At 54.2% G+C, this 138,128-nt stretch overlaps 4 protein-coding genes and 3 non-coding genes across 9 annotated transcripts; 3 read left to right on the plus strand and 4 right to left on the minus strand.

Annotated features, from left to right (window-relative positions):
• Window positions 1-3,467: 3,467 nt before the first annotated feature.
• Window positions 3,468-3,556, minus strand: LOC122752408. The gene has a single exon (XR_006356153.1). It is a non-coding gene; the product is annotated as a small nucleolar RNA SNORD88 (small nucleolar RNA).
• Window positions 3,557-4,471: 915 nt separating this feature from the next.
• LOC122752406 lies at window positions 4,472-4,562 on the minus strand. The gene has a single exon (XR_006356151.1). It is a non-coding gene; the product is annotated as a small nucleolar RNA SNORD88 (small nucleolar RNA).
• A 1,255-nt stretch (window positions 4,563-5,817) lies between these two features.
• Window positions 5,818-5,908, minus strand: LOC122752407. The gene has a single exon (XR_006356152.1). It is a non-coding gene; the product is annotated as a small nucleolar RNA SNORD88 (small nucleolar RNA).
• A 17,005-nt stretch (window positions 5,909-22,913) lies between these two features.
• Window positions 22,914-28,552, plus strand: NAPSA (napsin A aspartic peptidase). The gene is made up of 9 exons (XM_043994082.1): window positions 22,914-22,964; window positions 23,098-23,232; window positions 23,382-23,505; window positions 24,276-24,394; window positions 24,714-24,913; window positions 25,256-25,378; window positions 26,189-26,333; window positions 27,144-27,242; window positions 28,055-28,552. The coding sequence occupies exons 1-9, from the start codon at window positions 22,914-22,916 to the stop codon at window positions 28,232-28,234; spliced, it is 1,176 nt and encodes a 391-aa protein (XP_043850017.1). The 3' UTR covers window positions 28,235-28,552.
• A 3,732-nt stretch (window positions 28,553-32,284) lies between these two features.
• On the plus strand, window positions 32,285-48,288 carry KCNC3 (potassium voltage-gated channel subfamily C member 3). Of its 3 annotated transcripts, none has more exons than XM_043994469.1 (5): window positions 32,285-33,214; window positions 35,251-36,346; window positions 42,043-42,234; window positions 42,571-42,698; window positions 45,006-45,130. In XM_043994469.1, the coding sequence occupies exons 1-4, from the start codon at window positions 32,297-32,299 to the stop codon at window positions 42,672-42,674; spliced, it is 2,310 nt and encodes a 769-aa protein (XP_043850404.1). In that variant the 5' UTR covers window positions 32,285-32,296; the 3' UTR covers window positions 42,675-42,698; window positions 45,006-45,130. The 3 variants fall into 3 exon arrangements, with proteins under 3 accessions (XP_043850404.1, XP_043850405.1, XP_043850403.1); XM_043994470.1 differs by lacking the exon at window positions 42,571-42,698 and adding an exon at window positions 43,642-43,702; XM_043994468.1 differs by lacking the exon at window positions 42,571-42,698 and having other exon boundaries at window positions 45,006-48,288.
• A 1,110-nt stretch (window positions 48,289-49,398) lies between these two features.
• On the minus strand, window positions 49,399-86,294 carry MYH14 (myosin heavy chain 14). Its single transcript, XM_043992323.1, is given in 43 exon segments — window positions 49,399-50,610; window positions 50,748-50,920; window positions 51,362-51,470; window positions 51,736-51,944; window positions 53,131-53,254; window positions 53,346-53,434; window positions 54,202-54,330; window positions 56,653-56,814; window positions 57,000-57,212; window positions 57,393-57,605; window positions 58,251-58,499; window positions 59,269-59,421; window positions 59,773-59,877; window positions 60,369-60,575; window positions 62,650-62,794; window positions 63,566-63,778; window positions 64,214-64,385; window positions 64,832-64,955; window positions 65,226-65,363; window positions 65,679-65,885; window positions 66,407-66,538; window positions 67,128-67,236; window positions 67,576-67,736; window positions 67,890-67,959; window positions 68,570-68,691; window positions 69,817-70,007; window positions 70,864-70,978; window positions 71,292-71,465; window positions 71,568-71,741; window positions 72,537-72,689; window positions 73,311-73,429; window positions 75,750-75,845; window positions 78,082-78,222; window positions 78,543-78,570; window positions 78,572-78,642; window positions 78,989-79,052; window positions 79,279-79,371; window positions 79,491-79,514; window positions 80,828-80,930; window positions 81,025-81,052; window positions 82,520-82,676; window positions 84,917-85,300; window positions 86,184-86,294. Coding segments are annotated over 43 exon segments (6,048 nt in total). The 5' UTR covers window positions 86,232-86,294; the 3' UTR covers window positions 49,399-50,453.
• Window positions 86,295-95,152: 8,858 nt separating this feature from the next.
• Window positions 95,153-97,965, plus strand: IZUMO2 (IZUMO family member 2). Its single transcript, XM_043994083.1, has 4 exons — window positions 95,153-95,396; window positions 95,526-95,600; window positions 95,941-96,027; window positions 97,820-97,965. The coding sequence occupies exons 1-4, from the start codon at window positions 95,153-95,155 to the stop codon at window positions 97,963-97,965; spliced, it is 552 nt and encodes a 183-aa protein (XP_043850018.1).
• The last annotated feature ends 40,163 nt before the right edge of the window (window positions 97,966-138,128 follow it).

A 138,128-nucleotide genomic window follows, 5' to 3' on the forward strand; every position in this document is an offset into this window, starting at 1 on the left:
CCCCCTTTCTCCCCACCAATAGAGAAGGCCAATGTTTGGCACAGAGACATAGGTGGAGGGAGCCTTGCAATGCAAACTCCCCTAGATCAGTTCTTTCTCTGGAGGTGGAGAGCTTCCTTGTTAAGTCATTCTTGGTTGATTTGCATGTTCATGACTCAGAACAGCTCAGTTATTCACAGTTACTCTTTGAACAATGTTGCTGGGTTCTGCTCCTTTCACTCTGCATTATTTCATGAGTCTTTCCATGTTTTTCTAAAAAACAACCTACCCCCCTTTTTTTTTTAATGAGGCAATTGGGGTTAAGTGACTTGCCCAGGGTCACACAGCTAGTGTTAAGTGTCTGAAGCCGGATTTGAACTCAGGTCCTCCTGACTCCAGGGCTGGCGCTCTATCCACTGTGCCATCTAGCTGCCCCTACCCCTCCTTTCTTGCAGCACAGTGGTATTCCATCAAGGTATTGTTTCAGTGCATTCTAAATTTGCATCCTCTACTTCTGGGCATCTAGGCAGGGGACAGAGCACTGTGTCTGGATCAGGGAGACCCATCTCCCTGAGTTCAAATCCAGCCTCAGACACTTAGCTGTGTAACCCTAGGAAAGTCACTTCACCCTGTTGCCTCAGTTTGCTCATCTGTGAATGGCTTTGCTCTGAAAGCCCCAAACTGACTAACCACCATCTCCTCAAGTGGCCACAGAAACCTCACTTCATGTTTAGGCATCCCAGGGATGGAGCGGATCATACTTTTAGGACTTGGGTTTTGCATCAACAAGCACCACATTAAGCACCCACTGAATGCGGCACACTGCACAAAGGCTAGGCCGAGCAATGGGGCGTGGTCCTGTGGTTTCCCTGGCATACAAGCTGGCAGCCCCTCTCCAAGCACCGAGGGTCACCCAGCCACTTTTAATGCAGGCCTTCCTGCCTGGGAGGCCAGCTCTTCCACTCCAAGATATGCCCCCCCCATAGGATTCAGAGGAGGCAGCTCGGGGGAAGGGAGCTGTGTTCCAGGTACTGGGTTGAGCGCTTTGCAGTGATCTCCTTCGACCTTCACAACCACCCTCGGAGGTAGGCACTATCGATAACCCCCATCTTACAGATGAGGAAATGGAGGCAAAGGTTCAGCGATTTGCCCGGGATGCTAGGGAGCATCTATTGGAAGCTAGATTTGAACTCGGGGCTTGCTGAGTGTGGGCCCAGCATTGTGTCCCCTGCACCAACCTGCCTGCCAAGCAGAAAGTCAGGCCTGTGTTTCAGAAGCATCACTTTGGCATCTGTGTGGAGGGTGATTGAGAAGGGAAAGCAAGGGGAGGTTATGGCCGGGGTCCAGTGCCCAGGACCCAAGCCAGCAAGCCAGGGTGGGGGCTGAGTGGAGAGGGGGCATTGAGAAACCCTAGCGATTGACTGGATACAGGGAGGGATTGCAGATGACGGCAGGGCTTGGAGCCTGTGACTGCAAGGACAGCAGTGCCCAGGACAGAGATGAGGAAGCTGGTCTGAGGGGGCAGCTTAGGGGGAGAGAGAATAACTGATTATTTCTGCTTCTTCAGGTCTCTTGACTGTCTTGGCTTGTATTGGTTTCAGCTTCTCTGGAAGATTTTCTCTTCAGAGCAGCCATGTGTTAAACCATCACAAAAGACTATTTCATTTTATGAAAGTTAGACAATAACATATTTAAGACAATTAAGCCTAAATTTAATTGTTGAACATTTCAACTGATTCACAGTTGAAATATTAACCAACAATCATTACAATTATAAAAGGGTTTTTTTTGAAACTGGATTGTTCTATTGCACTCAGTAAAATGTATGACTAAGAAACAACAGGTCCTACGGACTTTGCTCTCTCCCACCAACACTATTTAGCTTCAAGCTTACACACTCCACACTGCAATGCGGCGAGCAGCCTGACAACCCAACCCATGGGGTCTGGAGCCTGTGCCCGCTGATGACTGTCATGTGGTAGCCCATTCTGACCCTATTTACACACGTCCCAGTAAGTAATCACCGTGTTTTGTTCACTGAGTCAGACAACGAAGGTCATCTTGTACTTGGAGTCTCTTTTTTCCTTCATCGAACAGAGAGGGCATCACAGTCACGCCTGACTCTTGGTGACCCCATTTGGGGTTTCCTTGGCAAGGACACTGAAACGTTGGCCATTTCCTTCTTCAGCTCAGTTTACAGATGAGGCCAACAGGGTGGAGCGACTTGCCCAGGGCCACACAACTAGTGTCTGAGGCCATATTTGAACTCGGGACGATGAGTCCTGACTCCAGGACCTGCACTCCAAGCACTGTGCCATCTACCCCTCTATGTGCCCCCCCCCTTCCAAAACCTGACTTAAGGGACTCTCTTCTTGCTCTGGTCTGGCCCCCTTAGCGATAGCATCACACTGCCCTCTGCTGGCAAGGCATGGGCAAACCTGGCCCTCAAGGTCCCTTCTTTCTCCCAGGCTCTGGACTTGCCAGGGTGGGAAGTCCCTCCAGCATTACCGTCCATTTCCCAACATCCCCTCTGATCTGCAGAGGGTCTCCCCCTCACAACACACCCCCCACCAGCACGTCCACTCCTGACCCCTAGGGATTGGACATCCATAGAAGAGGAGGGCCTCGTCCTTCATCAGGAGACAGAAGGCGCCTAAGGCCGGGCCTGGGTCTTTTTGTCCCTCGCCCAGGCGGCTCTGGGCCCTTCCACTTCGGCCAGCATCCCCTGGACGGCCCATGTCCTACGTGCCCTGCCAGACTCCCCTCTGACAAAAGCCGCTCTCGAGCTCATCCCAGCCAAGAGCCTCCTCCTAGGGCCAGTTTCCAAATATTGTGGATCACACGCCTCCCTCCCTAACTCGCTTGCATTTTATCGGTGCAGTCCGTCTGTGGTACAAAGCACATGGAAGTGACAAAGCATAACGAGGCTTGTAAAAACCATTTATTTTCTTAACTGCAACAGCACCGACTCCCAGCACTGGCCGCACTGTATCATCAAGGACCGCATGCGTTCTCTCCCGGAGGTCAGAGGTCCTCCTTCAGTCATTTGGACCTTGGCTTTACCTAGAGTCAGATTGAACGTCCAGTTCAACTTATCTGCTAAGTCACCTCATCTCAAGAGAAAACATCCCCCTCCCCACTGGGATCCTCAGACTTTGCAAACCTGCTCCCTAGATGGTGCGGTCAAGCAGTGTGGCAGGAAACACCTGACTGGTGCGCCTACTTTATATGCCCAGGGTTGTGCAAAGGGCTGGTGAGCCAGCCCAAGTTTAAGAAGCCCTTGGTATACGACACCAGCCCTAAAGAGCTCCGGTGCCACAGGCCACAGGAGGTGGCAGCAGACCAGCCTCTGGAAACCCCCCAAGGGGCATCAGGTGCCCCATCCCAGCCTGGTCCCAAGGGTGTGTGGGCCAGGCTGCCCCATCCTGGGGGACAGCAGGCCACCTCTGTGGTGGGATGGGAGGATGGCCATCCACGGCCCAGAGCCTGGGTCCCTCAGACCCCCGGGAATCAAAGCCTGGGGGGCACCAAGTGTCTCCATAGGAATCAGAGCCCAGTGCTGACATCATCGGGGTACCAGTGCTCTCGCCACCCCCGACTCCTCAGTCTACTCAACCCCATCCCAGGGAGAACCGCCCGGGGTTAGGCCTTTGCCAAGAGGCTCCAGGGATAAAGAATGAACCCCCAGCTGGCTGACCCTCTCCCAGCCTCGGGTCTTCTCCCAACTGAGGCATGGGGGGGGGGGGTTTCCACTGCCCTAGGAGGCCCCCCCTCCTCCTTCAAGTCTCCTGGGCAGAGGGTGAAGGGGCAGCATGAGGACCTTTCTGTTGATCAGCTGAGAGCAGGCCCCCATCCTGGCTGAAGTCCCCAGTGAACCCCAGGGCCGCACAGGGGCCCCCCCTAATTGTGGGGTGAGAGGCAGCAAGCCCCGGCAGAACCTGGGCCTGCTGGATACGGCCCGAAGCACAGACCCCAAAGATAAGGACCAAAGCCCGGAAACGAGGGGACCCCCATCCCAGTGACATCAGACAGAGGTCCCGGGGAAGCTGGGGGACCGCCCAGGCAGGAGAGCGCAGTGACCGGCGGGGCCTCCCAAGGCCTGACCACCGGTGGGGTCAGAGGCAAGAGGGAATGGGCTGGAGTCTGATTTGACTGACTTTGCACTGCAGGGGTGTGTGTGTGTGTGTGGGGGGGGGTCATCTTCTTCAGTGAGGTGGGAGAGAAGAGATGAAAAAAGAGGAGAGTGCAGACAGTCAGAGACAGACCCGCAGAGGGACCCCAAGAGGGGAGCACACCCACCTCCTAGAGACACGCTGGGACAGCCTAGAGGGGGCTGGGGTGGGGAAGACCCCCTCAGGGGGCATGAGAGCAGCTCTGGGGGGGCTCGCTGGAACCCTGTAAGACAGAAATGGGGGGTGGAGGGTGAGAGGCAGAGCCAGGGCTGAGAGGGGCAGCCAGGAGAGGGAGGTGGGGCAGCCCCTCCCCAGAGCCAGGGCCCCTCAGACCCCCAGGAGTCAAAGCCTGGGGGGCACTGTGGTTGTCATCAGGGGGCTCAGCGCCCAGTGCTGGCATCATGGGAGCCCTGGCTCTCTGGTCTGCACCTCCCTCAGATCCCGGGAGCTGTGCCCAGGTACCCCCAGCCTTCCCCTCAGAGAGATCTGGGCTAAAGTGCTTGGGCAGGACCATCCATCCCTGGGGCCAGAAGGCGGGCACGGGGCCCTCAGGGCCCCAGTTTCTTCATCTGCAAATGAGGGAGGGAGGCGTGGCTGAGATGGTCTCTACCAGGGAAGACTTCTGGCATGGAAGGGTCTCTTCACCATCCTGGGGGGCAGGGGGCAGTGCCTCCTGTCCCCTCGGCCCCCCAGACTCATGGTCAGAGATCTCGGCCACAGGATGGGTCACTCGAGGTCCTCGTGCCCCTGAACACAACCAGACCCCTCACGCTCCCTCTCCTGGACTCACCTGTGGCAAGTGGTGAGGAGTAGCACCCCCACCCGCTGTCATGGGAGGGCAGCCATGGGCGCAGAGTCAGGAAGACCCGAGCTCTAATCCAGCCTTAGGCGCTCCCTGGCCTGGTGACTCCAAACGGTGGCGGCACCTCTGCCCTGCCTCAGTTTTCTCATCTGTAAAATAGAGTTAACAGTAGCACCTGACTCCCAGTGCTGGGCGTGGTGCCTGGCAAACAGCAGGCCCTCTATAAATGCTAAGTGACTCTACAGCCTCCCACCCACAATGCAAAGGACCAACCCCGTGTGAGGTAATGGAGGCGATTCCCATGTGGCAGGGAGGGGGGTCGTCAGAGACACAGACCCCCCCCCATGTCACACACACGTACACATGTACACACACACACAAAGGCAGGGGAGGGGGTGCTGGGGCAGGCCAGGCCTCTGGGGAGGGGGAGATGGGGGGAAGCGAGGCCCAGGCCTCTCAGTCCCTGTTTCCTGCTGAGATCTCAGGTCCCCCAAACCCCAGGGAGGTTGAGGGCAGAGGCATCTCTCAAGGAAGGTGTGATGGGGGGCTGCCTCTCCCTGCCCCAGGAAGCCCAGCTCATGCTCATTCACAGGCCCCTGGAATCCGGGGGCACCAGCCTTGTCCTTCCCAGGGAGTCAGTGCCCAGTGCTGGCATCCTCGGGTGCCCTCCACCACCCGCCCCAGCGGGGCTGCAACCTCAGGCCATGAGCGCCAGGCATCTGGACTCGCCTCTGCCCCTTATCGGCCGCATCCTCTCCGGACGGTCACCTCACCCCTCATACCCCAGGACAACTGCAAGGAAGAAAGGAGAGGACAAGAAGGTGGAGCCGGGCACAAAGACAAGGGGGGCTGGGGGCAGAGCCGGGGCCCCTCAGACCCCTGGGAGTCAAGGCCCAGGGGGCACCACATCTGTCTTCATCAGAGTCAGAGCCCAGTGCTGGCATCATTGGGGTCCCAGGCCTGGGAAGGGTGGGGGCAGACCCCCCCCAGCTAGAGCAGGAAGGGGGGGTCCTCACCGGAACCCTTCAAGACAGAAATGGGGGGGGTGAGAGGCAGAGGGGGGGGGCACTGTGGTTGTCGTCAGGGGGCTCAGCGCCCAGTGCTGGCATCACGGGAGGCCCGGCTCTGGTCCCCCGCCCCCCATCCCAGCCACGTGGGGGGAGCCCCCTGAAGGCAGGGGCTAGGCCCGGCCCCCTCCCCCTTAAGGGCCTCAGCGGGGGGGGGGGTGTTAGGGAGTCCGGCCGGACTTCAGGGGGGGGGGGAGGCCGCCCCCCCCCATCCCGGAAATGGCTTCTGGGCCGCGCCGGGTACACAGCAGGCGCCTACTAAACCCCTGGGGGGGTCCAAGGAAAGGTCTTTGGCCCTGAGGGGGCGCCGTTGGGGGGCCCCCGGGGCTTCCGCCCCAAAGCCCCCTGACCCACGGCCCGGACTCGGGGGTTCCGGCTCTCTCCGACCCCCCAGGCCACGTGCTCACCCCTCCCCCCCGCCACGTGCTTCCCCCCACTCACGTGCTGCCTCCGAGGGGGGGGTCCAACAGCCCGGTCACGTGTCCTTGCCCCCCCATTGCGGTGCAGATCTCCCCCTCCCCTGCGCGGGACGCGCGTGGAGTCGCGAGCCGAACACGAGCCCGCGTGAGAGTGAGCAGCCCGCGCGGCTCCCAGCGGCCCCCAAGCCCGCGCGCCACCGCGCCTGCGCACACCGACTTCGGTAGAACTTCCGGGTATGCGCAGGAGGCGGAGGAGGCGGGCCCGGATTGGGGGCGGGAACAAGAGGGGGAATTGACGTGAGAGGGCGGGACCTTGTTGTAGACGGCCCCGAGACCCTGCAGAGACCGCGCCCAGAGACACCCAGAGGCCCTAGACAGAGATACCTACTTGCCTTATAGAGACACTCAGAGACCTGTCCATGGAGCCCCCTCTCCAGGGCTACTTCCCCAACTCCCAGCTGAATAGGCTTACCCCGGGAGGGCTGACTCTTCCCTTCCTGGAGGTTCTCAGGGTGACCCTCAGGGGCCCTCACCAGCCTTGCTCCCCTATCCTCGCCTGTCTCCTGGCTCTCCTCCTCCCTCTCTGACTGCTCCTCCTCTGTCTCCTTCGCTGGATCCTCTTCCAGATCACGCTCTCCCACCGTGGGTGTTCCCCGGCTCTGTCCCAGGCCCCCTACTCTTCTCCCTCCATACTGCCTCACTGGGTGACCCTCATCAGCTCTCATCCTCTCTGCTGCTGATTCTCAAATCGACCTCTCCTGACCTCTGATGTCTAGTTGTCGTTGAGGCGTGCCTGGCTCTTCATGACCCCATCTGGGGTTTGCTTGGCAGAGATGCTGGCAGGGTTTGCATTTTACAGATGAGAAAACTGAGGCAAGCAGGGTAAAGTGACTTGCTCAGGGTCACACAGCCAGTAAGTGTCTGAGGCTGGATCTGAACTTGAAGAGATGAGTCTTCCTGAGTCCAGGCCCCAGGCTCTATCCATTGCCCCATCTGGCTGCAGATGTCCAATAGACCTTAAATTAAATCTGTAAAAGACAATTCATTGCCCCCCCCCCCCCCCGGCCTTGCTCCCTCTTGCCTTCCCCTCTCTGCAAAAGAGAGCAACTGCTTTCTCACAGGCCCGCAGGCTCCCAACCTAGGAGTCATCCTGGACTCCTCGCTCCCTTTTACCCCACCCCCCACCCAATATGGTGCCAAGGCCTGTGGATTTCACCTCTATAACATCTCTCTAATATGACTCCTAAGGCAGGCCCTCATCCCTTCCCTCCTGGATTATCACAATCCCCACCTAGATGGGTGGGGGTCTGTCTGCCCCAACTCTCTCCCCACTCCAGAGCATCCTCTATTCAGCCCCCAAAGCCCTTTTCCTAAAGCCCAGGTCCAGCCCTGTCTGTGTGTGCGCGTGGGTGCATGCATGGGCGCGTGTGAGCTCGCCTCTCTCACACTCACACACGCACACTTAATAACCTCCCATGGCTTGAGGTGTCTTCAGGATCAAATACAAACAACTGAATTTGGCATTCAAAGCCCTTCATAGCTGGCCACTCCTCCCTTCCCAGGCCCTACCTCTTCCAGCCCGGGGCTCGTGGCTGTTCCACAAGCCAGACACTCTGTGTCCAGGCTCCCTGTCTGGACTCCTCACCTCCACCTCCTGGCCCCGGCTTCCTTCGAGACCCTGCTAAAATCCTGCCTTCTCCAGATTCCCCTTTGTCGCTACTGCTGTGCCTTTCTCCATTCTCTCATTCATCCTGTATGAAGTTGTGTGCACGTTGTCTCCCCATTTGATTGTGAACTCCTTGCAAGCAGGAATTGTGTTTTGCTTTTCTTGTATCCCCAGTGCTTAGCACAGGGCCTAGCACATAGTAGGTGCTTAATAAATGTTCATGGGGGGAGGCAGCCAGGGAGCACAGTAGATAGAGCACCAGCCCTGGATTCAGGAGGGCCTGAGTTCAAATCCAGCCTCAGACACTTGACACTAGCTGTGTGACCCTGAGCAAGTCACTTAACCCTCATTGCCCCGAAAAAAAGAAATAAATTAAAATACATGCTCATTGCCTGACCCACTGGAGCTGACCCACTGCCTGGGCGCCTGCAGAGGAGTCACAGCGATACCCAGTGATTATCCAGAAACATGTGTATGTGCTGTCCTGCCACTGAGGCAGGCACGCTGAGGGGGTCTGCTGTATCCTCTGCGTGTGGAGGTCACTCTCAAGAAGAACCTTGGAACCGGCCGTGGGACACGGGAGCCACTGGCGCCGGACCGCCCAGCGAGGAACCCGCTTCAAAGAAGGCGCTGTGGTCTGTGAGTGAAGCAGGGGCTGCAGCAGCTCCAAAGAGACACGGGGTGCCCCAAGGTAGAGACTCCACCCCAGACGCTCACGTGATCTATTTGTGCCCAACCCATGGCAGAGCCTTCTGAGCTTCTATTGGTCTGATGAGCCACCGGACCACTGTCCCTTGACTCAAACAGAAGAATGTCCTTTTGGTCCAAGCATCAATCAGCCAGTCCAGGGCCGGGCACCCGCGCATAACCAATTGACATGTATATAGAGCTTCCTATAGAGCGGGGGCCCTGGACCAGGCACCTGACTAATGATTATCTCATTGGGTCCTCACAACAGTCCTGGGAGGTGGGTACTATTGTGGATATTCCCATTTTACTGATGAGGATGTTGAGGTAGAGGGTAAGTGACTCACCCAGGGTCACACAGGGCATGTTGGAGGTTGAATTTGAATTCAGGTCTTCCTGACTCCAGGCCCAGGTCCTTCCCTACTGTAACAGTTGGTAAACATTTATTACGGGCCCACAGTGTGGCAAGCATTGTGCCAAGGGTTACACACTTGTAGTCTTGGAAACCTAGTCAAGACTGGGTGACTTCAGTTTGCCACGTGCGAATGGCCGTTTGTTTATTGTCACTGAGAAGTGTGACAGTCCAGAGAAGTCTTTCACGTCATGGATGCACACTCCCATGTGCACAGGTAGGTCATGCCTCTCTCGTGGGAAGGGCTGTGGGGTTGTCTGGAATGGAAAAGTGTGAGGCCCCACTCCACGAGAGCGGCAGCTCCAGCAGGGAAAGGACCACACCGGGGATGCTCAGGGGGACAAAAGCCAGGGAGGCGAGCCGCCCGGAAACGCCCCGGGCTCGGCACAGACGCCCCAAGTGCAGCCGACCTTTCTACAGACTGAAGGCTGGTGACAAGTCTACCGGTGCCTTTTTTCCAATGGCACATGCTCACGTTGTGTGTCCATGCCACGTTTTGGTGAGCTTTCTCAATATGATTACATCTGTCCTGGCGATTTGTGATCCCTAACCTGATGTTACTACTGTCTTTGCTCTGGGGCTCCCAAGCCACAGCCACATAAGTCGGTGAACTTAATTGATAAACGCTGTGTGTGTTCTGGTGGCCCTTCCCGTCTCTCCTCCTCTCCTCTGGCCTCCCCATTACCTGAGGTACAACAATATTGACATTAGGCCAATCGATGACCTCTAAGCCTTCGAGTGAAAGTGGCAAATTTCCTCGTGGTCCTACTTTAAGAAGTTGCCCCAGCCGTCCCAGCCACCCCAACCTTGGGCAGCCACCACCCTGATCAGTAACAACCTTATCATCAGGCAAGAGCCTACAGCAGCGAGATGATGGCTCAGGTGATGGCTCAGGTGATGGCTCAGGTGATGGCTAGCATTTTTTTAAAAGCAATAATGTGTTTTAATTAAGTGTATGTTGGTTTTTAGACATGATGCAATTGCACACTTGATAGACCACAGAACAGGGTAAATATAACTGTTATTTGCACTGGGAAGCCAAACAATTCGAGGGACTGGCTTTAGGAGATATTTGCTTTATTGCAGTGGTCTGTAACCAAACCTGAGATATCTCTGAGGTGGACAAAGGGAGCTCGAGACTCTGCCCCACTTTGGTGAGTGGTGCTGATGAGGGTGGACAGAAGGGGGTGAGCCAAAGGGGCTCCCCTAGAGCCAAGGCCAAAGGCCTCCTGGGTAATCCAATATGAGGAGGCTGATGGAAGGCTGAGCTATGGGACCAGGGCCTAAACAGTAAAAGGTTCTGCCTGGCTCTAGAGACATGGAAGAGGACCAGCATCCTCAGCAGTCCTAGGATACTTAGGAGAGCAGTGACAGCTGTGCAGGGTAGCAATGAGGGGGACCCCTCACAAGGCTCATCCAGGGCAGTGCTGTGAGTCACTGGTGTTGTACAGACCCTCCAAGGAAGGAGGGAAGGGAGGAAAGAGGGAAGCAAGGAGGGAGGGAAGGAGGGAGGGAAGGAAGGAGGGGAGGAAGGAGGGAATGAAAGAGGAAAGGAAAAGGAGTGATGGATGAAGGGAAGGAATGAGGGAAGAAGATAGGATGGAGGGAAAGAGGAAAGGAAAGAATGAAAGAGGAAAGGAAAAGGAGCGATGGATGAAGGGAAGGAAGGAGGGAAAGAAGGAGGGGAGGAAAGAGGGGAGGAAGGAGGGAAGGGAAGAGGGAAGGGAGGAGGGAAGGAAGGAGGGAAGGGAGGAGGGAAGGGAAGAGGGGAGGAAGGAGGGAAGGAAGGAAGGAGGGAAGAGGGGAGGAAGGAGGGAAGGAAGGAGGGGAGGAGGGAAGGAAGGAGGGGAGGAAGGAGGGAGGGGAGGAAGGAGGGGAGGAAGGAAGGAGGGAAGGGTCTTTGGGAGTACGTTCTTCCTCACCTCTTCCTCTTAGAAACCCTCGTTTTCCTCCACACTCAGGTCAGACTCACCCTTCTTCATGACACCCCTCCCGTCGTCCCCACAAATTACATTGCATTTATATTGTATGCAGTTATGTGACGAGACCTTTTTTGGGGGGGAGGGGAGGGCAATGAGGGTTAAGTGACTTGCCCAGGGTCACACAGCTAGTAAGTGTCAAGTGTCTGAGGCTGGATTTGAACTCAGGTCCTCCTGAATGCAAGGCTGGTGCTTTATCCACTGCACCATCTAGCTGCCCGTATGTGACAAGACTTGGAGCTTGGTCTCCCAACCCATGCACGCACTAGTAGGCATGCCCTGAGCACTGGCCGTATCTCCCCCTCAGTGTGCCAGGGGTTCCCCCTGAAGGGCACTAGGGCTCTTCTAAGGCTATTCAGCTGGAGACCCAGTCAGGCCCATATCAGCTTGACCATTGCTCTCCCCTCAGGATCAATGATTGTCTGTAACGAAGGCTGTGGGCCGAGTAGCACGGTTCCCTGGAGCAGGGCACGCCCTTCCCTATGGGTTCTTCCCTCCCCCTGTTCACTTTGGCCTGTGGCCCGGGCAATGGACAAGCCCCTCTCCGGCTGCAGGCAGAGTGTCTCTGCTCCTGAGCTCCTGTTGCTCCTGTTGCTCCTGTTGCTCCTGTTGCTCCCGATCTCCCGGGTCTCGCCGCCCTCCAAGGACTTCGAGTCTTACCAGACTCTGTTGCCAACAAACTCCGATTGGGGACTTCTGAATGCCCGCTGACCCCCGAAGTGCCCAAGGTCAGTCCGGTCTGTTCTGGTGTCAACACTTGTTCTCCTAAGTGTGGAAAGAACAAACCAAGAGGCAAAGAAAGGGCCGAACCTCGAGTTAGCCCAAGATCAGAAGAGACTCAAGGCCCTTCTTCCGGGAATATTTCTTGTGAAACAGCTTCCCTGGATTGCCGCCAGGAAGGCGAGGGCTCTCTTTGGGCCTGGAACACACTGTTCCAGGTTGGTAGTGAATGAAACATCTTTTTTTTCACCAGAAAGTAAAAGGACAGGGAAAGTCAAAGCGAACTGCGTGAGTGCAGAGCCCTCCGCCAAGCAGGCCAGAACTCAGGCTCCCCACATATCTGAGAGGCTTGGCACCAGGCACCTTGAAGGAATAGGCCTCTCTCCTCACTCCCTACTGTGTGCCGGTGCCGGCTTCTCCAGAAGAAAAGGGGCTTCCTGAGAGCAGGAGTTTACATGTCTTTGGCACCTGACACCTAGTAGGAGCTCAATAAATATGGGCTGACCTGTGGGCTGACTGTTTGCAGGTTCTTTTGCCTCTTTCATCCTGTGAATGTAGATTTTGAAGCTTTGGGCCAAAGTAGGGCACGGGGAAAGTTAATAGATATGTTTCAAGTTTTCTCCCCAGCACCCAAAAGGTCGACTTCCTGTATCCAACACGGGAAGGGCTGGTTATAACGAGACTCCCCCAGGGAGGTGAGGAAACCACAAGTTTACCATGTCAACAGTGGGTGAAGTAGGGGCCCAAATCTCCTCCAGTGGAATTAAGAGAGGGTGGGGTCTAGAAGGGAAGAGCTGGACCCAAGGCCCAGTATTCACATTTATGCAAGGGGGAGTTAAAATCAGCTCCTGCCGTCTTAAGAAAGCCAAGTGTTAAATTTTCAGCTTCAGCTATGACACCTCGGAAATTTACAAATCAGGGCTTAATTCTTTGTTTTGTTGATTGTCGAGACTTCAGAAAGTGTTAATAATGGGAATTAAACTTTAAAGTGTTTCCTGCACCAAACTAGGCAGTCAATAATGGATGTTTAACATTCAAACAAACAACAAACAAATAAATAGCTGTTATTTAATCGTTACTAGCAGTTACCTCAGAGGCAATAGACAAACATAAAGTGGGCGACCATTTGTAGTGCTAGAGTGTCAGGAAGAGAGTGGCCAGAGACCTCCAGAGACACGAGTCACGGGTGGCTTAGGGGCATCAGATGGTTGGAGCCAAGGAAGGAGAAGAAAAAAGAGAAAGGGACAGAGAAGAGAGAAGGAGGAGGAAAAAACCATGTTTGCATCTTTCCCTGTGCATCTCATCCCTCCTGGGGCTAGGGAATGGCTTCTCCTCAGCCCTGCGGGTACTAACAGTTTCAGATATTTGAGGGAGCAGTGACTTGGTATTTTAAGATTTCACTTTGGCCTTGATGAGAGATGCCACCATTCCAGCTATCAGAGATGCTCCAGCAGGGATGCTGGACAAGTCATCAGCACAAATTCTCTGCCCCAACACGGATGCTGGACTGATGTCAACAAGTGGAATTAGACCTCCCAGGACTAGGCATATGGGAAAAGGTAGTTTGGGCATGAAGGAGGACCAACTGCTTAATTTAATGCCTTTTTTTTTTAAGTGAGGCAATTGGGGTTAAGTGACTTGCCCAGGGTCACACAGCTAGTAAGTGTTAAGTGTCTGAGGCTGAATTTAAACTCAGGTACTCCTGACTCCAGGGCTGGTGCTCTATCCACTGCACCACCTAGCTGCCCCAATTTAATGCTTTTTAACTTATCTTGCATTTTATGTTAAGTAAATATCCTTTTCCTCTCTATGGTAACGTCTTGAATTTTGGTTTTCATTAGGGGAGCAGTTCGGAGGAATGGGGACTTAGAGCTACGAAAATAAGTAGGTAATGGGCCCAAACCAGTTCTAACAACCTGAATGTAGCTATATCAGCATTTATTAAGCACCAGTTACATTCCGGGCCATGTGCTAGGTGCTAGGGATACCAAAATGAAACAGGTCCTGCTCGCAAATAGCCTTCATTCTACTGGGGAGACAGAAAAAACCCAACAAATAAATAATTATAAGGTGATTTCAAGAGGTGTCAAATTCCACTGCAAAATTCTGGAGTTTGGCAGAACCAGATTAAAGATGTGATTGGGTAGGGGGCAGCTAAGTGGTGCAGTGGATAAAGCACTGGCCCTGGATTCAGGAGGACCTCAGTTCAAATCTGGCCTCAGACACTTAATACTTACTAGCTGTGTGATCCTGGGCAAGTCACTTAATCCTTATTGCCCCACCCCAAAAAAATTATTGGGAAAACTTTTGGCAATATGGCAGAAACTGGACATAGATCAAGATCTTATACCTCCAAACACTTTTCTGGCCATGTCCCCATCAGTTAAAAAGCATTTGAGGGGCAGCTAGATGGTACAGTGGATAAAGCACCAGCCCTGGATTCAGGAGGACCTGAGTCCAAAACCAGCCTCAGACACTTGACACTTACTAGCTGTGTGACCCTGGGCAAGTCACTTAACCCTCATTGCCCCACAAAAAAGAAAGAAAGAAACAATAAGATGAGAAAGAAATTAAAGGCATAAAGGTAGGTAAAGAGAAGATAAAATTCTCTCCATTTGCTGATGATATGATGGTTTACTTGAGAAATCCTAAGGAATTAAAAAAAACAATTAAGAATTACTAGCTTCAACAGAGTTGCATGCTTCAAAATAAACTCTCAAAAATCAACTCTTTCTATATAATAATAAAATATAAGCGCTAATAATAGAAAAGAAAGTTCTATTCTAAATAACTATGAAAACATAAAGTCTCTGGAGAACAATCTACCAAATCACACAAAAGACTTGCATAGACTCAATTATAAAGTGCTGCTTAAAGAAATTAATTACAATTTAAATAGCAGGAGAAATGTTCAGTGTCCGTGGCTAGGTCATGCCAATAAAATAAAAATGACAATACTACCAAAGTTAATTTACACTTTTAATGCTACACCAATGAAATCACCAAGGGGATACTTTCTAGAACTTAATAAAATAATAACAAAATTTGCTTGGAAAAACAAAACATCTAGAATATCAAGGGAAATTATGAAAAGGATTAGGGATGAAGGGGGAATGGCATTTCCAGACTCAAATTATGTGTCGAAGCAGGAATCATTAAAGCCATCTGGTATTGGTTAAAAAAATAGAAGAGTAAATTCACAGAACAGACTAGATGAGGGAAAATTAGAAACAATGGAACTTAGTAAGCCAGCACACTATAAGGCAGAAAACATAAAGAAAACACTCCCTATTTGGTATGTGTATTTTTAAAAACTGCTGGGAAAACTGGAAAGCTTTCTGTCGGAAATTAGGCTTACCTTACACCACATTCTATAATATATTTTAGTTTTTACAATATATTTTAAATGAATACATTGCCTTAATATTAAATACTCTGAAGAAATTAGAAAAGAAAGAGATGACATACCTCTCATAGCTATGGGTAAGAGATGTCTTCTTAGCCAAACAAGAGAAAGAGGAAATTAGACAAGATAAAATAGTCAATTTTGATTATTTGAAACTGAAAAACTTCTGTATAGACAACATTAATGCACTGAGGATAAGAAGGGATATGGTTGAATGGAAAAAACATTGTTATCAAATTGCTCTGATAAGGATTTAGTACCCAAGATATATGAACAATCAATGCACACACATATGACAGAGTCATTCCCCAATAAGTAAATGGTCAAAGGATATGAGCAAATAATTCTCAAAAGAATTTCAAAGTATGAACAGCCACATGAAAAGAAATGCCCTAAATCACTAATAATAACAAAAATGTAAATCATAATAGTCCTGAGGCTTTATTTCACACCCTGAAAATTGGCCCAAATGGCAATAATCAATGCTGAAAGGGTTGTGGGAAGTTAAGCACACTAGTACATTTTGGGTGGAGCTGTGGCTCACTACATCCATTTTGCAAAACAAGTTGAAATTATCCAAATAAAATGACCATGCCCTTTGACCCAGAGATTACATTACTGAGCTTTTGTCCCAAGAACACCATAAAAATAAAGTCCTCACATATGCCAAGATATTTATAGCAGTAGTTTTTGTGATAACAAAGAATTGGAAACAAAGTAGATGACCATAGATTGGGGGATGGCTAAGCAAATTGTGATACATAAATGTATCACTGGGCTGTAAGAAATAATGAATAAATACAGAGAAGAGTGGAAAGATCTGTATGAACTGATGCAGCCTGAAGTAAGCAGAACAAACAATAGACAACAACAATGATAACAGCAATGTAAATAGAGAGAACAATGACACACCAAAACATCAAAAGTAAATGTAACAAGGGGCAGCTAGATGGCACAGTGGTTAAAGCACCGGCCCTGGATTCAGGAGTACCTGGGTTCAAATCTGGCCTCAGACATTTGACACTTACTAGCTGTGTGACCCTGGGCAAGTCACTTAACCTCCATTGCCTGCAAAAAACAAAACAAAACAAAACAAAACAAAAAGTAAATGTAACAGGGACAGCTAGGTGGCGCAGTGGATAGAGCACTGGCCCTGGAGTCAGGAGGACCTGAGTTCAAATCCAGCATCAGACACTTGACACTAGCTGTGTGACTCTGGGCAAGTCACTTAACCCTCATTGCCCTGCTTTAAAAAAAATTTTTTTAAAGTAAATGTAGGGGCAGCTAGGTGGCACAGTGGATAGAGCACTGACCCTGGATTCAGGAAGATCTGAATTCAAATCCGACCTCAGACACTTAACACTTACTAGCTGTGTCACCCTGGGCCGCAAAAAAAAAAAAAAAGAAAAAAAAAGTAAAAGCAACAAAGTTACAAAGAGAGGAATATGGGATATGAGAGGACACTGCCGATCCACCCTTTCATGGAATTGGGAGGTCTACAGGGCTTATACCTGAGAATGTGTTCACACTTCTTCAATGTATTAATGAGTTATGCTGATCTGTACCTCTTCCTTTTTATTGTCTTTTTAAAAAGACTATTTATTATATGAGATGGCTCCCTGGGAGGAGTGTGGAAGGAATACCGAGAAAAACTATGATGATATGAAATAGGAAAAACATCAATTTTAAAAAGAAAGAAAGAAACAACATCTGTGGTAAGACCTTGGTGTCTCCCCTCTGGATTTTTGGGCACCAAAAATTGATGGTAATGCAGAGATAAAATATCAGGGGGAGGAAGGGGGCTAGAGCAAAGGGGACAGTGGTCTGAGGTCATGCTCTGGTCATGCTTGACGGACTTTGCACCTTGTGTTATGTTTTCGGTTTCCAGGGACATGAAGGAGCATGCTGAGTCTTTGGGCAGCATCTTGTGGCTCACCACTCCAGGGTCCCTTTCCTAGACACTGGGCTACTAGTGATTGGAAGCCCAGAGTTTGGGTTGTAGGCTCTGAGGGAAAGACAAAATGAAGTAAGCATGCTGTGATCATTTGCCACTGGCATCTGCCCCCCTTGAGAGAAAGGAACAGAATAAAGGGTAGAGGATTCTTCCAGAGCTGATCATGATAATTGTAATAACAACACAGGACGATTGTGTAGCCCTCGAAGGTTTGCAAGGCACATCTCATTTGATCCTCACAACAATCTTGGGATCTACTTGATATTATTTTATTCCATTAGGGAGGCAGAGCCAAGATGTCAGAGTGAAACTAGGAAGCTGCCTGAGCTCTCCTAAATTTCCCTCAGAAACAACTTAAAGTCAACCCTCTGAAAAGATTCTGGGACTGAAAAACCTGCAAAAACCCCGACTTGACTTGAATTGAAACTTATTTAACAGCCCCTTTCTTGATATTTAAGTTTCCATTAGTTAAAGGAAGAGAAAGTAAACTTTATTTTGCACACTATTAGAGTCAAAATAATGGGGAAAAGGATATAAAAAAGGAAATATTGTACCACTGGAGATGAAATTAGTAACTTCTTTAATCATGGCATGAGTGGAGATAGATCAGGATGAGAACATCATGACATTTTTTTGCCTCCATAAAAATGATACCTTTTAAATATCTATATTATCTACTATGTCTATATCTATATCTGTCTTCTCTATTTCTCTTATTTTCCAAAGTGAACCACCCTCGAGCACATTTATATAATAACCGCTAACCAAGCAATCAAATCTGACAATATGTACAAAAGCATACACCTTTACTACTATAATTATCTCCTGGGAAGAAGAGAAGTTTTTTAATCCCTCTTTGACCAAACTTAGATTTTTGGTAAAATTGATCTGAGTTAAGCTGTTTTTCCATGTCTTTTTTTATCCACATTATGTATATGTATATCATTATTATGGTGGTTCTGCTTTTTTTTTATTCTGCATTGCTTCATGCAAGTCTCCCCATGATTCTCTGACTTCCTCAAAATTGTAATTTCTTCCAGCACAATAATATTTCATTACATCCATATATCATAATTTGTCAGACCTCTAATCAATTAATAAATCGTTTAAAAAAACAGAGTAAAACAATCATCTAATTTAAGATAACCTAAAAGATCTTCAGGAAAGGTCTGCTTCATCTTGGTAAAAGGGGAGGACAGCTCAGCTCAGAGGGTGTTTGGGCAAGCCAGCAAAAGGCTCTTTCTTAGTCACAGCACAAATCAGTAGTTGAGGTCATAGCTCAGCAACCTAGTGCCACAGCAGGCCAGTTGTGAGGCCTCCAGTCCCCAAATGCAGAAGGCAATCTGACAGCTGGGGTATCTATCTGCTACCCAACAGGAATAACTAGGCTGGGCCACTCAAGTGCAGTGAGCAAGCTCCAAGCACTGAGTCCTCAGAACAGAAAGCCAGTGACTGCGCCCCTGACCCCCAGCAAAAGAAGCTTGGGACGAAGCAAGTTGTACCCCAGGAGCAGAGCTCAACCTTGAAAGACACAAAAGAGGCTAAAATATGAATAAGAAACAAAAAAGAACCCTCACCATTGACAATTACTATGGTGACAGAGAGGATCAAAACATAAACTCGAATGGATGAAAACAGTTATAAAATGCCTACATGTGAAGCCGTGTGAAGGGGAAGAAACATTGGTCTCAAGACCAAAAAACCCTTTCAGAAAAGCTCAAAAAGGAGTTTATACATCAAATAAGAGAAATTGAAGAAAAATTGGGAAAAGAAATGAGAGTTATGCAAGAGGGAGTCAATAACTTGGAAAAAGAAGGACAAAAATTGACTGAGGAAAACAACTCATTAAAAAATGCAGTTGGCCAAACGGAAAAGGAGTACAAAAGCTGACTGGGGAAAATAATTCCTTAAGAATCAGAATTGGGAGGCAGCTAGGGGGTGCAGTAGATAAAGCACTGGCCCTGGATTCAGGAGGACCTGAGTTCAAATCCAGCCTCAGACACTTGACCCTTACTAGCTGTGTGACCCTGGGCAAGTCACTTAACCCCAGTTGCCTCACAAAAAACCCCAAACAAACCCAGGGTTTCCATTATGAAGGTCATTTTGGAAGCCATGTAGAAGACAGAATGGAGAGGGGGAGATGTTGGAAGCCAGGAGTCTAATTAGAAGGTTATCACGGATAGTCCAGATAGGAGGAGATGGGGACCTAAACTAGGTCATGTGAGGAAGGAGAGGGGGGCAGAAGCAAGAGATCTTGTAAAGGCAGATTCAATGAGGCTTAGCACCTGATAGGAATGAGGGAGAGGGAAGAGTCAGAGATCGCTCTGAGACTGAGATCCTGGATAATTGGAAGGATTGCTTGTGCCTTCAACAGAAACAGGAAAGTATGGAGAGGAATGTTTTTAAAGGCAAAGACACCGAATCCTATTTTGGACGTGTTGACTTGGAAATGCCCAGGGGAAGATGTCTAGCAGCAGCTGAATTCAGGAGAGAGGTTAAAGCTCTATGTCTAGTCATCTGAATAAAGATGAGCATTGAACCCACGGGAGCTGAGGAAGTCTAGTGAGAGTAGAGACAGAGTCACATGGGAGACATCCTTGCTCAATGGCTTATAGGATCATAAACCTGGAAAGAACCTCAAAACACGTGTGTTCCGGGCCCTTCATTTATCTTATCTTTTCCAATGAACAAACATTCGTTTTCTCCTCCTCCCCCTTCCTCACCAATTGAACAAGAGAAAGAAACCACATATACATTCGTAGTCAAGTTAAGGAAATTCGCTCTTTGGTCATGTCCAAGAATATCTATCCAATTCTGCATGTGGGTCCATCACCTCTCTGGCTTCATCTTGGGTCCATCCTGATTTTATTGGGGTTTTTTGTTGGTTTTTTTGCAGGGCAATGGGGGTTAAGTGACTTGCCCAGGGTCACACAGCTAGTAAGTGTCAAGTGTCTGAGGCCAGATTTGAACTCAGGTACTCCTGACTCCAGGGCCAGTGCTCTATCCACTGCACCACCTAGCTGCCCCCCATCCTGATTTTCTAGATGAGAATTGAGGGTGGGGGGCTCAGTGCTTTGCCCAAGGTTGTGAGAGAATGATCCAGGGAAGGCAGCTGAGAGGGAGCAGTCTGCCTGGTAGGAAAAGAGTTGGGATAAGAGCCACTGTCTAGCGGCATCATTGAAGATAAGGAAGGGGGTGGGTGGAAGTCTTGAATGCCAATGAGAGGTCGATGAGCAGTGATGGTTTCATGTTGTTTCTATTCCCAGCATTTAGCATAAAGCCTGGCACATAGTTGGCCCTTGATAAATGGTTGCTGACTGACCAAATGAATGGCAAGGCATCTTTGGGGCACCTGCTGTGTGCGAAGCACTGTGCTGATAAACCCCAAAGTGGGGTGCTTCTCTCAGAGTCAGATGCAAAGGGCTTTAGGGAGATCACAGGTGGCGAAGCATCTCCTTCAGGGCTGTCTTCTTAGCCCCAATTCCACCCATTTCCAAGGCTGAGCCATTCAACAACCACAGGCACCGCAGAGAGAGACTTTTCAGGCCTTCCGTAGCCATGACCTTTGGGGGAGGACAGAGGAATTTGTTTTGCTCAACTTTCGGGTTTGTTCCAAGGGTTTCTCTCTTTTTTCTTTCCTTAATGGAAACTGGGTGAAAGGGAGAGAAAACAAATAAATAAAAACCCAGACAGAGTGTGGTTGGGTCATTGCTTTCAGCAGGGAGGAGGCCGCTGGTACGTGTAGAGGGAGCAGCTTTCCTGACGAAGAGTCACAAGTTAGCTACTGAGGGGCTGAGTAAGGAGGAGGTCAGGGTGTAGGTGGTCCAGGAATTTGGCTTCAAAGGGGAGGAGAATGTTGAGTTGAAAGCCTAAAGGGATCACAGAATGGGGCCAACCTAGGCCTGTTTGTAGACGATCAGCAAGGCTCTTGGAGCCGAGGAGGGAGAAGGGACAGACAGTGGCCCCAAAGTGGGTGGGGGGTAGGAATGGAGGGAGGAAGGGAAGTTGGAAACACAGAGTTTTAAAAAATTGATGTTAAAATTTGTTTTTACATATATTTTGGAAAATAAAGTTCTATTTTTTAAAAAAATCACAAAATGAGAGTAGATGGATCCTGGAGCCTAGGAGGAGGGAATGGGGAGCGCCTGCAGCGGCTCAGTGGGGTCTGTGAGGTATGGGGGGCTGGAGACCAGAGTCGGGTTCAGGTGCAGCCTGGGCTAGCTGACGCTGTTTCTTCCACTTCCGAGATGGATTCCCGGAGACCCTGGGATTGCACTGGGGCCCCTTCCAGGGTGCTTCTCCTCCCCGACAAGGGACACTTGAGGTTAATTATTCATAGGGTCTGGGGTAGGGCGGAGGGAAAGAACAGAGGGCTGAGGGTCTGGAAATCCCCCGGAGGTGTAGGCTCTGGGGTGAGGCTCTGGGGTGAGCCTGGCCTATCCAGAGGGGCTTAGAAGCCCTTGAGGTCAAGCCTTGTTTTACATTTGAAAAAACGGGGGCCCAGACAGGGAAAGAGCCTTGTTCGACGTCCTCTGGGGTGTCCTGGAATCAAAGAATTTCAGAGGTAGATGGGGGTTTAAGAGCTCAGCCCAGGTCGGTGCAGATAAATAACAGGAGGCAGGGCCGGACGACAGTGCGTTCGACTTGCTCCAACGCCATCCCTTTCCGGCAGACTTCTGAGCAGAAGTGTGAGCACCAGGGCTTTGGGGGAGGGGGAGAGTCATCCTGGGCTCTGCGGCTGCCCAGCTGTTCTCCCAACAAAGAGGACTCTGAAGGGCCCTTCCAGCTCTAAGGCCGACCACTCGGCCCTTCCTGTCTCTCTGAAGGGTGTGGTGGGGTGGGGTGGAGTGGGGTGGAGTGGAGTGGAGATGCCCAGGAAAGAGCCCCACAATCCCCAGGGGCCCTCACTCCTGCCCCAAGATGTCCCTGCATCAGGACCTGGTTTTGCTGCTGCTTCTGAGCTCAGGGGTGGCCTCCCTCATCAGGTAGTGGGGGACCCCCTCTCCCCTAGAATCCCCCTTCTCTCCTCCCCCACCCCTAGCACCTTCCTCCCAGACTCGGGCACCTTCAAATTCTCTTCCAAGCTTTTCCTCGGGTTTTCCCAACCTGTCTTCCTCCCACCCCTCAATGGGAAGGCTCCCCTTCTCCCCAATATGCTCTCCAGGGAGGGGGGAAGCACTCCCTACACTGCCCCCTCCCTTAGCCCACGGAGGGGGGATGGAAGAGGATGGTGTTTGAGAGGAAAAGGAATAAGGTTGTCTCTAGTGTCTACTATGAGCTGGGCGTCGTGTTAAATGTTTGACAGCGTTAGCTCTCTCAACCCTCTCAACAGTCCTGCCATCTAGCAGGGGCTCGGATTTCTCCGTTTCACAGGGGAGGAAATTGAGGCAGACAGAGGTTAAGTGGCTTGCCCAGGGTCATACTGCTAGTGAAGTGTCTGAGGATGGATTTGAACTCAGGGCTTCCTGACTCCAGGTCCAGGGCTCTGCCTACTTCACCATCTCTGTCACTTACGAGTCTTGCATGTTTCAATTGGATATAATAAGCATTTATTAGCCACCTACTGAGTGCAAGGGACATAAATCAATCGATCAGTCAGTCAGCAACCATTTATTAAGCACCTACAGTCCAAATGCCCCAAGGGCCTCCCATGGGGCCTGCCCTCAAGGGAGTGACGGTCCAACTGGTGGATGTCATGCATGTACAGAGAAGGAGCTACAGGAAGGCTTTTCTCTTCAAGGGCAAGGAAGCCCCATTCTCCGGGTGTCTCTGGGTTTGCTAGGGCAGGGCCTGGGGGGGCAGGGCCCCCCAAGTTCCCTCAGAAGTGACTTCCCCTTCTCTGCAGGATCCCCCTGCGCAGGGTTCCAGTCTTGCCTGGCACCCTCCACCTGTTGAGGGGCTGGAGGACCCTCAGGGCCCCTCTGCCCAAGCATGGACCTATTCTGGTGCCACTTTCTAACTACTTGGATGTGAGTGAGTTTTACGTTGTCTGCCCCTTCCTGCCAGCCCCAAGACCCGATGCTCAGACCCCCCCCCCCCGCCCCATTACCCCTCCCCCTCAGGTCCAGCCCCAAATAAGCTTCTTCTCAGCCTCTTCTTTCTCTCCCTCTCCAACCAGGCTCAGTATTACGGGGAGATAGGGCTGGGGACGCCCCCCCAGAACTTCTCTGTCATCTTTGACACCGGCTCCTCCAACCTGTGGGTCCCATCTCGCCGATGTAACTTCTTCAGCCTGGGCTGCTGTGAGAAGGCGGGAAGTGGGAGGGTGGGGGGGGGTAGCCAGGAGGCCTCCCCAGGAGACAAAAGGAAAGCCTCCTCCTTCCCTTTTCTAGTCATGTTTCCTTCTCTACCAAGTAAGGACCAGACACTAGAGGATGTCTTTGCTTGTTGTATAACCTTGGAAAAGTCCCCTGCCTGGGCATCAGTTTCCTTCCTTATCAGATCAGGGAGGCTGTGGCTCCCAAGGTGGCTGGGTGACCGGCTTCTCCAGACAGGAAAAGAGGACAGAGGTCATTGATTCCAACCTGAGCCCAGATGGGAGAGCCTTGCCTCCGGCTGAGGGAGATAGTCTACACTCAGTCCACGCTAGGCCATGTCATGAGGGGGAGCCCTGACTGCTGGGTCATCCTTCCCAGTGTCTGTGTTCTCAGCTCTGCCCCCTGAGGCCTGGCAGAACAGGCCTCTTCCTGAGGAGGGTGGGTCCTTCAGGAATGCAATTGTCTTCTGCCACCTTCTTTTTTTTTTTCCTTGTGGGGCAATGAGGGTTCAGTGACTTGCCCAGGGTCACACAGCTCGCAAATGTCAAGTGTCTGAGGTCAGATTGGAACTCAGGTCCTCCTCCTGAATCCAGGCCCCCCTCTGCCACCTTCTTAACCACTGACAAATGTGCCTGGTCAAGCCTCAGTCTTTCCTCTGAGGGTTGGGCTGGCTGGGCCCTTCTGGCTCCAGTGACTTAATGCCAGGGCCAAGTCCATTAACACTCCTTCCTATTGCTTCACGGCCTCTGCCCCAGGGTTCCATCGAAAATATGACCCCAAAGCTTCCAGCTCCTTCCACCCCAATGGTACGCAGTTCTCCATCCACTACGGGACAGGGCATCTGGACGGCATTTTGAGTGAGGACGTGCTGACTGTGAGTCGACCCCGTCATCCCTTGTTGGCTTTGAGGCTGGGTCCTCCGCTAGCTCCAAAGCCTTGGACCAGTCATTGAAGACCTCAGTCCAAGAGCTATTGTTTCTATTATAAAGGCTCCTTCTTAGGGGCGAGGTGAGGCTTCAGTAAGGGTAGACACAAGTCCCCTGGAAAGCCCGTTGTGCAATGGATTAGGAAGGGAGGTGCCCTGCTTGTAGGAGGAGGGGAAAGGGGAGGGGCTTCTTACTTCGGGGTTCCTATGTGAGCCTTGGTGTTTGTGTTCTCCCTCCGCATACATCTGAGCCCCCTTGTTCCCCCAGATTGGAGGCGTTGGCGGGGTCCGCCTGGTTTTTGGGGAGGCCTTATGGGAGCCGAGCCTGGCCTTTGCGTTGGCCCACTTCGATGGGATCCTTGGCTTGGGCTTCCCGGCCCTGGCTGTGGCTGGGGTGCCACCTCTGCTGGACGTGCTGCTGGAGCAGGGGCTCCTGGACAAGCCCATCTTCTCCTTCTACCTCAACAGGTGCTGGCCGTGGGTAGGAAGCCCCGCCCCTGGGCAAATGAATCCCTCCCCCTTTCCGAGTCCCGTTTGCTCTTCAGTACAGAGGGGCTGGATGAGGCGCTCCCAAGGTCCTTCCTGGTTCTTCACCCCACGTTATCATGTGGAACCCTGGAAGTCCTGCCTGTCCCTCCAGCCCAGCCCCACTCCCTGGGGACTTGCAGAGCCCTGCTGAGAGGCAGGAGATGCCCAGATGTATTAGCTGGGCCACCAAAGGCAGCTGCTGTCCCCATATGTAAATGTGTGTGTGGGGTTAATGATCGCTCAGGCGCCTCTGGTTCTAGAAGCTCCATATTTGCCTCGCAGAGACCCTGAAGCAGTCCCGGGTGGAGAAGTGATTCTAGGAGGCTCAGATCCGGGTCGTTACATCCCTCCCCTTACCTTCCTGCCAGTCACCAGGCCAGCCTACTGGCAAATCCATATGGACCGGTACGGGGCTTAAATGCCTGCTTCCCTAAGGGGGACGAGGCCTGAACAGGGCCTAACTGACTTCCCAGAGTCTCTAAGGAAGTATTCCAGGATGGGGGGGGGGGGCTGGAGGGGCAGGTACCTAGGTCAGTGGGGGGTGGGTGGTAGAAGGGCAGGTGTCTAGGTCGGTGGGGGGGGTAGGTGCCTGGCTCAATGAGGGGGAGGGTCTGGAGGGACAGATGCCTGGCTCAGTGGGGGGGGGGGCGGGGCTGGAGGGGCAGGTACCTCGCTCAGTAAAGGGGGGGGTCTGGAAGGGCAGATGCCTGGCTCAATGAGGGGGAGGGTCTGGAGGGGCAGGCGCCTGGGTCAGTGGGGGGGCTGGAGGGGCAGGTGCCTGGGTCAGTGGGGGTGGTGGTGGAGGGGTAGGTGCCTGTGTCAGTGGGGGGGGACTGGAGGGGCAGGTGCCTGTGTCAGTGGGGGGGTGGTGGAGGGGCAGGTGCCTGGGTCAGTGGGGGGGGCCTGGAGGGACAGGAGCCTGGGTCAGTGGGGGGGGGGACGATGGAGGGGCAGGTGCCTGGGTGGGGGGGGGCTGGAGGGGCAGGTGCCTGGGTGGGGGGGGGGCTGGAGGGGCAGGTGCCTGGGTCAGTGGGGGGGGGGGTGGAGGGGCAGGTGCCTGGGTGGGGGGGGGCTGGAGGGGCAGGTGCCTGGGTCAGTGGGGGGGGGCTGGAGGGGCAGGTGCCTGGCTCAGTGGGGGGGGGGACGCTGGAGGGGCAGGAGACTGGGTCAGGAGCTCACGCCCTGTCTTCCTCGAAATCCCCCACCCCCCTCCAGTGTGATTGTGGGCCACTCCCTGACTCTGTGTCCCAACGGCTGTGCCGCTATTCTGGACACGGGCACTTCACTGATCACCGGGCCCTCCAAGGAGATCCAGGCGCTGCACAAACTCATTGGCGGCTTCCCGTTGCTGGCTGGGGAGGTGAGGGGAGAAGGTGGGGGAGGGGAGAAAGTTAGCGCTACAGATCTCTGGGGCTCGGGGTGAAGGACGAGGGAATAGGGCTGGGATCTTTTGTGTAGCTGACATTTGCTTCTCCTGATCTAAGAAGGGGGATAAGGCACATTCGGACCTTTGGGTCAGGGATGCTCGTCAGCATCCCCTCCAGGGGCTGGAGCGCAGTACTGCACCCTCAGACGTCAAAGAGAGGAAAGATGCAGGCTGCTGGGAGCTGAGATGGGGGTGGGAGGAAGGAGAGCCGCACTATGCTGGGCATTGAGCAGGGAGACGGACAGAAGCTCTGGGTGCTGTGCTGCCTGAGCGGAGACAGAAGGCAGGCGGGAGGGGTGCCGAGCCCAGGGCCGTCAGAAGCGGTGACGGAGTCCTGGAGAGCGGGCCAAACAGGTGAACTGGGTGGGAGGAGGGGCAATGCCCTCAGGTAACGGCCGTGAGCTCCCAAGGAAGCTTGGACTTAAGGGACTTGCCCAAGAATGGGGGAGCAGTGGCTGGATGTCCGCTTTAAGCTGCGGAGCCCCGGGCTGGGGAATAGGGAGCCCTGGCATGTCAGGAACCTGAGGCTCGGAGGGGATGGGAGAGAGGCCTTTCCTGCAAAGGCCTCGCAGAGCCTGCTGTAAACCGATCGTTGTGTGGAGCCCAGGACGGACTCCGACACCGGTGGGCGAGACGAGGCTGGAGAGGGGAAAGAGCCGAGGATTCTGGGGGGACAATGGCGGAGAGGATGGGGAAGGAAGAGATGTGACACAGCAGAACGGACTCTGGCCCTCCCCCCTGCAGTATCTGATTCCCTGTGACCGACTCGATACCCTCCCGCCCGTCTCCTTCCTGCTCGGCGGTGTCTGGTTCAACCTGACCGCCCAAGATTATGTCCTTCAGGTAGGGTGCTCACTTGAGACTACCTACTCAAGTCACGGAGAATAGGGGGAATGTGCGGGCCGGCCATATAGGCTCACTGCCCTAGAGGGAAGGATGTTGGACGGCTGCAGGAGGTGGGGTTGGGTTCTCATCACCCTCCCTCCCCTACTGACCAAAACCGAGAAATACTCCTTCTCCCCTGGCATTGTGACGTCAAAGAAAAGTCAAAGAATAGAACTTGCATTCCCTGGAGAAAGAAAGGAATTTGGAATTGGGTGGGGGGATTTTTTGGGGGGGAAGTAGACACATAGACCTGGGAAGTGGGCTCTATCCCAAGGATGGGGCAGGGGGCCCCTGGGTGAAGAATAGGGCAGTACTCCTTGGGGAAAGGGGAAGGGGGGGAAGGCAATGAGCTAGAAGGAGGGGGCTGGGAGCTTCTGCTGACGTCACAGACCTTTGAACAAGGTCCGCCACCCCCCTCCCCGCAGTGACATCACCAATCCACTGGGTACAGGGAGCAGGCCAGTTATGGGGGGGAGCGGGGGAGAAGGCTAGCTACGCCACTCCAGAGGCCCCAGGGCACAGGGACGGGGGCCCCAGGAGTCACTTCCCCTCAGGCAGCCCCGGGATGAGACTGGGGCCCCATTTCAGGCCCAGAGGGAGCCCGGAACAGAGACAGCGCTTTGGGAGGGTGACCCTCGGGGGGCGGGGCGCGATGACCTGCTGGCGTCCCACGGGCTCCGCCGCCGCCGCCTGGGATGCTCTTGGGCTGCGGCCGGGGTGACCGCTGGGGGGGGCGGGCCTGCCCAGACGCTCCTGCCCTCGCCCCGCAGCTGGCCAGCGGCCGCACCCACTTCTGTCTGTCCGGCTTTTTGGCGCTGGACGTGCCGCCGCCTGTGGGCCCGTTCTGGATCCTCGGCGACATCTTCCTAGGGCCCCACGTGGCTGTGTTCGACCGGGGAGCAGCCCGCGTGGGGCTGGCACGGGCGCGCGGGGCCCGCCGGGGCCCCTGAGCTGGAAGCTCCCCGCACCCCCCTCCGCAATCCCTCGAGGAGGGGCCCCCCGAATCTCCCCGCCCCCGCCGGGACCCTCGAGCTGAGCATCGCGTTCCCTGAGCAGGGCTCAGCCCGCTCCCCTCCGCCAGGAGATCCCACGGGAGCAGCCTAAGGACTCCTCTTCGGCTCTGCGCTTGGAGATCTCGCAGGAGGGGTGGGGGGAGGGCGTGCAGGCTGAGGCCAGATTGCGCCTCGCTTCGGGAACATCTTGCCCCCTCTTCTGCCTCCCCTCAACTGCCGAATAAAAAGCTGCGATGTGTCTTTTCCTCTGCGTCCTTCCCTTGGTCCCTCGCGCGCGCCCGCCCCGCGTGGGCGCCTGGCGCCTGCCCGAAGCCGGGTGGGGATGGGGAAAGGGAGCGGCGTCTGAAAGTCAGAGAACTACCTTTCCCGGTATGCCGCGCGGCTAAGACGCGGGCCAAGCACAGGCCGGTTCCGCCCGGAGCATGCCGGGAGATGTAGTCCGGCGGCCGGGGCTCCTGAGCCTGCCTCTCTCCCTCCTGACAGGTGGCTGCGCCCGCTCGCCCCTCCCCTGCTCTCCCAGCCAGGGATGCCAGGGTCCGCCGCAGGGGTGGGGCCAGCAGCCCTTGGAGGCCCACGGGTGGGATGGGGGTGGGTGGGTTAGGGTGGACCCTCCCCCCCCACGAGTAGTGATGTCAGACCCTCCCCCCAACTCCGGCCCCCTCCCCCTTCCCCCTCCGAGCTGCAGCCACCGCCCGGATCCCGGAGCCGCCGGCCCGGGTCCGAACCCCGCAGTCTGAGCCCCCACCCCTCTCCTTGCTCTCTTCTCCTGTCCCGGGGCCAAGGCCTGGAGCCACCTCCCCACCCCCCCACCCCTGGAAACCACAACCCCGCCCCCACCGTGAGTATGGGAGGAGGTTGGTGCGGGAGAGGGGGGGGGGAAATTGAGGGTAGAATCTGGCTGGGTTGTGGTGGAGAGAAAAAACCACTCCAGACGCAGGAAGGGGGCATGGAGGTGGGGGAGGGGGACCATGGGGGTGAGGGATGGAGGCCCAGGGAGCCTGGGCAGGAAATTGGAGTCAGCCCGCACTAAGGGGCTAGCAGGTATGGAGTGATCGGGGTATAGGAAGAGCAGAATGGGGCGGGGGGTGGGTGGGAGAGGGGACGGGGACTGAGGAAAGGGCTGGAGACGAGGCAGAGACCGCGTGGGCTAGGCAGGGAGAGCGGCTTGGGGGGATGGGGACAGAAGGGAGGGAAGTCAGTGGTCGGGGGGGGGGCGGATGGATGCGGACGAGGAAGGGGGGAAGGTCTGATAGGGATGAGGAGAGAGGGAGCTAGGGAAGGGGATTCTGAAGGCAGGAGACCCCCAGGGAGGGGCCAGGGGAGAGGCACGACTGATGATCGGGGAGAGGACTGAGGTCACTGAATAAAAAGGGAGACAGGCGGTCGGAGAGGAAGCGGAGAGAGAGCTCTGGTTTCGCTGTCAGAGGACCTGGGTTCCAATTCATTGCCTGGCTACCCCAGGGCGAGTTACTTGTCGGGTTTCGGACTCCCCGCTTGGCATCACGAGATGGTCCCTTCTGCGTCCACAATTTGGCGAAGCTGGGAAGGCGGGGTGGGGAAGAAATGGATGGAGCAGTGGCCGGTTGATGTCCGAAGGGAGAGATGGGGCTACGGTGGCAAGAGAAAAACAGGATGAGGGATGGGGGGAAGGGGAGAGCTAGATGGAGCTGGGGGTGGGGTGAGAAGGAAGGACAAAGGAAGATAGGGAGGAACCACACGGAGAGGGAGAGAGAAGAGGAAGACCGAGTAGAATGAATTGGGAAACAGGGAGTGAGGGGCGAAGAGGTAGTGCCAAGATTGGGGGAGAATGAAGGAGCCAGCCCAGGCCTAAGAAGGAGAGCAGCCCGAGGGTTCTGGATCCACAGGTGGGGTGAAGACAGCAGGAAAGGAGTAATGGGGGAGGGGGAAGAAGAGGAGAGACACCATCAGATTGATGTTGGGGAGAGAGGGAGCTGGTTGAGGGAAGGACCCGGTAGGAGAGGGGGGACTAGAGCAGTGGGAAGAGGGGAAACAAGAGAAGTGGATTAAAGGACCTTGGCATCTGAGGGTGGGGGAAGAAGGCCAGGAATAAAGGAGTGGCAGTGTGGGCAACTCAAGGGAAGAGAGGGAGGGAGTGCAGATGGTGGAGGGTGACGATGGGGAGGCCAAGAATGGGGGGGCAGAGATGGGGGGAGTGAGGAGAAGGGCTTAGAATGGAAGAGGGGATGGAACGAAAGAAGGGCAGGGCAAAAGAGAAAGGCGAGAAGAGACTTTTGGGGGCCGGACCCTTGGGGGAGGGGTACATCTGAGGAGAGCTCGAAAGAGGAAGAACTTGAGATATTTTGGGGGGGGCGGGATTGTGGAAATCCTTCCACCATCTGGATCCCAAACAGCTCAAGACTCTGGTGATCTCTGGGATTTTATCTTTGCCTCCCCCATGCAGGGCAGAGGAAGGGGACCCCAGAGTCAAGACTCAATTTGAATTTCACCAGAGCCAATATCCCATGGCTATCCCAGGAGCCCCTGGCCCGAGTCACCCCTTTGATTTCCTCCCTTCTGTCTCTTTCCAGCTCAGTCATGTGCCCCTTCAGACCCTCTTCCTTTTCTCTCAACTCGGTACCCTCCCCCTACTCCACAGTCGCCTCTGCAGCCATTTCAGCAGCACGTCGGGCCATTCACTTCTCCATCCCAGGCGCCAGATTTTTACCTCACACTCTCCCTATTCTCATCCCTTTCGCCAATACCTTCTCCCTCTTCCATTGCCTTTCTCCATTCCTCACCTTCCATTCCCCATCCTCTTCCTCTCCTCGCCCTTCCCCAGTCCCCCTCTCCTCTCCTTCCTTCTCCCTATTTGCCCCCTTTCCTCCCCAGCCCCCTCCCCATCTCACCGGAGGCAGTGACTTTGCTCAGTCCTGTGGTGTTGGGTGATTGTGTTCCTTCGTTCTGGGGCGAAGGGAGCCAAGGACGCCTGGGTCCTGGTAGTGGTGGTGTCAGCTCCTTCCAGTCCCCCAAGCAGACGGTGGGGAGGCATCCTGTTGGAGAATGAGAGTCAGACCCCATCGGGGCCAGGGGCCAGTGGAGGTGGTGAGGGGAATTAATGCCTGGCACGGAGGGACAGGGTCCAGGGAGAAGGGGGGAATTCTCGGTGCACGAGAAGAGGATGGGGTCCGGGAGTCCGGCAGAGCAGGGTTAGCTGGGGCCCTGCAGAGAGGCCACCCCCCCCCCAACTCTGCGGTCTGGTAGTGAGCCAGAGTCCTCAGTGCGGACGAGGGGGGGAGGGGGGAAAGAGAAGAGAAGTCAAAGACGCAGAGACACACACAGAGCGAGCCGCAGGGGGAGATATAGGGAGACTCAGAGATGGAGATGGGGGGAAGACGGGTAGAAACAGACAGAAAGGAAACATACACAAGAGGAGAGAGGAGAGAGGGAGAAAGGGAGAGAGGAAGAGAGAGGGAGAGGGAGAGAGAGAGAGAGAGAGAGATTCTGAAGGAGGGACTCGGGGAGAGAGAAATACAGAGGAGATAGAGACAGACTACTGAAAATATATAGGGAAATAGAAATAAGGATAAAGGTTCTCAGAAATGGACACCTAGAAAGAGACAGAGACGTGAGGATGCGGTCGGAAAATGAGGCCGGCCGAAAGGGATTGGGGGGGACGGTTCTGACCCCCTGCTCTCTCTTTCTGTTTCTCCCCTACCCCCCAGGTCCGCCTCCCACGGGCGCCTCCGCCCCCTTTCCCTCCTCCCACCCTCACAGCTCCGCCTTCTGGGCTGCGCAGCCTGCGGACCGGTCCAACAACCCCTAGAGCGCCCCCCAACCCCCGCCCTCCAGCCGAAAAGGGCGGGGCTAACAGTCTGAGCCCCGCCCTCCCCTAGTGGAAATCCCCGCCCCCTAACCGCTCCAGGCTCTACCCCCTTCTTCCCTCCCTTCTCCTCTAAGATCCACCCCGCCCCTGGGGGGCCCTGGCCCCGCCCCCTGTTGGGCCCCGCCCCCCGGCCCTGGGCGCCCCCGCCCCCTCCAATGCTGAGCTCAGTCTGTGTCTCCTCCTTCCGCGGGCGCACGGCGGCCAAACAGCCGCAGCAGCCGCCGGCGCAGCCTCCTCCCGCTCCTCCTCCTCCTCCGCCTCCGCCTCCCGGCCCCTGTCCCTGTCCCGGTCCCGGCCCCTGTTCCTGTCCCTGTCCGGGTCCCTGCCCCGGGCCCGTTCCCTCTTCCCCCGACGCCAGCCCCGGGCCCGGGTCCGCCTCGGCCCCGGGCCCCGGCCCGGCTCCTCCTGGGTCGCCCGCGGGGGGCGCGCCATGCCCCGGGGGCCCGGCCATGGGGCGACACGGCGGCGGCGACAGCGACAAGATCGTGATCAACGTGGGCGGCGTGCGCCATGAGACGTACCGCTCGACGCTGCGCACCCTGCCCGGGACGCGGCTGGCCGGCCTCACAGAGCCGGGGGCGGCAGCCAACTTCGACTACGACCCGCGCAGTGACGAGTTCTTCTTCGACCGGCACCCGGGCGTCTTCGCCTACGTGCTCAACTACTACCGGACCGGCAAGCTGCACTGCCCGGCCGACGTGTGCGGACCCCTGTTCGAGGAGGAGTTGGCCTTCTGGGGCATCGACGAGACCGACGTGGAGGCTTGCTGCTGGATGACATATCGGCAGCATCGCGACGCGGAGGAGGCGCTCGATTCCTTCGAGACCCCCGAGCCGGCCGCCGCCGCTGGAGGACCAGGGGGCCCTGGGGCCGGACCGGGAGGGCTGGATGATGAGGCGGGCGGCCTCGACGCTGCCGGGGCCGGAGGAGAGCTCAAGAGACTCTGCTTCCAGGATGCAGCCGGCGGGGCTGCCGCCGGGCCCGGAGGGGCCGCAGGGGCGACGTGGTGGCGCCGCTGGCAGCCCAAGGTTTGGGCACTCTTCGAAGACCCCTACTCGTCCCGGGCGGCCAGGGTAAGGAGGCCCCCAGCTCCCTCCGGGAGCCTGCCACCCCCTTTCCCCTAACTCTGGGAGATTCCGCAGGGGCTGCTCCTCACCCCAGCGCCCGGAGCTGAGCTTTCCTGGTCCTCGGGATGCACCCCCGCCAAAGTCTGCAGACCCGACCTAGCAAGGGATCCCCAAACAGAGCGTTCTTCCCTCTCCCTCAGCCCTAGCCATCCCTCCCTGCCCTAAAGCCCCCCGGACGGATACAACTCCTAGCCTTAGGAATGTGCAGCTGAAGTCCGCGGCCCAAATCGACGGCCACACAGCCTAGCCCCAGCCTCTGGAAGCGTCTCTCGGCTCCCAAGCCCCAGGGACGTCAGCTGCGGGATCCCCTTTCCCCACAAAGACCCGCCCCCTCCTGCGTCCCGTATCCCTTGCCCCCTTGAAAACTTTAGATGACTTTTCGCCCCCTCCCCCTTTCTGGAGTGCTCCCTCTCCGTAGTCCGGAGAGCCCTGGACTCTTCCCTCCCCCCTCCCCCGACTAGTGAATTCTCATGCCAAGTCGTATTAGAGGGAGGGAAGAATCGGCTCATCTCTTTGTGTCCGAGAAGGGGGTGAGAAAAGGGGAAGGGGGAGGATAGTCGAGTTTCCTTTAGGGGAGATGCTATCCGCTCCAGGGCCAGGAGGTTCGGGAGGGTCAGGAGCCCGGTATCTGCTGTCCGTTCCCCTCCCCCCAAGGGCTGGCTGCGTCCCGGGCCAGGAAAGGACAGGGAGCCGCCGCAATGCCGCATCCCCCTTCCCCCTCCCTCTTTCTCCTTCTCCTCCCCCCTGGGGGGCTGCGTGGAGGAGGCGGCTTGTATTCCCGAGGAAGTTAGGTCCCTGAGAAACGCTGAGTGTGCAGGATTGAGGGAGGGGGGGAGGAGGCTGGGGGGCACGTGGCTCTTAGATTACGCCCCCCCCCTCCCCGTGACCTCTTTTCGGGAGAACTGTTGGGGGCGGGGCCTCCCCTTCCCCCTCCCCCTCGACCCTCCCCCCTTTCCTCCACTTGGCTATCCGGGAGAGAAGGAGTTAAGTTTCTGCTATTGCGTACTGCGGCTGGCGCCCCTTCCTCTCCTTCTCCCCTTCCTCCTCTTCTATCTCGAGGCCGGGTTGGGAAGGAGTTAAAGGGGGAGAGAGGAGTGGAGGGGCGGGGAGGGCGTTGGGAGACTCCGCAGCTGCGCAGTGCGACGCCGGTGGGGATGGGGTTAAGGCCAAGCTAATGTTGCGGCTGCGCAGTGCGGCGGGAGCTGTCCGCGGTGCTGGCCCTTCCCCACCCCCACTGCAGTGCCGCAGCCTCCACCGCGGGGGGGCGGGGGGGGAGGAGAGTACTGAGCATGCGCACTGCGGAGCCCCGTCACCCAGCTCGCTGCGGAGAAGTCTGGGGGGGAGGGCAAGGGGGGGGCGGGGCGGGAAAGGAAGCACACCGAGATAGCGGAGATGTGCCCTAGCCCCTTGCCGGGATGGGGGAAGGGACTGGCCCAAGGTCACACAGCAAGTCACAGAGCCTGGGCTCAGACCCAGATGTCCCACACTGCCTACAGAGAGATAGGCAGCCCAAAGAGCTGAACGCCCAGCACCCCTAGACAACTTCTGGCTTAGATCCCAGGATTCCATCCCACCAATTTCATGAGCAAGGGGTGTGAGTGAGAACGGGGGTGAGGAGTGGGGCGGGGAGATGGCAGGGCCACTCAAGTGTCCCATGTCCCTCTCCTTTCCCTAAAGCAAACTCTGGGATCTCACAGCAGCTGGAGGGAACCCGAAGGGTGAATTTTGGAAGGGAATCTATGGGGCCTGGACCCTTAGGTCTCTCGTCGGGCAGGAGGGGGTAGGGTTCTGGATACTAAGGTGCATGAGAAGAGGGGCCGCAGGCTGAACATTCGGGTCTGAGGGGAAAGTTGATGTCTAGAGAGCTAGGGCTGAGGTAGCTCTGGGCGTTTGACTCCCTACATGGCAGTCGGCATGAGTATGGGTGGAGGGGCCAGTTCAGGCTCCGGGGTCACCCTCTTCTTTTCCCTTCCCCCTCATAGTATGTGGCCTTTGCCTCGCTCTTCTTCATTCTCATCTCCATCACTACCTTCTGCTTGGAGACCCACGAGGGCTTCATTCACATCCACAACAAGACGGTGACCCAGGCGTCCTCGGTGCCGGGGGAGCCACCAGAGAACGTGACCAACGTGGAAGTGGAGACGGAGCCCTTCCTGACCTACGTGGAGGGCGTCTGCGTGGTGTGGTTCACCTTTGAGTTCCTTATGCGAGTCACCTTCTGCCCAGACAAGGTGGAGTTTCTTAAGAGTAGCCTGAACATCATCGACTGTGTGGCCATCCTGCCCTTCTACCTGGAGGTGGGCCTGTCGGGGCTGAGCTCCAAGGCAGCCAAGGACGTGCTGGGCTTCCTGCGGGTGGTCCGCTTCGTGAGGATCCTCCGAATTTTCAAGCTGACGCGCCACTTTGTGGGGCTGCGGGTGTTGGGACACACGCTTCGGGCCAGCACCAATGAGTTCCTCCTGCTCATCATCTTCCTGGCTCTGGGCGTACTCATCTTTGCCACCATGATCTACTACGCGGAGCGAATCGGGGCTGACCCCGACGACATCCTGGGCTCCAACCACACCTACTTCAAGAACATCCCCATCGGCTTCTGGTGGGCCGTAGTTACCATGACAACCCTGGGTTACGGAGACATGTACCCCAAGACTTGGTCAGGGATGCTGGTGGGGGCGCTGTGCGCCCTAGCGGGTGTCCTTACCATTGCCATGCCTGTCCCCGTCATTGTCAACAACTTCGGCATGTACTACTCCCTGGCTATGGCCAAACAGAAGCTGCCTAAGAAAAAAAATAAGCATATTCCCCGCCCACCCCAGCCGGGCTCACCCAATTACTGCAAGCCTGAGCCACCTCCCCCTCCGCCCCCAGCACCTGGGCTTCCCCACCATCACAGTGGCCTCAGCCCTCCCCCACCTGGGTCCTATCCAACGGGGCTGCCTGGGCCCCATGGCCACGTGCACCCAGGGCTCTTGAGGGGCGGGGCGGGGGGGCTCGCGGGAATGGGCCTGCCCCCTCTGCCTGCCCCTGGAGAGCCTTGTCCACTGGCTCAGGAGGAGGTGATCGACATCAACCGGGCAGGTGAGAAAGGGGGTGACAAGGGGCTGAGGGGAGGAGGGAAGGGAAGGGGAGGAGAGGAAGTAGACAGAAAAGGCCCAGAGTTGGATAGAGGAGCACTGCAAGAAGGAAAAAAAGTATATGCGGAAAGGTGGTCACTGGGATCAAGAGGGGGTGATGAGAGATGGAATAGCAGAGGGAAGTCACAGCCAATCAGAGGCACAAAGAGATCATTCCAGAGACAGAGACTGTGGTAGAGACAGATGCAGAGATGGGCACAGAGACAGACTCGCAGAGATGGAGGGAGATACAGAGATGGTCGAAGAGAGACAGACTCAGAGACAGGAAAGTTTATTCAATAAGAGACAGAAGCTGTCGCGAGATAGAAAGATGCAGAGGGATAGTCGGAGACAAGGACTGTCCCAGAGGAGAGAGGCACAGAGGACAAATCAGAGACAAATTACTGTCACAGAGATGAAGAGAGATATGGAGGGATGGTCACTGAGAGACAGAATATCAAAGAGATGGAGAAACAGAACTGCAACAGGTTTTATCCAACCCAACAAGCACTTTTTAAGCACCTCTTGTTTCAAAGTGTCCTGCTAGTTGCTGGGGATACGTGGACAAAAGTGAAACAATGCCTGCCCTCAAAGACTTGACATTTGAGGAGGAAGTGGTGGTGGTGGGATACAACTCACACCCAGCTAGAGGATACTTTGAGGAGGAAAGAAAGATAGCAGGTTGAGGAGGTTTGATTTCCCAGTCAGTAAACTGAGTCTTGAAGGAATCAAGGGATTCTGAGAGGTGGGAGGGAAGTGGGTGTGCACAGAAACTGAGAGCCACTCTTGGCAATGGCTGTGGAGACTGTCGGAGAAAGGGTCATAGAGATGTAGGCAAAGCTACTGAGACACACATGGATGGTCAGAGGAGAGAGACACAGAGATGCCCACCCACCTTCTGAGTAAGGGGCAGAAAAAAAGGTATATGGATTGTCATTGAGCCCGGAGACTGACATTGAAAGGTGGTCATGGAGATGGAAAAAGAAATGGAGACAGAGACCTAGTGATGGCTATTGGGGCAAACACCAAGCAAGAGAGGCACAAGAGGTGGCAGCGGGCACCGAGATGTAGGCACAGATTCTGGAAAAGGTGGCAAGGAGACAGGGATGGTACCTGACAAAAGATCTAGGCATTGTCAAATACAGTACAAGAGACGGGCAGTCAGAGAGAAGAAGAGGGACAGACACTTTTGAAGGGGTCTCTGTGGAGGCTAGGCGGGAGAGGGGAAGAGGCTGGCTGGGCAGCTAACCTAAATGATGAAAATGAGGGAGCCTTGATCTCTTCCCCTCCTTTGCTTAAAGTAGGCCAGTCGTGGTGGCTGGGGGTGGGGGGAGAGAAAAGACTGAGCAGCCCAGTCCCTGCTCCCTTAGCAGCTGACCCACATTCACACCAATTAAAAATAACTCTGGAGTCCCCCTTCCTGTTCCCCTCCCCCTCCTCCCACTCTTGGATCCCATAGCCTCCCCACTAACCCTTACCTCTTTCTTCTGGTCTGTATACCCCCACTGCCCTTCTTGTCTTTTTGATCCCTCCTCCCATCCCTGAACACCTTATTAGCTTTGCCCTCTCCTCATCACCTCCCCGGCCCCATCTACATTCCCCCATCACCCTCCCTGCCACATCTGCCCTCCCTCCCCCAGCACCTCCCCTGCCCCATCTGCCCTCCCTCTCCTAGCACCTCCCCTGCCCCATCTGCCCTCCCTCCCCCAGCACCTCCCCTGCCCCATCTGCACTCCCCCATCACTCTCCCTGCCCCATCTGCACTCCCCCATCACCCTCCCTGCCCCATCTGCACTCCCCCATCACCCTCCCTGCCCCATCTACACTCCCTCCCCCAGCACCTCCCCTGCCCCATCTGCACTCCCTCCCCCATCACCCTCCCTGCCCTATCTACACTCCCTCTCTCATCACCTCCCCTGCCCCATCTGCCCTCCCTCCCCCATCACCCTCCCTGCCCCATCTACACTCCCCCATCACCCTTCCTGCCCCATCTGCCCTCCCTCCCCCAGCACCTCCCCTGTCCCATCTGCACTCCCTTATACCTCAAGAACTGCCAAATGCTCCCGTTGGAAGGGACATGCAGGGCCATCTGGCCCAGTGTGCACCGGGACCTAAATCCCCACAATAACAAGGCCAGTAGGAGCTCACCTGCAGTGAGGAGAGAGCCAGTGTTCTTCTCCACCCAGTCCACTTTGTGGCAGGTCCAAGGGCTGCCCAAGACACTTTCTGTCCATCAAGATTCAGTGGGCTTTTTTTTGCAGTTGGCCCCACGTACTCCTGTTTATCCTTTGAGGCCAAACAGCCCAAGTGAAATCTGTCTTTCCCAAGAGAGCCCTGCAAATACGTGCAGGCAGCCAGCATGTATGTCTCCCCTCTCCACTGCCCCACCCCCCAGCCTTCTCTGTTCTAAGCTAAACAGCCCCCCAATTCCTTCCTTTGATTCTCCTAGGAACGGCATAGACTACAGACCTCCTTTAGCATCCCTGGGGCTCTCTGCAAACTCTCCGGTTTCTCCAAATCCTTCTTCAAAGGGGCAACCCAAGCTGATCATAAAGGCAGAGAATAGCCAAGCTGGGGGCAGCTAGGTGGTCCAGTGGATAGAGCACTGGCCCTGGAGTCAGGAGGACCTGAGTTCAAATCCAGCCTCAGACACTTGACACTTACTAACTGTGTGACCCTGGGAAAGTCACTTAATCCCCATTGTCCTGCCAAAAAACAAAAAGAAAAAGAAAGAAAGAGAATAGCCAGGCTGGCTTCTGGTGCCCAGCTCAGATGCCCAAGAACCATTCACACTTTTGACGGTCAAACCACCTCATCGACTTATGCTGCCTTTTCGGTCCACCAGAAGCCAACTTACCCTTCATTCTGGGAGGTAAATGCTATCATTCTCATTTTAGAGGTGATGAAACTGAGTCAGAGGCGAAGTGACTTGCCTAGGGTCACCCAGCTAGGAAGTGTCTAGGAAGCTCAGCACTCTGCACTCTGGAGCCCTCTAGCCGAACTAGAACTCCCCCGTTTTGTTGTTGTTTGTTTTGCTTGTTTTGTTTGTGTGTGTGTGTGTGTGTGTGTGTGTGTGTGTGTGTGTTTTGTGGGGCAATGAGGGTTAAGTGACTTGCCTAGGGTCACACAACTAGTGTCAAGTGTCTGAGGCGGAATTTGAACTTAGGTCCTCCTGAATCCAGGGCCGATTCTTTATCCACTGCTCCACCTAGCTGCCCCCAGGGCTCCTTTACACTCCTAAAAATTACTGCCCCCCCTTTTTGTTTATGTGGGTTATCTCTAATGATATCAGACCCCTTGGAGGCATCTTGGGGGCCGCAGTGGGTGCTGCCCCACACTCTTGAGAACCACTGCATTAGCCTCTTCTAGAGTTTGGATCCCACCTCTCTCCACTGCAGATGTGCTGAGTTTGCCATCGGCCCCTTTGTCCCAAAGCCGCAGATCCTTGGGACACCCCATGGGAGACTGCCTGCTCCTCAGGGCTGGCCAACGAACAGCTCTGCATCTATGTTTAGCTCACGATTCTCTCTTTTCCACAATAGCGTCGAGTGTTTGGCTCAAATCTCGGTAAACGCCACCTCCCGCGTTCACCTGATCCGCCAGTCTGGTAACTTGTCAAAGCAGGAAATAAGGTTCATCTAGCCTGACCCTTGATGCCGCCGGCAGCCAGGCTTGCTCCTCCTTTACTCCATCATCCCCCTCTTAGCGCCCTCGCACCCTAGGCCCAGTCACACACTCACAAAATCCCCACACCTCTTAAAGTAGCCCTTCTACTGTGGGACAGCGCCGGGTTCGCAAGTTCCGACCTCCAGCCTCAGTGGGCCTCTGCAGCTGCCTCCCCTGGTCCTGGCCCTGCCCTCTGAGGCCAAATAGAACACCCCGCCCCTCCATCCACAGGACAGCCCTTCGAGGCTGAGAGAAAAGCTCTCTTGTCGCCCAGTCACAGAATTGGCGAGTGAGAAGGCACCTCCTGGTGAGGAAACAGTCCCAGAGGCACACAGGGAGTAAGTATGTCGGCTCTGCTGTGAAATTAGAAATGGGGCCTTCAGCTCCAGAGCTGGGGCTCTTCCCCCTTCTGATCTGCTGCTCCTGCCATCGCAGGTCAAAGGAGGAGTCGGCACCTGTGTTGCTGACTCGTAGGACGGTCTTGGACAAAGCCCCTCACTACGGGCCTCAGTTTCCTCAGCTGGAAAACGAGGTCCCTGCCACTTCCAGATCTAGGGTCCTGTGACCCTAAGCCCTCTTCCACATGAAAATCTCTTTGAGTCTTGAAGATGAGAATCTAAGCTCCCTCAGCCCCCTCTTCTCCAGGCTGAGACTTCCCCAGTTCTTTCAACAGGATCCCTTTCTGTTGTCCACTTGAGGCTCTTCACCGTGTTGGGGGGAGACTGGGGGGGGACCTTCACTGCCTGGCCATGCCTTATGCATATCCCGCTCTGCCACCCCCCCACTCCCCATCCCATGTGCTCCTTCGTGCCTCATTCCCCTCCCCAGGACTTTCTCCCACACTATTGTCTCACACCCTGTTCCCCATCTTAATACTCAGGCCCGAACCACTTCAGACCCTCTTCCTTTTCCCAGTCCTGCCTTCTTCCCCTCCCTGTCTCCTTTCTTCCAGAACCATCTCTTTCCTCCAAGTCCTAGTGTTTGGTCTCTGCCTGTCTCCTGCCCTCCCTCCCTCTCCCTCCTCCTCTCTCACTCTCCCTTGCAACCCTCCTTCCTCTGTCTCTTTCCCTCTTCCTTCCCTTTTCCCTCTCTCTCTCCTCCTTCCTCTTTCCTCATTCGCCACCTTTTCTGCTTTCTTTCCTCTGTCCCTCCCTTCTTCTACCTCTCCCTCTCCCTCTCTCTCTGTCTCTGTCTCTCCCCCCCCCCCCATGACTGGGCAATTCACTTTCCATCTCTGGGCTTTCATTTTATCACTCAAAGGAAGGAGATTCTTATTCTTTGGCTCCTTCCTACTCTTTTTTCCCATAAAAATTATTATTATTTCCCAGTTACATGTGGAGATAGTTTTCAACATTTGTTTTTATAAGATTTCTAGTTTCAATTTGTCCTCCCTCCCCCCTCCCCAAGACAGCAAGCAATCTGATATAGGTTATAGTTGTACAATCACAACCTGGAAGGACTTACATGAACTGATGCTGAGTAAGATGAGCAGAAGCAGGAGAACATTGTACACAGTATCAACAACACTGTATGTTGATCAACTGTGATAGACTTGACTCTTCTCAGCAATACAATGGTCTGAGATGATTCCAAAGGACTCATGAGGGAAAATTCTCTCGAAATCCAGAAAAAAAGAACTATGGAATCTAGATGCAGATTTTTTTTTCTTTTTTGAGGTTTTTCCTTTTTGCTCTGATTCTTCTTGCACAGCATGACTAATGCAGAAATATCCTCCCTACTCTTGATCATAGACATAGAGCCTGCAGGCCCAATGAGTACCTCTTCCCCTCATTTACAGAGGAGGAAGCTGAGGCCTGGAAGTGACTGAACACAAGTCCTCTGGCTCCAGGGCTCTTGCTACTGACCCAATCTGCCTCTTCCTCTCTCTAGACCCCAGTTTCCTCAGATCAGGTGACTCCTGAAGTTCCTCAGGGTTTCCATTGATTGTCTCTCTCTTCTCCTTTCATCTCTCTGTCTGCTCTGTCCATCCTCCAGACCCTCGCCCCAATGGGGACCCGGCAGCTGCTGCCCTAGCTCATGAAGACTGCCCTGCAATTGACCAGGCAGCCCTGTCCCCAGAAGACAAGAGTCCCATCACCCCCGGAAGCCGAGGCCGTTACGGACGAGACCGGGCATGCTTCTTGCTAGCTGATTACACAGCTTCCCCAGATGGCTCCATCCGAAAAGGTGAGACCCCCTCCCCCTGCTTAGGATCCACTCCCCATCCCGAAGTGCCCCCTGGCCCCCAAAAGGTCCCTTTGGGAAAAGAAGAGAGGGACGCAGGGGAGGGGGTAGAGATCAGGGCCAAGGAAAAGACTACTGCAGGGTTGTCCAAGCTGCCATTCCCCCTGCCACTCCACTGGGGCCCCACTCCTGCTGCCACCTTCCCCTTCTCCTTGCCCCTTCCTCCCCTCCCAGGCCACCTCACCACTGCCCCCCTCATCTATTGTTTTGTTCCATCTCCATCCCCTCCCCCTTTGATTCCCTGGCCCCTTTCTGCTACCTCCCCCCAAAAAAACTCAGCCACCAGTGCCCCCCCGCCGCCCCCCCCGGACTGGCGGAAGCCTGGCCCACCTGGCTTTCTAGCCGACCTCAACGCCAACGCTGCGGCCTGGATCCCCCCCTAGCTGGACGCTCCCCCAGCCCCCCTGGTAAGTGATCCCTGGCCGGCTGTCCAGGCTCCTCTGTCACCCCCGGGACCAGCTTCTCCCTGACTAACACCCACCGTCTCCTGATTGACCAGCTGCCAGGCCTTTGGCCATCACCTGCTCCTATCACCTAACTCATGCCCTGACCCCTGGGCCTTCACTGAGCACCACAAGCCCAGCCACAAACTCATCCCCTACACTCACGGACCCCAGAACTAACGAGCTCCCCTCCCACTAGCCTCACCCCAACGACCCCACTGCCCTCCATCCTTTCCTGCTAACCACTCCCCCGAGTGCCCCTTTTTCTTTCCTTCCCTTCATGTAGTGGTCACCCCCCTCAAGTTCTCAGCCTTGTTGTGCCATCTTCCTTGACCTCCTCTTCATCTCCATTTCCATCCATGCCCTCCACACCCCTCCCTGTCTCCCCCTCCCTCCTTTACCTTCTTCCCTGCTGGGCCCCGAAATCCTGACCCTGCTCTGTATGTTGTGTGGCCTCTGGCTCACCCTCCGGGGTCGGGGTGGAATGTGGAGAGTTGGGGTGGGGTCTGGGTGGGATTTGGGTGGGGTGAGGTCTTCAGTGGCTCACCTTCCCTTCCTTCTGACGCCAAGATCCATTCACTGAGCACAAATATTGGCTGGAGCAGATGGGGCCAACTGGATCCTCTGCCTATTTCCTTCCTTCCCCTGCCTCCCTGTGCCTCCCAACCCCAGCCCATGTCAATCTCCCTTTCCCCCCCTCTTTCCGCTACCTCCCCCAGTCGCCCCAGATGCTCCTCCTATATTTGGTGTCTCTGGCCACCCCCATTTTGCTGCTCTTCCTCTACTCCCCGGAAACCACCACAGAGGAGGAGGACGGAGCCCCAGGGGTTTCTCCCCCACCCCCAACAGTGAGGCAGTGTTGGGGGCCCCCCTCCACCCCCCTGTGACTCTGTGTTTCTGTCCCCAGCTCTTGTCACCGCCTGAGACCTCTCGAGATCCGTGGGCCCCCCCCTGCCCCTCTCCCCCAGGTCAGCAGCTGGGATTGGCTGGGAGGGGGCCCCCCACTGTAACGTTCTTAGATAACCCTCCTACTGCTAAGAAAATTCCAGGTACCCCTTTAGTACTCTCAGGATACACCCTTTAGAGGACATAAGGTAATCATAGAACCTTCAAAGTATCCTCCACAAATGCCCTTAGAACTCCCCAACCCCAAGATGCTCTCAGACTCTCCAAGTTACATCCTTAGAAGTGCCCTCCTCCACCCCCCCACCCCCTGCCCAGGCCCTTGGTCCCAGCTCCGGAGCTGGAAGGCTCTCAGGCAGATAGCAGAGGCTGGTGTGAAGCGGGTCTCCTGCTGCCAAAAAGAGCCTTTGTCCTCTCGCTGCCCCGATGTAGGGTGCCGAAGCTCTCCGAGGCTTCCAGATGCTATCTGAGACCCTTGGTGTTGCTGTGGGCCCCTGGAGCCTGCCAACTTTGGCCCATCCACTTCCTTGCCTTCACCCACGGCTGCGCCCAAGACCCTGGTCACCTTTCCTTGATCTTTGACCCCAGCTCCACCCCTCCCTTTGACAGCTTAACTGGCCTTCCCAATGGGATGCTGCACTCATCCCTTCCCATGGCCTCCTGCCTCTATGCCCTCACCATCCCTTGGTCCTCCAGCATGTGTCCCGAACCATGGGGAGGAGAGACTGACCAGTGACCTGTCTCCCTCTCCCACACCTGCAGCTTCATGCCCATATCACCTCATCATTCGCCTTCTGCCCCCCTCTCCCCGCCCCCCCCCATCTTAGGCAATGGAACCTGGGGTAGGGAACAGGCAGGGAGAGGGTTGGACGGGAGTGGGGAGGGACCTGAGCTCTGGTCTGCCTCCTAACCCTGCATCTCTTCCCCTCTCCCAATGTCTCTGTCCCCCCTTTCTGGCATTGACTGTTTCTCTCTCTCTCTCTCTCTCTCTCTCTCTCTCTCTCTCTCTCTCTCTCCCTTCCTCCCCTCCTTGTCTCTCTGTCTCCCTCTTCTTTCATTTTCTCCTGCTTCCCATCTCTTGGGATTGTGTATCTCTGTCTGTATCTCTTGGTCTCCATCTCTGGATCCTTGTCCATCTCTATTCATGTCTGAATGTCTGTATATCTCCATTTCTGTGTGTCTTTCCATCTCTTTGTATCCATCTCTTGAACTCCATCTCTCTATCTTTGTGTCTGTTTTGTCTCTCTTTCTTTGGACTTGTCTTCTGGTCCTGACATATCTGGACCCCTCTCCATTTCTTGGTCCTTGTCCCTTTCTACATCCCCCCTCTTTCTTTGTCTCTGATTCCTCCCGTTCCCACTCCCCCAGGTTATGAGAAGTCCCGCAGCCTGAGCAGCATCGCGGGGCTCAGTGGGGTGTCCCTGCGTCTTGCCCCCCTTGCAACTCCTCCTGGCTCCCCAAGGGCTGCCCGCCGTGCCCCCCCTGCCCTGCCCTCCATTCTCTAGCCCCCCTTCCCCCCTCTTTGGGGGGACTCAGGGGTGGTGGGGGATGGTTTCAGGTGTAGGTGTGGGGTGGTATTTTTTAAAGGGTCACAAACAATATGCAATTGATATGACCGCCAGCAAACCCCCAGACCCCCTCCCCACTTCCTCTAGGCCCCCAAGAAGGAGGGGGCAGAGCCTCAGTACCCCCCCAAAAGCCTTCTCAGGTCTCCATGAGCCATATCGCCCCCTCCCAAATCCACACGCTCATTGAAATGTGTAAATAAGTGAGAATTGCGCTGGTTAACTTGGGGTCACCCTTTTGGCTGTCCCATGTTTTCTGAGACAGCCTCTGTCCTCTTCCATCTTTGTGCATGTTCCCCTAGAACCCCGAATCTCTGCAAGAGCAATAAGCTGCCTCTGGCCGCATGCTATGTCCCACCCTAGACCACCTGGGCAATAGGGAGTTGCGGGGGGTCCATCCAGCCCCTGGGCCTTCCTTGGTCACCTTATCCGCAGCCTGGGGTAGAAGGAGCTATGGATTTTATTACAAATCAAAGACAAAAAGAAACAAGGTAGGGTGGGGGTGCCAAGGCCCTGAGAGGGACTGGAAGTGGACCTGGGGAAATATGAGATTTTTCCCTTGTAGAGGTAGTGGTAGTGGGTGTTGGGGTGAAATGCAGCGTGTGTCCATGCTGCTAGCCCTTGAAGCCATGCACGGAGATGTGGTGGGGTAGCCCTGTATAGATAGATGTGTTTGTGTGTGTGCACGTATGGATGTGTGTGAGTGAATGCATGGGTACATGGATCGTGATAGTGGGCATGAGACTTTCCAGTATTGGATCATTCCATCTTCCTGAATCACCTCCCTCCAGAAGGGACCGGCTGCCCCTCCCCTCCCCACCAGCGTCTTGCTGTTCTTGATCGATGCTCCCCTCCCACATTCTAACTGGAGTTGCTGGACTGGATTCATGGACTGGGGAGACTCCCCCCCACCATATGTACTCCCATGCCTGAGCTTGGGGAATATCCTCCCTGAGGCCCCCAGTCTTTCTCATCTCTTCCCCTCACCTGGAGCAGATCGTGGGGACGGGGTCTGCATGTGCATGAGCTCCCAAGAGATCCTCCTCTGTTCCGTGTCTTCCCCACCCCTTGAAAGCCCACATCCCGGCGGAAGCGGGGGCATGGGACTTGTGGGACACAAGGGAAGTCACTGGGGTGTCCCCTGAAGCCCTGCCTGAGGCCAGGCTCCTAGAGCGGCTTCATCAGGGACCCCGGATACTCCAGGACATCATCATCACCTTCCATGCTCACAACCAGATGGCACAGTGGGTGGTACAGTCTCCTTCTGGCCTGTGGTCTGTCTCACTCATCCACACATACACGTTGGGTGCCTGGTGGTCTCCTAGAGCCCTCCCTCCATCCTTCAGGAGTTTGGGCTGTTGCTGGTGGCTAGATTCTGGGGCAGCGTTTGTCTTTCCCTCATCTTGTGACCACCTCTCCCCCATGCACTCGTCCCCCACCCCAACCAGCCTGGCCACAGGGGCAGAGTTTCTCCCTCTCTCATGTCGTGACCCCTGCCAGCCTGGCCACAACATCTCAGAGGTAGCTGCGCTCAAACACTATATTGCACACTGGGGCTTTCAGGTCTTGCCAGAAGCCTTCTTCTGGGCTCTCTGATCTACTCTTTGACAATTTATCTCCTCCAAGTTCTCCAAGAGCACCCCCACCCCCAGCCCAGCATCGCATTGTCTGGCCATGGGCTTATGAATAGTCCCAGACCTCCCCTCACTAGGCTCCCAATTCATCTCCACCACCCCCAAAACGCAGTCATCATATACCACCCCCACCCTCAAAGGATATGGAATGTATAGTATCACTTCCCTAGATGCCTGGGAGAAAGTGCAATTCCCCCCTCAGCTGGGGGTTAACTAAGTTGGTAAGCCAGTTGCCCTCCCTGCCCCCCATGCCCTGCATGGACCTAAGCACCTTCCCAGGACTGGCCTGTACCCCTCTTCCATAGCTCCTAGACCCGCAGAATTTGCCCCAAATCCCTCTCTCCTCTGGGAGGGGGCAGGGAGTTTCTCCTTATGCAATGTTTCCTATGCAAGGGGCTCCTTGGATACCCCCACCCTCCTCGGCTCTTCTCTCCTTTTCCCTTGCTACCGAGCCTGGTAGATCAGGGTTGGGGGCAAGAAGCCAGGGTTCTCTGATGATTAATGTTACCATGGATGCCAAATACCTGGCTGGGAACCTAGATGGGGCTGGAAGGAGGGGATGCCTGGGTCCCAGGCGAGGAAAGAAGAGAAGTAGGGACAATAGTGCCAAAGGGTTAAAAATTCTCACACCGTCCCCGCCCCTCCCCCCATACACACATACATGCACATACACCCCCCCCTCTCCTAGGTTTTGAGGCTTGGAGAGTTCGGAGGTTTCCCCCAAGGATCCTCCCCATTCCCACCCCCAACAAAGCTTTCAGTTAGCTTTTTACAAAAATAAACTTCAAGAAAACTTTATTTGGGGAGTGTGGGATTTGGGGAGGGAGGACTTCCCCTCCCCCCAAATGCCCCCTGGTCTCCCTCTGGCCGCCACGCACACGCAACTACACGCATGATCTGCATGTCTGCGGATGCCTCCCCCTCCCCACGCATGACAAGGGGCAGGGGGTACGGTTCGGAGGGAATCTCTTTCGTGCCCCCCTTTTTTGCTAGGGGAGGGAAGAGTAGGGGTGGGTCCTTGTACCACTGGCCCCCATCTGAGAGCACCTGGGAATTGGGGGGTGGGAGCAAGTCAAGGGGAGGGGGCCTGTGCCCCCACTCCACCCCACACATATAGCAATAAAGATTCCCCCCCCACCCGCTCCCAGGGAGTCCCACAGAAAGGGGGGAGGGTGTGTGGGGGGTGGGTTGGGGGCTCTCAGGGATGGAGGCGGATCTGAATCGGCTGGGGGGGAAGGTCTGCAAACTTCCAACTCTGGTGCTAATGGGGGGTGTCTCCCCCCCACCCCCAGGACAGGGGAAGGGGGGAGCCCTGCCCTCCTCCACGTCTCCCCCACTCCCCGCCCAGGGGTGCATGACCCGCGAACCAGCAGAGCCGCCCGCCCGCTGCAGACGCCGCATGTCACCCCCTTCCCCCTCCCCCAAACAAATAAAAAAATCCCTTTTCATTTACGTGGCCCCTACTCCCCTTACTGGGAGGGAGGGCGCTCTTTATTTGGCGGAGGGGCGGGGGAGGAGGAGTGGGATATCTGGCTTCCTGCTGGAACAGGGCGCTGGCCGCCCCACCCTCGCAGGATTCCGGGGCAGCAGAACATCGGCCCATCTCACACAGCCGAGAACTGTCCGTCCCTGACCACGCACGTTGGGCTTCCCAGCTCTTCCTCTCCCCCCGCCCCCACCTGGACGCGAGGGTTCTGATGGGGACAAGGAAGCGGTCGGCCAGGGCGCACGTGATGCCCACTGCCTCTTTGGCTGCGGCTCGGGGCCAAGGCAGACACTCTCTGTGCCTCGATCGCACACATCCTAGAACTCGAGATGGTCCCATTGGGCCCCTCCCCACGCCCGAGTGGTGAGTGGCTTTCCTCAGGTGACTTCGAAGCCCGCGCTAGTTGTGCCTACTACAATTTCTCCAGGTTTGGAGGGTGTTTTGTGGAGCCGCTGCTTGGCTGTATGTCTAATGGCAGGGCTTTCTCCCTTCCACTCCCTAACCTCTGACGCCAGGCCCCCAGACACTTAACTACCAGACCAAGGGTAGATGGGAAGAGTGCGATCCCTCCCACATCTCGTTCTCCGTGGTTCCGTGTGTCGTCTGCACAGAAGCCATGCCGATAGCATGGTATGTGACGGCTTCTGATGCCAGAGGCCCTGGGCTGGAATCTCACCAGACACTGACTGATGGGGGGCAAATCACAAACTCCCTGGGCCTCAGCACGGTCCGGCCAGTTAACAAGCAAGGTCCGCCCCTCCACCCCTAGTGCGCGGGGGCTCATATTAGGGCACGTGGTGCAGTCAGATTGAGACTCCCCATTCCGTTGGGATGGAGATGTTCTGGAGGGTTGTGGATAGGTAGAGACTCAAAAGGTCCCTAAGCTCCTAGCTCAGATTTTATGAACCTGGAGTAGACCCCATCCCCATTTCCCAGTCCTAGGAGAATCCCCACATCCTGTCGCTCACTCATAGAGGCCAAGATTCTGTAAGACTGTTTGGGGGGGGGGGTAGGAGACTACAGAATCTGAGGCCGTTTGCACTCCCCAGACACCATAATAAGACAGCACTCAGGGGCCAGGCAAGGCTTGTAAGTTTATTTCCATTGGAGTGGAAAGGGCAGGGGGTAGGGAGAACAGGATACATGCTACTGTTACACCTGACCCTGAAACTCCAACCTAAATCACACAGAGGCCACCAGAGCATCGGATGGGGACTGGGGAGGAGAGACAGGAAAAGGGAGAAAATGATGGAAGGGAAAAGAGATGGGGGAGAAAGGAGTCAAGAAAGAGGTGAGGAGAAGAGAATGGGGAACAAGGCAGGGGAAGGTAAAGAAGGAATGAGACTGGATGGGTTCAGGGAGATGACAGAAAAGATGGGGATAAGATGAGAGAGGGAGACGAGGGGGAGAGAGAGGGAAATAGACGAGATGAGAGAGGGGGGATAGAAAGGACGAGGAGGGAAAGAGGGAGAGGAAGATGATGGAAGTGAGTGTGGAAGAGAGGGAAATGAGAAGGATCAACCAGTAAACACTGATTAAGCGCCCGCTATGCACCAGACATTGTGCTAAGTGCTGAAGATACAAAGAGGGGTAAAAGGTTGAAGAGGGAAGGGGGGGAGATGAGATGAGGGAAAAGGAGCTTGAATTACATGAGATGAGATAATAAGGAGATGAGCATATGGGGATGAGGGTGGAAGGGAGGAAGATGAAGGTGGTGAGGAAGGGGAAGGAGATGAGAGGATAGAGAGACAAGGATGAGGAGGGGAGAGCTGGAGAAGAGAAGGCAAGGAGAAAGGGGGATGGTGTTGCAAAAGAGGAGGAAAAGAGGATGTGGGTGGTGAGAAAAGAGAAGAGCAAGTTCCAAAGAACACGGTGGCTGAGAAGAAAGAGGACAGGAATGTGGGTGCGGTAGGGAGGAGAAGGGAAAGGAAGAGCCAAAATGCGAAGGGGAAAGCTGGGACCTCTTCCCCCTGGGGGTGGGGGCGGAGAGCAGGCCTGAGCCTGCCCCCCACCTCACTCCCAGCCCCACGACTTGAATTGGGGCTTAAAGTGCCTGGGCTGGGCACGAGGGTCCCCAAAGTGCAAGAAGGCAGAAAGGGAAGGAGAGGCAGAGCAGAGGATAAACTTGGGGTCACTGTGGCTGGGACTGAGGGGGGACATCAGGCTCTGGAGCAGGGGGCCCAGCGCCCCCTTCTGGTGTTTCTCCTTCTTCCTCATCGGAGACGACCCCCTCCTCCAGGCGGAAGACCTGCCGCACGGTCCTGGTGGTGAAGGTGAGGGGCCCTCGCCTGCGCGGAGTGGAGACAAAGGGCGGCGCTCGCTCACTCCCCTTCACCTCCCTCCGCGCCCAGCGTGTCCCCGGGAGCTCCCGGGGGGCCCAGAGCCAGGGCCACAGGAGAGTAGGGGCCCTCCCTGCGGGTCTCACCGAAGCCGGTTCCTCAGCGTGGTGACCTCCCGGTTCATGGACTCTGCTGATTCAGTAACATCATCCAGCTCGCGCTGCAGCCGCCGGCGGCCGGCTTGGGCCCTGGAGGCCTCTTCCTCCGCCTCCTCCAGCTGCCTTTTCAGCTGCTTCTGCCGCAGGTTCCCCTTCTCCAGCTGCCAGGGTGGAGAGAAGACAGGCCCGGCCCCCAAGCTCAGTCCTCGCCAAGCTTGGGACAGCCCCTGGCTAGCGAGCTAGCCGTTCCTCTCCTCGCCCCTCTCTGGGCTCCCTGTTTCGTGTGGCCAGCTCTCTCTCCATCAGTGTCTCCAGGCACCTTCTCTGGGATCTCTTCCCTCTTCTCTCGCCATCTCTGGCCCACGCTGCCTCCTCGCTAGTCTGCGTCCCTGTGTGAAGCCCAATTCCCCTCTCCCCCTCGCAGGCCCAGCCTCCCCCCGACCGTCCTCTGCTCTCTCCTCGAGGCTCTTAGCTTCAGAGAATGTCAGAGGGAGAAGGCTCTTGGGCGCCTGAGGGTAGCCAGGCCAACTCCCTGATTTCATGGGAGGGGAGGCTGAGGCCCAGAGAAAGCCAGTGGCCCAAGGCTCCTGTGCGCCCCTCACCTGGTCCCGGAGCTGGTCGGCTACCCTCCTCTCCTCATCCACCTGCAGGACCACCTCCTTCAGGCGTTTCTCGGCTCTTCGGACAAGCTTCCCGGAGAGAATGCGCTCCCTAGGGCGGGAAGGAGAGTCCCAGCTCCAGGGCGCCCTGACGCCTCCGCCCCAAGTCCCTCCCCATTTGCTCACTCGCCAGCTCAGTTCGTCCCTTCCCGTCTCTCTCCTTCTTCTCTCCCTCGCCCGCCCGCCTGCTCCAGCCCGAGGGCTACCCTGAACTGAGTGTCCAGACTGGACAGTTAGTTAGAAATAACCATTCTCTGACTGAGGAGACAGCCCCAGACAGGCAGAGGCAGCGAAGTGAGCTCTCCGAGACGCCCCACCTGCTCTCCTGCTCCAGCTGCTCCTCAGCCTGGGCCAGCTTGGACTCCAGGGCCGCGATGAGCATCTTGTGGCGCGCCCTGACCCCAGCATCCTCCTCTCCCAGACGGCTCCGCAGTTCCTGGATCTGGCGCTCCAGCTGCTGCCGTCCGCTTTCTGCCTTGGCGGAGAAACTCCGCTCGGCGGATAGCTCGGTGCTCAGTGACTCCACCTGGCCAGAGGCAGGGGAGGTTGGCGGTAAAGGCGAGGAGGGGAGGGGCCCGGGGAGGAGGTGGAGGCCCTGGGCAGAAGGAGGCAGGAGCATGGGGGGAGGCAGGGACCCGGGGAGGGGAGCGGGAGCCTGGGCGGGGTTCGTGGAGTTGGGGGACCGGAGGTCAGGCCGACCCAGGCTCAGGGCGCCTTCCACATGGCTCGGGGGCCCATCAACCTCAGCAACAGCCTGGGGATCTGAGAGGAGGAAAGGACCAGTGTCCTGGCCCTGTGACCTGGCCGGGCCATGTCCCTGTGACTGCAGCAAAGGCCTTCCGTTAGGAAGGTCACTGATGAAGTGGTCAGAAGCCCTCTGGGATGGAGCCGGGAGGTGACGGGCTTCCAAGGCGCTCCCAGCTCTCAGAACCTAGGCCCTGCTAGATGGCTTGGGCTTGGGTCTAGTCTGTTTCTATAAGGATAAGAACCTCCTCCCCCCATCTGGCCTAGAACCAGCCTAGAGCCACCAGGAAGACCTGGGTTCAAGTCACTTAGCATGTTAGTATCCCACGCGACTCTATCTCTTTAATTGTCCATTGCAGAATAGGTCGCCTCCGCGATCACAGTTGAAACCCAGGCCTGGCCCCCTTATCCCCCTGGTCCCACCAGGCAATATGGTCTAGTGTCGGGTCCTGGGCTGGAAGGAAGCTCCGCCTTCCAAACCTGTCCGAGACCGACTGGCTATCCTAGCTAAGTCTAGGCCCGGCCTCTCCCTTTACAGAAATGAAAGGGTTGGACTCCATGGCCTCCAAATTCCCTTCCGACTCTCCATCTATGATCTTCTGGTGAGGAGGACCTTCCGGGCACCTGGGTGGGCGGCCCCTCTCTCCTCCCCAGGCTGCTGGGCCATCCTCTCCCTCCTCAGGTGGGCGGGGTCTCTTCCTCCGCCTGGGTGGGCGGGACGTCTCCCTCCCTAGGCGGACCCGGCCCCTTCTCCCCCCCTAGGTGGGCGGGTCCCCATCCCCTTCCCGTGCGCCGGCCCCGCCCCCTCATGTGAGCCGGGCCCACCCTCCCGTGAGCCGGGCCCACCCTCCCCCCGCGCCGGCCCCTCCCTCTCCCCGCGCCGGCCCCTTCCTCTCGGGCCTCCGCGGGCCGGGGCGGGTGAGCGGGTCACACGCCGGCAGCGCGCGCAGCGGCCGTCCGGGGCGCACCTGCAGCAGGAGCTTGCGGTAGCGGTCATCCAGCAGCTCCAGGTTACCGCGCTCCTCCTCCAGCTCTTCCTCCAGCTGGCCCAGCCGCCCCTCGAGCTGCCGTTTCTCCTCCAGGAGGGCCGTCCTAGGGGCAGGGAGGGCCGTGAGTGCGGGCGCGGGCGGGGCACGACCCCGGGAAAGGACCAGGGGCGGGGGGCGGGGCGGGGCGGACGCACTTGGCCAGGTTCCCGTTGGCAGCCTCATCCGCTATGTCATCCCGATCCTGCTGCGCCTGGCGACGGGCACGGTCCGAGGCCGCGAGCTCCTGCGGGCAGGGGGAGAAGGCCGCGGCCACGTCAGCGGGCGCGGGAGGCCCGCAAGCTGGGCCCCTCGTGCCCCTTCTTTCGACCCCGAGCTGTCGGAGGCGGGGAGTCTCTAGAGGCGAGGAGGCGCCCCGACCTCTTCTTCCTCCGCCGCTCCCCCATTCAGGGGCTTCCGGTGCGAAATCGGAGCCCCTCTTCGGCCTCGTTCCCCCTTGGCCTCCCGCCTGACGCTACCCGTCCCCGCCTAACCCTGGATCCCGTCTGGTCGGTTCTGGGCACGATGCTCTCTCCTCTCGCCTCCCACTCACAGTCCCCCTCCCCCTCCCCCGCCCCGGACTAGAGCCATACAGCTAATCCCGCTCCCCAGAGGGCACAACTGACTCCAGAGGCGCTCTCCAGCCTCCGGAGACATGTCCGGCACTCAGGCACGCGGAGCTCCGGAGCTTCCCCTCAAACTGTAGTTCGTCTCCCGCTTCCCTGCATTTGTACAAGCAGTACCCCACGCTGGGAATGAACTCCCCAAATAAACCCATCTCGACTTCTCAATCTTTGCTCCTTCAAGGTGCCGCTTAGGTGCTCCTTCCTCTGTGAAGCTCTCCTGCCATCCCAGATCGGATCCCTCAGTAGCGCCAGGTCCCCCCCCCCCATAAAGCCTGTGTCCTCATGCCTCCCCAGGGGAAGGTAAGCTTTTGGGGAGCAGGAACTCTCTCTGCGCCTTCTTCCCAGCATCCCCGGTTTTCCCCATAAGGGCCCAGCACAGCCTCCTCACCTCCTGCAGCCTCAGCAGCTCGGCCTCCAGGCCCTTGAGCCTCTTCTCGTTCTCCCGGTTCTGGGCAAAGATTTCTTCCCGGGAAGTTCGAGACTCCTCCACTTCCCGCCATAGCTCCTTCATCTGGGCCTGGAAAAAAGGCCTTGGACTTGCCGAGAGCCCGCCACGCCCTCCTGTCAGCCCCTGTACTGGAAAGTCCTCGGAGGCGTCTCTGTGCTCTCCCCGTGGGGAGGATAACAGTCTGACGTCATTTTACATATGAGGAAACTGAGGCTGAGAGGTGACCCAGATAATTGATGGCACAGGTGGGATTTGAACTCGGGTCCTATCGACCAGATAACTTTTAGCATAGGGAGAGAAGACCACCAGCTTGGAATGAGTTTAGACAGGGAGAAGACGTGGGTGTTTAGTCATTTCCTGCCACCCCCAGCTTTAAAAAGATCCGATCTCTGCATCCAGGAGGGACCCTCACAAGGTCGGACTCCTCTCCAAGGACCATTATTGTCATGCCTCCCAGCCGTGTCACTCGAGGTCTAAGTCCCAGTTTCCTCATATGGACAACAGCCCCGACCTGGGGTCACTGTGAGGATCCAGTGAGGCCATCTCTGTCCAGCACTTGGCCCCTATAAAAGCATTTTAGACTTGTAAGCTGTGACTGCTGTTCTGGGGGAGTGGTCCAGCGGACAGACACTGGTGCTCAGAGCCACCCTTCCCCACCCTGGCCCTGAGTGGCCGCACACAGGCTCCTCCTCCTGGCAGTGAACCGTCTTGAGAAGGAATAGGGTCTGTGGCACCCTTGGGGAGTTCCAGGGCAGGGGAAAGGACTTGTCCAGGGTCACACAGCTCCTAAGGGGCACAGCCAGGATTGGCACCTTGGGGCAGTTTGTGTTTTCTGCAGCTGATGGCTCCGAGGAGAGAGCCTCTGACCTGGAGTCAAATCTGACCTCAGACAAGCTGGGTGACCCTGGGCAAGTCAATGAACCTGCCTGTCATAATAGCACTCGCTTCCCAGGGCTGTTGTGAGGAACAAATGAGATCGTATTTGTAAAAGGCCTTACCTATCTTTATTGTCATTACTGCTAAAGGGGAAAATGGGCATCTTAGATGTGGGCTGATGGGGTGTCACCAGCTCTATACCATCTGTGTACAAATACAGGCCGCCCCCTCCCAGGAGACTGTAAGTCACTCGAGGACAAGGCAGGTGCTGCTGTTGGGTCCTTGGCACACAGTAGGTGTTTAGCAGTCTGCTGAACTACGGATCCCTCAGTAGGTGCCAGCCCCGCCCCCTGTACACCCTCCCCCAAGTAACAGCTGTAGATTGGACTGTCCACTAGCCAAAGGGGGGGGTGGGGTTAGGCGGAGCCTCAACCCCACGGGGCTCCAGGGTCGGGGAACACTCCCAAGCAAACCCCCAGGGGTGTCTGAGAGGGAGTCCCCAACCCAGACAGCAGAAGGCTGGGGTGGGGGGCAGGACTCTGATGCAATCTCCCCCTCCCCCGACTGGAGTCTGAGCACCTAGGGCAGGCCAGACTAGGCAGAGCCGGCAGGGCTGAGCGGGAGCAGCCCCGCCTGGGTGGGGATGAGGCAGCTGCCCGTGGGACGCTCAGCCCAAGGTTCACACACCCTCCCACTGGCTCCAGACTAGAGCTCTCAGGAGGCCGATGGTGCAAGGAGGCCCAGAGAGGCCCTGTCCTCTCCATGCACCTCGTGTGCACCATTAGCTGGAAGCTGGGACTCGGGAGGCTGGACTGGCTCACCTTTGTCATTGTATTAGCAGGCACATAACAGACGCTTAGTAAATGCATTTGGTGGAATGACTTGGCTAGGGCCATACAGTGAGCCAGTGGCAAAGGGAACTCCCAGTCCAGGACTCTTTCCAGATGGTTCCAGAAAGAGACGGCCTCTGTCCACACACTGGAAGCCCTGAGGCCTGGATTGGAGAGGCCAGGCTAGGACTCCGGGCGTCTCCAGTTGTCAGGGGCCACAAACCCCTTTGGTCTAGCCTTAGTCACAGGGGCTCAGAGGCATCTACGGTGATGATTACGCTTCAAAGAAACCCTCCTATGCTAAGCCATGCCAAAGAGACAAGAGAGGCCAAAGCGATGTGAACATGGGAGTAGAAGAAAGTGTTGGGGGTGGGGGGGCGGTCCTAGGCATTTCTTTTTTTTTAGTCTGTGGTGAATGGCTCATTCCCTCTAGTTATAAAGTAAGCCCTTTAAAGAGGCAGCGGCTGCCTCCTTCTCTCTTGGTGATGCCTGGTAAACAGCAGGTGCTTAATAAATGCCTACTTAAGCTATATGCAATAGATTCACTGTTGCCCTCTTTCTGTTCTACTTTGGTGTGCAATGTGGGGGGGGGGTCATTAAATTCAGGAAAGAGAAAAGAAATCAGTTCTTGTGGGTGGAATGGATGGATGCCTTCCAGCCGCTGGGGCCACAGCCCTGGGCCTACCTGGGTCTTCCGGAGCTGCTTCATGGCCTCCTCCTTCCCCTGGCCCGCAGAGCCCACCTGGGCCCTCAGCTCCTCCAGCTCCAGCTCGGCCTTCTTTCGGGCGGCCACGGCCAGGGCCCTCTGTTTCCGCTCCTCATCGCGCTCAACCTCAGCGTCCCGTAACTAGGGGAAGGGGGCCGCGCTTGGGGCAGGTCAGGCCACAGAGGCCTGCCTGCCCGCCTCCCCCCTCTTCGGGGCTTCCTCCTTTGTCGGGGGCCTCCTCCTTTTCCTGGGGCCTCTCCTATCTTCAAGAACCTCCCTGGGGCCTCCCCCTCCCTTCTTCGGGCGCCTCCCACCCGAGACCCCACCTGCTTGGCCAGCAGCCGCCTTCTCTCCTCGCCAGCCTCATCACGGCCCTGCAGCTCCCTCTCGTGCTGAGCCTTCAGCGCCTGGGCTGTCACCTCCAGGCGCAGCTTGGCGTCCTCTGCGGCCATCAGCTCGTCCTCCAGCTCGGTCACCTGAGTGCGCAGGTCAGCTGCTGCCTGCTCAGCGGCCCGGCGGGCTCGCTCCATTTCGTGTACCTGTGAAGGTAGATGAGTAAGACCCAAGCCAGGGAAGTCAGAGGGAGCCCAGGGCCCTGGGGCAGGGGGAGGAAGCTGCAGGGAAGCTGAGAGCCCAAGAGCTGGGCCCAGAGCCCCGTGGGGTGGGGAGGGGCCCAGGGCAGGCAGGGCCCGGGGCAGGCAGGGCCCGGCCTTCCTTACACTCTTGCCCACGTCATCCTTGTTGCTCAGCAACTCGTCCAGCTCTGCTCGTAGGCCCCGGTTCTGCCGCTCCAGCTCCTCCCGCGCCTCACGTTCCTCTTCCAGGGCCCGGGCCAAGGCCAGGGCCCGGGCCTCGCGCTCCCTGCCCTCGGCCTCTGCCCGCTCCCGCTCCTCCACTGCCCGCAGGGACACTGCCTTCTCCTCTGCCAGGAGCTGGTCAGGAAGAGACAAGCCCCCGAGGGAATGAGGAGGAGGAAAGATGGAGGGTGGCATGGGTGAGGAGGGGGAGGGGGAAGCCGGAAGAGCTGGAGGGAGTGGCAGAAGCCCAGGGAGCCCTAAGCTTGGGCCTTGTTGGGTGACCATGCCGGCCCCTGGCCCTCTCTGGGCCACATCGTGCCCAAGGCCCAGACTAACAAAATGTCCGTGTTCATGAAAACCCAGGTTGGGAGGGCCTGGCCCCGACTGGGCACTGACTGAGAGTCTGTGCCCCATGACTGAGAGGGGGCTTCTGGGCTCTGATCCCCCTCTCCCGCCTGCAGGGTGTGTGGATGTCAGTCCTGGTGCAGCCCCGGCTTCTCTGGGGCCAAGACTGAGCTTCTGCCCTTCAGCGCACACAGTAGGTGCTCCATGAATGTCTGACTTGAGGAACACGTTCTGGGGCTAGGGTAGGGCCCAGAAAGCAGGTTGGGCCTGACGTGGAAGGGATTCCTGCCCGGCACAGACAGACCTGCTCACGGGTCTGGATTTCCCAGCCTCCGCTGCCTCAAGAGGTGCTGAGCCTCCCGACACTGGAGGTCTCCAAGCAGGAGGGACCGATCACTTCCAGCTCCGAGGCTCTTCCTCCTCCCTCCCCCGTACCTGGTCGAACTTCTTCTGCTTCTTCTCTAGACTGCTGACGAGGTGTCGCTGCTGCTCCAGGTCCATGGAGACATCATCCAGCTCCTGCTGCAGCTGTCGCCGGCCCCTCTCCAGCCGATCGGCAGCCTCTGTCTTCTCAGCCAGCCTCTGGGCCAAGGCCTCCGCCTCTCGTGCCGCCCGGCGACGGGCCTCTTCTCCGGCCTCCAGAGCCCCCGCCTCTTCCTCCTGCCGCCTCCGCCACTCCGACAGCTGGGGGACGGGGGTCACCTTGAGCCCAGGAGCCTGAGACCTGCATGTCCTGCATGGGGGGCAGCCGGCCCCTTGCGCTCTGTCCTGATCCCCCTCATCTTTCTCCTGCTCCTCACTTTGGGGGTCCTCCAGGGCTCCTCCCTTCTCTCTGCACTCGCGGCTACGGATGCCATTCAGTGCTTCCCTCCCCAGCTTCGGACCCTCTGGATGTCCCACCAATCCATCCCCCTCCCCACTTTCCTTGGTCCTCCCTCACCGCCAACGTCTCTAGCCTGGGCCCTACCCCACTCCCCACTGGGCAGGACGTCCTCTTGTCTAGAATGTCGCAGTGAGAATCCCCTTCATGTGTGGGTAGGACTAGGTGGCCCCGCGGGTCTTCTCCTAGGGCACCTCCCCTTTCTCCTCTCCCAGCTCTGAGGGGGCTGTCAGTCAAGGCTCTCTCCCTTCGTATTCCTTTAGGTCCGGCTACGGCCTGCCCGCCTCCTCTTCATCCTCCTCCCCCCTCGGCCCACTCGGATGGGTTTCTCTCGGCCTTCTCTGGAGCCTCCTACCTGCTCCTGGGGCTGTGCCCGCGACCTGCTGGGCTCTCAGCTCTCCCCATCCAGCCCGGGCCACAAAGCCAGCCGGCTGTGTGCTCTGCTCAGGGGGCCTCGCCACATGTGACATCCTTCCCCGAAGGGGCCCTTCTCGAACCTCAAGGTGATCACTGACCGGGTGTGCCCCCCTCGGCCCAAAGCATTCCGCAGCCCTCCCTTCCTTCCCAGCTCACCTGGGCCTGGGCCGTCTGCAGCTCTCGCCCAGCTCGCTCCCTGGCCGCAGCCTCTTCTTCCAGCTGCTCCCGAAGGCTAGCGGCCTCGCTCTCCAGCCCTCGGACCCGAGAGCCCAGGGCCAGCTTGGCCCGTGTCTCTTCCTGCAGGAGCTCCTGGAGCAGGGGGAAGGAAGGAGGAGTAGGGGGGATGGGCACGGCTTTAGAACTGGAGGCGGCCAGATGGATGGACAAACGGACGGAGGGAGGGAATGAGGTCACAGGAGTCCCTCCGTCCTTTTAGAGGGGAGGGAGCGCGGGCTGATACAGACCCAAGGGAGGGGGCCCAGAAGTCAGCCTCGAGGCAAACCCGCCTCTTCAGCCTGGAGGAAGCCAAGGCGCAAACGGGGGAGGGTAGCCGGCTCCCTCGTGGCGGGGCCGGACTCCCGGGATCTGAGTGGGACTCTGCCCCAGAGGGAAGGCGGGCTAGCACGAGCGGGCATCGGTGCCCAGGTTCCCTTCCTTTACCTGAGCATCGTGCAGCTGGACCTCGGCGCTGCTCAGCTCCTTGCTAAGGCGGATCACTTTGGACTCGGCCTCACTCAGGGACCCGGAGACGCTGTCCAGCTCCGCCTGGGAGTGGGGCGCAGAGGTTCCCAGTGAGCGTCCTCGCCCTCCCCCCGACCTCGTCCCTGCCCTCCCGGCTCATCCGCGGCCGGAACCGGGGCGGGGGCTGGAGAAATCCGATCTCTCCCTCCCACTTCCACAGCTGGGGAAACTGAGGCCAAAAAAGGGGATGCTGGAATGGGGGGGGCGCCCTCGCATTCGTGTCTAGTCCTTTCTAAGGACGTCGATAAGCGGAAGAATTCAGGGGCGGAGGAATGGCCCGAACACCTGGGCACCCTAAGCTTCCTGAGGGCAGACTCTCTGCCTCCGTGTCCAGCACGCAGCAGGCGCCTGATAACTACTCCGGACTGACTGGCAGAAATCCCCTGGGGGAGGGGCCACGGCTGCCTGGGCGTCCTGCTCAGCGCGCGCTGGGTCCCTCGGGCCCGACCTGCAGGGATCCCATCCCCCACCGTGCTCCCCGCCTGAGCCCCTCCCTCTCCCAAGGCCCGGCTCACCTGGGCTCTCTGCAGCTTGTCGGCCGCTTCTGCCCGCGCGCGCTCGCCGTCCCCGGCCCGGGCCTGCAGCTCCTGCACCTGGCCTTCGAGCCGCCGCCGGCGCTGCTCGCCCTCCTGCCGCGAGGTCTGCAGGCTGCTCAGCTCGGACCGCAGCTCCGAGACCTCGGCTTCCAGGGCCAGGCGGGCTTTCTCCCAGGTACCTTTGCCCTGGGGGGGGGGGGGGAGGCGGAGCGTCAGGGCCTGGGCTCGGCCCTGGAAGCCTGGAAGTGTCCGCCCATGACCCGGCGGTGCAGTAGGCGCTGTGCCACCACCCCCATCTTACAGATGAAAACCCAGACCGAGCCGGGGGAGGGCTCTGCTCGGGACCACACAGCTGGTCCCGAAGCAGGACTCGAAGCCTTGTTCCCTCCACTCTCTATTTCGTCTGTGAGTTGGAAGACCGCGACCGGCTTCTGCCATTCATCGGCCCTTGGGTCTGGGGCAAGGCCACAGTCTCCTGGGAGGGCAGCCCAGCCAGTCAAACGTGGCTCCTCTGATTCGAATGTGCTGACGTGTAGTCTCTAAGCCAGTGGGGTTGCCCTGGGCTACAGTTTAGTGACCCCCCCCTTTTTTTTTGCAGGGCAATGAGGGTTAAGTGACTTGCCCAGGGTCACACAGCAAGTGTCAAGTGTCTGAGGTTGTATTTGAACTGAGGTCCTCTTGACTCTAGGGCCGGTGCTTTATCCACTGCGCCACCTAGCTGCCCCTTGTGACCCCTTCTTGATGGAGTTTGACCCCATGATCTCGAGGGCCAATGAGCTCTCCCATTTAGACACAGCACTCCATCTCCCATCTCTGGGCCCTTGCCCAGGCTGTGCCTCATGCCGGGTGTACTCTCTCCTCACCTCAGCCTCTTGGAATCAATCCCAGGTTTCTTTCCCAGCTCAGCTCCAGTGCTGCCCGTTGCAGCCTGGTATTTACCCTGCCTGGTATTTACATGGTGTATGTTTTGTGTCTATTTCGGTGTTCACACCCAAATGAAGCTGTGTGAGGGCAGGCTTCTGCCTGGCACACTGCAGATACTGAATAAATGTGCACTGAGTCAATGCCTTGGAGGCCAGAGACCTGGGTTCAAATCCCAGCTGCAAGACCTTGGCCAAGTTGCTTTGTGCTCTGAGCCTCAATCTCCTTGCCTGAAAAGTGGAGCTGTTAATGCTTGCCCCGCCCCTACTCCCTCTGAGGGTCAAGGGCAGGAGGCACTTTGCAGTTTCCCAGGGGCAGCTCTCTGAAGAGCAAGTTGATGTGTCTCGGTAGAGGGGTTTGCTCTGCAGGGAGGGCTCCACCCTGATGAAATCAGAGGTCTAGACACAGAGAAAGTGCCTCCCGAATTTGGGAGGGGGCTCCCTGCCTAGAAGGCTCAGGCTCTAAAGCAGCAGGCTGGAGGCAAAGGGGGCTTTCTCCTGGGCACACCCCCTTCTCTCCCCACCTCTGGCCTGGCAGGTCTCCCACACTTGTCAGAGCCCTGGGAGAGAGCCAAGTTATCTGTGGTCCAGGGCCCACCTCCTGCAAGGCCAGGTTCTGACCCTTCTTGTCCAGAAGAAGCCTAGCAGTGGCTCCCACAGAGGGCGGAGGGGAAGGGGAGAGAAAGAAGGAGGGATGGGAAAGAGACAGAGAGGATCATAGGGCCATGGGTTTAGAGCTAGAAGTGACCTCAGAGACCACTGAGGAAACTGAGGCAGGCTGAGGTTTGAACTCGGGTATCCCTGAGCCCAACGGCGGCACACTGTGCCCTGATGACGACGGTCCTTGGTAGCTCGGAGTCATTGCTCAGGACCAGCATTTCTCCACCATTACCCCCTCCCTTTTCCAGGGGCGCGGCTGGAGTTGCCCCAGGAGCAAGTCTCTCAGAGGCAGGAGAGAGAGAGGCTCCGCCCACCTCTTGGCGCCTGCTCCCTAGAAGGACCTTCAACAGACTGTCCAGCCCATCAGCCCCTCACTTTCCCCAGAGGGGGAATAGAGGCCCCTGTGATCCGGAGCCTCCACCTCTTTCCACAACCTCCCGATGCCCTGGATCGACTTCTGGGCCTTCCTAGGGCCCTCCTGCCAGGCCAGGAGAAGGGGCCCGGACAAAGAGGCGGAGAATCCAGCTCCTGATGATGACCTTGGACTATTTCTCAGGCTCTTGTTTCCAGACTGTGAGAACAGAGGCCGCTCCTAGGGACCTTGATGGGGAACCAGGGGAAGGCCCAGCCAAGGGATAGAGGCTAAAGCTAGCTGGATGCCAGCACACTGAGTCTCTTACCCGCCGCGCCTGCTCCAGCTGCTCTCCTAGCTCGCCCACCGCCTGGCTGTGACGCTGCCGCAGCTCCTGGACAGCTGCCTCGTGGCTGCGTGTCTCCTCCTCCAGGGCCCGTTTCAGCTCCGACACTTCCTGCTCCCGCTTGGTCCTGGCCAGTGAAGGAAAGGAGGAGTGGTTTGGAACTTGGGCATGCGGAGGACACTGCTCGGCTGGGAAGGCTGCAGGGCCGAGTCAGGGAGGAGTCAGCCTGCCCAGGGCCCAGGGATCAATGTCAAACTTTACACACTCAGGTTCAAGAAATCAACGTCACATCTCCCGGTCGGGAGCGAGGCCCCACAGAGAGGGATCTGGGCTCTGGGTGGGCCGAAAACAACAGCTGCTCCCCCCCCCAATCCTCCAGGCCCCCGTGCTGTCAGCCTTTGCACCCACCTGCTCACGTCCCTCCCGTGTGGTGGCTCACACACCTGGGTTCCCTGCCACCCATTGAAGAGTGCTGGGGGCCCTTGGCCTGGCACTCAGCCCCTTCCCCCCTTTCCAAACAGAATTCCGGCTCTCCTTTCCAGCATTATCGCCTTTGCACAACGTCCCCCAAAGCCTCCCACCTCCAAGCCTTTGCCCCTGCCATAACCTATGCCAAGCCCATCCTTGTTCCACACCATTGCCTGTGGAAGAAGTTCAGCTCACATGCTGCCTCCTCCCAGTCCCCATTGTCCCCAGCAGGAGCCCCCCAGGGTAGGCACAACAAAGAGAAGCCGACATCAAGGCCAGGGGCGCCATGACCTGGGCTCTCCCAGGGGTGGAACAGACTGGAGGTTCAGAGAGGGGAAGGAACTCGGCACTGAGCAGGACTAGAACCCAGGCCTGTCCACCATTTTACAAAGCAGGAGGCTGAGGCCCACAGGAGGGCGGCTGCTCTCACCGGAGCTCCTGTTGGGCGTTTGTGGAGTCCAGGGTATCCTCAAGCTCCCCCCGGAGCGCCTCCAGTTCCTCGCCTAGGTCTCGCCGCTGCTTCTCAGCCTTGGTCCTCGCTGCCCTCTCCACTTCCAAGTCCTCCTGAGCCTCCGTCAGGCCAGCCTGGGCCTCTCGGAGGGACTTGAGCAGCATGGCCCGAGCGCCGCCCTCTTCTTCCACCCTGGCAGGGGAGGTGGGAGCTCTGAATGGCTCTGGGGGGAGGCCAGGCCCACAGCCACCCCAGCTGAGATGGGGGAGTGCCTGTGCCTGGATTTCTGGCAGGGGACTCTGCAGGGGCGGGGGGATCCCTGACCTAGGCAGGGGCACTGCTGAGCTCCCTTCAGATACTCTGTCCATGAAAGGCCATGCAATGCCTCTTCAAAGCAAAACTGGCTCCAGGGGGGATGGTGGTATGGGGGGGGCAGAAGCGGGGTATGACTGAGGAGCTGGGGGCTGGGGGGTCTTAGGGTTCCTGAGGGGGGGCTGGTGGACAGGAGGGGTCTCAAGGGCCCCCCCAAGGGCTGGTGGCTGAGGGGGGTCTCTGGGTCCCTGAGGGAGGCTGGTGGGCAGGAGGGGCTCAGGGCCCTCCCCCCAGGGCCAGGGCCTGGCTGCCCACCTGGCCAAGGCAGCCTGTAGCTCCTCCTCCTTGCGGCCCAGCTGGGCCCGGAGCTCCTCCGCCCTGTGCTGCTGCTCCAACATCTGCTCGTGCAGCTCTGAGCTCTCCCCATCCAGGCGCCGCTTGGTCTTCTCCAGCTCTTGACGGCTCTTCTCCTCCATCTTGAGCCGCTCTGTAGGGGGAGGGCACAGGAGGCAGTGGGGAGGGCGTGGAAGGGCCTCTCTACACTGGGATGGTGGGGACGATGGGCCCCGAGAGTCCAGAGGAACATGGGATGGCCCGTGTGAGTAAGGCGGCACCCCCAAAGAGGAGTCCCATGCAGAGGAAAGAGGCGTGCACAGCCAATGCCTGGGCTGGCTGCCTCCAGGAGACCTGGCCCCCCACTTTGGCCTCTTCCAGGGAGTGAGAAGGAGGGTTAGTGTTAGCATGGGGTGGGATGCTGCAGGCCCCTCAGGAACCACGGGCCCAGTGGAAGGGGTGGGGTAATTAGGTGGAAAATGACAGGAGGGTCAGAGCTGGGGGGGGGGCTGCGGCCCTCAGGACACAGACCACAGGATGTCAGAGCCCGAGGGACTCTGGGACACAGACCACGGGATGTCAGGCGGGGCCAGGCCTCACCTTCCATGTCTGCCATCATGGACTCGTATTTGTGCCTGAGCTTATTAAGACTTTTCACTTTTTCTTCCTCCTCTGCAGCTTGGGAGGAGAACTCGGCCAGACGCTCCTCCAGCAGCCGCCGCTCCTGGGGATGCAGGTGAGAAGCGTGCCTCAGAGGGACCCGCTGCCTGGCCTGGGCCTTTGCACCACCTCCACCTCCAGTGATGGGGAGCTCACCACCTTTGAAAGGGGGCTTGTGCCCTGGCTGGTCTCAGGAGCAGTTGCTGCTTCCCGAGTCCTTCCATAACAGCCTCTTCTGAGCCCTTCCCCTTACCGAAGGGTAAACTAAGGTCCTGCCAGGGGAAGGACTCGAGGCATGCCTCCTCCTCCCCTCCCTCCCTGGCTTGGGGCCCACCTTGCCCAGTTTGGTGTTCTGGTCCTCCAGGAGCAGCAGGTCCTCCTCCATCTTCTTCAGCCGGGCCTCGGTGGTCACCTTCTCCAGCTGCAGCTTCTGCCGGGCCCCCTCCTCTGCCTCGAGGTGCTGCTCCAGTTCCTGTCGTGGGGGGGGTGCGAGGGGAGTCACTGCCGGCGCTGGGGTGCCCCGTATCCGGCCCGATGACCAGCCCTGACTGCGGGGCTCTGCACACAGTAGGTGTCTAATACAGGCTTCCCAAATGGGGCTAGGCCCCCTACTGCGCCGTACCCATCCCACGCAGGCTGTGCCCATCAAACAAGAGGAAAGCAAGGAGAGGGGCTGAGGCAGGCCCGCAATGCCATCTGGAGACAGGACTCCCAGGTGAGGTCGCTCCCTCCACCAGAGAGAGTCAGGCTCGGAGGCAGGACCCGAACCCAGGCCCCGCCCAGTCACCTGCACGTGCTGCTGCAGCCGCTTCTTGTCTGTCTCCAGCTGAACCGTGCGCTCCTCTTCCTCGCCCACCCGGGCCTCCAGCATGCCCACCACTCTCTCCAGCTCCTGCTTCCGGGCCGCCAGGCGGCCCCGGGTCTCCTCGGCCTCGGCGCACAGCTCGGCCTCGGCTCGGAGCTGCTCTGAGAGCCGGGCTCTCTCCTCCTCCAGCTGACCGGGGGCCGGGAGCAAAGGTCACGGAGTCAGTGGGTCCCCGCATCCGAGGATCCCAACAAGGGAGCTCTCTGGCCTCGCAGGCCGCCCCTTTCTCTTTCCCCTTCGCCCATGTCTGACTGCTCATGTGGTCACCCCTCTTTCCAAAGTCCCCTCTGAGGCTTTCCCTGGTGACTCCTTCGGCTCTTCACACTCACACACACTCCTGGACACACCCCGACATCTCAGGGTGAAACGACATCCGCTCTGCTCAAAAACTTCCCAAGGCTCCCTATGGCCTTCAAGGCCTCCAGCCTAGCCCTGACCTCTCTTTGTCTCTGTCTAGTCATTCTCAGCCCACTCAACTTCGTGCTCTTCTCTCTGCATTGGACCACTGGGGCCTTACGCCTCTGATCCTGCCATCTTAGACCAGCTGGTGTGTTCCAGGCTGCATCCCTCCATGGACGGGAAGATCACTACCTATTCCAGTCACCTGATGGTCCCCAGGCTTGTCCCCAGACTCATCCCCACACCCTCACCTGGACCACTCGGCCCTGGAGTTCGTCCAGCTCACGGGCACTCTGCTGCTGCTGTTCTTGGACCTTCTGGAGCTCCTGGGCACGTGCCTGCAGCACTTCATCCTGGCGGGTCACCTGAAGAAGTGGCTTCACCTGGGGAAGGGGGAGGGGGGGGAGGAAGAAGGGCCTGCGTTCAGCGAGATTGGGGGATTAGAGGACGCCTCCCTTGGAAAGGCAGGGAGCCCTCGGGGCACGGCCTTTCTCATTTCTGGGCCTCAGTTTCCCCTCCTGTGAAATGATGAGGACAAAGGGAGTGTCTCTGAGGCTTAGATCCAGAAAGCCCAGACTTGTCAAATGGCCAACAAGAATTAATGAAGCCCCTGCTATGCACCAGGTGCTGGCCTAAGGATTAATGAAGCCCCTACTATGAGCCAGGTGCTGGCCTAAGAATGAATGAAGCCCCTACTATGCACCAGGCGCTGGCCTAAGCCAGGCCTGCCCTGCCGCGGAGCCTTGTTCTAATGGGGCCAACAATATGTGGGCAGAACTGGGCACCTGCGAGATCCACACGGAGGGGGGGGCGGGGCAGTGGCGAGCACCCTCTACCAGCTAAGAACGGGATAAGGTGCCCGCTCCCAGAGACCTTGGCTGACTGTATGGTCGTCTCAAATCCCTGGCTGTGCCCCGCCCCCCCCTCCTCCCCCCGCCCGCGCAAGTAACTCCATCTCCGGCCCCGCCGCACCTTGGTAAAGAGGCGCCACCACTGCCAGTGTCGGAGCTTGAGGTAGGCGGCACAGTTCCTCTGCATCACACGCAGGGCACTCTGCTGCTGCTGCCGCCGATGGAAAGCCCTGTGGGGTAGGGAGTGCCCGGTCAGCCTGGAGGCCGCCTCCTATAATACCCCCAACCCCCCACCCGCCCCCCTGAAACAAGATGAAGGCTGCTTGAGGCCAGGGAAAGTAAGTAGTGAGCTGCCCATCTCAGTCGGCAGACTCAAGCCGGGGTGGGGGTGGGGGGGAGGGGGGCGGAGCTGCGGAAGGCCCACATCGTACAGCGCTGGCCCTCATCCTTCCCTGGAGCCCTGGCTCAGAGAGGGGGGGAGGTCTCTTGGGGGTCAACTGCCTGTGGGAAGCCCTTCAGAGAAGAAAGGGGTCCGGGGGTCCCCAGAAAAGGCAGCCTTCCCAGTCCACCTTCTGGCCAAATATCCGCGGGCAGCTGCCTGGAAGGACACAATGATGTCCGTGATCTTGAGGTCTCGCTCTTCCTCCAGCTGGGCCAGGACGCCGGCCCGGAAAAAGATTTTGCTTTGGCCAACACGGTACAGGTTGGGGTCGAGCTCCAGGGCCTGGATCTGGGGCGGGAGCAAGGGAAGAGTTAGCGTAGGAGGCTGGGGGCATGAGGGATGAGGGAGGCGGCCCCTCCAGCCCCTAGCCCCACCCCTGCAGGCCCAGGCCCTGCCTCTCTAGGCCCCGCCCCCGACCAGGCCCCGCCCCCAGTCCCTTACCATTTTCTCACAGGCCTGTTTCCCGTCCATGAAGCCCTTGGGGATGGCATTGGGAGTCAGGATCTCATACCTGCAGGTTGATCGAGAGAAGAGGGGAGGGAGGGAGAGGTGGTGAAGGAGGAGAGAGGACCGGGCGCCTGACACTCCCCCCCACTCCAGATGGTCAGCGCACCCGACCATCAGCCGCCCAATGAAACCACCCTGTCCCTGGGGAGACCCTACCCTCCCTTGAAGAGGGTACGTTCTACTGGGCAGAGCCTTAATTAAGAGGCTTTGGGCCCGGAAGGCAGCTACCCATTTGGACCAACTTCGTTCGAGGTTGTGACTCGACTGTGATTAGGGGTTCGAGGGAGAGCCCCTCTTACCCGAACGGGTCACGTCTCTCGAGGGTGACTACTCCCAGGGAGGCTGGCCGGCAAGGCAGCTTGAGGAAGGGGGACCATCAAGGGCCAAGAGGATTATTAGAACAGGCTTCCCAGGGAGGGGCAAGCACGGAGCTACCTATTACTGCACCCCCCGGCACCCCAAATCGGCCGGACCAGCTCCTCCTCTTACCCTAGTCACCCTCGGGGGGCCGTGGGGAGATCCCCTCTCCTCTCATCCAGACTCTCCCGGGTCATCACTCCAGGCCAGCCTCCCACCAGCCCCCTGCTCCAGCCCCGCCCCGTCCCACCCCTCACCTCTGCCGGAATTCCTGGAATAGGATTCGGTTGGGGAAGCCCTGGCGACAGATTCGGATCCCCTCCAGGACCCCATTACAGCGCAGCTGGTCCAGTACCAGCCGGGGCTCCAGTTTCCCTGCCTGGGAGAGGAGAGTCAGGCCTGAGCGGGGGGAGGGGGTGTCAGAGAGCCCCAGGCAAAACCTTACGAAGTCATACTGGCTAGCGGTAGCACCTCGGACAGCTCCCTCCTCCCCCTCCTCCTCTTCCTACACCTTTCCCCGACTCCCCCTCCTTTTCTTCTTCCTTCCCTCCCCCTCCTCCTAGCCACCTTCTCCTCTTCCTCCACTCCCCCTCCTACTCTTCCTCCTCCTTGCCCCTACCCCCTCCTACTTTTCTTCTTCCTCACCCTTCTCCTCTTCTTCTTCCTCACCCTTCTCCTCTTCCTCCACTCCTCCTCCTCCTCCTCTTCACCTTGCCTCACCCCCTCCTCCTCCTTCTCTTCTTCCTCCCCTTCCCTCCCCCTCCTCCTATCCTCCTCCTCCTCTTCTTCCTCTTCCTTGTCCCTACCCCTGGTCAGCCTTTCCTCTCCTGGTGGTCAGGGCTCCCACCCTACTTGCACAAACGGTCTAGCCTACAATGCTCTTGTGGCTCATGGGTAGGCTTAGAGGCCTGCTTCGTACTGTTCGTGAGGGCCTTGTGGCAGCTGAAGGAGGCCTAGAGTGTGGGGGGACAGCCACCAAGATCGTGACCGGCTGGGGCATGCATGAGGCTGAAGCTAAGATGATAGGCTCCAATCAGAACAAATGTAGTCTTACATTTGGGTTCCAAAAATTAGCTTACCCAGCTGAAGACTGAGGAAGCCTCATTAGCCATTAAAATGAGATACGTTAGGTAAAGCGTTTTGCTTATGGAGCTTAAAGTGCTACCCAAGTGCTAACTGTCTTATTACCATAGGGCTGAGAGGCTGAGAAGCCGAAGGCTCTAGACAGATGCAGTAGGGGAGGTGCTGGGGGGAGGGGGACAGAGCAGGAAGGCTCTTAAAGACTGCAGTCCAACCCCTGTGGGTATGAAGGGGGAGAGACTGGATTTGAAGCCAGGACCTCTGATTCCAAATCTAGTGTTTGCCCCTCTATAGCTTGAACCTGGGGGAAATGGGAGTTTGCAGGCGAGTTCCAAAAGCATGGCTTAAGCCCCTGCTGTGTGCCTCACTCCGGGAGAGGCGGGGCTGGGAGCAAGGAGCCGGTGGGAGGGCCCAAGACGCTCACCCTCTTCTCGTGGTTGGGGATGATGCAGCGCACAAAGCTGGGGTTGGTGTTGCTCAGCGTGGCCATGAGCCGGCTCAGAGACTCTTTATACAGCTGACCCACCGTCCGGAACATGCCGCGGCGGGGGCGGCCACCGGGCGTGCCTCCATCCCCCAGGCTGCTCACCTGCTCCAGGCCCACAATTCCCTCCACTGCAGGGCCCAGCCAGAGAGAGACAGGGGTCACCCCAGAGGGCAGAGCAGGGGCCATGGAGGCACCCGGGCCAAAGGATATCCCAGGGGCTGGGCCAGGGAGACAGGGTAAGAAAGGGGGGATACTTCAGGGTCCTGGGTGGGAAGGTGGCGGTCAGGAGGAGTGGTGTTAGAGGGGTCATTGCCAGAGATTGGGGAGGGAGGGAGGGAGGGAGAGACAGAGAGAGAGAGAGACAGAGAGACAGAGAGAGAGAGAGACAGAGAGAGAGAGAGAGAGAGAGAGAGAGAGAGAGAGAGAGAGAGAGAGAGAATGGAGAGGGAGAGAGAGAGAGAGAGAGAGAGAATGGAGAGGGAGAGAGAGAGAGAGAGAATGGAGAGGGAGGGAGAGAGAGACAGATGGACACATGTAGAGATACACAGAGAGGAAGAGATGGGGAGGGAGGAAGAGAAAGACAGTGAGGGGAGGGAGAAAGAGACAAAAAGACAGACATTTACAAAGAAAGACAGAGACAGGGAGTGAGGGAGAGACAGAGACAGTGAGGGGAAGGAGAAATAGAGACAGATAAACAGAGAGACAAGAAGGGAAAACCAGCCAGAGGGAGGGAGAGACAGACAGACACCCCCCCCCCAACACAGAAGGATACATAGAGAGGAAGAGATGGGGGCAGGGCATATATTGGACATAGAATACTGGGCCGGGCAGTCAGCACTCTAGGGGTCTGCTTTTGGAGAGTTCATGCTGAGGCTCGGCCTCCCTAGAGGCCAGCAAGGCCACGTGTCCAGAGTCTACAGGTTGGGGTGGGGGGTGGGCCCGGTGCGGTGGGCACAGGGAGGGCGTCCTCCGGGCCTTCCTCACCATCCTTCCAGATCTCCGCCGTGAGCTTGTCCGTGCTCTGGTGCAGGAGGGTGGCGACGCTGTCATTCAGGGGGTCCATGTTTTTCATCAACCACTCGTTGGCCTTGTAGTCCACCTGTGGGGAGGCGGAGCAGGGATCAGGCCGCGGGACTTCCGGGACCGGGGTAGGCTCGGCCTCACAGGCTCGGTCACAGTAGGGATTGAACTTCTGGCCCTACTTTCTGCCCCTCCCCCCAACATCAGGATGGGGGGCGGGGTTCTTAATCGGGCTCCCAGTCTCATTCCCATCCATCGTTCCTGTTCTCGTCTTCCTTTGCAGGCTCCACACCCCCCGTCCAAGTAGAACGGAGTTTGCTGGGGGTCAGCCTTGTTCCACATTGTGCTGGCATACCCCACACGTGCGTGCACACACGCACACGCACACGCACCTTCCCGGCATAGTGCAGCACGCTGAAGTCGGCCTGGTCTCGCAGCTGCCGGGGCCGCTGGAACTTGGGGTGACTGCCCTGCTCCTGGGCTACCTTCTCCACAAAGGACTTGTCGGTGGCCTTGGGGAACCAGCACTCCTCATCCAGCAGTGCCAGAAGCCCCGGGGGGTTGGCCTGGGGGGAGGGCGGGCATAGGGGTCAGCGAGTCAGGAGCCCCCCGGCCCAGGCCTCCTCCGCCCACCCCCCCGCCCCTCCAGCAGCAGCGGCGGCGCTCACAGGTCTCTCGATGAGGTCGATGCAGGGCTGCAAGTCGAGGCCAAAGTCCAGGAAGGTCCAGGGGATGCCCTCGCGCTGGTATTCCTCCTGCTCCAGCACGAACATGGTGTGGTTGAAGAGCTGCTGCAGCTTCTCGTTGGTGTAGTTGATGCAGAGCTGCTCGAACGAATTCAGCTGCAAAGAGCGGTGGCCAGGTGAGTGGGCGGGGCTGGCCAGGTGGGCCACCGGGTGGGCGGGGCCAGACAGGTGGGAAGGGTTAGACCGAGAGTGGGGCTAGACAGTGGGGGGAGGGGTAACGGGGGGGGGGGGGCTGGGGGGGGCTAGACAGCCAGGCCAAACCCCTGCTCCGCTCAGCTTCAGTTTCAGGGATACCAGCCCTAGGCTTGTTACAGAACAAACGTTAGAGATGGGGGCCACAGAGGGGAGGGGGAGGGAACAAGGGGGGGTGACTGTGGGCATAGTGGGGGGAGAAAACGGAGTAGCTGAAGCTGGCAAAGAGAACCCTAAGGTTGGGGTGGAGGGAGGCCAAGTGAGCAGGGGGAGAGATGATGGCAAAGATATGTTGTTATGGTGGTGACGACAATGATGATGGCTACATTCATAGAGCTTTAAGGTTTGCAAAGCACTTTGCAAATATCAGTCTCATTTGAGGCAATCACTCCGGGAGGTAGGTGCTACGATTATGCCCATTTTACAAATGAGGAAACTGAGATTTGCAGAAAAGTCAAGTCACTTGCCTAGTGTTACACAGCTGGTAAGTGGCAAGATCTGAACTCAGGTCACCCTGACTCCACCGTCAGTGCCCTAACCACTGAACCATCTAGCAGCCTGATGACAACAGGAAAGTCAAAAGGAGGAGGTGGGTGGGGAAGATGGAGAAGGCCCAGAAAAGGGGGCAAGGACAGCCAAGAAGGGGGCTCAAAGGGACAATGGGGCAGAGCGGGAGGCAGCGGAAGGTCGAAGTCTCACTTGGAAGATCTCAAAGCCAGCGATGTCCAGGATGCCCAGGAAGGAGGCCCCCTGGCGAGGACTTCGGTCCAGGGCACGGTTGAGGCGCAGCACAAGCCATCTGAAGAGGCGCTCGTAGGAGGCTTTAGCCAAGGCTTCCAAAGCAAAGTCAGCCTGTGCACAAGAGAGGCCCCAGAGGGGTTAGAGGTGGGACGGAGTCAGAGGCCACAGCTGGGAGGTGACCACAGGCAAAGAGCTGTCACAGGGACGCCTGCGCTGGACAGGCCCTGGGAGGTAATTTGGACCAACTCCACCCTCCCTCCCAACCTGGGGAGGGTCCCGATCTGCCCCAGGCAGTGAGGGCAACAAAGGGAGAGGCAGGAGAGGGACAGATTGGGGGAGGGGATGATATGGGGGGTAGAGATTGGGGAGGGGAGGGGACGGAGATTGGGGGGACAGAGATGGCAAGGGGGGGATGGGACAGAGACAGAACAGAGGACGAAGCAGAAAGGAGAAAGACCGTCTCAGAGGGCATTTTGTCGGAGCCCTAATTTAAGGAATCTCCTCCCACAACTCAGTTCACAGCCTCTTTCCTTAGGCTGCCCATTCCATGACGGGACCATTCTAACTGGAGAGGAAATTCTTCCTTCTCCTGACTAGAAATTAGTCCTTCTCCTTCCTGCACCCCCCCTTCCTATCTCCCTCCCTGCCAGCTCCCAGAGTAACCCTTCTCTAGCTCTCCCCGAGGCCCCACCAGGCCATCCCCCTCCTTCTGCCCCTAGCCCAGATCAGTACCTGCTCTTTGGTCTGAGCCTTCTGCACATAGTCCCGACCAACCTTGATGCGAGGGGAGAGCAGGGCTCGGGAGAAATCCGTCACTCCCAAGCCCAGCAGACGGCAGAGTTTCTGGGCGGCTATCAGAGAGACAGGAAGGAACGGGTTACAGTCTTGAGCCCTCTTGGAGGAAAATGGATGGAGACATCGACTTCTTTATGTTTTTCTTTTTTTCCCTTTTGGGAAGTTTGGGAGCTTTTCCCCTTTTGCTCTAATTCTTCTTTCACAGCATGGCTAATGCAGAAATATGTTTAATGTGATTGTACATGTATAACCTATATCAGATTGCTTTCTGTCTTTGGGAGGGGGGAAGGAAGGGAGGGAGAAAAATTTGGAACTAGAAATCTTATAAAAACAAATGTTGAAAACTATCTCTACATGTAACTAGAAAATAATAAAATACTTTTATGATAAAAAAAAACAAGAATGAGAGAGAGAGACAAAGCTGTTCAGTCAAACTGGTGGCCCTGCCAGCCTATGTAGTCCTCTGCTCCCAGAGCCCCCCATGGCAAGGAAAGTGGGAGGTGTATCTTGCTGATGCTTCTCTGGGGTCAGGCTACTGGTCATGTAGCAATCAGTATCCTTGCTCTTTCCATTTACATTCACAGTCATTTTCTAGTTCCTCTTACTTCTCTCTTCATCAGTTCTTAGGCATTTTCCTGTGCTTTTCCAATATTCTCATATTTATAGTTTTTATGGCGCAATTATTATTAAATTAAACTCATGTGCCCCTTTGAGTTTAGCCATTTTAAAGGAAAAATCATTAAACAAACAAAGGATAGAGGATATTGCAAAAGGGAGAACAGATCTCAGTTACGGAAAACAAAAAAGCTTTTGCACAAACAAAATCAACGCAGCAGGATAGGGGCTGCTTTAGTCTGGGACAAAATGTGCATAAAATCTCTCTGATAAATGCCTGATATAGGGAATTAATACAATATAGAAGACCAAGAGTCATTCCCCGATAGGTCAAAGGATATGAAGAACTTCTCAAAAGAAGAATTGCTATTATCAACCAAAGGAAAGAGATTGCCCCAAATCACTAAGAATGAGAGAAGTCCAACTCAAAACAATTCTGGAGTTTTGCCTCACACTCAGGAAACTGGCAAAGTTGACAAAAGATGGGAGTAGCCAAAGTCAGTGGAGTTATAGAAAGACCAGAACACTAATACATAGTTGGTGGAGCTGGAAATCGGTCCAATCATTCCACAAAAACCTCCTTATGATCTGCTCTTCTCTAGCTACTTGATGATCCAGCTGTACTTGGTCCCTGAACATGACAGGCACCCCCTCCCAACCTGTCAGCCTCTGTACTAGCTGCTCCTCCAGCTCCCTTCATGTCTCAGCTCAAGGGTCACCATGTCTGCTGGTGTGTGCTCTACTCTTTATCATATGTGTTCAGATTTAGATCTGTCATCCCCCCCTCCCACCCCAGCACAGACGGGGTACCCGATAAATGCTTGTTGATGAATTTGACTCCTGAATCCTCAAGAAAGCCAAGGATAGAATGACAAGTCCCATCAATACCAAAAGATTCATAGGAGAAGGCTAAGTCTGATTCTAGCCCTACTGGAGAATAGCTAAGCAAATGGGCACGGGAGTGCGGTGGTACATTATTGTATACCTAAAGGATGACGAATATGAGGAGTTCAGAGAAACGTGGGAAAATGCATGCAAGTTGAAACAGACTGTACAAATATGCAGGGCTAGGTAAACAATCTATACAAGGACAGCAATGCAAAGAAAACAGAAAGAATAATAAAACAACTGCATGGCAGTGCCCAAGCTTCGCCCCAGACAAGCTGAGGAAATGCAGCGCCCTCTTTCACAGGAGGGGTGGGGCCAAGTGGAATGCTGCATTCATCCCTACCCTTTGACCCCCAGTGGTTAAGGCATCACTTGGCTTGGCCAGACTGTTTTTTAGGTACAAGCAAGGGAAGGTTTGCTAGGTGTCAGTGATGGGGTCCATCCAGAAACTGATGCTCTATGAAAATCAGAGAGCTCTAAAAACCTGTCCAAGGGATTGAGGCTCTTGCCACTTTGTAATGCTTGGCATTGTCCTGGGTAAAGCATTTTGTAAATATTAAAATGCTACAACAATGGAAGGTGTTTTCTTTCTCATTTATTATTCTACATTTTTATAAAGGACTTGGAGAAAGCTGTAGTTGGCCAAATGTGTGGAACACACACACCACACACTCCTAAATCTAAATGTACTTGATCAGGGATTCTTGCTACATCAGCCAGATACTGCTTGAATCCTTCAGGTGACAGGGAGCTCACTCCCCCCTAAGGGCATCCACTTTGGGATGGCAGAGTTGGAGCTATCTCATAAACCCAGACCCTCATCCCAGTCCCTGCTCCCTGGGGGTTCCCTGGGGACCCTTGCTCGCAGGCTACCTGTATTGTCTGGCATTGTCGCCTGGTCTGAATGTCGCTCTTTCTTCAGGGAGATGTTTCCAAACTGGAGAACAGCAGACACCACTCGTAACATGGCTGTGGGAGTTGGGAGAGAGAAGAGCTGAGCAGTGGTTTCTACTGGCCAGCTCCTTCCCACTTCTGTCCTGCACTGAAGGACATCCCTCTGTCCAATAAGCTGGCCTCTTGTCTCCAGGGTTGTCCCTGGTTCCCAAATCTCATCATTGATCTTCTCTCTCCTAAAGGCTCAGTTCCTACCTCCTCGCCCCCCATGGCTGGCCCCCACACCTTCCTGGGGGCCCTTCTGTGGGGCCCATCATCCTGCCCCCCATGTGTAGGCGTCCCCCTGGCTCCTGGCCCTTGCTGAGCAGGGGCTAGTATCTCCTGCAGTCACAGCACATCAAACAGATGAGAATGAAATTGAGCTCGGAAGGCCCACTGGGCTCTGCCTGACCCCAGTTCTCTGAGGTCAGCCAAGTGACAGGCCAAGCAGCCTTTAGGTGCCGCTGCCTCCCAGGTCTGACCGCACCCCCTCACTCCCCCCCATTGCCATAGACTTTGGCCCAAGACGTCCTCATCTCCCTCCTTTCCCTTCTGTTGGGTTAGGTCTTGAGGAGCCCAGACTGGAATGTCAAGTGTGCTTCCTCAGGCACCCAAGGGCCCTCTGGGTGGAGGTGGGGGAGGCGGGGAGCATTCCAAAGCACAGCCAGCCACACCCTACCCTTCAGAGGGTGGGGGATAGACAGGCATCTGTCCCGATGGTCCATCCATCCCTGGCCAGACACCACCAGCATCCAGCCTCCCCCCCACAGTCCTCTCAGTTTTGCCTGAAGCTGCTTCCCAAGGAAGCCCAAGCACTTGGGCTCAGCAGCCACCAAGGCTTATTCTGGGCCTCCGCAGGTGGGCACTGCTGCATGAAGGGCCTGGGCTGGGGCCAGGAGGGTGTCGAAGCGAAACTCCGCCTCAGTTCTGCACACCCAGCTAGCCCCAAGCCAAGACTCCCCTGGACATGAGGCCCAGGAGGGCGTGCCCCCAGCCCCTGTCTGAAGCCCATCCAGCCTGTCACCACTTGGATTCCAAGCCTCTTCTGTGCTGAGGCCCCAGGGAGCTGGCTCACCCCGTCCCCCCACTCTGGAGTTGGGGTAAACATAGATCCACATATAAGGGATGTGGGCTCCTCACTTTTATATATTTATCCCCACTGCCTCACACACAGTGAGTGCGTAATAAATGCTTGTTTCATGCTTCTGATACTGCCCCCCCCCCAGGACCAAAGAAAATAAGCCTAATTCTCCCACAAAACCCAGATGTGATCTCCCTCCCCACCCAGGCTCTTCTTCAGGCTGAATATCCTGAGCCCTTCAAATGAAACGGCCTGGAGCTCCTTCACCACCTTGTTTCACCATCCGCGTCCTCCTGCAGCCATGGTGCTAAGGACTGACTTACCCCAGGGCTGCAGATGTGGTCCGGCCACCAGAGGGGAAACATTGTCTGGGTTCTGTCTATCCTGCCTCCATTAATGCAGCTTTCAAATCATAGTAGGTGTTTTGAAGCCATTGAGACATAATTGAATTTGTGGTCCACTAAGACCTCTGGGTTTTTTTCCCCATATGATTAGCACTCTAGCTAAGCCTCTTCCATTCCCATGCTCCATACCAGCCTACTGTAACATTCATTAGTTTGTTTGGTTCATTGTCATAATTGTTTTTTATGGGAATATCACCGCAGGCTCTGCATGTGGAAACCAGCCCATTTGTAGGTGGACGGCTGAGACTTTGGTGGCAGCATGAGCCTGAAGGTCAGGAGACCCGAGGAAGAGTGGGAGGTGCAAACTAGGCAGAGAGGCCAGGGTCCTAGGGCGTGGCCGAGCGAGCACCACCTGCTGGCCTCAGTTTACCCCTCTTTGAGCCGGCTTTTCTAGTTCTAACTGAGCTGCCCTGTGGTCCTCCATGGCATTGGTCATTGTAGGCCCAGGGTGAGGGGCGGCCACGAAGCTGCCCGAATAGTGTCTGTGCCCAGTCTGGGGCAGGAGGAGCCGGGCTGGGGTTCTCTCCCTGTAATGCTTCTGTCTGAGTCAGTAGTGCAGGGCATTGTGGGAAATGTGGCCCATCTGGAGCCATCAGACTCGGTGTGACCCTGCCATGCCTCGATGGAGCTGGGCAGGCCTTGCTCCCGTCACCAGGGGCTGGATGAGTCCTCCCCCCCTCCACTCTGAGCAGCCCCTCCCAGAACATCCAGCAGGAGACGGCTGTCCCCCCATGGGGCCTAGACTAGAGAGGGCTGAGCCCCCTCCTCGCAGCCCCAGCCCACTCACAGACTATCTCCTCATGGCTAAAGCCCAGCACGCGTAGGGACTCCAGAGTCTCGTGGAAGAGCTCCCGCTCCTGGCCCGGGGATGATGCTGGCCCATTGGTGAGGAAGCGGTACTCGGAGCAGGGCTGGAGGAGGAGGTCCTCTGGGGGGGAGGGGAGAGGACCCGGAGCTTGGGGGGACGCCCACAGAAGACACTCTGGCCCAGCCTGCCCTCTCCCTGCCCCCCCCCCGGGTCCTGGGGCTTTGGAGAAAAGGAAGAAAGAAGATCAGAACTGGGGCGGGCATAGACGTGGACAGTCCAAGCTAGGAGGGGCGTGAGGGCCGAGAAGGGGGAGCTGGGGAGAGAATGGGGAATGCCCCAGAGAGGCCCCCACTCGTCAATCATCTCCCGGGGCTCTGGCCTTCCTGAGAAGGCTGCCTGGGGCCTCTGAGTACGGGGTGGGGGGCGTGGAGCCCACTGACCTTTCAGTTGCTCCCCGGCCCCCCCCAAGGAGCTGGTAGAAGATGTGGAAGCTGCACTCGTCCTTGGCTTGCCGGATGGCCCGGGACTTCTCCAGCAAGTCTAGCGGCAAGGGCAGTCAAGGAGCCAGGCCAGAATATCCCAACCTGGGTGAGCCCCGGAGCTGCTGCCCCCAGCCCCCCCACTGTCCCCCACTCCAAGCCCCCTCCCCTCTCACTCCAAACCCCTGACCCACCCTCCAAGCCCCCCCAATGTCCCCCACTCCAAGCCCCCCTCCCCTCTCACTCCAAACCCCTGACCCACCCTCCAAGCCCCCCCCACTGTCCCCCACTCCAAGCCCCCTCCCCTCTCACTCCAAACCCCTGACCCACCCTCCAAGCCCCCCCAATGTCCCCCACTCCAAGCCCCCTGCCACCCTCCCTGCTGCTGCCCCCAGCTCCAAAGATACAGGTCTCAATGTTGGCCCCCACAATGTAGCCAGCCACATCGAAGTTGATCCTGATGAATTTGCCCTGGGGGGAGAGAGGAGTCTCTCAGGCCTCTGCCTCAGGCCCCTCATCCTCAGGGAAGGCCCACGTTGCTAGCCCCAGGAGGCCCAGCTGAAGCCCCCACCCTTAGTGACTCCCCAGGGCCTGCTGCCTCCTCCCAGGGACATGAGCGTCCCGTCAGCCTGGCCCCGGCTCCCCAGGGGGCTCAGAAACCCCACACCTCCCGCCCATCGGGGCACCCAAAGCTCACAAAGCGAGAGGAGTTGTCATTCTTGACCGTCTTGGCGTTCCCAAAGGCCTCCAAGATGGGGTTGGCTTGGAGCAGCTGCCGTTCTAGCTCACCCTGGGGGGGCCGAGAGAGAAGGGTCAACTGGCAGGCCAGAGCAGGGCTGGGAGAGGGACGCAGGCCAGGGCCCAGTGCCCTGTGGGAGGCAGGATGGGCAGAGGGAGTCTGCTACTCACATAGGCCACCATGTTGGCAGGGGGCTGGGGATTTCACAGGAAAGCAGGACACAGACCCGGCACACAGCAACACAGGACACGGACCAGGACACGGCACATGGAACACAGGACAGACACGTGGGAGCCCCCCGAGGTTAGTCCCTTGAGCCCCAGGTCCCACGGGCAGCTTCCCCCTCTTCAGCCTGGCATTCAAGGCTTCTAACTGGCCTGTCCTGGGCATCTTTCTCAGAGCCCTCATCCCAGAATCTCCTCAAGGCCCCATTTCTCAGTCTCAGGTTGATCATTTGTGTCCGAGTCCCCTACAGGGCAGAGGCACTGCCTTTGGGGATGCCCAGTCCGGCTCCTCTCACTCCCTGCTCTTTACAGTGGGTGCTGCAAAGCTCACCCCCCATCTTACAAAGGAGGAAACCAGAGGAGTTACAGGACTTCCTCGAGGTCACAGAGAGCATTCCTTCCCCTCCCAGGAGCCTGGAAATGACCCACTGAACAGGTGAAGGGTGTGAGTGCCCTGGCTGAGGAGGCCAGAGGTCAGAAGAGGCCCAAATCTGGGCAAGTCCCTGGCTCGGGCCTGGCTGCTCCCCCCTGCCCCAACCTTGGTTCTGTGGACCTCCCCTGTCTCAGCTCTGTGGGACCCCTCTTGGCTCTTGGGCTGTGGCCTTCCCCCCTTGGTTCTTGGGCCTCCCTCGGCTCTGTGGGGTCCCCCCTTGGCTCTGTGGGGTCCCCCCTAGGCTTTGTGGGGTCCCCCACTAGGCTCTGTGGGCCCCCCTCGGCTCTGTGCCCCCCCCAGGCTCTGTGGGCCGAGCCTCCTGGGCACAGTGAGGGCTGAAGCTGTGTTCACTTTCAGACTGGGCTCTCTGGGAGAGGGACAAGGAGAGAAGGTGGCGGGGGCGGGGGAGGGGTGTGTGTAAAGATAAGGGGAAACACCAACAAGAGCCCTTAAGGCCCTGATGGGACAAAAGCCCCTCTGGCCCCCCAGGCTCAGCCCCTGGGAGCCAGGTGATGGGTGTGGCCATTTCTGACCTGGCCGGGCTCACCACGAGGGCTCAGGGAGCCTCTTCCCCTCATTGGGCCTCAGTGGCCCCATCTGGCCCCCTCGGGCAGATGAAAGGAGGGTGAGAGGAGAGTGGACAAAGGGCCCCCAAGGGAGAGTCCAGGAGGGAAGTGTCTGGAGGCAGGGCCCAGGTTACTGGCCCAAGCATCAGGAAGGAGACGGAGGGATGGGAGGAAAGGATGAAGGAAGCTGAGGGGGCTCAGGCCTGGCTCTCCGGGCCTGTGGGGGTTGGAGCAGAGAAGGCTGGGGAAGACGGGCAGCCGCCGGGCAGCTGGGAGGGACTCACCTGGGCACCCTGCTCCCGCCGGCCCTTTGGGGACGAGGCCACGTGAGCCAGGTACTGAATGACTTTCTTGGTGTTTTCTGTCTTGCCGGCCCCAGACTCACCCCTGAGGGAAAGGCAGCAGGGGGAAGTCAGCCGGCCCCCCTCCCTACTCCCCAGCCATCCCGCCTCCTTTAGCGTGTGGGGGGGTGCTCACTCACGTGCAGAGGATGGACTGATCTTCCCGATCTGGAAGGGACAGAAACAGAGGCCACTGAGACTACAGGTGGCTGACGCCCCCCCCTTGAACCCAGCTCTGAGGAGACCCGGGACCTGAGCCCAGCCTGCCAAGGGACCGCGGGCAAGCCTCTGCCCTGCCCCGGGCCTCAGTCTCTCCCTCTGTGAAGTTGGGATGGAGAGAATGAGCCTGAAGCTTCCCCCCCACCCCCAGCTCTCAGGTCCTGTCCTCCATGGCTGTGGGGCTGCAACCTGGGGGAGGGCAGGCCAGGGGCACAGAGGCTTGCGGGAGGGGGGCGCACCAGGGGCCCCGGGCAGACCACCGGGCCTGGCACGGACTGCCCTGGGGGCTCCCTGAGGCCTCAGGCGCTGGGCCCGGCCCATGCTCCCTGTGCCTGCTCAGCCCAAGGGCCCAGATGCTTTGCTCTGGATACAAAGTCAATACTTGCTCGTTGCAAACAATGTCAAATGAAAACTCTGCCTGGTGTGGGGAGGGTCTTTATACCTCCTCCAGAGCCCAGGGGGGGGGGGTATGCCCACGTGGCTACCCTGCCCCTGAGGAGGGAGCCCCCTAGCAGGAAGGCTTATGGGAGTGGGTCCCAGAGGCCATGCAGTCTCCTCTGTCATGTGCACACACACGTGCACACACCCATGTTTACACACAATGCATGCACAAATACTCATGCACATATGTGCACACTGTGCACTCGCATGCATACACATGTACACAGCATGCACACATGCAAACACTCATGCACATATGCACTCACACAATGCACATGTGCACATGTGCAAATACACATGTAAATACACATGATCACTCATGCACATGTGTACACACTCAAGCACACTCGTGCCTGTGCACATATCACACATGAACAATCATGCACACATGTATACACACTCACACACAATGTACACATGCACGCACATACAAACACTCATGTACACATTCACATACACACGTACACACACTCGTGCACACATGTATACACACTCACACACACTGTACACAATCACTCATACACACATACTCATGTACATGCACACAATATACACATGTGCACACATACACACATTCATGTACACATTCACATACATACGTGCACACACTCATGCACACATGTATACACACTCATGCACACTCACACACATATATGTCCCTTCCTCTTTGGGACAGCTCAGATTGTCAGGCTCCCTGGGGAGTTTCTCTGTGCCCCCCTGCTCCCACTGGTCCTGGGGCGGCCCTCAGGCTGGTAGAACAAGGGTGTTCTAGATACCCACAGAAATGTCCTGTTCCCCAGGGTGCGGCCTATTGCCAGAGGACTCTCAGGCCAGGGCCATCCCTCCCTGGCCTCCCAGTGCGTGTCCATCCACAGAGATGGCCCACAGAAGCCACACACAGAAGGAGGAACCCTGGGCATGTGGGGGCCCCGCCAGGCTCCCTGGGGTGGGGGATGGCCCTTCCCTCCCCCTGACCTTGCAACATGCTGCGGTAGGCCCCCTCAGTGACCGCGTACACATGGGGTGGGACCTCGTGCCGCTTCTTGCCCCGGTACATCTCCACAATGGCTTCCGTGTAGATGGGCAGCTGCTTGTAAGGATTGATGACCACACAGAAAAGGCCCGAGTATGTCTGTGGGGAGGGAGGATGGTCACAGAGGCTCCCGCTCCCCAGGCTCCTGCCCAACACCTCCCCCGGCCCCCGAGGCCTGGACACCAGAGTCATCCTGGACTCAGCCTGAGGCATTGACCTGCCTGGGCCTCAGTTTCCCCTCGTCCTTGGCTCAGATGATTCCCAAGGGCACTGGGAGACCTTGGTCAAGACCCCTCAGTTTCCTCATCCATAAAACAGAGGTGACTGAGACAGGATGACTGAGGAAAGGAGGGAGAGGCACATATCAGGGGCTTACTAAATGCTTGTCCAATGTGTGAATGGGTACACAGCTGAGCCAGGAATCTGGCTGGTGTTGATTAGTGACATGACACGGGCAAAGGGCCTGGCAAACCCATCCGACGGAGAGGACAGGCCGCAGGACCCAGAGAGCACCCCCCCCAAGGCACTGGGGGCCAGTGGGGGCAGGGGGAGGAGGAGGAAGGGGGAGCGATGGGGAGGCGGAAGAGAAGAGAGAAAGGGAAGAAAGCACAGCCCCCAAGACCACTCCCTCCCTCTTTGGTGAAGGAGATGAAGGGGAGGGGGGTGCGGGTGCCAAGGGGGCAGCGACCATGGCTGAGGAGAGGAAGGAGAGGGAGGAGCAAGGGGAAGGGAGGAAGGAGGGGGAGGACAGGGAGGGGGAAGAGGTGGAGAGGAGGATTAGGGGGAGGAGGAAGAGGAGGAGGGGGAAGGGAGGAAGGAGGGGGAGGAAGGCATGATGGGGAGACCTGGAGGGAGGCCGAGGCTTCTAACAGAGCCGAGTAACCGGTCGGGTGGGTGAGCGGCCCCACCCTGGCCCTGGCAGGGAGACAAATCTCAGTATCCTCTATTCTTGCCGACCCCCCCCCCCCAACCTCTCAACGCTTCTGTAGGGTGGAGCTGCCCACCCACATTCCCAGGCCAGGTAGATCATGCCTGGTGGCGCCACCGTGAGGGTGCCCCCCCAAGCCCCAGGCCTGGTTAGCGCTGGGCTGGGGCCTGCCCATCTCCCTGCAAAGTCGTCGCCAGATGGACCCGGGGCAGCGACGTTGCCTGCTTACTACATCTGACAGAGGGAGAAACTGAGGCCCATGGGGGCGGGGCGGGGGCCAGCCATCACCTCCTGCCTCAGGCGACTCTTCCTCCTTCCCCGCCCAGCGGCTCCCAGGCCACACCCAAGGAAGCAGCAGGAACCTGAGCCTGGCAGGGGACGAAGGGCAGGCAGGGAGGGCCTCGCCCTGCATCAGGGGAGGCCTGAGTCGGGGTGGGGGCAGAGCTGGGCTCAAGGTCCCGGCTCCATCAGCTTTAGGGCCAGAAGGGAGCGCAGGACTCCAACTTCCTTATTGCCTGGACGGGGAAGCTGAGGCTGGAGGGGCCAGGGGGCCCAAACCCAAGTCCCTTCCCTGGTAGATAGGCCTCAGGTCTCGTGCAAGCAGTGGCTGGGTGCGAGCTGCCGCTGCTGGTCACTCAAGGCTCCCCCTTAGATCGCTGCCCGCTGGCATGAGGGGATTGGGTGGGGGGTCTGGTCCAGCTCTGACAGGTGGGCACTGGCTCCAGGAGCACTGATGTGGCTGGCAGGGATGAGCCATGAGTGCCTCTGCATCTCTTCTTCTTCCCCACTTTGGGCCCCTCTTGGGGAGGGTGGGTCAGCCCTTGTCTCAAAGAAGCCCACCTAGGCAGGCCCCATTTTGCAGAGACACAGACTGAAGCCCTGGGGGATCAGGGGCCTCCTGGAAAGAGGCAGGGCCGTGGCAGTGGCACCAGAGCATGGAGGGCCCTGGCAGCGGATGGAGAGAGGAAGACGGGACCCAGGAGCAGGGGCCGTCTGGCTGTAAGAGCCTGCTCCCAGGGGTGGGGGTGAGCTTTGGCCAGACTGGGGAGACAGAGAATCCCAGGTGGAGAAAGAAGGGAGCCCCCGGAGCCCCCCAAGGCCCAAAGCTTGGGTCAGACTCCCCCTTCTCCCCTGCCTCGCCCTACTCTCTGAGGGGCCTCAGGAGTCTCTCTGCTCACCCCCTCACTGGACAGGAGGGGAAACCGAGGCCCAGAGTAGGGAATTCTGGGAGTGGCCCAAGGTGACAGAGGGCAGAACCAGGCAGAGAGAGTGAGGGGGACTAGAGGACGGCCCAGGAGGTCTGGGGCTTGGGCATGGCAGGGCAGGACCAGGGGAGCTGCCCGGCTGCATCTCTGGTCCCCACAGAGCAGGCGGCATCTGCTCCCCCGCGCTGGGGCGGGGCAGGACTTACGTAGATGAGGCCCGAGTAGTATCTCTCCCGCAGGTTGTGGAGGACGGAGGCCTCATTGAGGCATGTCAGATCCGCCATGTCCTCGGCCTTGCTGAACTTGGGGGGGTTCATGCGCTGCACCTGGTCCCTGGGCAGCCGCAGCCGGCGCCCGCTCTCGGCCAACTCCACCTCCACCTCCTCGGGGCCCTCATCCCGCAGGGCGGCCGCCTCGAACCCGTGCAGCTCCGAGGGTACCCACACCAGGCGCCGGGCGGCCCACTCCACAGGGGGTGTGCCCACACTGCTGCCCGGCCCCGGGCCGGAGCGAGGGGTGAACAGGAAAGGCTGGGCCGCCTCGGGCACGGGGCCCGCCGTCTTTCGGACGGTGCTAGCCGCTGCCATGATCTGTTGGGGAGAGGGGCCTGTGAGGAGCCGAGCTCCAGCCCCCACAGCTCAGAAGCACCCCCGCCCCAGGGCACACTGAGGGGCAGGGCCTTGATCACGGTCAAGGAGCAGGCGGCAGGGACCAAAGGACCCCAGGAGACAGAATGAGGCCGCCAAGGGAGCTCTTTCACCTTCCCAAAGGGGAGACCAGGCCCCAGGAGAGGACGGGGACTGACCACCAGGACAGTGCCATGGGAAGCTCGGGCCAGCTGGGCGGTTTTAGGGCCCTCAGCTTCCTCGTTTCCCTTCTTTGACATAGAGCCGCCCCCGCAGTGGTGAGATGGGGGCCCACTGTGACCCTGACACCTCCAGACTCCCTCCAGAGGCTGTGGCCCATCTCAGCTCTGCCCTCCGCACCCTCCCCCCAATTCTACACACCTGCTCTCTGACTTCCAGCTGGCCTCCCTCGCCCCAGAGCATGGGTGCCGCCGTTCAGTCCTGGTCCTCGACAGGGCCTTGACCCCACCCCTGATGCCCCAATGCTCTCCCACACAGGCTGCAGGACCACCCTCGGACACCAGCGATCATCCTCCCCTCAGAGGTGGGTCCCCGAGTGCCAAAGTCACGTTCCCCATTTTTGTGGGCTCCTGCCCCTCACTGCTGTCCCCATCCTGACTCTGCCTGGGCCCCTCTCCCCAGGTTGCTCTCAGCCCCGTCTTCCCCTCTTCTCCCCACCTTCCATACCCACCTTTCTCAATTCCTCCATCTGTCCATCCCTCCTGACTCCACACCTCCAGCCCTCACCCCTTCCATCCTTCCCCCATCACTGGCCTCCTGCCGGGGCTCCCGGGTTGGGGGGGGGCCCAGACTCTGCCCTCCGCCGCCCTGGCCTCCCAGGGCTTACCTGAGTGTCCCTCTGGGCCCCGCTCAGCCCGCTCCTCCTGGCCTCCATTCTGGAACCTTAGTCCCCCACACCCCAGGTGAGCAGAACACACCTCAGGGCTCAGGGCCTTTGACCAGGAAGACTTTGATTTTCCTCGGGATGTGGCCTCCTCCCCCGGCCCCCAGCCTCACCTAGTGCCCCCTGCTCAGGAGACATCTGAGCAGGAGGGCGGAAGGGACCGCCCGCCCCACCTGCTTTCACAGGTGCCTGGAGCGTGGGCCTCGCCCCTGTCAGACCTTATTACTTGTTACTCAGGTCACTGGGCAAAGGGCGGGGGTGCACTTTCGGTTAGGCAGGTACAGGAGGCATCAAAGCCTCTCCCCATGAGCCCCTAGTCCCCAGGACTCAGCTCCCCCTGATTCATATATGCAGCCCCCTTCCTGACCCCGCCAGGGTGGTTCCCTCCTCCCTCAGGGACCCAGGAGTCCTGAGCCTCTACCCCCTCAGGCTCAGGTATTCAGCCCCTTGTCTGACTTAGCCCCATAACGCTCGGTTCCTGTTTCCTCAGGGAGCCCCAAGATCACAGGAGTTTGAGCTACAAGGGGGCTTCAAGCTACCCTCAACTCCCAAGGTAGACGAGTCAGGCTCCAAACCCAGACCCTCCAGCCATTCCCCTCCCCCCACTCCCAGCATAGGCCCCTCAGCCCAGCCTCCCTCAGGGCCTGCTGACAGGAGCAGGGGGAGGGGAGCAAGGCCGGTGGCCCAGAGAAGGCTCAGGCAGGCGTGCCCCGCCCTGCCCTGGCGCTCCCAGCCCTGCCCGCATGAGCAGGTGCCCAGACTTAAGCCAGCCTGGCCCAAGCCTCGCCCCTGCAGAGTTGAGTACTGCCGGCTTGTCACTGGGCAGGGGTTGAGTCAGGCCTGGGAAGACTCCGGCATCTGGCCAGCCAATGGCTGCTGCCCCTCCGGCCGGCTCCCCCGTTGCCCAGAGCCCTTCCTCTTCCCGGCTCTCGGCCACTGCTGCCGCCTTTCCAGACTCAGCCATGAAGGCTAACAGTCCTGGAGTCCTCTGAGAGCCAGACAGTCAGCCATGCCCATCCCCAGCATTTCCCCCAGCACACACGGACACACACAGACATATACCTAGACTACATATCACACAGAGGTACAGACACACACACACACCCCATCCACACATCGATGTACCACACACTACACATAGATACACACAGACATACCTACATACTACACACACACACACACACACCGATGTACCACACACCACACACCACACATAGATACACACAGACATACCTACATATTACACACATACACACACACACCATCCACACATCGATGTACCACACACCACACATAGATACACACAGACATACCTACATACTACACACACACACACACACATACACCATCCACACATCGATGTACCACACACCACACATAGATACACACAGACATACCTACATACTACACACACACACACACACACACACACCTAGACTACACACCACACAGAGGTACAGACACACACACACTACACAGACACGTACAGAGACACTCCCCCCCCCCCCCCACACACACACAAACACTTCTGCTCAAAGACAGGCACTCAGTCCTCCCCTCAGGGACTATCTGCCTCCTCTCCTGAATGCAGCATAGGAAGGCCTGATGGAGGGTCGGCTCCCCCTGGCTCCACCCAGCTTACAAGGGGACTGGAGTGAGCAGCAGTCCTGGGCCCATCAGAACTTGTGTGTGGTGAGCACGGGGGTGGATCCTGGGCTAGGGAGGTGAGAGTGCAGGGTCCAGGCCCTCAGCAGCCATGGTCTTCCTGCATCCCTTTGCCTCTCTCCCATTCAGACCAAGGCCTAGACCCCTCAGAGGGCTGGACACTCAATGCACAGGCCCCTTGAAGACCCCAGCACATGCCCCCATCCAGGCCCTTGCCATGTGCCCATCCCCTTCAGAACCCCAGACTCTCAGCTCAACATGCCCCTCTCCCTGAGAGATGCTGTCTCCCATCCCCCCAGCTCCAAGGTCCCAAAGAGCCAGCTTGTCCCACTGCCCACCCACTCTGTTCCCCTCCCCTGAGCCCTAAGGAGGCAGTACAGGGAGGAAAGGAGGCAGGCTCCTGGCTTGGGGGTCCAGGAATAGTCCTAGGGGGTGGGGGGATGGCCTGGGCTAGGTCATGGATTGACATTCTGATGCCAGCCTACGTTGGCAGACCAGGGAAGGACTCCGCCCCCCCCACCCCAGTCCTTCTGGGAAGCCAGGTATCAGGCTCTGGCTTCCACTTCTCCACTTGGGGAACTAACTAGGCCTTGACTCTCCCTCTGCCCAGACCTCATCCTGAGGCCCCCAGGCTCCCCACAAAATGCTGCCACTTCAACCCTTTGGCACAAGGTTCTCAGACATTCGGTACTCCACTGCCCAACCTACCTGCCCTGAGAGTCAGGGGGCCATAGGGTGCTTAGCCCGGGAGTATCTGGTTGAGGGTCTGACAAAAAGGGGGGACAGAAGGGAAGGAGGGGGCCACGGGCAAAAGAGAGAGGGGAAGGGATAACTGGGGACTGGGGGAGGGGGAGACTTGGCACAGGGGATAGAGCTACTGGGTTGTGTGTGTGTGTGTGTGTGTGTGTGTGTGTGTGTGTGTGTGTGTGTGTGTGTGTGTGTGTGTGTGGTGGGGCATCATCTGGCATGAGCAAAGGGGAGGGGGAGGGGGGTTGAGTCCTCTCTTGAGGTGGATGAGCTCAGCAGGTAGGGATCATGTCCTGTGGCAGGTGGGCTTAGTCAGTCAGGGAGGGGAGGGAATTACTTGGAGCACTAGAGGTTTCCCTGGGGGGAGAAGGGGATTATTTGGGGATCACCTGGCCCACTGGTGGGTTACCTGGGGAAGCAGGTGATTATTTGAATCACTCTATGGGTTGCCTAGACTACCTGGAGCAGGGCTGGGGGACCAGACACATCAGGGTATGGAGCGTGACCTGGTGCAACTGCAGGTTAATCTCTATTACTTGGGGAGGGGAGTCGTGGGGGGAGTTGCCTGGCAGAACAGATGACTTGGCATACTTGGGGGTTACCTGGGAGAACAGGGGATTACCTGGGGGGCCTGAGGGATTGCCTAGCAATGGGGGGGGTTACTTGCTACTTGCAGTAGCAGGAAATTACTTGGTGTATCTGGGGGTTATATGGAGGTGCAAAATATTGTTTGCAGCAGGGGTGGTTACCTGGCACACTTGGGGTTACCTGGGGAACAGGGTCTAACTTGGCTCACCTGGAGGATTGCCTGACACACCAGAGGGGCTTCCTGGGGGGGTCCCTAGGGGAGCAGACCATAACCAAGAGAGAGGGCTTTGGAGGAGTAGGGGATCATCTGGAGCACCTAGAGGGGGTACTCACTGAGGGAAGGAGAGGGGAATAGGGATCGCCTGGGCGGCTCCCAGGAGAGCAGATGATTACCCGGGTTACCTGGGGGAGTCAGCTGGGGCTCTGGGATCACCTGGCACACCTGGGGATCACCTGGGGGAGCAGGGGATCTCCTGGGGTGGGAGGAAAAGCAGGAGATCACCTGGCATACCTGAGGCTCCCAGGGGAGCCGATCACCTGGCACACCTGCGGGATCACCTGGGAGCTTGGGGGAGCAGAGGATCACCTGGGGGCTGGGGGGGGGGAGCAGGAGATAACCTGGCATAGCTGGGAGGTCTCGGAGGAGGGGAATTGGAGAATCACCTGGCGCGCCTAGGGGGGGTCACCTGGGGAGCTGGGGGGGGCAGGGATCATCTTGGGGGTCTCCAGGGGGAAGGGAAAGCAGGGCATCACCTGGCACGCACCTGGCAGGATTGCCCAGCTGGGGGGGCTTCCTTACCTGGGGGGCGGGTTACCTGGAGCCCAGGAGGAGGGGAGCAGAGAGATAGCCCAGGTGCGGCAGCGACCTCCTGCCGGGCTGGGCAGACGTGACGTCACGACGGGCGTGACCACACCTGCCGGGGGTGGGGCCGGGCGCTTACGGCCTTATAAGGGGATGAGGCAGGTGAGGCAGGTGTGCGGGGGCGGGGCCAGGTCCCGGAGGCCAGCTCCCTGCCGCGGGGCACCGGCTGTGGGTTCGGGGGCCTGCCTCGGCCGCCCGTCCCTGCCTGTCCCCTACTGTCCCCTCCTGTCCGGCTCCGGCTCGGGCTCAGGCCTGGGCGCAGGGAGGGGCGGGGGCGCGAGGAACAAGTCTCCCCCAATCAGCGGCCCCCGACCAGGCGGTCTCGCCAATCAGAGGCGGGAGGCGGGGGTCGGGCCGGCCCGCAGCCAATGGGAAGTTCTCGAAGGGCTCGGGCCGTGGGAAAGCCTGGGGGGCGGGGCAGAGGGCGCAGGGGTGGGGCCAGGCCGCGGACGGGCAGCGTCTCCCGCCAATGGGTGTGCTCGGGGGCGGCTCCCCCTCCCCCTCGGGGTCAGGCTCAATGGACCGCTTTGTGCGAGAAATGAATGGGGAGCATTGTGGCTGTCCGAGGCGGGGACGTCGGGCTCCCTGCGGGACTGGAGGCTAGAAGATCAGGACCCCGGGGTCCCTGCGGAGCTGGGGTCTGGAGGACCAGGACCCCGAGGTCCCTGCGGGGCTGGGGGTTGGAGAATCAGGATGGAGAGGAGTTGGGGTGCTGGGATCCAAGGGGGAGGCTTGGGGAACAATTGGCCTGAGCCGCCTGCCAGTCAGAATCCCCCTAACGACACCGGGCCAGGCCTAGATTCTTGGGTCCCTCGAGGTATCGGTTGCTTGGTCCTTGAGGAACTAGGGAGACGATAGGGACAGCTCAGCTGTCAGCCCCATTGACTGACCTCTGGCACTTTTGCCCGGAGGGGGTTGCTTGGCCCTCCCCCAGGTCTCTCTTTCCTGGCCTCTTCCCTTCCCCTCATTTAACAACCACCCTCGACATGGCTCCCACCTACCTACCTGAGGGTTGCAGACCCAGGACCTGAAGGGAACTTGGAGACCGGGTAGCGCAATGACCCTACTTTACAGAAAAAGGATTGAGACCATGAGAGATTTAGGGACTGGTTGAGTGTGCCCAGGTAGTACGACAGGCAGGATTTGAACCCAGGGCCCCAGTTCTCTCCCTCTGTCCTGTACATCCCTTTCCTTCACATGACCTTCATCGAATCAAACTGGTCTTCTTACTCGTCTCAGACTTTGTCCCACCTCCAAGCCTTGACTCCTCCATCCTCTCAGTACCCTCCTTCCTGACCTCTGCTGGTCCCAGGGGGTGGTCCCCTGAATCTGTGCTCCTGCCAGCCAGCTGGAGCTGACCAGCTTAAACACCATCTATGACTCCCCAGGCCTGGGTCCTTCCTCCATCTCTTATAGCCTGGGACCAAAACCAAACCCTCCTGGGGATCAACCTCTGGCAGGAGAGGTTGATCCCTGGACAGCCAATATACCCTGTAGTCCAGTCTACAGCCTGACATTCCTCAACACCTTCCCCACTTGGCCAGACTTGGTGGGGCTCCAGCTGACCTTGGGATCCAGGGTCACCTCCTGGGCACAGCAATTCAAAGAGCAGGAGCTTGGGGGAGGTGCACTCTAGTAGCGCCATTGAGAGGCTGGCTAAGGAGTGAAGGAGAGAAGAGGAGAAGGGAGGAAAGAGGGAAGAAAAGGAGGGAAAAGGAGGAGGAAGGGGAGGAGAGAAGAGGGGTCAGGGGAGAGGAAGGGAGGGGAGAGAGGAGAGGAGAAGAGGAGAAGGAAAGGCAAAGGAAGAATGCACAGGACAGAGCCTTGGGGGAGATCCAGGTTTAAGGGGTAGGGAAAGGAGGAGGAGCCAGTGAATAAGGCTGGAAAAGGGGAGGCTATAAGAAAGAACCAGGAGAAATTCGAGCCTTGGAAGCCAAGGAGCTCAGTCTAGTGAGAGACAAGGGAAGAGGGATCAGGATGGAGCGTTGTGAGTTGTGGGGCGGGGAAGGGGGGGGGTGAGAATAGGCTGAGGAGCCACTGATAGCAGAGAAGTAAGGGAGGAGATCAAGAACAGAGTGGAGACCATAGTCCCAGAGGGAAAGGGTCAACAGAAGGGATTTTTAGGAAAAGGAAAAAATGAATGTGTTCACTGATTGAGGGAAAGGAGTTGGTCAGTTGGTCAACACTTATTAGGCACTTACTATGTACCAGGCACTGTGCTAAGCTCTGTGGATACAAAAAGAGGCAAAAGACAAGAAGCTCACTGTCTAATGGGGGAGACAGCAAACCAATATATACAAACAAGCTCTATCCCGGATAAACAGGAAACAGCTAAGGTAGGGAGGAATTCCTGTAGGAGGGGCATTTTAGTTGGAAACGGAGGAGGGAGAGTGCTCCAGGTATAGAGAACAGTCAGAGAGCATGTTCAGTGCAAGATGGAGGGTCTTGTTTGGGGAACACCCAGGAGGCCATGTCACTGGATGGACGAATAAAATGTGGCCAGTGAGGTGTCAGAGACAGGACAGGTATGGGGCGGGGCTAGGTTATGAAGGGCTTAGAGCATTTGAAGGAAGGTAAAGAGAAGGTCTAAGTGGATAGTTTGAGGTCTCAAGAGAGACCAGAAAGGATGAGATGTATACAGGCAGGTAAGACAAGTAGGAGGGCTGGCCTTAGCAAGACTAAGTGGGCACTAAGAGTTCCCGAGTCTTGGAGGAGGGAGCTCACTGTGGAGAGAGTCCTGAGGCTCTGCCCCTATTCAGCAAGCTGTAGGGGGAGGTATTTGTGGCATTAGGGGTGGCTCAAATCCCATAAAGGCTGTGTGTATCTACACACAATAAAGGCGGGATTTGGAACAGCTGCTCTACCTAAACAGGGTTTGGTCCCTGTACCTTTCCCCTGCAGGGAATTTGTATGGGAGACTAACAGAATCCTGGAGTTTAGCAAACCAACAGGGAGGGGGTTGTCAAACCAAGACAACTCTCAGTGGTTTGTTGGAAGGACAGCCCCTAAAATTATGCTGGATGGGTATAGGTTTTACAATCAGACAGTTCAGTAAGGAGTTACAAGGACTTTCTAACCCCAGCTTAGAGGCTTGGGCTTATGACAAAGGCCCTCCTCTGAGCAGAAAGGTAAAGAAATGAACTTGAAGCTTTCATGCACTACTTAGATCACTAGCCATGCTGTATTCCTAGAGCTTGGTCCCTATCACAGTCAAGGCTCTCAGAACTGACAGTCTTCTTGTGGGGGGAGAAAAATGAACCCAGGCTTTTTCTGTCACCAAATAAGTTTGTATGAGAGGGCCCTGCCTATCTAAAAGAGCTGTTGAGGCAGCTAGGTGGTGCAGGGTGTGGAGCACTGAACATGGAAAAACCTGAGTTAAAATCCTACTGTAGACATTTGCTAACTCTGTCACTCTCGGCAAGTTATTCACCTCTCTCACTCAGTTTCCTAATCTGTTAAATGGGAATAGTAACATCACTCACTTCACAAGTTTTCTGTGAGACTCAAATGAAGCCACATGAATAGGAAATCATTAACAGAGGGAAGGTACTGAAATTAAGAGGGATGGGAGAAGGCTTCCTGGAGGAGGTGGGATTTTAGTTGGGACTTAAAGGAACTCAGAAAGGTCAGTAATTAAAGCGCAGGAGAGGGATCTTTCCAGACATGGGGGACAGCCAGAGAAAATGCCTGGCACTGAGATGGAGGGTCTTGTTGTTGGAACAGCCTGGATGCCTGTATCACTGAATTGGAGTACGTGGAAGGGTTTCAGGTGTAGCAAACAGGCTATTGCAATAACTCGGGCGTGGAGGTGATGAGGGCCTGCATCCAGCTTGGGGGCAGTGTCAGAAGAGAGAAGGGGGCATAACTGAGAGATGCTGTAGAGATGAAGTCAACAGACCTTGGCAATCAGCTTGGATATGGGGCACAAGAGGTAATGAGGAGTCCAGAATGACTCCTTGGTTGTAGCCTTGACAGACTGGGGGGGATGGTGTTCTGCTCTACAGTAGCAGGGAATGATTGCTACTCTCTTGCCATAATGCCTTGCTTTAAACTAATTGTGTCACCTAACTGACTGAAAAATAAGCTCATTGATTGGGGCTCATGAGCTATGCTTCTGAGTGGATAACAGCATCATAGATTTGGAACAGGGAGGGACCTCAAGGTCATCTCATTTTTCATGAGAAACTAAAGCCAACAAAGGTTAAGTAATTCACACAAGGTTACAGAACTAGTAAATGTCTGGGATCAGATCTGAGCCCAGGTTTTCACGACTCCAAATCCCACACTATGTCTTTCTGCCTCGTGGTTGTGGACCCACAGAGTACCCTGAACCCTGGGGCAGCTTGCTTGAGTGAAGCCACTCTTTCAGCTTGGGGGTGCCCCCAGGTGCTACATAATTCTTTCCTCACAACTCCTGGAAGGGAGATCTTCACAGGTGGTCTCAAAGAAAAGCCTGAATGACCACTTGGCCAGGATGTTTCAGAGAGGACGTTTGTTCAAGTCCAACTTGGTCTCCATACCTCTGAGGTCCTGGTCGGCTCTCAAATCAGGGGATCCCGAGAGAGGCTGGTCACTAGAGTGAGAAGTGGACAAGACAAGGTGAGAAGAACGAAAAAAAAGAATCTCTTGGATAGTATCCCAAGAAGTGGTTCACCTGAAGACCCTCAGAGATGGGGAAGTCGGTGTCTACTGAGATAGTCCATTCCACTTAGGGGCAGCTAGGTGGCTCAGTGGATAGAGCACCAGCCCTGGATTCAGGAGGACCTGAGTTCAAATCCAGCCTCAGACACTTGACGCTTACTAGCTGTGTGACCCTGGGCAAGTCACTTAACCCTCATTGCCCCACCAAAAAATAAGACAAGGTGAGAAGTGGGCAAGGAAGAGGACAAAGACTGGCCAGCTGTGGTGGCCAGGAGGAGGTTGTCTCTGGCCTCTGGGATAGCCAGTCGCTGAAGGCAGAGCAGTTGCTGAGGAGGACGAGGGAACTAGTGTGGAGTGGAGTTCTAGAAGCCCCTTGTGTGAAGTCACAGGAATCTGCCTCGAGCTGCTCATGGACCTCCTGCTGCTTCAGCTCCTCATGGGTCTGGGCTTTGGGCTGGGGCTGCTGCCTGGCGCTCTCGCCTGCCTGCAGTGTGAGGCCCCTTTTCGCCAGGCCCTGGCCAAGGCCCGAGTGCGCCTCGTGGCCCACAACTTCCGTACTGAGCGGCTGCGAGCCCGAGCTCAGGCCTTGCTTCTGGGCATGGAAGGAGAATTCTTCGCCAACTATGCCACCAGAGCTTATATGGGGAGAGTGGGTATGGGGGAGACAGAAGGGCGTGGTTTTGGATGGCATTGGTTGAGGGGGCTGGCAGCTGGAGGACAGACATGTGGGGGGAGGGGCTGTCCTCCTTCGCCTGGGTGATGGTCCCCACTCTCGCCCTTAGGACTTGGCCAGCTCTCTCCAGTGGTGGCTCTAGCCCAGAAGAAGATTCAGGAAGTTCAAGAGACATACCTAACGGGTGAGACCATGGCTGAAGGGGAGAGGGACCTGGATGGGCCATGCGAGACTTCGGTGGGAGGAGTCTGTCACAGGCAGGCAGGACAGCTGGACTCCAGTTCTGGTCTGTACCTATGAGCCAGGTGACTGGGCAAGACCCTTCCTCTCTCTGGGCCTCAGCTGTCTCCTGAGGAAGGTGACTTCTAAGGACCCTTCCTGGGCTGACATGATGGTGTGATAAAGGAGGCACCAATTCTGAAGGGTCTGACCCCTCTGGGCACATCTCCAAGTCAGTGCTGGGAGGTGGGAAAGATGAAGGGGGAGGGTGTGGACCACATTTCCCCACAAATCTTGCCTCCCAGATGGACCACTGCTGGACAAGTTGGTGAAAGTACGGGGGGAGCTGATGAAGTCGTTGAAGAGGGCCCTTAAAGAACACCAGCAAAAAGGTCTCCCATGGGCTCCCCTCAACCCCACCATGTCCAAATGCCCTCCCTGCCTCCTCCCCTCCATCCTCAGCTCCTCCCCATCCTTCCCACCCTCCATGAATCAGGATGGGATGGCAGACGACATTCCTGATGCAGAGTCCCCGCTATCCCTAACCCTTGCTGGAAGAAGAGCCGTGCCCTCCCAGGCAGCCCCATGCTTGAAGGACAGCTCAGGCCTCAGGCTGCCTCTTTGAATCTTCCTTTGGCCCAGACTCTCACCCCAAGGACCACACACCGCAGAGAGAATCCCTCCCCGATCAGATAATTGGAGGTGGCTTCCTGGGACCTTCTCTCCAGGCTAACCCTTCCATCTCTCCATGCTCTTGCGGTCCTTCCCTGCCCTAGGGGTGCTCTTCAACTTGTCAATGCCCTTCCTGAATGGGTGCCCACACCTCCCCCAACTTCCCCTCTCTAGCAACTCTAGGAGCGACTCATCTTCTGTTCTCTCGTAGCTTGTGACCCCAACGCTTGCCGTGAGTCCTTCCCTTGACTTTCCTTGCCTGAGCCATCCCCGTCAGATTTTCTGGGTGTTCCTCCCTCATATCTTGTCCGGTCCGTCGTCCACTTCCCTTCCCTGGGAGCCCATTTTGTTCCTCAAGCCCCCCTAAGCCTGAATTTCCCACCCTATCCCCCCCTCACTCTACTCTCCTCCCCCTGAAGCTGACACATGGTGCTGAAGCCTTTATAGGGAAAAAGGTGAGTGTGAGGGCCAGTGGGTGGGTCTGCTCCTCATTCCACCTGAATATCTCTCTTCTCTTTCTGTAGTGCCTTTCACCGGTCCTCTTCCTTTGCTCTTTCCCTTTTCTCTTTCTTCCATCACCCTCAATCATTCTCTTCTCACCCCTCTGCCCTTTCCTTTCATCCTGCCTCTATCCAACTCTCCACATCTTTCCTACTCATTATCTCCCAGTAGCCCCCTCATTACTCCACGCCCTCTCCATCCATTCTCTGCCTCCCCTCCCCAGCTGCTTTGGTCTCTACCTTCGTTGTTGTCCCATTCCCAGATGTCTATCTATGTCTCCCCTTAGAGTTGACAATTCCTGTTTTCCTTGTCCCTCTCTCTCCCATTTTTTTCTGTCTCCTCCTAAGGAAGCAGAAAATAGTTACTGCCACTCTACTTTTCCATTCTCCCCTTTATCTCCAATTTCCTTTCACTATTCTACCTTTGCATCTCCCTTTCTCTTTCTGCCTCATGCCTTTCCCTTCCTTTCTTTCTAGTCCTGATCTCTCTCTCTCTCTCCTTCCTCTCTCCTCCCCCATCCCTTACTTCCTCTTTTCACATCTTTTGTCTGTCTCCTCCTTTTGTCAACAGTTTCCACCCTTGTCTTGTTCTTTCCTTCTGTCTTCGACTTTGCTCGGTCTCCCCCAGCTATTTGTCTTGACCTATGTACCTTCCTTAACTTTATATCTTTTGTGTCTCTCCAGCTCTTCCTCCTCCTCACTATCGACCTTTTCCCGGAGCCTTCTGTCTCTAGCTCCCTGTCTTCTTTCTGAATGTCCAGCTCTGCAAATTCCTCTCAGCCTCCCCCACTCTACTCCCATCTTCCTTGCTCCTTCTATCTCCCCTTCTCATTGGCACCATTTCCCTGCTGTCTACCTCTCTGGGCCTTGCTCTGGCTTCTTTCAGTTCTCTCTCCTTTGCTCTCTCAGACTTTGTCTGGCTGTCTCCATGCCCCACATCCTAGCCTCCCCTTCTTTTCTTCTTTCACTTCCTGTGTCTCTGTCAATATCTGTTCCCTTTCATCTTTTCCAGACCACATGGGCTCCCAGGTCCTTGACTGTCTTCACTGTTACCGTGTCTATGCAAGATGTCTGAATCCAACACTATGCTTTGGTGAGGAGGAGGTCCCCTCAGAGGACAGGGTGACCCCTGGGGATGGGAGTGGGATTGATGAGTAAGAGGTAAATCCAATTGGGGGACAGGGCAGGGAGACCCAAATATAGAAGTGTGGACAGAAGAGATCCTGAGACAGTAACAGTGCACAATGAGACAAGACCCAGATGTAGACAGGATGCGCACAGATGTAGACAGCATGGGAACAGATGTAGACAGGATGCACACAAATATACATCCTCCTACTGCCTTTTCTTACACTCCTTATTTGGGATTCCTCCACCATCAGCGGACCGTCAGCCTCGCCTTGCTCTTCAATATGAACTCCAGGGAATTCTGGTGAGGGATAGGATCAGGAAAGCCAGGATCATGGTGGCATGTCTGGCACTCATCACTTTTGGGGTTCTTGCAGTCTCGTAAGTTTTTCTACTTCCTACCAACCCTACCTTTCTTACCGTGGCATACCCTGGTCATTCCTCAGACTAGCAGGGGAAAAAAATCTTCCTGTACAGTCCTGGCGAAGTCACTTTCGATTTCTAGGTTTTACCTACCTAGAAACATGATGGGATCCAACCCATAGTGATCTCTAAGGTCCCTCCTAGTGCTAGCAATGTGTAATTCAAGTTTTTGTGCACCTCTGAGGAGCTCTGTGTCTGCAGCTCTCTCCTCCATCTCTCTCTGTCTCCCCCTCCTTTCTCCCTCCCTCCCTCCCTCTCCATGTCTTCTCTCCCTTTTTTGTCTTTCACTCTGGTTCTTTCTCTATGCTTTCTTTTATTTCTTTCTCCTCCATCTCTCCCTATTCGCTCTCTTCCTCCCTCCCTCTCTATTTTTTTAACCTCCCTCTCTCTTAAGTTTCTCCCTCTCTGTTTTTGTCTCTCTCTCTCTCTCTCTCTCTCTCTCTCTCTCTCTCTCTCTCTCTCTCTCTCTCTGTTTCTTTCTCTGTCTCCCTCTCTGTCTCTTTCTGCCACTATTCCTGACTCATCTGTACTGTAAGGGAGTTTGGACTTGCTTTGAGTTCTCTTCCAGTGTCAGTTTTCAATGATTCTAAACTGCTGCATGATCTGGGATAAGTCCCTTTCCCTCTTTGGTCTTCTGTTTTCTCAACAAAGCAGTTGGACTAGATTATCTCTGAGGTGGGACAGCTATGTGGTGCAGTGGATAGAGTGCCCTGGAGTCAGGAAGACCTGGGTTCAAATAAAGCCTCAGACAATTATTAGCTGAATGACCCTAGGCAAGTCACTTCACCCTGTTTCCTCAGTTGCCTCATCTATAAAATAAGCTGGAAAGGGAAATCACAAACCACTCCAGTATCACTGCCCAGAAAACCCCAAAAGAAGTCATGAAGAGTCAGACACAACTGAAATGGCTGAACACCACCATTTTTAAGGTGCCTCTCAGCGCTGACACACTGCTCGATGCTCTAAGGTCCCTCCTGAAAGCATTCTCTGCCTCTTCACATCTTTCTAGGCTACTGTGTCAAAACTCTCCTTTTTATATCATTAGTTCCTACCCAGCCTTACGCTTGTCTATCTCTGTGTTATGTCTTCACTAGGAGAATGTAAGCACCCTGAAGGCAGGGATTCTCATTCTGTCTTTGTACCCCGAGCACCTCAGCTCACACAGGCCCTTGTGCAAGTGATTTATTTTTATTTTTATTTTTTTGGTGAGGCAATTGGGGTTAAGTGACTTGCCTAGGGTCACACACCTAGTAATTGTTAAGTGTCTGCGTCCGGATTTGAACTCAGGTCATCCTGAATCCAGGGCCGGTGCTCTATCCACTGGGCAACCTACCTGCCCCTGCCCTAAGGTTCCCCCACCCCAGACCTGACATTTTGCCATTTTCCCCTATATTCTATGGTCCTTTCCAATCTTGACATTGCATGTTCTAAGTCCCCACCCAGCACTGACATTCTCTGGTCTGAGGTTCCTCCCATCTCTGACATTCGATGTTTTAAGGTTTCTTCTGGCTCCAACCTTCCATGTAATAATGCACTTCCTTGAAGTCTTGTAAAATCTAATCAAAAGGCCTTTCAACTGAAAAGGATGGGGGAGGAAGAAAACTGCCTTTGTATACCCACCAAGCTAGATTCTCTAGACAGCAGCTGCTACAATGTAGGAAGAATAGTGGTAGAGACGTGGAAGTTCACAGGAAACAAAACTGAAGAAAGGAGCCATGATCCCAACCCATGCCGTAGACGTCTAAAGACAAATGCCCGAGGTGTGAGCTGGGAGCCAGGAGGTAAATCTGACCTCCTGCTATCACTGGGTTCGATGGGTTGAGGACAGGGACAGCGGATGGTTCTGAAAGGACATACCTTGGGGTGGGGGTGGGGCAGCTAGGTGGCGCAGTGGATAAAGCACCGGCCTTGGATTCAGGAGTATCTGAGTTCAAATTCAGCTTCAGACACTTGACACTTACTAGCTGTGTGACCCTGGGCAAGTCACTTAACCCTCATTGCCCCTCGGAAGGAAGGAAGGAAGGAAGGAAGGAAGGAAGGAAGGAAGGAAGGAAGGAAGGAAGAAAGAAAGAAAGAAAGAAAGAAAGAAAGAAAGAAAGAAAGAAAGAAAGAAAGAAAGAAAGAAAGAAAGAAAGAAAGAAAGAAAGAAAGAAAGTTTGGGGCGACACAGACCATGGACAAAAGAAGAAACAAAAGAGAGATTGGCATTAGCGCGTACTATGTATGGATCGCCGAGACAGGACGCAAACATGTCTGAGTCTGTTCAGTGGATTCCAGGGCTGACAGTGAGCGGCGCCTTTGAGCAGCTAGAGAGCTCAGTCAGCCAAGCAGAAAAGCTGCTAATGGTTTCATCAGTTCATCCTGCAAAAGGTGGAAGAGTCGAGGAGGGGAAATTCTGTTCTAGGCCTGCCTCTTAGCCGCCACCACGCAAACTAAGAACAGGATGATGCGAAGATGCGAAAGGACCAGTGACGAAGCCATGCTCAGTCTGTGCCTCAGTAGGTGCAGGGAATTCCCGGGAGTACACGGAGATTAGGAACTGATTCAGAGACTCTGCCCCACCATAGCGTTTGTCTCCGAGGCAGGACTCCATCCACTTCCTGCGCTTGCCTGTTTATTATAAGGAAAGCAACCGCGAATATTTATTTAGCCCGGTCCTGTACGGGTCCCTTTGGTTTTTTGCCTCTTTAGAAAGACGTGTATCTCTAGCACTATGCTAATGATCCCACCAGGGAGTCGAGTTAGAGTGCAATATCTGAATTGCCTACTAAGCAACTCCCTTTGAGCCTCCAGCTGAGGGCTTAATTGATTAATTATCTATTTTCTGGTAAACATACCGAGGATAGCCCTTTCCTAATAGGCTGCAGTACCCTCGCTGACCACCAGAGGATGCTCAGTTTTCAAAGCCTAGTCTGCTCCTCCATTGCCAAGCATGTTGGGTAACAACAGCTGGGTCATCCCCTCTCATCAGGCCTTGCTTTCCTCTTAATTTTTTTAAATTAGACACACAGGTATCTTCAAACTAGGGGCAGCTAGATGATGCGGTGGATAGAGTGCTGGCCTTGGAACCAAAAGGATCTGAGTTCAAATCTCACCTCTGACACTAGCTGTGTGACCCTGGGCAAGTCACTTAACTCCAATTGCCTTAAACAACTAGGGTCATCTCCATTTGTCCTGATGTATATCTTGCCACTGGACCCAGATGAGGGGGTAAGAGTAATCACCCACTTGTGCTAGGATCACCAGAAATTGCTTTGCCAATCTCTTTATGATTATCTCTTGGGACTCAGAGGAAAACAAAGTGCAGGCAAGCAGGGTCCCCTCTAAGATTTGTGAGACACTTTCCATGTACAACATCCTGTGACCCTCACAATAATCCTTTGAGGCAGGTCCCCATTATACTGCTGGGAAAACGAGCTCAGAGAGACTAAGTGATTTGCTCATGGCCACACAACTAGTATGGGAAGCAGGATTCCACCCCAGTCTTTCTGACTTCAAGGCCAAAATTCCCTTATGCCACACTGCCTTTACTATTAGGTTGCTGTGGTGGAAATAACAGGAACCTTGGCAAGAAGTGATCACTCCATTTTAGAACTGTGTCATGGAGGAAAATCAGGCATAATTGGGAGAGCAGATTTCCCAGGGCTCGGAGAATGGATAGGAAGGATGCTCTGACCTAAGACTCTAAAGGGGAAGCCTGTCCAAAAGGGATGGGAAATTCTCAGGAATGAAATCCTGAAGACCCAAAGAGAAACTATTTCAATTAGGAAGGAAGGGAGGGGTATACTTGGCACAAAATACCTGGTACATGGTAGGTGCTTAATAAATGCTTATCAATTGGCTGATTGGCTTAAAGATGCCAACGTGGAGGCACAAGGAACTTATGAAATCTCATAGCTTCAAAAAGTAGTTATAAAAGAGAAGCCTGCAAGGGAGACTCACAGAATGAAGATGGATATATGACAGGCTCTCACTGAAGTGCAGAATGAGTTGAAGTTGATGAAGAAAGCCAAAGATAACAAAAATTTGGAGTTAATTTTTGTTTGTTTTAAAACTCTATGAGAGGGGGCGGCTAGGTGGTGCAGTGGATAAAGCACCGGCCCTGGATTCAGGAATACCTGAGTTCAAATCCGGCCTCAGACACTTGACACTTACTAGCCGTGTGACCCTGGGCAAGTCACTTAACCCTCATTGCCCTGCAAAAAACCCCCCAAAACAAAACAAAACAAAACAAAAACCCCACAACTCTATGAGAGAGGTGGGACAGCTAGGTAGCGCAGTGGATAAAGCACTGGCCTTGGATTCAGGGGGACCTGAATTCAAATCCAGCCTCGGACACTTGACACTAGATGTGTGACCCTGGGCAAGTCACTTAACCCTCATTGCCCTGCGATAAATAAATAAATAAATAAAGTTTTAAAAAAACCCAACTCTATGAGAGAGAAAGGGAGCTGAGAAGAGGCAGGACTGCTACTGAGACTGGAGGAGCAACAGAGAAAGGAGAGTGCTGTCCCATTCCTCTCGTTTTCTCCCCCAAGGAGGATGGGGTAAGGATTGGGCAAGGACCCAATGAAAATGACTAAAAGTTGCTGCAAACCAAGAGAAGTGAAGAGATCCTAAGAGGACACCCAACTGCTTTAGAGTGGAGTCCATGGGCTCTAATGGACTCCCAGAAGGGGAGAATGTGATATCTGAAAACACCTCTGGTTAGCTATGTTTGAAAGGTCCTTGAGAAGGGGAGAGGCACCATAGGACCATGGAAGAGCAAATAGCTTCATTTAAAAACAGAACCTGCCAACTCTATGCCAGGGAATCTAATCTCTTTTGTCAAGAGATTATTATTATTATTATTATTATTATTATAGCAACTAGGGTTAAGTGACTTGCCCAGGGTCACACAGCTAGTAACTGTCAAGTATTTGAGGCTGGATTTGAACTCAGGCCCTCCTGAATCCAGGGCTGGTGCTTTATCCACAGTACCATGTAGCTGCCCCCTCTAGATCATATTATCAAAAGAATAAGGTTAGTTGAATCTCAGAGAGAAGGTAATGGTCACCATGTTCCAACATGGCTTTAGTGAGGAATAATTCATGCTGAGGAATGGTTGAGCGAGTGGTGGTATATGACTGGGATGCAATACTATGGTGCATAAGAAATGATGAAGGGAGTGGTTTCAGGAAAAAACAAAACAGACAAACATGGGAAACCTTACAAGAACTGAGGCAAAGTGAAGCGAGCAGAACCAGGGGACACTGTGTACACCAACAGCAATATTGTATGGATAACTGGGAAAGACTTAGCTCCTCTGGCCAAGACCAGTGATCCAGGACAAAACCCAAAGGACTCACGATGAAAACTGCTCTATGCTTCCAGAGAGAGGACTGACAAATTCTGAGTGCAGATTGAAGAAGACTTTAAAAAAAAAATTTAGCTTCCTTTATTTGTGGCTATGGCTGTGTTTCCTTATGGAACATGGCTAACAAGGGAATATCTTTTGCATGACTACACAGATATAACCAATATCATAGTGCTTATCTTCTCAAGGTGTAGAGGAGGGGTAGAAGGGAGGGAGGCAATTTGGAACTCAAAAATTTTAAAAATGAATGTTAAAAACATTTTCCCATGTCATTGGGAAATAATAACGAAATAAAGAAAGATATGTTTACAACAATCTTAAGGCCATTTGTCTTTTAAAGCCCTTAAGAAAAAGACTAGTTCATGTCAGGCATAGTTTATGATAGTTTAAACAAAGAGTCCGATCAAAGGAATGCTGCAAAATCAGTCACGCTATTCCTGAAAGGATGTCGAGAGGTAGTCTAGATTATGATAGAAGGGTTTGGCACGGGCTGAAAAACGGAAGTGAAAGAGTTGAAGGAATGGTTTGAAGGCTATTATTTGAGAGCTCTCTAGTGGAGTGCCCCAGGAGTCTGTTGGCGCTGGGCTACTAGACAGTTTGTTTTAAAGATTTGGATTAAATCATAGGTGGCGCACATGTCATATTCATGGATGGGGGAACAACTGCAAGGCAGGGTCCAAGAAACTCTTCCCTGGCCCGAACCTGGCCTGAGGCTGATAGCGAGAAATGTCCTAGGATATGCGTGCCACACTTTGAACCTCGGCTGGCAAGGTCGGTGTCCCAAGTGCCAGATAAGAGGGGCATCGGGACAGTGGCTCGTCTGACGCCGAATCTGGGCTCTTCACTCCTCGTCCGCAGCGGGCTGAGCCAGCTAAGGAAGCAAATGCAGACAATCTCTGGCAGACCACCAGGGCTGAGCGGGGCCCAGCGCCCTGAGTTCCTGCCTCCACCGCCCTGCTCAGACCCGTCGGGAAGGTCATGTGTAGTGGCAACAGATAAACCCGAGAACAGCAGGATGTCCAGATCCTTCCTCGTGGAGAGAAGCTAAAGAACGCGGGGGGGGGGGTGGCTTTGCCCATGGAGATGATTTGGTCAGAGGGGGCATCTGCACTATCTTGAGGTATTCGAATGGCGACTTGGAAGAAGGCCTAGATCTGTTTTGCGGGGGCAGAATGAGAAGCTATGGAGGGAAGATGCAAAATTCCCTGGAAATCTAGCCTGGCAGAGACAACTTTCTACCAATTCCAATGGGGTTGCCTCCTATCTGCATTTGACTTCCGCGAATTAAAGTATGGGACACAAGCATTTACTAAACACCAAGCGACAGTGGCGAGGAGACGAACAAAGAAAGGTAAAAATCGTCCCTGCCCTCAAGGAGCGTATAGTCTAATGAAGACAACGTGAAAATGATTAGGCCCTTGCAAGAGACATGCAGAGGGGAATGGATGGTAACCTTGGAGGGGAAGCTGGATTGGGAAGGGGGCCCGTACAAGAGGGCATTTGAGCCCAGTCTCGAAGGAAGCCAAGGGTTGCAAGAGGCAGCAGGGAAGAGGGAAGGTACTCCGGCCTTGGGGCGTAGCCAATGCAAAGCCCCGGAAATGGAGCTGGAGAGCTGTGTGCAAGAAAGAGCAGGTGACAGGGGCAGCTAGGTGGCGCAGTGGAAAAAGCACCGGTCCTGGACTCAGGAGGACTTGAGTTCAAATCTCACATCAGACACTAGATGTGACCCTGGGTAAGTCACTTAACCCTAACTGCCTTAAACATCTGGGGCCATCTCCAGTTATCTTGATCCCTATCTTGCCACTGGACCCATATGGCTCTGGAGGAGAGAGTAAGCTTGGTGACCTTGCACAGCCCTCCCTCACTTAAGTCCAATCCAAGTCATGACATCACTCCCATGTCACGGTCCTCTTGGAGAAGAGACAAACAACAGAGAATCAGCCCAGTTTCATAACTTCTTCTTCTTTATTTTTTTTTAAGTGAGGCAATTGAGGTTAAGTGATTTGCCCAGGGTCACACAGCCAGTGTTAAGTGTCCGAGGTCGGATTTGAACTCAGGTACTCCTGACTCCAGGGCCGGTGCTCTATCTACTGCGCCACCTAGCTGCCCCTTCATAACTTCTTCTAATTGCTTTCCTCCAGCCTGTGAACAGGAGCAAAGGAGAAAGATGGTGGAGATAATCCAGAGTTGGTGTCTGGCAAGTCAGCACAGGCAACAAGAAAGTGGGACAAGATTCTAGATCAGAGGGCAATATAGCGTTGGACTGGCTTGCCAAGGGGTACAGCCTGGGAAGGGAGGAGAGTGGAGACCCTGCAGGGGAAAGTACTGAGGGTCCCCTGACTATGACCAGGGTCTGGAGTTATAAAGCAGAAGAGGAAAGGATTGATAGAAGGAATTTCTGACTTCATGCTCTTAAGAAAGGAGCTTTGTTGCTAGTGAGTCAAACGACTCAGTCGGGTCCGACTCTTTGTGACTTCATCCGGGGTTTTCTTGGCCAAGATACTTTGCATTTGGCGCATGAAGGCAGAATATTAAGATCACAGACATGACTGCTCACGTCCGTGTGGGGCTGAGGGGAGTAGAGGAATTGAATAGCTTAAGGAACACAGAGGCTGAGGTGTTTGAGGGAATACCAATATGTGAGCAGCCGTCCCCTGGTAAGAGCGGGAGCTGGGATGGGGAGAGACAAGGAGCCCTCGGGCACTTAGCTGGTGGCGGAAGGACACAGAATGATCTCCCACTAAAGCAGTACAGGGAGCGTATAACAATCTCAGTCGTGACGACTTTGCCTGCTATTCCGATGAATGGATGTAAAATGTAAGCGCTCCCCATAAGTGGCAGTTCCAAGCATCTCACGCTGAGTGGATTCTTGCTTCATCGCCCCCACACATAATCGACTCATTCTGCTTGGGCAGGTACAGCTCATGTGATGGATAGCTTTCGATGGCCTTCTGGAATTCCCGTGCCACCGGAATGCTGCCGCTGTCGTTCATTCATCGCCTCCGACTATCCTGGCTCCTTTCTTGCCTGAGTGTGAACCAGGAAGAGCAACCGGTTACGTAGCAGTGGGATGACCCTTGGGCCTGAGGTCGAGCCAGTGGTACCCCTCCCCTCCCCGCCGATCATCAGTCTTCCTGCCAGACGTCTGCATCCGTTTTTTCTTCTGTTTAATGACAAGTCTGGGTTCCCACATCTTTCTGATGAAAAGCTTACTTGGACAGGGACTAGACTTTTGAGTTCATTGACACGGTGGATTTCCCAGATGAGGAGACTCTCCACCGGTGAAAGCTGGCACCTTCTTTACAATTTGGAGTCTGAGAGAGTTGCCTGGAATACTGAGACGCTACATGCATTGCGAGGATCATACGGCATGTATTGGAGGTGCCAGTTCTTTGCCCACTCTGTCATTCTGCCTCTCCACTTAATGGGATGCCATAAAATAAATATGCGCAGTTATTTCCATAGCAACCATCATCTCAGATCCATCTGATCTCTGATACAGACTACCTTCTTCTTCTTCTCCTTCTCCTTCTTCTTTTCTTCTTCTTCTTCTCCTTCTTCTTCTCCTTCTCCTTCTTCTTCTTCTTCTTCTTCTTCTTCTTCTTCTTCTTCTTCTTCTCCTTCTCCTTCCTTTTCTTCTTCTTCTTCTTCTTCTTCTTCTTCTTCTTCTTCTTCTTTTCTTCTTCTTCTTCTTCTTCTTCTTCTTCTTCTTCTTCTTCTTCTTCTTCTTCTTCTTCTTCTTCTTCTTCTTCTTCTTCTTCTGGGCAGGGCAATGAGGGTTAAGTGACTTGCCCAGGGTCACACAGCTAGTTAAGTGTCAAGTGTCTGAAGCTCGATTTGAACTCAGGTTCTCCTGAATCCAAGGCCGGTGCTTTATCCACTGTGCCACCTATCTGCCCCCTAGACTATGTCTCTGCCCTCGTTAGGGCCGGTAGTATGTTGTCAAATGTCTAACCACCAGCTCTCCAAAGAACTGTGACCATGAGACATTCTTACATTTCTTCTGCATTATCAACCTCTTCTCCATTACTTCAGTCTACACTAGTCAACAAAACAAATCAAGCCTTCATCTGGGGTGGTTGTTTAGTCACAATCAACTCTCTGTGACCCCTTTGGAGTTTTCTCGGCAAAGACGTGGAGCGGCCTGCCATTTCCTTCTCCAGCTCGTTTTACAGAGGAAGAAACTGAGGCAAACGGTGAAGTGACTTGACCAGGGTCACACAGCGAGGAAATGTCTTAAGCTGGATTTAAACTCAGGAAGATTCCAGACTCCAGGCCAGGCACTCTGCTCTGTGGCGCCACCTAGCTGTGTTTGCCAGTTGCTAAAGAGTAATGGCTTTTTGAGCCGGCTCCTGCACATCCCTGCAAAGGAGTGACTGGTCCCAAGCCATTCTCCTGGGGAGAACGTTTCTTTACCCATAAAGCATTATGGGATTCTCCAATGAGGGTCCTTGCTATCTTCACCGCCAGAAAAAAAAAACAAAAAACAAAAAACAAAAACCGTGCAGCCCTGTAAAGCGACATGCAGTACCCTGTGGTATCTGTAATCTTATAATGATTCATTAATAAGCACAAATTGGCTCAGGTAACCGTCATGCAGACAAGGATTTCACTCAGCAGTGTGCATGAACACACACTGAATTGGAATGCAGAGTCCCCAAAGTCCTAAGTCATTGCAGGGTCCTATGCAGCACATGGCACTGCCTAACAGGTGCAGTCACCAGACACCTAGCCAGTGCAGACCCTCCGTCACCTCCCACCTGGACTATAAACAGAAGCGGGTGGGCGTGTGTCTGCCTCGAGTCTCTCCCCACACCAGTCCATCCTCCCCTTTAGTTGGCAAAGTGGTATTCCTCAAGTACAGGGCTACCTGTATATCCTACCTCGCCCCCCCCACCCCACCCCCAGACGAATACCCAATACATTCCAGTGACTCCCCCATCACCTCCAGGATCAAATAGAAAATTCTTTGTCATTCACAGCCTTTCACAGCCTGCAGGATCCGTCTCACCCCCTGCCCCCAACATCTCTTCAGTCTTTCCTACTCAACCGTCCCCCGCATAGCCTGTGATCCAGTGACACTGTCCTTGTGGCTACTTAAACAAGATACTCCAGGCATTTCCACTGGCGCCCCCCGCCCCACCCACTGTAACGCTCAGCCCTCGTCTCCTTCACCTCCTCCTGGCTCCAAGTCTCACTTGCAATCCTGCCTGCCTTCTAATTCCTCCTGATGCGTGTGCCCGCCCTCCGTCGCTTATGTCTAGTTTATCCTGACTTGTTTTCAGAGTGTTTGCAGGTGTCCTCCTCCATCAGACTGTGAGTTCCCTGAGAACAGGGACTGTCTTTGACTTTTCTTTGTATCCCCAGGACTTAGTTTGATGCCTGACACATAGTAGGTCCAATGTAAATGCTTACTCCCTTCCACTTTCCCCTTCTCATACCCAGATGGGACGCCTCTTCCAACGGATCTCTTAGCCAGGGACAAGCCTAAGACTCCATGTATTTCTTTATTTTCTAAGACAGCAAATGACGTATGAATAGGTTAAGATGGTTCTCAGCCAAACATTAGCAGGAATGGAGTCAAGCCTGTAGCATAATCCTTCTTGGTAGCATTACCCCTTCTTGAAAAAATTTTCAATACAAGGGCTCTCACCACTAGTCACATAAGGACAACTGAAGTAAGGAGGCTTCCTTGCAAAAAAATTCATATCCGTGGATGGCACATGCTCTGGTCCACATCTCAGACTCACCAGGGCCTGAGTGCCACAGGTCATCTTCAAAGCCCTTCTCTGGGTTATCACTTTAGCTTCTGATTGTTGAGTTGAGTCGTGTCCAACTTTTCATAACTCCATTTGGGGTTTTCCTGGAAGAGACACTGGAGTGGTTTGCCATTTCCTTCTCTAGCTCATCTTACAGATGAGGAAACTGAGGCAAAGTGAAGTGACTTGCCCAGGGTCACACAGCTGGTAAGTGTCTGAGGCCAGATTTGAACTCAGGTCCTCCTGACTCCAGGTCCTGCAAGGCCAACTGAATAGAGTGCCCAGGTACCAACGTTAGTCTCCCTGGGCCAGAAGTACAAACTGAACCACCCATCTCTCAAAAGCAGCAACCACCTTAGTGCTAGCTGAAATGTCATTGTATCGCTGCCTATTTCAGAGGAAAGAACTCCAATTTGTGGATAGAATGAGCCTAAGCTGACTGGGTTTGGGACATAACAAGAGAACAAATGAGCAAAAATCATTTATTAAGCACGTACCACACCCCAAGTAGCGGTAATGAATCCAAACAGCAAAAATGACAGTTCCAGCTCTCAAGGAACGAATGTTCTCGATGGGATACATAGACATACTCAGAAGTAACAGCAGAGTTACTGGAGAAGGGGTTGTATCCAATCCAATCAACATTGAAGTGCCTAGTATGTGCCAGGCACTGCGACAAGCACCTGGGGTACAATTAACAAAAAGACAGTCCCTGCTCTCAATTACAATGGTTGCATATGAAAAACGCGCAGTAAAAACTGGCAAATCGGGGCAGCTAGGTGGCACAGTGGATAGAGCACAGGCCCTGGATTCAGGAGGACTTGAGTTCAAATGTGGCCTCAGACACTTGATACTTACTAGCTGTGTGACCCTGGGCACTTAAGTCACTTATCCCTCACTGCCCCGCAAAAACAAAACAAAAAACAACCAAAACAGACAAATGAGAGTGGCATAAACCAAAATGCGTCCTTTTCTAAAGGTGGTGGGCCTCCTCCCCAAACTCCTGGGGCACGTGCCTACACGACTGGAAAACTGGATTGTGTGGGTGTGTGTAGAGGCGGTGTCTTCACACCCCTTCACCTTTCTGGCCGCATGATCTGCCCAGTGACCAGTCATAGCAAGTCCGCTGCTCCTGATAGGCTGAATTCCCTTTAAGGGCGGTAACAGGAGGGGGAGAGTCAAGAAAGGAGGGGACGCAGAGTCAGGCTTTGGAGAATCTGCCCGGCGACAGCTGACGTCACAGAGCTTTCGCTCCACGGGATGGGCTGAATTCTCCCAAGCCTCGCGGCACCCGGATAATCGGCCCAGGGCTAGTGAGGTAGCCTCTTGGGGGAACCTTTTTGCGGGGCAGGGCGGAGCTGGCGCCCCTTCTCACAAATGGGCTTTCCCCTTCGGATCAGGGCCTACACCTACAGGAATAACAGGCGTTTGCTGCGGGGATACAGACATCTGGATCAGGATGCCTACGAGTGACGTCACCGCGCTCTGCGCCGCATGATGGGCCGTACGAGGGGGCGATAGAGGTTTTTAATAAATAGTTTGTGGGATTCTCTTCAGCGTCCATTTAATGATACAAAGAGTCAGGCATCCCGCCCACCGCCGCTTCTCCATCCGGTTACTGCTTCGCGCTCCCTTCCCCGATTGCCTGGACTACATTTCCCAGAAGCCACCAGGGCAGGATTCTGCTCCTTCTGACGCCCGAGAGCCAAAGGGCTCTGATTGGACGTTCGCTAACACAATCTATTGGTGGGTGCTAATAGCCTTTCCCCCTCGCTTTCTCCCACCTCTCAGTCCCCACGCTGCACCTCTGCGCTCACCCCACCCCTACTCAGGAAGGGCGTCTCCACAAATCCACATCTCCGGGAGCGCCATCGGTTAACGCATGGGCAACATCACAGAAGCACTTCTCCCCACTCCTCGCCACCCCTTCCGTCCCTAAATCTGTCCCTACGCTTCGGTGTTGCGCTCAGCCTAGGATAACGCGAGTTCTGGGTAGGAGCCGCAAAGAACCCTGGGGATTGTAGTTTTGTCTCGATGCACGTGCGCGCAGCTGTGCCGACGCCGGCGTCGCCCCCGGGTCCGCCCGAACCGGGCTCGGGGCCCGCGTAAGCGAGGTGAATCTAGGGTGGGGATCCTGGTGTCTTCCTCGCCTCCATCCCGCGCTTTCTACTCCTTTCATCCCTGCCCACCCCTCGGCAGAAGGCTCGGGCAGCGCGAGCCCGGGGAGGCGGGGGTCACTATGGCAACGTCCCGCTCTGCATATGACGTCATGACGTCGGTCCGCCGTCGTCACCGTGGAAACGGCCTCATTGCCTGTGACAATGCACATTCTCAGATTGCTAGGTTTAGGGATCCTCTAGGCACCCTGCCTTCCCTTCTCCCCTTTGCACACGAGGAGACAGCCCCGGAGAGGGCTAGGGCCGGGTCCCTGATCGATCCATGACGGATGCTTAGACACCCTCCAGGCCGGCCCTCTCCCTTTACAGAGAGGGGCACCGAGTCCCTGGGGGCGGGACGGGGGGAGGGGGGAGGGGCCAGGGTCGTCCCGCAGCAGAACAGGAGAGGAGACCCTCGGCCACCAGAGGGCTGCCCGCGCCGGGGTGGTGATGCCAGGCATTTGTAGCAGGCAGGTCTGCCTCCCTGTAAAATGGAGACTAGACTAGCCTCCCAGGTCCCCGCACTGCTGTCAGGATCCGGTGAGGCCACGTTTGTCACGCGCTTGCGAACCCCACTTCCCCCAGCCTAGCCGAGTGCGGGGGGCTCGTGAGCGTGGACCGCCCCTGCTTCCCTCGAGACCTCAGTTTCCCCATTTGTCAAAGACTGAAGTCGCCTCCCCCCACCCCCGCGACCCCAGCCTCGGGGCGCTGGGGAATGGGCAGGAAGGAATATGTGCGGAGGGTGTTGAAGATGGAGCTTGTCGGTTCTGACCGTCAGTGGGTCAGCTTTTGTGGCTGCAGCTGCCGCGCCTCTGGGCTAACGCGAAGCTGACCACGGCTTTGCTGGGCTGGAGGGTGGGGGCAGCTGGTGGTGCAGTGGTTAGAGCGATGGACCTGGAGTCCTGGAGACCTGAGGTTACTCCTGCCCCAGACGTTTCCTGCGTGGGTGACCCAGGGCTAGGCACCTCGCCTTGGTTTGCCTCAGTTTCCTCACCTGTAACACGGGGATAATAACAGCCTCTACCTTCAGGGTGGTCGTGAGGATCCATCGAGATGATAACTGTGAAGCGCTTAGCACGGTACCTGGCACGCAGTAGGCACCATATGACTGCTTCCTCCCTCGCTTCCTGGGAGGCTGGGATGTGCCAGAGACTGGAGGGCCGAGGAGGGAACTCTCCAGCCTGGTGATGGGAGAGCCAGGGGGACTCCGAGTGAGGGGAGAAGAGGAGGCCGTCAGGGAGGAGGGGCAGAGCCATCGGTCCCTGCCAGTGCACCCGGAGGTTCTGCTCCTTGGAGGCCCGGCTCGGGGAGCCCTGCTGCCTGAGGCTGAGACCTCGATCTCGGAGCCCCTCGTGCTAGAGCAGTGGCTGCTGGCTGTGCCAGGGGAGGTCAGGCCTCCGTGGGAGCCCAGCGTGGCCCCAAGTGCTTCAGGGGGACAGGGAGAGAGATGGTGCAGAGGGGGATCCCAGAGGTCAGATCGGCAGTGGGCTGCCTCTTGGAACGTCCCACTTTTAAATATGGAGACCTCTCATGCCCGTGGCCTCAGGAACCAGCCGGTCAGCACCTCCTCCAGGGAGGTAGCCCAGAAGGCCAGGCAGTGGTGCCGAGCTGTGAGGGGTTGGACGGTCTGGTAGCAGCACGTCCCTCTGATAGCACCTCTCTGGGCCCGAGTTCTGGCCACGCCACTTAGCAATTGGCTGACCTCCTGATGTCTCTTCAGCTGTCTGGCCTCAGTTTCCCCACCTATACAACTTCCAACTTTAATCCTACACGTGTGACCTGATGGTCTCTAGCTGCCTGGTCTGCTCTTATGGTAGTTGTAGAATCACAGATCCGCAGATCAGTAGGGACCCCAGAAGACCTCCAATCCAACCCCTACAGGGACCCCTTCAGACGAGGTTAGCCAGCCTTGGCTTGGGGATTTACAGAGCGGTTATGGGGTACAGAAAGACAGTCCTCAGCAGCCTGGTTCACATGAACAAAGGCCCCAAATCATTGATAGAAAAGTGCGAATTAAAGTCACTGATTTTGCAACATCATATGCAGTGAATCGTCAAAGTTGACCAAGGCTGAGGAAGTCAGTGTTGTGGGTGGGGCCATGGGAGGAGGGGGAGGGGTGGAGCCGTGGGAGGACCGGCCCAGGGGCTATGGAGCTGTGAGTGAGCCCTACCATTCCGGAAGAACCCATGGAAGACCAGACTCTTCCTACCCTTTGGCCGCCCATTTGTGAATAGACCCCAGTGACATTAAAAAAAAATACCCTCCACCGGACAGAAGCGAGCATCCCACCAGACATAGATGCTCCTGTGACTGCGAAGTCCTGGAGACCAAACAGGGGCTCAGCAATTGGGGGACGCTGGCGGAGCTGCAGTAAAGGAGCGGGTCAGAACATTCTTACTGTGCCCCCAAATGAAGACTAGCGGGGACTCAGAGAAACAGCGAGGGGACCCAAGAGAAGACAGTGCACAGTGGCACCCAACCTGGCTCCATATTAGTCATGTTTAACCGTACTTTCTTGGGGTGGGGCGGTATTGGGGAACAACAGCAGTGGCTTTAAAAAGCATCCGCAAAAAGTATTTTTAAGACCTCGAAGCTCTCCACAGGTGGCCCTTTGTCCTGCTTGGCCACGAGGTTAAGCAGTCCTAATTATTGGGGAAGGCGGTGGCTGAGTGGAGGGGGTGGATTCCATCCTGGCTTTTCGGTGGGTGTCAGCGCCCGCACCTGCCTGGACCTCAGCTTCCTTCTCTGCGACATCGGGTGCAGCTCCTGTGCATCTATCTCCTAGGATATGAGGAAGAAAGCACTGGGCAGAACCTCTAGTTTAGACTTATCGTCATGACCGGAAGGCCCTCATATCTTATTTTTGTTTCTGTTGTTGTTGTTGTTTTTCTTTTTTTTTTAGTGAGGCAATTGGGGTTAAGTGACTTGCCCAGGGTCACACAGCTAGTGTGTTAAGTGTCTGAGGCTGGATTTGAACTCGGGTACTCCTGATTCCAGGGCCGGTGCTCTATCCACTGCGCCACCTAGCTGCCCCCTCATGTCTTATTGATTGTAATCAGTTTTATTGATGCCTTTTAAAATGAGTACTTCCGGGGCAGCTAGATGGCTGTTTACACACATATTATTGAGCAAAACTGGATTGCAAACAAATATACCAATGTCATGACAAGCATTATCCAATAACATAACTGGCACTAGTGTTTTGTTTTTTTTTCCAGTATTTCTGGAAATGCCCTCCCTTCCCTTCCCCCTCCCCTCTCAATCCCCTCTGACCCTTCCTGGAAGTGAACCTTCCTGTACAAGCAAGAAACACAGGGAAGCACGGACATCAGTCAGGGTGATCTCAGGACTGACGTTTATTTCTCTTGGTGATTGTGACCAAAAGTGGAGGAATTCACAGCAGGTCAAGGAGAGCTCAGCTTCAGATTATTTAAGAACAGTGCCGTGTGGGCACACCCTCAGGGTAGATCTCTGGCTTCTCAGAAAAGTAAAGGCACTCCCAGGGAGACCGGGCGCCAAACCCTTAGTTTCTGCAGCACCCAGGAGGCTCGAGCAGTAAGCATCTGGTCACAGTGCCAAGTGCCCGGGGCACAAAAGAGGCTAAAGACTGTCCCCGCCCCGGGTGAGACAACACACAAGTAGGTACAAACAAGTTGCAGAGGGATGAGCAGGAGAAGCCTGGGAAGGCTTCCTGGAGGGAGTGGCCGGCCCAGAGGAGGGGGAGCACAGCCTTTTGCTGGGTTCTCTGGAATCATATTTGGGCTTCCAGCTCCTCCGCTCCTGCCTTGGCCTTCTGGGCATGTGCAGCCTCCGGTGAGGTCCCCAGCTCTGTCACTTCCTAGAAGTCTGGGCTTCCCCGTTCTTCTGCTTTTGCCCGTCATCCACCCCCATTTGTCCAGCCCTTTCTTGTCCGTGGTCTGCTGTGTCTGGAGCTCTCGGGCCGAACTGCCACCTGGGGGCACAGGCCTGGGGCAGGAAGGATGCCGGGAGGATCCCATCCAGGCAGCTTGGACCACGCGACCTTGGTTCCAATCCCATCTCTTCCACTTCCTGCCTCCGGACGACTGGCTGCTTCCTCTGAGTCCCACTCTCCTCATCCATAAAGCGAGGGCTTTTCTAGGGTCGCTTCCATCTCTAAATCTGGGATCCCTCTTTGTGTGAGCCTGGTGAAGAGAAACCTCCAGGGACCTCAGAGCTGTCTGGGCATTTCCAAGGCTGCCCCATGAATTAGACTTGGCCCCAGAGGGCGGGACCCAGGGTAGGGACGGGAGGAGGGGAGGAAGGGGGGGAGGAATCACAGAGAGGCAGAGTTAGGCTCCAAATCAGACTGTCCCAAACAGGAAGGGGCAGGGTAGCCTCGTGGTCAGCGAGTCCCCAGCGCCGGGCCTTTCAGCAGAGGCTGACCAGGAGTAGGGGGATTCTTTTTCAGGAATGGGCAGCCAAATGACTGCTGGGGGAGGAGCACGAGGCAGAGCACAGCCTCTAGAGCAGGGAGGTCAGGGGTTGATGGAGTGATTTCAAGGGGGCCTGTGCACTTGGACTTTTTTATTAAACTCCAATGGAAACAGATCCCTTTCCCTAGGCATGCAGGCACCCAAACCGGATTCTGAGAGGCAGTGCTAAGAGGAGGCTAAGAGGCCCTGGTCTGGGTCGAGCACCCCGTTTTATAGAGGGGGCCTATCCAGACCCCGGCGGCAGCAGTAAATCGCTGAGCCCGGAGTGAAGGCCAGCTTCTCCACCCTGTCCACGCAGCCAAACTGCTCTTCACTGTTACAGTCAGTGTGCCTGGGCAGCTTCCGGCCTTTTCCTAGTGGAAGGGACCAGTCCGGAGCCAGTGAATCACCCCCGATGAAGCGTCTCCCTCCGAACCGCACAGCTCCAGGTCTAATATCCCTTCCTGGCCGGTCCCTCTGATGCCTGAACACAGAGCTCCCTCCCTCCGCGGCTTCTCTTCCCTTGGCTTCCATCCCCAACCTCAGGAGTCCTGGATTCCCTCCCCAAGGGCTTCAGCACTCACCCCGCTCCCCACACCATCACCTCTCCCGGACATTCCAGCTGGCCAGGGGCCTTAGCTATGGCCGCAGACCTGGGGACGGGCTTTGCTGAGGGCTCAGCTCTTCTCCCTCAGGCCGCACTGGACAAGTGGGTCTGTCTGCTCGAAGCTCCAAGGGACCTCCCCCGGGCTTGAGGCCCTCAGGACTGCCTCGTCCCTGGCTCCAGATCTGTCCAGATCTGGGCCCCAGGGCTCTCTCCCCTCTCCTCTGGGTTCCTTGGGTCTCCCACAGGCAGCCCTACACCGCCCACACACCCATCCCAGGCCCCCTGTGGAGCCTCATAGTGTGTGTATCATGTTCCCTTCCCTTGGTCAGGTCCAACTAATTGGCTTCTAAACTCATAGAGTGGTCATGTGGGTGGCACCTCGGAGGCTCATTTTACAGGGACTGGGGTTGGAAGAGACTGAGGCAGCCCAGAGAGGGGGAGGGGCTTGGCCACTGAGCAGCAGAGTGGATTCTCCAGAGCCCTGCAAGCCCACACTCCCTTCCTCCTCCTGCAGGCTCTACCACTATCATCCAGACACGCAGACACTACCCTTGTGGTCTCCCATAGACGTGGCTGGAAGCGGGGCAGAGAGATTGGGAGGCTGTGAAGGGACTGCTACAGGGGCCCCTGAAGGGACACCCAGCCTCAAACGTTCGTCTTTTGACCCTAGGCAATGATTTGGGCTGAGAAGTGGGAGCCTAGCCGAGGGGCACTCAACCACTGTTTTCCTGGATGGGGGTAGAGCAGTACCCTCCAACAGAATGAGTGCTGGCTTTGGAGTCAGGATCTGGGTGCAGATTCAGTCCTTGCGACCTGACTGAGACCCTTACCACTCCAAGCTGTGAGCCCCGGGCTTCCTGACTTCCCAGGGCCCTGCCAGGTTTGAAGGAGCCCATATCTGCACCACTGTGCCCTTGTACAGAGAGGAGAGAGTCCTCCGACTGAAAATAGCAGCGTGACGCATGGTCAGCAGCTTCCCTGAGGAAACCTTCCCCTGACCCGGGCTGTGCCAGACTCCTGCCTGCCCCTGCTGCCCTGCCAGAAACCCCAGGGAGTAGAAGAGACCTGCTCCAGATACCGGAACACAAAAATGCACCAGAGACGCACAAACACACGCACAGACACCAAACGTACGCACATGTGAACACACACAGGCAGACACACACACGTAGAAATACAAACAGATGCACAAACACACTCAGACATGCAAACATGCATGTGCATGCACACAAACAGGCACGTGCGCACACACAAACACATGCACACATAGCCGCCTGAGCCGATACTCTGACCCCAACCAGGGTTTATATAAAACTGTTTCTTTCAAAGAATAGGGGGGCGGCTAGGTGGCACAGTGGATAAAGCACTGGCCTTGGATTCAGGAGGACCTGAGTTCAAATCCAGCCTCAGACACCTGACACTTACTAGCTGTGTGACCTTGGGCAAGTCACTTAACCCTCATTGCCCTACAAAAACAACAACAACAAAAACAAAGAATAGGGACAGCATAACCTGAGCATTTCTGTTAGGTAGAAAATGTAGATCCACATACATACGTATGTAACATATACACACATATACACACATATACACATAACATACATACACCCCTATTTCCGCAGGAGAGGTGCCCTGGTAGACTGGAGGGAGGCTTGTCCTTAGAGTCCAGAAGAACCAGTTTCATGTCCTGTGTCCAAATCCTGTCACCGTGGGAGGCAAAGCACTTAAGCCCTTAGGACCCCCAACATCTCTTTAAACAAAATTATCGGTAGCCTTTGTGTTCCCATCACTTTTCTATCCTAATACATCCCTCGCAGAGAACCATCCCTCTTGACCAAGAATACAAGAGAGAGGAGAGCTCATCAAAGCCAGTGAATACATGGGCCAAGCCTGATGCTCCGCAGTTCTGGTGCCCCCTCCTTGGCACTGGGCAGGGAGGCGTGTGCTCATCACTTCTCCTGGGTCAAGCTTGGCGGTGGTTATCATCTTCCCTACACCATGTTCCATGCTGATGTCCTCTTTGTCCCCAGAGAATGTGTTAGGACTATGAGAAGGCTACAGACCATTAGAACTAGGCTATGGGTGTTAGATGCTGCAGAAGAGTCACCAATCTCCACCAGTCAAAGAAGTCTCCACACCAAAGTCTCTGCTCCAGCTCAGTCTCAGGTCTGGAGCACTTCTTCCTTCTGAATAATTAACATGCACACAAACTCGAGACCAGCCAACATCTAAATAGCGCTAGAAGTTTGTAAAACGCTTTACAGCCTCCATCGCATCTGATCCTCAGAACAGTGAAGTGAGGGCAATGCTATCACCCTCCCCACTTTATACATGAGGTAAATTACTTGCCCATGGTGACTGTTGTTCAGTCATATCCAACTCTTTGTGACCCCCTTTGAGATTTTCTTGGTAAAGATATGAAGTGGTTTGCCCTTTTCCTCTCTAATTTTTACATATGAGGAAACTGAGACAAACAGGGTTAAGGGACTTGCCCAGGGTCACACAGCTAGTGTCTGAGGCTGGATTTGAACTCAGGTCTTTCTGACTCCAGGCCCTGCACTCTTTCCACTGTGCCACCTAGCTGCCCCTCCCCCATATATCATGTTTTGTCCAAAAGTTAATGATCTTCAAAAGATTGGGAGAGTAAGCTACTAGAGGTCGGGGACTCAGAGTTCAGGCAAACCATAGCCCTAAAAAGAGACTGTGACCCAGGCCAGCAGTTGATTGACCCCAAAGCCATTGTTCAGGGTCTTGAAAAGGGAGAGGGACTTATCCATGGGCTGTTCAGCATTCATAAGTGAATTGGATGGGGGAGGCAGACTTCCCAGCTCACACACACCTGCCCCAGCAAACCCTGGCATTCACACCAGACTGAATCCAGCCAGAAACTAGAGACTTCTGCCCTAGAATGGTTCTACCCTGCTCCTCATCTCTAGGGAAGTCTCCCAGGTGGGACCATGGAAACTCCAAGGAGCAGCAGCAGGCGCCAGCCAGTGGCCAGCATGGTGTTACAGTGTCTAGATGGGGACATCCCAGGCACAGGGCTCTGAGGCCCCAACAGAGATGTCACAGAGGGCTCTGAAGAGTCAGCACTCCAAGACTCAGGGAAGCCCAACTCCAGGAGTGGACATCAGTGCAAGCCCAGGAAGTAAGACCCCACAGGGCAGACCACCCTTCTCAAAAGCACAGAAGGGGGTGGAGCCTGGCCCTGGCACAAAACCCCAGTTAAGTTAATGAAATCTGGTGTGGTGTTTAAAAAGTTTGAGATTCATAATTTCTGAATAATTTATTCATTTTATTAATATGGCCAGAATGTTTATTAATAAAAGGATGATCATTTGGCCATCTCTCTTAGACCAAAGACCCACGATGAAGGTGGTTGGCTCACAGTTTATATGCCCTTGGAAGAATAGGTGTTCCTCAGGGTGGCAATCAACTCTGATTGATTAACAATTAATGAAAAGTTACAGTGAGAGGTTGGGCTATATTACAGGTGAGTCCTTGGGGGATTGTGACTTGGATCTTGGTCAAAGACACATCAATTCCCATATCACCTCTCTGACAAAAGGGAAATCAGCTCTTCCCAGACCTGTTTAAGCAAACACAAGGAGTGGAAATGTACCCATTAGTTCAAACATAGAGTCTCTTTTACTGTCTTTGATTAGATCTCAGCCAGCCTGGCTGGGTAAGTCTTAAAGAGAGGACTTTGGTCCTATTACAATAATTACTTATTAGTACAAGAGAGAAATAATAATTTTTCACACTGGAGAGATGAGCAAATCAAAGAAAACACTAACTGGTATAAAAAATTATTGCAGATCAAAAACTCTTGCCCAAAAAAGAGCAAGTCACTCTCTAACAAATGTAAGTAGAGACTCAAAGAAAAAAAAAAGATTTTCTACATGGATTACATGAGTACAAAATTTATTAAAATTATATGAAACAAAATTAAGGAAGACATAAAAATGAAATGAAAGCTCTGGAGGAAAGAATTGAAAGGGAAATGGGTAGCTTAGAAGAGAAATTAATATGCCTTACCCTTAAAACTAGACTAGATCAAACAGAAATCAACGATCCCATGAGACCACAATAAATATTTGAACAAAATTAAAAAAAAATTTTTTAAAGAATTCAAGATATCTGATGTCAAAAACAACTGACTTGGAAAACAGATCCAGGAGAGATAATTTAAGAATTGCTGACCTGCTTGAAAATCATGTGTATTCAGTATTTCTGCTCCTAGAATAGATCTTATGTCTACCTCACAGGTACATATTTAGATACATTTTTGTGGCATCTGCACTTGTGATTTCATTGGTGTGGAAGTCTCCCAAAATGGAAATTTTCTCTACTGACACAGAACCACAATCTCTTGTCATCTGTAGTCTTAGCGAGCTAGTGACCTGGCTAGGGTCACATAGAGGGTGTGTGTCAGGACTTGAATCCACCTCAATGAATGATGAGGATTTTAGGGAGCTAGTGTGAGAAATAATTCATCTGGCCCCCTTCTCCATTCCAATCCATATCAATCCATCTGATATTTTACATAAATCATGCAGGGATAATTAGATAGATGGTTCCTTTAGTGGGTCTCAACTTTAATGGAATGTTCACTACTTGTTTACCGGCTGTGAATCTCCCTCGCACAGCCACAAGAATGCTGACAGAGATCTCACCATCCTTCATCAGATTCCAAGGCCAAACCCAGCATGATGCTCTGCAAAGTCCCTCAACTTGTTGTTGTACCTCTGAACCATTCTCTCTAGTCCAACATGAGCAGATGACCACCTTTTGGCCTTTAAGGCACTGGAGATGTCCCATGCTTTGGCCAACCTGTGACCTCCCCCTCCCCCTGCTGCTATGTCATTTTTGGCTCTCAAGAGCAAGGTCTAGCAACCAATAAGATTCTGTATTTTGCCATGCCTCTTTTGCATATTTGGGTATCAAACCCTATAAAAGCAAGGTCCTGGAAGAAGGAGGCATCTCAGATCATGAGGACGGTCTGGGGTCCACTTCATTAGAGCTCAGAGCTCTGCCTCAGTGGTTTTTCTTGTGTATTGGGCAATTATAATGCATTTACAATGCCACATCACTGGCAGCCTGAGATGGGACAGTGATGCATGGACTTCAACCTCTTTAGGCTAGCCTCTGCAAGGGACCCATAAAAAGGAAGTGGAAGCCAGGTTGAATTTTTGCCAGTGGCTCCCCCATGGACACCTGTGCTGGGAGGCTGGACTCCCCTTGCTTCTGTACCCAGATTCTCTGATCCTGAGGTAAGTCTCTCTAAACTGAAGATTAGTGGGTCTGCCTTGATTTACCCTAAATTCTTTTTCTTTAATAAAGGTCCCCAATTGGGCCAAGAGGGGCTGTTTGAATTTATAACTTATCTGTCTAAATGTATAATCTCTGGAGCACTTCAATTAATTTCTCTTTTTTAGGGGGCAGCTAGGTGGTGCAGTGGGTAAAGCACCGGTCCTGGATTCAGGAGGACCTGAGTTCAAATGCGACCTCAGACACTTGACACTAGCTGTGTGACCCTGGGTAAGTCACTTAACTCTCATTGCCCCACCCTCCCCAAATATCTATTTTTAATAAAATTATATGGCCATAATTTGAACTTTTTAAACATGAACTACTCCCCATCCCTCCATTTCCTTTACTTTCACTCAGTAGTTCCTCACTTTCAGCCACCTAGCTAATTTTAAAACTTCCTGTTGGCAAGGTTAAAATAGATTTTTTTTTTTGCCTTTAAATTCTTTTCACAAGGAATAATTAAAATATTTTCGTCTTTAGTAGAGAACTTTTTTAAACTGGTGGAGGGAGAGGTTTTAGTGGCTCACTTCCCGGTGAGGAATCCATCTAGACGACCCTATGACTAGAGCCCTGGATGGGTAGGGATGGGGGGAGTGATTCCCCATTGGAGGGCTCTGACATCACCTTGAGAGAGCAGGGATATGGGCCAGACCCCACAGCCCTAGGGGAGAGATTCCTCCCCTCAACAGTGTGTTGTCAAGGCATGTGACCATCCTGGGAGCAATCACGCCCTCTTTTGACCCGAGAAGAAGGGCTTTGTAGTTTACAGACAGGAGGAAAGGAGAAGGCTTCTTTCATTTAGTGAGTAAGGTTACTGTCACTTATATTCGCCTGGGAATAAGTAGGTCGTTGACAATCAGAGCTAGAGTTTTAGGAAGTTTTAAAGGAAAGTCGGTGCAGATTTTGCAGAACATTCACTTATAAAGGACCTTTGGGCCCTAAGCGAATGGTTTTAGAACCCTAGAAGTTAAGCCGGAAATGAAGAATTGGAAAGGTTGGAGAATTTGCCAAAAGGAATCCCTGAATATTAGAGTGTTTGCTTTGGGAAAAGAACTTCAGGGTGGATAGAATATTGCCTCCGACCATCAGTAAGTGAAGGGGGGGTGGTCCATCTCCAGAGTCTTCAGTGGGGAACTTCTCAGATGGAATAAGCCCTAAGATGGGACCTCGGGAATCTAGTGCAGTTCTCTCAGAAGTTCCTCCAAGTAGGGTCACTCCTGGTCGGGGGCATCCCAGGAGAGATGGGGTCAGGCCTAAGAGGATGAGTGCATCCTGCAGGATCCCCATCGGGACAAGGACAAGGCCTTGAATGTGTCAAGGACGAAGTTCCCCCCGCCCCCAACATAATTTGTTCTCTTCACCCCAAACTGGATTCCCTGTGCGTCCTTGGGAGGCAAGACAGGTGCCCAGTCTGTCTAGACTGGCTCGTCTACACTAGGCGGAGGAAAATGCTTGTGCCGCTGGGGTCCTTTGCAGATAAGTGGACCCTCCTATCTTGCTAGCCCCGAGGTTCCCAAGGGAAATGGACGTGGCTCTTGCCTTTGCTTTGTCCCTCCCCTTTGGGAGGGGTTACTTCCCCTTCCCCTCCCATGCCACGCCCCTCTTTGTTTTCTCCTCCTCTGTAAGGACTGCGAACTCTGGGTTCCACAGGCTTGGTCTTTTGCTTTTGTAATAAAACTGGTTTCCACATAAGTCTCGTGACGTTGTTGTGATTGCCTGTTGAGATGGTGGCAGTGGTTGTGAGTCAGACCGGCCAGAGGGTTCAGATACAGGGCTCGGGGCCGGCCTGGGTATGGGGTCTCTGGTTTGGGGAGTTTCACTTCTCCACTCATATCTCAGATTCCCCTCTCTTTGGGTTGAGGTCTTCATCACAAGAGGAAGCTGGTTGTCCACGGTAAAAGGGGACAAAGGTAAGGTCTTGTTCGGTTGATACCCCAGCTGATGCGGACTTGGGGATCAGATTTGGATAAGTCGGCTGGACGTTTGGATAAAAGTTATCCTACTTAGGACAGGACCAGATTTAGCTGTCCTAGCTGGAAGACTCAGCCAAAGAAGGATTTGGGAGGAGCCCTGTTATACCTTATTTGGCTTTTGGGGTGGCTGCAGGAGGCTGGCTTTTTGGCCCCATTTCCAGGGTTCTAGCCCAGGTGGAGCAGTGGAAGAGGGCACATTAAAATTAAGAGCCCTAGTTTTCCTGGGTAGCTGACTGAATAAATAAAGAAGAAAAGATATATAGACATATGTGTATGAATTGTAAATAAAAAAGTTTAGGGTCATTTTTTTTTTTTAGTGAGGCAATTGGGGTCAAGTGACTTGCCCAGGGTCACACAGCTAGTAAGTGTTAAGTGTCTGAGGCCGGACCGAACCCAGGCACTCCTGACTCCAGGGCCGGTGCTCTATCCACTGCGCCACCTAGCTGCCCCTAGTTTAGGGTCATTTTTGTCATTGTTATTGTTTCTGAGTGTGTTCCCCATGGGTACCAATGTGTCCAAAGATGGCTTTGCTTCCCCTAAGGGGACTGTGAAGGGCCAAATTTTATAGCTAAATGGCCCTGAAACCGGCAGGTATTTTATGTGATTAGCAAAGATGTGCATTTTAATTTCATTTGTAGATCTAAAGCCTAGACCAGCAAGGAATTGTTGGACCTAGAGTCACGTAGACCTGAATTCAAATCCAGATTCAGACACTTAATTGCTCTGTTACCTAGGACAAGTAATTGTTAATGTCTGTCTGCCTCTGTTTCCACAACTGTAAAATGGGAATCATAGTGGTACCTACCTCTCAGATTTTCTGTGAGGATTGATGAAATAATATTTGTAAAGCAGTTTGTAACTTTATTTTTTTGGGGTTTTTTGTGGGGCAATGGGGGTTAAGTGACTTGCCCAGGGTCACACAGCTAGTAAGTGTCAAGTGTCTGAGGCCGGATTTGAACTCAGGTACTCCTAAATCCAGGGTCGGTGCTTTATCCACTTCGACACCTAGCCGCCCCAAGCAGTTTGTAATTTTAAAGTACTAAGTCAGTATTATCATTATTGTTAATTTACTTTACATTATTGTGGTCATTGTGTATACTGTTTTCTTGTCTCTTCTTACCTTACCATGTACTAGTTAATCAAATCTTCTGTATTTCTAGGAAAAGCCCACATTCACTGTTTCTAATTGAGCAATAATACTATTCTATCACATTCGTGTACTACAGTTTGTTCAGGTATTCCCCAGTTTGTTGGTACCCACTTCATTTCTAGTTTTTCACTACAAAGTTCTGCTTTTCTTACATAAGAACTCTAGGGAAAATGGAAAAGGGCGAAACTAGGTTTAAGTCACTGCATACCAGCATATAGCATATTAAGCTTTGGATGGATGTAATGTTAATGTAAAAAGTTACATCCTTTAAAAAAAAAGATAATGCAAAGAGTGACCTTTCAGAAGCGTGGTTTGGAGAATTTTTAAAATAAAGTTTTTTGACGTTTATTTTTATCATGCTTATACATCTTCATTTTCCAATGCATCCTCTCATCTTCCTCATGCAGAGAACTATCCATTATAACAAAGAATAAAAAAGAAAGAGAAAAACAATAGTTTAGCAAGTGATATCTGATGGCATAGGCATTGTTCCATATTCATCATACCTGACCTACTCAAAGAATGGTGGGAAGTGTAGACTCATATCTTCCTCTAGACCAACCTTGGTCATTATAATTACCCAGGATTAAGTTTCATTTTTATTTTGGTGGTGATCTTTCTATTTACATAATTGTAGCCATTGTTTATTTTCCTTTTCTGGGTATCATTACTTCCCTTTACATTAATTCATATGTCTTCCTGTGCTTTTCATGAGGTCTTCATATTTGCCTTTTTTATAGCACTGTAAGCCCATTAAATTCATGTTCCACATTTTGTTTGGCCATCTTTCAATCAGTATCAACTTTATTTTCAGTTCTTTGCTACTATCAAGAGTGTGGTTATAATTATTTTGATACATTTAAACTTTTGTTGTCTTTAAACTTCTTCAGGTAGATACGTAATCAAAGCATATGGACATTTTAGTCCCTCTCTTAGCATAATTCCAAATTCTTTCCAGAATGGTTTGACCAATTCACCATCCCACTAATAGTGTATTGGTTATACCTGTTTTTCCATAGCCTCTCCAAAATGGACTATCTCATTATTTCTGCTATGTTTCTGGGTGTGAAACTTTGTAGTTGTTTTTATTTTGATTTTTCTTCTTTTGAATTGGAGCAGTTCATATGGTTAGCAATAGTTTGCAATTCTTTTAAGAACTTTTTATTTATATCCTTTGATCACATCCATTGGGGTATGGTTTATGGTTTCACATATTTGCTTTAGGGGTGTGTGTGTGTGTGTCTTGAATATCTGATCCTTATCAGAAATTTGTCATGCACAGATTTTTTTCCTTAGCTGATCACTTCCTTTCTTATTACAGTTGATTTTGTTCATGCAAAAACTTTTCAATATCTTTTGTGTTCCTCTTCTCTCTTTTGCTTAATGAAGGATCTTCTATATAGCAACAGTTGTGAAAAGAACCTTACTGGTCCTTTAAACTTTCATTTAATGAATTGATTTTTTTTTTTTGCAAGGCAATGAGGGTTAAGTGACTTGCCCAGGGTCACACAGCTAGTGTCAAGTGTCTGAGACTGAATTTGAACTCAAGTTCTCCTGAATCCAAGGCTGGTGCTTTATCCACTGTGCCACCTAACTGCCCTATGAATTGACCTTTTATATTCAGCCCATACTGGACATCAGAAAACTGACAGTGGAGAGAAACTTTACAAATGTAAAGGATGTTGGAAGGCTTTTAGATGGAACCCAGTATTCACTAAACATAATAGAACTGGCATGGAGAGAAACCTTGTAAATGGAAGGAATGTGGGAAAGCCTTTAGCCAGAACTCAACCCTTATTGAAAATGAAATGATTCATAGTAAAGAAAAAATTAAAGATTGTAAGGGATGTGGGAAGATCTTTAGCAGAAATGCCTCCCTTACTGAACCCCAGAGAAGTCATACTAGAGAAAAACCCTATGCATGTTAGGAAAGTGGAAAGACCTTCAGGCAAAACTCACATTTGGTTCAACATCAGAGAATCCATACTGGAGGTAAGTAATGTGGGAATGCCTTCAGGGGGAGTTCAGCCCTTATTGAACACCAGAGAATTCACACTGGAGAGAAACAATATAAATGTAAGGAATGTGAGAAAGTCTTCAGGAGGAGGTCAGCTCTTATTAAACATAAAATAATTTATAGTGGAGAGAAACCTTAGGAACTCACATCTTATTTAACACAAGAGAATTCACACTGGAATAAAATCTTATGAATTTAAGACATGGGGCAAAGTTTTCAATCACAACCATGAAATAATTTATAATGGAAAGTTACCTTAAGACTGTAAGAAATGTGGGAAGGCCCTCAGGCATAACTCATCTCTTACTGAACACCAGAGAATTCATACTGGAGAGAAATCTTATGAATGCAAGGAATGTGGGAAGGCCTTAAGGAATAGATCAAACCTTATTAAACATGAAATAACTCATAGTGGGGAGCAAACTTATAAATGCAAGGAATATGAGAGTGCCTTTAGAGAGAAGTAATTTATTATTCAGCATGAGAGAGTTCATACCCAAGGGCAACTCCATGAAAATAAGGAATGTAGGAATACCTTCTACCAGAGTGCAGCCCTTATGGAACATAAGAAAATTCAAACTAGAGCTAAACCTCAAGATTATAAGAAACATATTCTTTAGTGTAAACTCAGCCCTTATCATCAGAGAATTCATAGTGGTGATAAAACCTATGAATTTAAGGAGTTCATAACACCCTTCAATTAGACCTCAGTCCATAATAACCATGAAAGAATTCATACTGGAGGAAATATAAGTGTAAGGAATGTGGGTGGTCCTTTTTGGTTAGTCTCAGCCCTGATTCAATAGAGAAGTCTTACAGATGTGGCCAGCTCTAATACACCTCTGCAATAAATCATATCTATCATTAAATTTTACTGCAATACACAGGACTTGTGCCCTTTTTGCTTTCATCTTTTAGGGGTATATGGTGTGTGTCTACCACATAACTATTTATTTAGAAAGTGTCAGCTGCTAAATGTTAGAGGTGGGCAGGAGAACCTAATCACCTCCCCAGCTTTGGGAATTAGTTCCTGGAACTTGGAACAATAGGTCAGATGGGTACTTGTTCAAGGTTATTTGGGGTTGAGAGATATCAAGGAATTTGGGACTATGAAAGTTTAAACTGGCCTACTAGCTAAAGGACAGACACACCTTGAGAAGTAAGGAAGATAAGCCTATTAGGTTTGGCTGCTGCCTGGATGGTGCCGGGAGACAGAGATAACTCCAGAAGTCAGGACCACCACCCTTCACTCAAGCTTTCCCCACCCCCAAAGGGAACTTCCCATAGTCAGGTGGTCACCCTATCAGTCACCCCATCTACCAGCTATAAAAGCTTTTGCCTTTCTCCTGTTCAAGGAGATAGGTATCTCAGAGAACCATGTCTCTGAACCATCTCCTCTCCAGAGAAGTCCTTGACTTCTCTTGGTTCTTTTCTCTAGCACCCAAATAAAAGATTATTTTATTCTAATTGGATTTGTGTGAGAAAGGGTATAATTCTTTAAAGAGGAATACCTAAGCATCCCACCACTGCCACCATCCATTTCCCCTGTGACAAAGGCATGTTTTTCCATTTATGTTGTCAGAAATAGGGAGGCACTCATCATAGAAGTTACATGGAAAATGGAAAGTTGCTGGTGGATTCCATAAAAGACAGTGGTATCAGACAAAGAAAGAAATATAGAGATATCATAATAAAGACTTGAATGTGGGTGGGGGTGGGGAGGATGGGCATTGTCCATAAGTGTTAATTATGTCAAAAAACTGATGTAACCTATGTCTCAGGATTGTTCTCAAAGTCAAGACTCTGGGCTCAAAGACTGTTTGATCTTTGGAATTGATCCAAGAGGGTGCTTTTTCCTCCCTTTCCCCTTGTTTGCTCTGCCCAGAGTTTGTTCTGGAAAATCTTCAAATGTGCCCACGTCTGAGTTTCCACAGATGTGGGTCCTCAGCTCAAAGGTACAAATGCATGTGGGCAAAGGGCAGTGCAAATGCATAGAAGATGGTGGAATCACCGGAGCCTCTAAGCAGACCTAAAGACAAAGAAAATGCTCAGAGGAGTTACAAGAGCCCCAAAGAAATGCTTGCTGATTAATCAGCTAATGAACAGACATTATTGGACAAATGAGCAAGGAACTAAGAGCAATGGATAGTGATGAGTCAGACTGGTTCGTCTAAGAGGTAGAGAAAGGGAAAGGAGTGTGTGGTCAAGTCCTGATGAGGATTAAGGAACAATTGGGCATAGGGTGATGTGGACTGATAATGAACAAAAGTTTATTAAGGGCTTCCTGGCTCCCAGGAACTGTGTGCTTAGCACTAGGGGTACACAACACATTCCAGAAGGAAGTGTGGAGGTGAGTGAACAAGATATCGACTCTGCTTGGACATTACAGGCACTGAGGTGGGTGGAGGTGAGAGAACACATTGGGGCTTGGGGAGGTGGCATCGTTCTTTGGGACCGGGGGCTCATTCCCCCTGGGATGTGGAGCCTGAGGGTGTGAGAGTTTGCTGATCATTGGGGAGTGAGTCTGTGGAGTGGCCAGACAGGAGTTTTGAAGGAAGGTGGTTAGATTTCAGATTTCCGATGCAGCTTACCCCACAGGGTTTCAGCATGGTACTCTACAGCCTGTAGCATTTGACACCCTTTCATGCTTTCCTTGTGGTTGTGATAGGCGTAAGGAAGAGATTTTTATTCTGTTCAATTAATGTTAAAAAAAAAAACAGATACACTGTTCCTATAGAACCATAATTTCTATCAGAATCTTCCTTCTGAATAAATAAGTAGTAATAAATCAGAATAGGTAACATAAACAAGATCTACACACAACTGGATCTAAGAAAAGAAAAGTAATAAAAGCAATACTTACAATCATCCTTCCAAAGAAAGGGCTTTCCTTACAAGGACAATAGTTACCTCTTGCATAAAAATATTTAATTATTTCCTGCTGAAATGGTAAATTTTTTATTATTTATATTTATTCTATATACTGTCTCATGCCAGTCATATTGAGTTAAGTCAACAGCATTTATTTTTCAAATATATTTTATTTTCCCCAAGTTACATATTAAAATAATTTTAAACATTTGGGTTTTTAAAAAATTTTGAGTTCCAAATTTTATTCCCCCCACCCTCTTCCCCTACCCACTTCCTAAGATGGTAAGCAATCAGGTATAGTGCAATTAGACATGTGCAATTATGTTAAACATTTCCATATTAGTCCTTTTGTACAAGAAGACTTGAATAAAAGAACAAGAATGAAAGAAAGTGAAAAATAGCATGCCTCAGTCTATATTAAAACAATAACAGTTCTTTCTCTGGAGGTGGATAGTATGCTTCATCATTAGTCCTTTGGGATTATCTTGAATCATTGTTTTGCTGAAAATAGCTAAGTCATTCACAGCTCTTCATCAAACAATATTGCTGTCACTATGCACAATGTTCTCCTGGTTCTGCTCACTTCACTACACATCAGTTCATACAAGTCTTTCCAGGCCTTTCCGAAATCATCCTGCCTGTCATTTCTTATAGCACAATAATATTCCATCACCATCATATACCACAGCTTGTTTAGCCATTCCCCAATGGATGGGCATCCCTGTGATTTCCCATTCTTAGCCACCACAGAAAGAGCAGCTAGAAACATTTTGGTATAAATAGGTCATTTCCCCTTTTTTTGATGTCTTTGGGACACAGACCTAGCAGTGACATTGCTGGATCATAGGGTATGCACAGTTCTATAGCCCTTTGGGCATAGCAACAGGCATTTTTAAGCACCAGTCAGGCACTGCACCAAGAGCTAGGGATGCAAAGAAAGGAGAAACCAAATCAAAACAAAAAGGTATCGGTCCCTGCCCTCCACGAGCTTTCAGTCTAATATGTTCAGTGTCTATAGGTCTGCCTCAGCTGATTGACTCCCTCCCTGATAGTTTTCTCATGAAATTGCCCTACAGAGTTATTGCCTAGGTCCCAGCCTCCCAGAGCTCCCACCACTATCACCACATCACTATGCACACCGTGCACTTCCTGAGCCAAACAGTGGCATATGATTTCTCAATTTTGCCAGCTCTGGATGATTCAAGATCCAAGGATCTGATAATGTGAGAAGGAGTCATGGCTCTGATGAAGCCAGCGAGCTTCCTGGGCTCAAGAAGTCCCAGGCCTGGTGGAGGTCCCTCCTTTGACCCTGGAATAGTTGAGTCCCCCTGGATGCTGGTGGTCTCTGGCACTCTGATAGCCTTCCCTAATCTGCTTAGGGTGGCATCCTGCCACTGACTGAGAGCTCTGCTTAAGTGATGACTGTGGTGAAGAAATACAGGAGGGAGCATTTCACCCAGGGCCCAGTACCCAGTCCTAGCCCCATTCTAAGGCCCCCAGGCTACAAACTGGGTAAAGAGACCATAGGGGTGATGGGAGATACCGACTCTGGAGGGGTCATTGTTTACAAAACTAGGAAGCGCTTGTCTCATTCCATTTGTTTATACATGTACAGTCGTGTGAGAAATATTTCCATATTAGTCATGTTGTGAAAGAGGATTCAGAACAAAAGGGGGAAACCACAAGAAAGAAAACAACTAAGGGAAAATAGTATAAAACCTGTTCCTTCAGCCTGTCAGCTAAAGTTGTTGGCTGCCCTCTACTGGTTTGAGTCTGCATGACAACTGATGAGAAGCGGCTGGCAGCTGGGACCAGATGTTCCATGAAATTGCCACATTTTCTCTCCACAGAACCACTGGAAAAAGAGGCATGGTCCTCCAGCTGAGGGTCGTGCTTAGTTCTACTCCTCGCCATATCACGAAGAAATGGTGAAACAGCCAACTCAGGTCCACTGAGATCAGTAACCTCACCCCAGGAGGCCTGTCCAATATCCGCCACTGCAAGCAGTTTAACGCCTCATACTGTGGAGGTGCAGGGTTCTGATGCTGGCTCTTTGAGGGAGGTGCAGCTTTCTCTTGCCATTCTTTTTGTTTGTTCTACCCAAAAGACTGCTAGAGGAGCAGGGGCTAGGGCACTGGCTTGGAATCTTCCTGAGTTTAAATCTGGTCTCAGACACTTACTAAACTGTGTGACCCTGGGCAAGTCACCTCAGTTTCTTCATCTACAAAATGTGCTGCAGAAGGAAATGGCAAGCCACTCTAGTATCTTTACCAAGAAAACCCCAAATTCGGTCACAAAGAATCAGACACAATTGAAACAACTCAAGAACAATAACAATCCAAGAAACTAAGCCTTATTTTTGGGGATCACACCATTCTTAGACTCAGGGGAAACACTGGGTAAGAGTAAAAGTATTCACTGCATCTAATTTTACCTATTAGGTCAAAGCCAGATGTCATGTTTAGTGTAGCATCACTGGCCAAGTCTGCATTGGAGATGTGTTCTCTCTGACATCACAAAACCCCTTGGTTTTGCATCTGAAACAGTGAGGATTGCTCCCTTTTTTGCCTGTCAATCAGTAAGGATGCACATTTTGTACCATTAACTGCAGCTCTGCCCATGTGGCAACCTTACTTACACTGTCCAACATTTAAAAAGAGACTCTGAGGTGTCATCCACAAGGCTTGCTGGTTCGTGTCTGCCATCTTCATCTCAGCACACATCACCAGTTTAGCACATAGAAAACAACCTTGTTTGGCTTCAACACAGGTATCAATATTCAGGGAAAAGTCATCCCTAGAATCTCCAGGAGTCTTACTTCCTCAAGAGAGGCTCTGAATTATATTATCATTCATCATGTGAACCAGCTCATTCCAGTGTCAACTGATAGTAAGTGGCACTGAGCCAAATGAATTGTTCAGACCCAAGCAGACCAAACAGAACCTTCTTGTGCTGTGTCTGTTGTCATCAAAGACAGAGTACAATGAAAAACTGGGCTCAAAGCAGCCACCTACTGACATGAAGACCTTTGGCACATGCCAATGTACCCATTCTCAGTCCCCTAACCATTTTGCTAAAACTGAGGTATAGACCTTGGTCATGACATTCCCTAGGGATATGGGTCTTCATATCCAGTTGGAAGACAGATTCTCATCATCTTTCTTATAGATTAAAATCATCGTAGAAAGCTGCCAGTTAGTCAATTAATTAGCATTAGGCACCTACTATGTGCTAGGAACAGCTGGATGGCTCACTGGATAGAGTGCATGGAGTCAAGAGTCAAGGAGACTCATCTTCATGAGTCCAAATCTCACCCTAAGACACTAGCTGTGTGACCCTGGGCAAGTCACTGAACCCTATTTGTCTCAGTTTCTCATCTGTAAAATGAGCTAGAGAAGGAAATAGCAAACCACTGCAGTATCTTTTCCAAGAAAACCCCAACTGGGGCCACAGAGAGTCAGACACAATGATTGAACAACAACAACAAAATGTGCCAGGCCATGTGCTGAGTGCTGGGGATACCAAAAAAGTCAAAAGACAGTTCCTGCCCTCAAGGAAGCTACCAGTCTAATGGGGGAGACAACCTGCAAATAGCTTATACACACAAGCTCTAGGTAGGACACATTGGAGAAAAGGCACTAAGATGAAGGAGGGCTGGGAGAATCTTGACGAAGGACTTTGGCTGAGACTTGAAGGAATCCAGGAGACAGAAGTGAAATATGTTTAAAATGCCCCCAGACCAGTCTTTTCCACACCCAGTGCCCAATGCCAGCACTTCGGACAAACTCAAACCTCACTGTGGGCAGATCAGTCTATAGACGGGTTTTCTATGTCAGCCAGAGTGGTATAGCTCAGTACTTGGGAGTGTGAGGTTTGGGGGATGTGTCCCTCGGGCCAAAGGGCTCTTTAAAAAGGCAATAGAAAATGGATTTGGTGGCTGTCTGACCAAGTGGTAAAGCTCCACTGGTTATTTCCTGAAAGGCATGAGGGTGGGTAGTCCAATACAGTCTCTGCATCCTGGCTGCTACTTCTGCAGGATTTCAAATTTCAGTCTTATTTTTGAAATTCTTCCAAATTGCATTTAAAACACTCCTGCACTTGTTGGATAAGATGTAACATGCTTGGGGGCAGCTAGGTGGAGCAGTGGATAGAGCACTGGCCCTGGAGTCAGGAGGACCTGAGTTCAAATCCAGCCTCAGACACTTAACACTCACTAGCTGTGTGACCCTGGGCAAGTCACTTAACCCCAATTGCCTCACTAAAAAAAAATTCTGGTCCACTTATGCAGTTATTAATAATTTTCAATTATTATTTTTTTGGATTGCTAAATTTTTTTTGATGTTGTTCTTTAAAGTTCTGCTACTTGCCACTAGGTGGCAGTAGAACTCTGTTCTGGGAAATCAGTCAATTCCGCTATGTCCCATTCTGTGACCCAGAAATTCTATTAAAGACAGAATACATTACCCTTTCCTATAAAGTAAATATAAAGCCCCTAGCACCTACAAATTTGAATATTTGTTAGCTGTGTTTTCTGAATTATGCACTTGAAGTAGCACAAAGAGCTGGGGGTCTCTCAGTATGACCCAAATTAAAAAGCATAACAATCAAGACTGATTTGTTTAGAACAGAAATCTACCTGGATAGGGGGAAAATTTAATGAAGAATTAATTGTAACATTGAATGCTAATAATCTAAATTTATGGGGGCGGCTAGGTGGCGCAGTGGATAGAGCACTGGCCTTGGATTCAGGAGGACCTGAGTTCAAATCCAGCCTCAGCCATTTGACACTTACTAGCTGTGTGACCTTGGGCAGGTCACTTAACCCTCATTGCCCTACCAAAAAAAAAAAAGAAGAAGAAGTCTACCTGAAATTCGATGAAGCCATCTTGGTCAAACCAATAAGCATCACTTGAGACAAAAGTTGATTGAAGTAAACAAGTAAAAAAAAAATCACAGGGATAAAGTTGTTCTTTTTACAAAGAGAAACAGATAAATACCTTAGCAAAAAGAAAAAAAGACTAGTTTTCTCTACCCTACACCTCCAATGTAGAAGAAAAATATGAAGGGGATGTTACATTAGGTAATGACTTGAAATAGCTAAAAAATCTAATGCATTGTTGATCCTAACTACTAACACAAAAGAGTCCCTTTGCTACCTACCAATTAATAAGACCTAATTGCTTTATCCTGTGATGAAATAATGGGATTTAGCAGATACTCAAAGACCCACCTGGAGATTAATCTATACGGATAGAAACAAGTGAGAGTGATTGACTGCTGATTAGCCTACTTCAAGTTAATTGGATTGTAATCACACCTGGCTATCCCTTAAGAAGGTATTGTTCTCAGAAGCTAGACTGTGAACTCAACTTGAGAACACCTTCAGAACCAATGGATTTGGATGATGCCAACCAATCAGTTTGAAGCAGTGTGTAAGGACCGCCTCTGTTCCAGACCTATAAAAAGCTTCCACAATCAGCTTGCTGGAGAGTTCCTGATTAAAGCAGGCTTGTGGAGGAGGACTTGAGGAAGAACCCAACCAGGCGGGAACTCTAGGCTAGATAGGCTTTTTCTTAACTTTCTGAACTCTATGTTAATACCTGTATGCTTTAATAAATATTTAATGCCCAAAGACTGGTGCTGAAGCTTCTAATTTAAGGTGATCACACAATATAGATTTTAAACATCACAATCCTTTCATTGAATAATCATCTGAGCTGATTAAATAAAAAGAGAAAATGATCAATTATAATTCTATTAATGAGAGCAGTAGGTAATTATAATTAGAGTCCATTTGTAGACATTTATTGCATCTAATTGGTCCCTAACTTTAAACTAACAAATATATTATTATAGGTAGATATAGTCTTATGCAAGAAATGTTTCGTTATAATGATTTATTATTATTATTATTATTATTATTAAGTGAGGCAATTGGGGTTAAGTGACTTGCCCAGGGTCACACAGCTAGTAAGTGTTAAGTGTCTGAGGCTGTATTTGAACTCAGGTACTCCTGACTCCAGGGCTGGTGCTCTATCCACTGCACCACCTAGCTGCCCCTAAGAATTAGACTTATTCTGATTTTTTTTCCTTTTTTTTCCCCAGGGCAATGAGGGTTAAGTGACTTGCCCAGGGCCACACAGCTAGTAAGTGTCTGAGGCTGGGTTTGAACTCAGGTCCTCCTGAATCCAAGGCTGGTGCCTTATCCGTTGTGCCACCTAGCTGCCCCTTTATAATGATTCTTAACCCAAAATTATGCTCATAAAGCAAATGAGTAACATAAAGGACCATTTTAAGTTCTGTTTAAAACTAATTCAGCATGATATTGTCTGTGGTGGATTATCAACACAACTTCTCTGGGTGGTCCAATAAATAAAATTGCACACTTTGAATTTCTGAATTTCAGAGAAAAAAATAAAGTGCAAACCCAATTTTGTTTTCATTAGATTAGAATATGCTTTCAAATTATTTATTGGTATAGAAAGTAGTGAGTGTCTAAATGGAGAAAAGTGCTTTCTGAAATCTTTAATTAAAACTTTTATTGTCAATATGATAACACAAAAAACATTCTAAAAGATCATTTAAGGATATAGCAAAAATTTAGATTACTGAGTCAGGCAGACCTGAGTTCAAATTTGACCTCAGATACTTACTAGCTCTGTGACCCTGGACCATGCACTTAACTTACCTCAGGCTTAATTTCCTTATCTGTAAAATGGGGATATTTATAAAAACCTCCTAGGTTCGTTGTGAGGATCAAATGAGATAATATTTGTAAAGCTTTTAGCAAATAGCAAGCTAGGTGGCACAGTGGATAGAGGGCCCAGAAAGGAGTCGGGGAGACTCTTCTTACTGGGTTCAAATCTGACCTCAGAAACTTCCTCGCTGTGTGATCCTGGGCAAGTCACTTACCCCTGCTTGCCTCAATTTCCTCATCTGTCAAATGAAGTGGAGAAGGAGATGGCAAGTCCCTCCAGTATCTCTGCCAAGGAAACCTCAAATGGCATCACAAGAAGTTAGACACAATTAAACAACAAGAATAGCAAACCTTAAATGCTATAGAACAGTTGCTGCTGTTATCAGGGCTTCACCGTCATCATTGTTGTCGCCATCATCCCTACTACTGGCTTCCCTGTTTAGTGGTGTTTCTACTACCCCAGTTAATATTTGAGGTGTATCCCAATTATGGGCTTATAAAGAGTCAGACACAACTGAAACAACTGGACGACAATGAGTCCAGATGAATAGATTGTCACTAATTTCATTAGATCCCTTGATGTCTGGAGGGGGCTGTTGGGTGCCAAGTTTCTTTCCTTACTATTCTCTCATCTTCCATGGCCTGGGTCCTTCCTGAGAGGGAGTGTATCATGGAACATTGGTTCCATTGGTTGCTGGCTGCTGAGCCTCCATGGTGGTCTGGGTGTCCTGAAGGATCCCAGGTTCTCAGGAGGAAGAGGTAACATGCTCCATGAGCAGAGAGGGAGCATCCTGACTCCCCTGTTGGTTGGAGCTTGGAGCACGGCCCAGTCCCTTTCTGATGGTTCTTGTAATCTTCGATATTCATATGCCAAATATTATTACCTGGTACCATTTGCAATTAAAAGCAAGTTTCCATGATGGTGTTTTCTGAAAAATTCCCATCCCTCTACAGAACTTTGGGAGGGGGTCCCATATCTGACACTTAAAATCCATAGCCAACAGAAAATACGCTATATACTTTTCTATACTATTCTCTTCCTCATCTGAGGCTGTTTTTCAGGAGCCATCTCTACTTTTTTTTTTTTTTTTAGTGAGGCAATTGGGGTTGAGTGACTTGCCCAGGGTCACACAGCTAGTTAAGTATTAAGTGTCTGAGGCCGGATTTGAACTCAGGTCCTCCTGACTCCAGGGCTGGTGCTCTATCCATTGCGCCACCTAGCTGTCCCCATCTCTACCTTTAAAGTCTAATTTTAGGCTATGAAAACTCTTACTCTCTAAAGCTAACCCTATCCTTCCTACCAGCACTTACTCAAACCAATGTAGATGTAGTCCTCAACCATTCCCATGCATCCCTGCAACACTTTCCCTTAAACTGTCCTTGGCCCTAACCCCTACCCTAACTCTAAAAAAAAAATACATGTCCTATTTGCAGCCCA

Source organism: Dromiciops gliroides, chromosome 3 (genome assembly GCF_019393635.1).
Source record: "Dromiciops gliroides isolate mDroGli1 chromosome 3, mDroGli1.pri, whole genome shotgun sequence".
NCBI lineage: Eukaryota > Metazoa > Chordata > Mammalia > Microbiotheria > Microbiotheriidae > Dromiciops > Dromiciops gliroides.

Coding starts and splice junctions, on each gene's coding strand:
- NAPSA (XM_043994082.1), top strand. CDS start 22,914: ATGGGGCCTGCCCTCAAGGGAGTGACGGTCCAACTGGTGGATGTCATG. Junction 23,233..23,381: donor CACTTTCTAACTACTTGGAT/GTGAGTGAGTTT, acceptor CTCTCCAACCAG/GCTCAGTATTACGGGGAGAT. Junction 27,243..28,054: donor CCCAAGATTATGTCCTTCAG/GTAGGGTGCTCA, acceptor CTCGCCCCGCAG/CTGGCCAGCGGCCGCACCCA.
- IZUMO2 (XM_043994083.1), top strand. CDS start 95,153: ATGGACCTCCTGCTGCTTCAGCTCCTCATGGGTCTGGGCTTTGGGCTG. Junction 95,397..95,525: donor AGCTTATATGGGGAGAGTGG/GTATGGGGGAGA, acceptor TCTCGCCCTTAG/GACTTGGCCAGCTCTCTCCA. Junction 95,601..95,940: donor TCAAGAGACATACCTAACGG/GTGAGACCATGG, acceptor CTTGCCTCCCAG/ATGGACCACTGCTGGACAAG.
- KCNC3 (XM_043994468.1), top strand. CDS start 32,297: ATGCTGAGCTCAGTCTGTGTCTCCTCCTTCCGCGGGCGCACGGCGGCC. Junction 36,347..42,042: donor GATCGACATCAACCGGGCAG/GTGAGAAAGGGG, acceptor TCCATCCTCCAG/ACCCTCGCCCCAATGGGGAC. Junction 42,235..45,005: donor AGATGGCTCCATCCGAAAAG/GTGAGACCCCCT, acceptor CCACTCCCCCAG/GTTATGAGAAGTCCCGCAGC.